Genomic DNA, 144,179 nt, shown 5'->3' with positions numbered 1-144,179 from the left:
GACCACTGCCCTGCTGTGCGTTCGTAGCCTGTAGCCTCCTGGGGCCTAACCCTAACCCTAACCCTACCCCGAACCGTACCCTCCACCGAAACCTAAGCCGGCCTCGATCCCTCCACGTACACTTGAGACACCCTGTCGCATGAGCCCTCACTTCACCCCTTGAGGTAGATCACGAGACTGGAGTCGCATCGTCCCGGGCGACGTCTCTGGACAGAACCCTAACCCTAGCTAAGGCGCTCACCCCATGGGGACCTTATATGGAAATCAGACTAAACGACTGGCCTGGGGTCCAAAGCAGAGCAGGCTCACTCGGCATGGAACCTGGAGGCTGAACCTGTCGTTTTCCAGGCTGGGATGCAGCTACCCTAGAGGATTCCTGAAGCCTCACCGACGAGGGGCCAATCGATATGTGTGGCCTTGGCAGCCAAAGACTGATCCTGACCGGGAGCCTCCCTTGTGCCCTCAACTCAGCCCTTCGGGCAGACCACTGCAGTGATGTGGGTTCGGCGCCTGAAGCCTCCTGGGACCTAACCCTAACCCTAACCCAACGTCAAACCGGGACCCTCCACCGAAACGTAAGCCTGCCTCGATCCCTCCAAGTACACTTGAGACGCCCCGTCGCATGAGACCTCACTTCACCCCTTGAGGTAGATCACGAGACCGGAGTCGCTTCGTCACTGGCGACGTCTCTTGACCGAACCCAACCCTAGCTTAGGCGCTCTCCCCATGGGATCCCTATACGGAAATCGGACTACACGAAGCGCCAGGGTTCCACAAGCAGAGCAGGCTCACTCGGCATGGAACCTGGAGCACAACACGTCTTTTCCCATGCCGGGCTGCAGCTACCTGAGAGGATTCCTGAGGCCCCCCCTACCAGGGTCCGACGTGTGTGGCCGTGGCAGCCAAAGAATGATCCTTATCGGCACTCTCCCTTGTGCCTTCAACTCAGCCCTTCGGGGAGACCAGTGCCCTGCTGTGGGTTCATAGCCTGTAGCCTCCTGGGACCTAACCCTAACCCTAAACCTACCCCGAACCGTACCCTCCACCGAAACCTAAGCCGGGTCGTAACCTAACCCTACACTTGAGCCACCCCGTCGCATGAGCCCTCATTTAAGCCCTCGAGTTAGATCGCGTGGCCAGAGTCGCTTTGGCCCTGGCGACGTCTCTGGACTGAACCTAACCCTAGCTAAGGCACTCTCTTCATGGGTACCCAATCTCAAAACCTGACAACGCCACGCGCCGGGGCTTCCCAAGCGGTGCAGGCTCACTCCGCATGGAACCTGGAAGCTGAGCATGTCGTTTCCGAGGCGCGGCTGCAACTGCCCAATAGGATTCTTGAGGCCTCCCGGACAGAGATCCTTCGATGTGTGTGGACTTGGCAGCAAAAACTGATCCTGACCGGCAGACTCCCTTATTCCCTCAACTCAGCCCTTCGGGCAGACCAGTGCCCTGCTGTGGGTTCGGTGCCTGGAGCCTCCTGGGACCTAACCCTAACCCTAACTCAACATTAAACCGGGACCCTTTACCGAAACCTAAACCGGCCTCGATCCCTCCACGTACACTAGAGACGCCCCGTCACATGAGACCTCACTTCAGCCCTTGAGGTAGATCACGAGACCGGAGTCCCTTTGTCCCTGGCGATGTCTCTGGACCGAACCCTAACCCTAGGTATGGCGCTCTCCCCATGGGGACACTTTGCGAAACTCGCACTACACGACGTGCCTGGGGTCCACAATCAGAGCAGGCTCACTCGGCATGGAACCTTGAGCACAACACGTCGTTTCCAGGGCTGGTCTGCCGCTACCCGAAATGATTCCTGAGGCCTCCCCGACCAGGGGCCAAACGACGTGTGTGGCCGTGCCAGCCAAGGACTGATTCTGATCGGCACCCTCCCGTGTGCCCTAAACTCACCCTTCATGGAGACCACTGCCCTGCTGTGGGTTCGTAGCCTGTAGCCTCCTGGGACCTAACCCTAACCCTAACCCTACCCCGAACCGTACCCTCCACCGAAACCGAAGCCGGTCTCGAACCCTAACCCTACCCTTGAGCCTCCCCGTCGCATGAGCCCTCATTTCACCCCTCGAGGTAGATCGCAAGGCCGGAATCTCTTCGGCCCTGGTGACGTCCCTGGACCGAACCCTAACCCTAATTAAGGCACTCTCCCCACGGGGACCCAATCCCAAAACCTGACAACGCCACGCGCCTGGGATTTCCAAGCGGTGCAGGCTCACTCGGCATGGACCCTGGCAGCTTAGCATGTCGTTTCCGTGGCGCGGCTGCAAGTGCCCGAGAGGATTCCTGAGGTCTCCCGGACAGGATTCCTTCGACGTGTGTGGCCTTGGCAGCAAAAGACTGAACCTGATCGACAGCCTCCCTTGTGCCGTCAACTCAGCCCTTCGGGCAGACCACTGCCCTGCTGTGGGTTCGGTGCCTGGAGCCTCCTGGGACCTAACCCTAACCCTAACCCAATGTCAAACCAGGACCCTCCACCGAAACCTAAGCAGGCCTTGATCCCTCCACGTACACTTGAGACGCCCCGTCGTATGAACCCTCACTTCACCCCTTGAGGTAGATCACAAGACCGGAGTCGCTTCATCCCTGGCGACGTTTCTTGACCGAACCCTAAGCCTAGCTAAGGCCCTCTCCCCATGGGGACCCTATACGAAAATCGGACTACACGACGCGCCTGGGGTCCACAAGCAGAGCAGGCTCACTCGGCATGGAACCTGGAAGCTGAGCATGTCATTTCCGAGCCGCGGCTGCAACTGCCCGAGAGGATTCTTGAGGCCTCCCGGACAGGGCTCCTTCGACGTGTGTGGCCTTGGCAGCAAAAGACTGATTCTGACAAGGAGTCTCCCTTGTGCCCTCAACTCATCCCTTCGCGCAGAACACTCCCCTGCTGTGGGTTCGGCGCCTGGAGCCTCCTGGGACTTAACCCTAACCCTAACCCAACGTCAAACCGGGAACTTCCACCGAAACCTAAGCCGGCCTCGATCCCTCCACGTACACTTGAGACGCCCCGTCGCATGAGCCCTAACTTCACCCCTTGAGGTAGTTCACGAGACCAGAGTCACTTCGTCCCTGGCGACGTCTCTGGACCGAACCCTAACCCTACATAAGGCGCTCTCCCCATGGGGACCCTATACGAAACTCAGACTACACGACGCACCTGGGGTCCACAAGCAGAGCAGGCTCACTCGGCATGCAACCTGAAGCGCAACACGTCATTTCCCAGGCCGGGCTGCAGCTACCCGAGAGGATTCCTGAGGCCACCCCGACCAGGGGCCAATCGACGTCTATGGCCGTGCCAGCCAAAAACTGATCGTGATCGGCACCGTCACTTGTGCCCTCAACTCAGCCCTTCTGGGAGACCACTGCCCTGCTGTGGGTTCGTAGCCTGTAGCCTCCTGGGACCTAATCTAACCCTAACCCTACCCCGAACCATACCCTCCACCGAATCCTAAGACGGTCTCGAACCCTAACCCTACACTTGAGCCGCCCCGTCGCATGAGCTCTCGTTTCAGCCCTCGGGGTAGATCGCAAGGTCGGAGTCACTTCGGCCCTGGCGATGTCCCTGGACCGATCCCTAACCGTAGCTAACGCACTCTTCCCAAGGGGACCCAATCCCAACACCTGACAATGCCACGCGCCTGGGCTTCCCACACGGTGCAGGCTCACTCGGCTTGGAACCTGGAAGCTGAGCATGTCATTTCCCAGGCGCGACTGAATCTGCCCGAGAGGATTCTTGAGGCCTCCCGGACAGGGTTCCTTCTACGTTGTGGCCTTGGGAGCAAAAGACTGATCCTGACCGGCAGCCTCCCTTGTGCCCTCAACTCTGCCCTTCGGGCAGTCCACTGCCCGGCTGTGGGTTCGCCTAGCGCCCCCTGGGACCTAACCCTAACCCTAACCCAACGTCAAACCGGGACCCTCCACCGAAACCTAAGCCGGCCTCGATCCCTCCGTGTACACTTGAAACGCCCCGTCGCATGAGCCCTCACTTCACCCCTTGAGGGAGATCACGAGACCTGAGTCGCTTCGTCCCTCGCAACGTCTCTGGATCGAACCCTAACCCTAGCTAAGGCGCTCTCCCCATGGGGCCCTATACGAAAATCGGACTACACGACGCGACTGGGGTCCACAAGCAGAGCAGGCTGACTCGGCATGGAACCTGGAGCGCAGCACGTCGATTCCCAGGCCTGGCTGCAGCTACCCGAGAGGTTTCCTGAGGCCTCCCCGACCAGGGGCCAATCGACATGTGTGGCCGTGGCAGCCAAGGACTGATCCTGATCGGAACCCTCCCTTATGCCTTCAACTCAGTCCATCGGGGAGACCACTGCCCTGCTGTGGGTTCGTAGCCTGTAGCCTCCTGGGACCTAACCCTAACCCTAATCCTACCCCAAACCGTACCCTCCACCGAAACCTAAGCCAGTCTCGAACCCTAACCCTCCACTTGAGCCTCCCCGTCGCATCAGCCCTCACTTGAGCCCTCAAGGGAGATCACGAGACCATAGTCACTTCGGCCCTGGCGACGTCCCTGGACCAAACCCTAACCCTAGCTAAGGCTCTCTCCCCTTGGAGACCCAATCACAACGTCTGACAACACCACACGCCTGGGGTCCAGAAGCGGTGCAGGCTTACTCGGCATTGAACCTGGAAGCTCAGCATGTCGTTGCCCAGACCCGGCTGTAGCTGCCGAAAGGATTCCTGAGGCCTCCCTTACCAGGGGCCCAGCGAATTTTGTGTCCGTGGCAGCCATAGGCTGATCCTGACCGGCACCCTCCATTGTTCCCTCAACCCAGCCCTTCGGGGAGACCACTGCCCTGCTGTGGGTTCAGTCCATGGAGCCTCCTGGGACCTAACCCTAACCCTAACCTTACCCCGAGTCAGAACCCTCCACCGAACACTAAGACGGCCTCGAAACCTAAAGCTCCACTTGAGCAGCCCCGTCGCATGGGCCCTCACTTGAGCCCTCGAGGGAGATCACGAGACCGGAGTCGCTTCTGCCCTGGTGACGTCCCTGGACGGAACCCTAACCCTAGCTAAGGCTCTCTCCCTAGGGGGACGCAATCCCAACGTCTGACAACACCACGCGCCTGGGGTCCAGAAGTGGTGCAGGCTTACTCGCCATGGAAACTGGAAGGTCAACAGGTCGTTTCCCAAGCCCGACTGCAGCTGCCCGAAGGGATTCCTGTTGCCTCCCTTACCAGGGACCCATCGACTCTTGTGGCATTCCCAGCCAAAGACTGATCCTGACCGGCACATTCCCTTGTTCCCTCAACTCAGTGGTTTGGGGAGATCACTGCCCTGTTGTGAGTTTGGCCCCTGGAGCCTCCTGGGCCTTAACCATAACCCTATCCCTATCCTGAACCGGAACCCTCCACTGAAACCTAGGCCGGCCTCGAACCCTAAACCTCCACTTGAACCACCCCATCGCATGGGCCCTCACTTCAGCCCTCAAGGGAGGTCACGAGACAGGCCTCGCTTACCAAACCCTTACCCTAGCTAAGGGTCTCTCACCATGGAGACCCAATCCCATAGTCTGACAACACCACGCGCTAGGGTCCAGAAGCGGTGCAGGCTCACTCGGCATGGAACCTGGAAGCTCAGCATGTCATTTCCCATGCCCGGCTGCAACGAAAGGGAGGATTCCTGAGGTCTGCCCGATCAAGGGCCCATTGATTTGTTTGTCCTTGGCAGTCAAAGACTGATCCTGACAGGCCCCATCCCATGTGTCCTCAAGTCAGCCCTTCAGGGAGACTACTGCCCTGCTGTGGGTTCGGCACCTGGAGCCTCCTGGGACTTAACTCGGACCCTAAACCTACCCCTAACCAGAACCCTCCTCCGAAACCTAGGCCAACCTGAAACCCTAACCCTCCACTTGTGGTGCACCTTCGCATGGGCCCTCACTTCAGCTCTCGAGGGAGATCACGATACCGGAGTTGCTTCGGCCCTGGCGACTTCCCTGGAACTACCGTAACCCTAGCTATGGCTCCCTCCCATGGGGACCCATTCCCAAAGTCTGACAACAGCACGCGCCTGGGGTCCAGACACGGTGCAGGCTCACTCAACATGTAACGTGGAAGCTCACCATGTCGTTTCCCAGGCTGGCTGCAGCTGCCCGAGAGGATTCCTGAGGTGTCTCCGGCCAGGGGCCCATCGACTTGTGTGTCCTTGGCGGCCAAGGACTGATCCTGGGCGGTCCCCTCCCTTGTGCCCCCAATTAAGCCTTTCGGGGAGACCTCTGCCCTGCTGTGGGTTCGCCCTCGAGGGAGATCATGAGACCGGAGTCGCTTTGGCCCTGGCGACGTCCCTGGACCGAACCCTAACCCTAGCTAAGGCTCTCTCACCATGGGGACCCAATCCCAAGGTCTGACAACACCACACGCCTGGGGTCCAGAAGCGGTGCAGGCTCACTCGGCATGGAACCTGGAAGCTCAGCATATCATTTTCCCGGCCCGGCTGCAGCTGCTGGGAGGTTTCCTGAGGTCTACCCGACCAGGGGCCCGTGGAGTTGTTTGTTCTTGGCAGCCAAAGACTGATCCTGACTGGCCCCCTCCCATGTGCCCTCAACTCAGCCCTTCGGGGAGACCACTGCCCTGCTGTGGGTTCGGCGCCTGGAGCCTCCTGGGACCTAACCATAACCCTAACCTTACCCCATGCCGGAACCCTCCACTGAAACCTAAGCCGGCCTCGAACCCAAACCCTCAACTTGAGCCGCCCCGTCGCATAAGCCCTCACTTGAGCCCTCGAGGGAGATCACGAGACCGGAGTCGCTTTGGCCCTGGCGATGTCCCTGGACTGAACCCTAACTCTAGCTAAGCCTCCCTCCCCATGGAGACCCAATCTCAAAGCCTGACAACACCACGCACCTGGGGTCCAGAAGCAGTGTAAGCTCACTCACCATGGAACCTGGAAGCTCAGCATGTCGTTGCACAGGCCGGGCTGTAGCTGCCCGAGCGGATTCCTGAGGCCTCCTTACCAGGGGCCCATCGAATTATGTGTCCTTGGCAGCCATAGTCTGATCGTGACTGGCACCCTCCATTGTGTCCTCAACTAAGCCCTTTGGGGAGACCACTGCCCTGCTGTGGGTTCGGCCCCTGGAGCCTCCTGGGACCTAACCCTAACCCTAACCTTACCCCGAACCAGATCCCTCCACCGAAAACTAAGCCGGCCTCGAAACCTAAAGCTCCACTTGAGCCGCCCCGTCGCATGGGCCCTCACTTCAGCCCTCGAGGGAGATCACGAGACCGGAGTCGCTTCGGTCTTGTTCCCAGAGGATTGCTGTGGGCCGCCGATGGGGAAGAGGCCGAGGGGGCTGCTGTCTTGGGATACCAAAGAATCCCACTGTGCAAGGGCCTGGCATCTCGGCACCAAGATGCTGGAATCACAAAGGGAACTCTTTCGGCTCTTAAGACTAATTTCCCTGGGGTGAACTCAATGGTAATCTTACATTCAACCGTGGGCTGAATTGTAAGTATCTGAGCACAGAGAGGCTCACTGTGCATAAGGGTTTATATACAGGATTTATAGCGTTTTTCAGACAGTGCTTCCACTCACTCCCAAGAGATGGGCTCCCTGGTTTTGAAAAATGCACAAGAAATCTGAGATAGGGGTCTCTTCCTTGGGACAGGCCACAGTGTTGGTTCCACTATCACATGGAATTATTCTTCTCCTAGCCAGATATGAATGATATTGAGGCACCTCATCTGATATTGCACCTTAGACTAACAGAGACCAAGTAAGTACCAAGCATGGGCAGAACAAGTCAAAATGTAGGAGACTGACTACCAGCTTCTGTATCAATCATCAGATTCATTCCTCATTGAAATATTGGTGAGAGAACTTATTTTAAGAGAGAAACTGACAAGGGGTCAAGAAAATGAGCTTATAGAACAAGGAAAGAGAGGAAGGGGAAAAAGAAGAGTATAGTAAGAAAAGCTGTTCTTTGAAGCACTAAAGGGTGATTGTGCTCTAGATGTTCCCTTTCATTGCTGAGCAGGTTTTGGAAGCTTTGCGGGGATGAAGGGAGGAAGTTCATGCCTTTTCTATTATCCAAAGTAATCTGGTTTCTTCAATTCAATGTGTTTTTTCAATCCCTTCTTGCCCTCCCCCAGCACTCAGCACAGCAGCTCTCTCCCTGAATGCACGTCCCAGGCATCAGGTGAACCATGATGCAGACCCAGGTGGGTGGGAGCCCCCAGCGGCAGGGCTCACGCACATAATAACCCTGCTGGTTTTTACTCCTTCATAGTATACTTTCCAGCTCTACTCAAGGGTGCTACTGGTCTAGTTCTTCAAACCATGAAGATTTCATTCGGACTGCGTTGGTCAAAGATTACTCAAGATTTTAGAACTGGGGGGACTTTTGGAAGCATTCTCCTCCAAACCTTTGTTCTATGGTAAGGAGACAGAAGTCCTTAAAAACGAGGTGGGACCAAGGTTGGAGAGTAGCCCTTCCTTCCCTCTATGTCCAGCTCCATATTCCCATCTCCTATGCTTCCCCCGCAAACACCTGCCTCCCACATGACTCTCCTGCCATTCTCTCACCTTGTTGGTTCTTCTTACCTCCTTGTCCCATCAACATGCTGGTCCCTTTGAACAGAACACCCTCTCTGACACCCAGTCAGAAGCTTTGCAGCTTTTCCCAACTTTTCTGGGATCAGAGGCTCCATCCTGTGTTTCCAGAACACCAGTTTAAAACTCTCCCCATAGAATTACCTATTTAGACACCTGCTTCTTTTAGGAGCCTGACTACCCTAAGTGCCTCTCCATGGGGCTCTGGTGAGTACAAGACACTTCATATTTACTGAGGGAAGGAATGCATAGGAGCTGGACCCAAGCATCCTTTGACTTTAGCTGGGGCACCTCAGACTCACATCTCCAGCTGTTCTCTGGATGTACCCCCACTTTAGAACCTGTTGTCAGAATCTCCTCTTCTGTCATCTGGCACTCCGTTTGATGGCACTCATAAGATGTCTCTGTGCAGGGATCCTGCTCATTCACTGCATACTGTCTTACCAATGTGTCCCAACTCTGATAAGTGACCCTGGCTGGCCTCTAAAAGGCACTTGGCTGCTGGCTCAGGTAAATTTTCCTGGGAAAGCCAACAGAAGATGCTCTAGCTTCTAGGCCCTTATGTTTCTCCTGCACTCTCAATTTTTTAAAAAAAATCACCTGATGGGGTGCCTGAGTGGCTCAGTTGGTTGAGTGTCTGACTTCGGCTCAGGTCATGATCTCACAGTTCATGGGTTCAAGCCCCACATTGGGCTCTGTGCTGACATCTCAGAGCTTCAGATGCTGTCTCCCTCTCTCTGCCCATCCCCCACTTGCATTCTGTCTCTCTTGGTCTCTCAAAAATGAATAAATGTAAAAAAAAGTTTTTTTAATCACCTGATACCTAAACCTTGACAAGTTTTTTTTTCATTTTTAGGAACATTTCATTTTTAGGAACATCTGGTGCTTCAGGCTAACCTGGCATAACTTCCTAAGCATTTCAGGACTCTTGCCCCAGACAGTCCTGTCTCCTTCTACCACAAGGCCCCATGGAGGAAAGTTCTGAGGGAAAGCATGCATGAAACTAGGCAAAGCTCTGAAATACCAACTATCCTGGCCCTCCCAGTCCCTGCTTTGGTACTGGCCCACTTCACTTGAAGTGTACTCAGAGATGTTTACATTCAGAAGGTCTTAGGCTAAAAAAAATTTACCTTCTATTATAGAGTTTTAGGCACCAACATGGCACTTGGTTCAGAAGGGCTTGCCAGAGGTAGTGACATCAAGACAGGGGATGTCCAAGCCAACCCTAAGGGGGCCAGGCCAGGGCCCGATGTGACAGGTGAGTTGAGCCCCCAAATGGCCAATGCCCCATCAAGGAGGTGGTGATGGTGATATGGAAGCAGGCTATCTTATCAAAGACAACGTGACATGTGGAATCCCACTTACTGGCATTTTCCCTAATCAAACCTGGGAACAGTTGTCAGAAGGGAAAGACAAAACTTCACAAAAAATTTCAAGTGGCTGCTGCAACATGCTTATTAGTAAAAGTCTTAAAGTCTTCGGAAGTCAGTGATTTCGGAATCTAAAAGTCATAGAGAAGCTTAAGTCTTAACTCTTTGTGGAGCTTGCCTGGATGACACTACCATTGCAGTGGAGCAGAGGAGAGGGTTTGTGTGTGCAGGAAATGCTCTTTTGGTTTTAGGCACATCCTCTCCCATTCACACCCTGCCGTCCCTGAGATCTGAAGCAGTGTCTCTCAACTATAGACCCAAATACATTTTTAGGCACACCCCCAAGCAGGCACCCTCTGAAGAGGGCAATCCCCTGGGGAATCCTGTTATTAATGGAAACTGCACCTCTCCCCTTCCAGGATGCTTCATCAGCGTCACTCCCTCATCCCCTCTCAAGGTAGAATTTTACAGACTTCCCTTAGGAGAGCTGGAAGAGGGACAAGGATGCAGGCTGTCCTGAAAGTTATCTACTAGGCTGACACCATGAGTGGGAATGACTTCCAGGCAGCACAGACTTGATGACAAGTTGGCTAATTCTGAGTCTTTCGGACAGTCATCCTCAGCTCCATCTCAGAAACTGGCACAGCAGCTTCTGGAGAACAACAGTCTTCCAGCCTATCTCCCAAAGACAAACTCTTCTTTCCAGCCACCGCCTGTGAAAACGGGAACAAGCTTTCTGCAAACTTGGCGAGGTAACCTGAACATACCTGTGTGCTTGACTGAGACTGTCCCCGAGACCAAGACCTCAGGTGAAGGTGATATGACAATACTCAGGCTGGCAGAGCCTTTGTGGGGTGGGTGGTAGACCAAGGCATTTGAGATGAAGAGGGGTTGCAACCTACCAAAAATACCACAGCCTCTGTATGGAGAGGGCCCGCACACAGCACCTGGAGCCACAGCAGTCCTAGTAAGGGCGGCATCTGTAGGAGAGAGGGGGCAGAGGCTAGTCAGTGTCCTGGGTCGGAAGGAAGGCCGAACCAGTCACGAGGTCCAGGCCAATTCAGGGCAACGGGCAGAAACGCCACCACTGCACTTCACCAACCAGAACTGAGTGCTGTCTGGTGGCCCAAACAGAAGGTGCAGAGATGGATCTGGCCAGTGCAGATCAGTGTGATTCAAAGCGCCACTACCATCTCCAGATGCTGAATCACAATGGTTCCCTTCTGGTAGGGCCTGTGAACCAAGGCCGGCATGAGTCACGCCAGCGCTGCAACGGGAAGGAAGTTCAACAGACCCGTGTCTACATGCTGTAGACCCTGCTCAGCACTCGAGCCCTGATGATGGTCCAAAGCTGGGGGCACGCCACTGGCAAGTCCCCTGAGGTTCAAAGCAGAGCTTATGAAGTCAGACAGATTAGCAAGTTTAGTTCTGGTCTTGCCACTTAATGGCTATGGGACTCTGGCAAGTTACTGGACCTCTGCAAGCCTCAGTTTCCCCATAACTGAGTTTTTTCGGTTTCCCAGTGAAAGGGGTGGGAGGGCAGGACCGCTTTACAGTGCTGTATCCTTATATACTCCGCTGACGGGACTGTCCTTGTCTCACTGCCCCCCTCCCCTCCAGGGTGCCTGAGGCTTGGGGCCCTATGAGGTGTGGGTGGGGCTCAGAGGCTATTCCTCCCCTAGAAGAGCTGCCCAGTCAAGGCCCTTCAGACTCAGTGCAGGCTCCAAGGAGTCAAGCCAGCTTCCTTTAAGATGCCTGCCACCCCCTTTTTTTGGAAAAGAGAGATGACTATGAAAGCTGAACCCCCTTGGTTCTGCACCTTGGTATGTACAGAGAAACTGTCACTGCAGTTACTTGAGTCCATGTGGCCATAGGTGGGGAAAGGGAGAAGGTGGACTGTTTCTCAGTAATGTTGGATGATCATATAGTTGTCATCTAGGTTCCTGCCAACTTTCTTCTTTTAAAAAAATGGCTGGGAGAAATACACAATTTGATCCAGGATCTTATACACTGAATCTGTAGATAATTCTGGTACAAATTGGCTTGCTTTATGAATAATTGTGTAGAAAATAGCTGCCTGGGAAGTATTAGTGAAGATTAGTTAAGACAGAGAGTTAGGAGTCATAGTGAAACTCAGCAGACCTGAGTTCCTATGCCGTTTCTCCTTGGTTGGCTCCCAGGGCTTGAGTATCTTTTTATTTTATTATTATTATTTTTGAAATGTTTATTTATTTCTGAGAGAGAGAGAGAGAGAGAGAGAGAGACTGTGAGCAGGGGAGGGGCAGAGAGAGAAGGCAACGGAGAATACCAAGTAGGCTCCATGCCATCAACACAGCGCTCAATGCAGGGCTCAAACTCCCGAATGGAGAGATCATGGCCTGAGCCAAAACCCAGAGTCGGACACTTAACTGAGTGAGCCACCTAGGAGCCCTCTTGTGTTTATCTTTTTAAATACCCAGCACCCAACTGCTGCTAAATCTATCACTTCAAGGAAAACTGATCTGAGAGACTCCTGCCCAGTCATCACCACCACCAGTACCTCATTCTCCATATGATACAGATCTTTTCACATCCAGTCCTCCCATAATCCACAAACACGGACTTCTATGTACTAGATAGAACTTGTTATGATTTCCATGAGATGCTTCCGTCAATCGGCGACATAAGGTGATCTGTTTAACTTGCCTTAATCAATCAACACATAGTAGAACACTGAACTGTGTGCCTAAACATGCTGCTGATCGAACGAAGGAAAAAAGAAGCCAACAAATCCACAGACTCTTAAATACAAACAATAAACTGGCGGTTCCCAGAGGGGAGGTAGGTGGGGAAGAGTGAAACAAGTGAAGGAGATTAAGAGTGCACTTACTCTCATGAGCACTGAGTAATGTATAGAATTGCTGAATCATCATATTGTACATCTGAAGCTAATGTGACACTGTATATAAATTATACTTAAATCAAAAAATAAATTTAGAGGTGCCTGGGTGGTTCCGTCAGTTAAGCATCCGACTTTGGCTCAGGTCATGGTCTGACACTTTGTGGGTTTGAGCCCCGTGTCAGGCTCTGCGCTGACGGCTCAGAGCCAGGAGTCTGCTTCTGATTCTGTGTCTCCCTCTCTCTGCCCCTCCCCCGCTCACACTCTGTCTCTCTCTCTCTCTCTCTCAAAAATAAATAAATATTTAAAAAATAAAAATAAAAAATAAATTTAAAAAATGCCATGGGTTCTCATAATCTATGCATCCATTAAAAAAACCACACCAAGGTGCTACTAAGGAGCTTAGCTTTGCACTGGACCCTCGGATGGGGCGCAAGGGATGGAACAATGAAAAGCCAGACAGAAGTCCCTGCCAAGAAGGAGCTTTCTATCCAGAAAAGGGAGGCAAACAATAAATAAAAAAAAATATATGAACTGTGTTGGATGGCATTAAGTCCCACTGTGGTGAAAAATAAAGAGCTGGCAGGCTGAGAGCAAGGGAGAGGGGGTAGTAGATAATAACACAAGTTTAAACAAGGAGTTCAGGGATGACTCAACTGAGAAGGTGACATCTGAGCAGAGACCACACAGAAATGCAGCCTGGCAATGACCTGGGCCAGCACAAGGGCCTCAGTGGTGGAGGAGTGTGGCTCTGGGGTGGCTGGACCTACTGTCCCTCCAGTCCCAGTCGCACAGAGACTGTGGTTGCATTGTGGAGAAGAGTGGTTAGGCATAGAGCATGAGAGGAGATGAACTGCCCTGTTCAGGGGGCTGGGAGTGGGAGTAGGGAATCTGGGCCAGGGCTGGACCAGCAAGGACCCAGCACTGCTCAAACAGCACCCTCTGCTAATGTGATGCACAGCATCGTCCACAGTTACCCTGTGGTGCCCTCCTCCTCAAGAATCTCCATGGTCCTGGGTAACCAATATGTGTGTGCTCATGTGCGTGTGTGTATGCGTGTGCACATCTGTGTGGAGAAAGAGGGGAGCATTCAAGGGAGAAAAAGGACTTCTTGCTTTTAGGGTAGGTGGAGTCCAAACAATTAATTGTAAATGAAAAGAGATGAAACTCTTTTCTATCATGCATCAGTAAAGAGAATCCTCAGCAATTACTCTGGATTCATGATAAATGTGATAATATGACAAGCAGGTTTCAAAAATGGCCCCAAGATTCTCACGTCTTTGTGTATGTGGTGTGCACGATCCCCTTCCCTAGCAAGGGGTCCTACGAATATGATGAAATGGCCACCCCCATGATTATAGAATACTATGTAAGGTTGTATGTTATTTAAGGCTCTCCTGCTGGCTTCAAGAAGTAGCTACTGTGTTGTCAGAGGCACACATGTCTTGGACTGAGGGTGGTCTCCAGGAGCTGACTGCAACCACCAACCAGCCAATGAGGAAACTGGCACCTCAGTCTGACAAGCACAAGGAACTGAACTCTGCCAACCTGCATGAACTTACAGAACCCCAAGCTACAGATGAGGACACAACCCAGCCAACTTCCTGATTTCAGCTTTATGGGACCCAGAGCAGAGGACTCATAGATGCTATGCCCAGACTTATCTATAAAAATTATAAGATAATAAATATACAGTAAAACCTTGGTTTGCGAGCATACTTCATTCCAGAAAACTTCTTGTAATCCAAAGCACTCGTATAATCAAAACAAATTTCAAGAACCACTGGCTCAGTTGTGATCACGTGACATTCAGCATCATGTACAACTTGTATTGCAAGACATCACTTGTTTATCAACTTAAGATTTATTAGGAATGTTTGCTTGTCTTGCAGAACACCTGCAGGATGAGTTGCTTGCAATCCAAGGTTTTACTGTAATAAGTTTGTAGTAATTTATTATGCAGCAACAGAATACTAAGACAAGTAAGGACAAAGGTCACAGGTTATGAGAACTTCGAGGTGTTTTACCACTGTCATAATACCCAAAGCTTCTATATACAGGGTAAGTATTATTAGCTTCATGTTTGAAATAATCTCGGGACACAAGGCATTAGGTATGTTTTGTCTCTTAACTGCAGGGCACTATCTGCTAAAGCCAAGAATTGACTTGACCAGCATTCCAGGAAAGTGTTTAGCACAGACACTGCCTCTTAGGTAATATGGAGTCTTCCATTACCGAAGGGTAACTTCTTTATCCCTACTTGGTTTGCCCATTCTTCCAGGGCCCTGCTTTTACAAGCTGCTATGGGCCGAGCCATCCCAGTGATGATGTGTGGTGACTGTACTAACAGTGAGTCCACAATCATTTAGCTCATGTGAACGAACCAACTGGAAGAGGCAGAGAGAACCAGAGCAGTTGAAGAGATGCCTAAGAAAGCAAAAGAGGTTGAGAAAATATAGGAGGTGAAGGGGAAGTTTAACGTGGCAGAAGCCATTCCCAAAGGGCAAATCAAGCCCCAAGGAAGTGACAGGGAAAAGAGAGAAACTCAGCCAGAGCACAGAAGCAGAGACCAGCAAAGAATCCCTGGGTAAATAGCAGGAAGTCACTGGGACAGAGGCGACAGATGGAAATTCTGCGACCACAGTTTAGTAATGCTTTAACTAGGGACAGATTATTGATTCCCTCAAATACCTATACCACTCTGTGTCAATAACTCTCCACAATTAGCAGATAATTTAATCATTACAGATAGAACTAATACAGTAAGATGTGATATTAGGTAAAAGTATGATGTTCGTTTGGAAAGAACTCTCAATGCTGCCGTGATAAATTATACATCAGAACAGTGTTGTTTAGCTACTGTGACCGCCTAAATGATTGTGGAATCAGGTTACTGGGTTGTGATATCCATTTTATAGAGGCAAAGATCGATTTTAAAGAAATCCTAAGACATCACATGTAAGAAGTGTTTTGTGAAACTTCTCTTTTGGCTACATATATACCCATACAGACGTGTGTGTACTAGGCTACAACACAAAGGCTGTTTCCTCAAAGCTCTGTTGTGTAAGCCCCAGAAGTGGACAAGCTCAAGTTGTGTTGAGTCTAGATCAGCTTCTTTACCCTCCTGGTAGGTTCTGGGCAGCATCAGGTCCAACCAGAAGGTCACTTCCTGCTGGCAGTGGTGCTGGGCTGAGTACTCTTTCACATTCCCCGCGCTTCTGCCTGGGTGATACTGGTCAAATGGCTATTGCATTTTTGTTCAAAACTCTACTAAAAGTTGCCCTGCAATGATCAAATTCTGGAAGATGCAACTCTCAGGAAGGCCCCCTCAAGTGGGAATGGCCCCTGCTCACCTGCCTGCTTATAAGCACCCCATGAAGGGAGGAGGCGGCTGAAGAGTGGTAGACAACAAAGATGGCAGATGTTTGTGGATTGGGAGAAATGAGACTGTTCTCTTCCCGGTTCAGAACACTTTCTCTCCAATGCTCTACCACCTTAGCCGCCATGAAATTTCCTGTGTATCTCTCTCCGGGTTTTACCCCTAACTATAACCAGAACAGCCTCAAGCACAGTCAGAGCTGAGGGCAGACTCAGGGAGTCCATTCAACTCAGGTAAACATGAACTTGCTATAAAGAAGACTACTCCTGACCAGCACCCTCCCTTGTGCCCTCAACTCAGACCTTCGGGGAAACAAATACACTGCTGTGGATTCAACACCTGGAGCCTTCTGGGACCTAACGCTAATGCTCACCCTAACTTTAACCCTAACCAGAACCCTCAACCAAAACATAACCCTGTCTCGAACCCTAACACTACACTGGACCCACGCCGTCACATGGGCCCTCACTTCAGCCCTCAAGGGACATCAGGAGACTGGAGTCGTGTCAGCCCTGACAATGTCCCTGGACACAACCCTAACCATAGCTAAGGCTCTCTCCCCATGGGGACCCAACAACAAGGTCTGACACCACGCGCCTGGGGTCCATAAGTGGTGCAGGATCACCTGGCATATTACCTGGAACATCACCATGTCGTTTCCAAGGCCTGGCTGCAGCTGCCCGAGATGATTCCTGAGGCATACCCGTCCAGTGGCCCATAGAGCTTCTGGCCATGGAACCCAAAGACTAACCCTGACCGGCACCACCCTTGTGCCCCCAACTGAGCCCTTCGGGGAGACAACTGGACTGCTGTGGTTTCACTGCCTGAAGCATCCTGGTACCTAACCCTAACACTAAACAAAACCCTAACGAGAACCCTCAACCGAAACCTAACCCTATCTTGACCCCTAACGCTACACTGACCCTACGCCATCGCGTGGGCCCTCACTTCAGCCCTCAAGAGAGATCACAAGACTGGAGTCACTTCGGCCCTGGCAACATCCCTGGAGAGAAAGATAACCGTAGCTAAGTCTCTCTCACCTGGGGACCCAAAACCAAAATCTGACTACACCACGTGCCTGGGGTCCATAAGCAGTGTAGAATCACTCAGCATAGAACCTGGTACATCACTGTTTGTTGCCAAGGCTGGGCAGAACCTGCCCAAGAGGATTCCTGAGACATATATGAACAGTGGCCCATAGGGTTGTCTGGTCATGGACCCAAAGACTAATCATGACCGGCACCTGCCCTTGTGCCCTCACTCAGCCCTTCGGGGAGACAACTGCATTGCAGTGGAATCAGTGCCTGGAGTCTCCTGGGACCTAATCATGACCCTAACCCTAAACCTCAGCATAACCCTCAACCGAAACCTAACCCTATCTCGAACCAAAACCCTACACTTGAACCGAAACATGGCATGGCCCTAATTTCAGCCCTCTAGGGAGATCACGAGACAGGAGTCAATTCGGCCCTGGCGATGTCCATGGACCGATCCCTATCCATAGCTAAGGCTCTCTCCCCATGGGGACCCAATACCAAATTCTGACTACACCATGCGCTGGGGTCCAGAAGCAGTGCAAGATCACTAGGCATAGAAGCTGGAACATCATCAGGTTGTTACCCAGGCCCAGCTGCAGCTGCCTGAGAGGATTCCTGAGGGATACCCGACCAGTGGCCCATAGAGTTGTCTGGCCTTGGAACCCAAGACTAATCTGACAGGCACCCTCCCTTGTGCCCTCAACTCAGCCTTTCGGGGAGACAGCTGCACTGCTGTGGGTTCAGTGCCTGGAGCTTCCTGGGACCTAACACTAACACTAAACCTAACCCTAACCAGAACCCTGAACAGAAACGTAACCCTATTTTGATTCCTAACCCTACACTTGACCCACACCATCACTTGGGCCCTCACTTCACCCCTTGAGGGAGATCATGAGGCTGGAGTTGCTTTGGCCCTGGAGACATCCCTGGACCTAACCTTAACCCTCCCTAAGGCTCTTTCCCCATGGGGACCCAATACCAGAGTCTGACACCACGCGCCTGGGGTCCAGAAGCGGTATAGGATCACTCGGCATAGAAGCTGGAACATAACCAGGTTGTTTCCCATGCCTGGCTGCAGCTGCCCGAGAGGATTCCAGAGGCCTACCCGACCAGTGACCCATAGAATAGAATGACCTTGGAACACAAAGACTAATCCTGACCAGCACCCTCCCTTGTGCCCTAAACTCAGACCTTCAGGGACACAACTGCACTGCTGTGGGTTCAGAGCATCAAGCCTCCTGCACCTAACCCTAACACTAAACCTAACCTGAACCAGAACCCTCAACTGAAACCTAACCCTATCTCAAACCCTAACCATAAACATGACCAGCACTGCCTTCTGGGACCTTACTTCACGCCTTTAGGGAGATCCGAGCCTGGAGTGGCATCGGCCCTGGCGATGTCCCTGGCCCAAACACTAAGCTTAGATAAGGCTCTCTCCCCAAGGGGACCCAATGTAAAAGTCTGACAACAACACGCACCTGAGTAACAGACGTGGTGAAGGATCACTCGGCATAGAACCTGTAACAACACCATGTCATTTCCAAGGCCCAGCTGCCGCTGCCCAAGAGAATGCCTGAGGTCTATGCGACCAGTGGCCCATAGAGTTGTCTGGCCTTGTATCCCAAAGACTAATCCTGACCGGCATCCTCCCTTGTGCCCTCAACTCAGCCCTTTTGGGAGACAACGGCACTGCTGTGGGTTCAGCGCTTGGAGACTCCTGGGACCTAACCCTAACCCTGACCTTAACCCAAAACCTCAACTGAAACCTAACCCTATCTCGAACCGAAACCCTACACTTGACCCACACTGCACCATGGGCCCTCACTTCAGGCTTCGAGAGAAATCATGAGACTGGAGTCGCTTTGGCCCTGGCGACGTCCCTGGACCAAACCATAATCCTAGCTAAGGCTCTCTCCCCTTGGGGACCAAATACTAAATTGTGAATACACCATGCGCCTGGGGTCCACAAGCGGTACAGGATCACTAGGCATAGAACCTGGAACACCACCATGTCGTTTCCAAGGCCCAGCTGCAGCTGCCCATGAGGATTCCTGAGGCATACACGACCAGTGGCCCATAGAGTTGTCTGGCCTTGGAACCCAAAGACATATCTTGACTGGCATCTCCCTTGTGTCTTGCACTCTGCCCTTCAGGGACACAACTGCACTGCTGTGGGATCAGTGCCTGGAGCATCCTGGGACTTAACAGTAACACTAAACCTAACCCTAACCAGAACCCTCAACCGAAACGTAACCCTATGTTGAACCCTAACCCTACACTTGACACGCAACGTCCCTTGGGTCCTCACTTCACCCCATGAGGGAGATCAGGAGGCTGGAGCTGCTTCGGCCCTGAGGACGTCCCTGGACCTAACCTTAACCCTACATAAGGCTCTCTCCCCATGGGGACCCAATACCAGAGTCTGACAACACCACGCACCTGTGGTCCAGAAGCGGTGCAGGTTCGCTCGGTATAGAACCTGGAACATCACCATGTCATTTAGAAGGCCCGACTGCAGCTGCCCGTGAGGATTCCTGAGGCCTACCCAACCAGTGACCGATAGAGTTGTCTGGCCTTGGAACCCTAGACTAATCCTGACCGGCATGCTCCCATGTGCCCACAACTCAGCTCTTCGGGGACACAACTGCACTGCTGTGGGTTCAGTGCCTGGAGCCTCCTGGGACCTAATCCTAACCCTAAACTTAACCCTAACAACAACCCTCAACCGAAACCTAACCCTATCTCTAACCCTAACCTACAATTGACCCGCACCATCACATGGGCCCTCCCTTCAGCCCTCGAGGGAGATCATGAGACTGGAGTCACTTCCACCCTGGTGACGTACTGGAACCGAACCCTAAACATAGCTAAGTCTCTCTCCACGGGAAACAATAACAAAGTCTGACAACAACACACCTGGGGTCCAGAAGAGGTGCAGGATCACCTGGCATACAACCAGGAACATCACCATGTCATTTCCAAGACCAGGCTACAGCTGCACGAGAGGATCCCTGAGGCCTACTGACCAGTGGCCCATAGAGTTGACTGGCCTTGGAACCCAAATACTAATCCTGACCGGCACCCCCACTTGTGCCCTCAACTCAGCACTTCGGGGACACAACTGCAATGCTGTGGGCTCAGCGCCTAGAGTATCCTGGGCCCAAACCCTAACCCTAACCCTACACTCATGAGAACCCTCAACCGGACCCTAACCCTATAGCGAGCCAAAAACTTACATGACACACACTGTCGCATAACCCTCACTTCAGCCCTCAAAGGAGATCACGAGACTGGACTCACGTTGGCCCTGGCGATGTCCCTGGACCGAACTGTAACCATATCTAAGTCTCTCTCCCATTGGGGACCCAATACCAACGTCTGACATCACCAGGTGCCTGGGGTCCAGAAGCGGTGGATGATCACTCGGCATAACCTGGAACAGCACGCACCTGGAGTCCAAAAGAAGTACAGGATCAATCAGCATAGACCTGGAACATCACCACGTCATTTCCCAGGTCTGGCTGTAGCTGCCCGAGAGGATACATGAGGCCTACGCGAAGAGTGGCCCATAGGGTTGTGTGGCCTTGGAATGCAAAGACTAATCCAAAAAGGCAGACTCCCTTGTGCCCTCAACACAGGCCTTTGGGGAGACAACTGCACTGCTGTGGGTTCACCGCCTGGACCTCCTGGGTCCTAACCCTAATCCTAAACCTAACCCTAATGAGAACCCTCAACCAAAACCTAACCCTATCTCGAACACTAACCCTACACTTGACCTGCACCGTCGCATGGCCTTCACTTCAGCCGTCGAGGGAGATCACAAGACTGGAGTCGCTTTGGCCCTGGCGACATCCCTGGACTGAACACTAACCCTAGCTAAGGCTCTCTCCCCATGGGGACCCATACCAAAGTCTGACTACACCACACGCCTGGGGTCCAGAAGCGGTGTAGGATCACCTGGCATAGAACCTAGAACATCAGCATGTCGTTTCCCAACCCGGCTGCAGCTGCCCAAAAGGATTCCTGAGGCCTACCTACCTGACCAATGGCCCAGAGAGTTGAGGGACTTTGAACCCAAAACTAATCCTGACAGGCACCCTTCCTTGTGCCCTCAACTCAAACCTTCGGGGACACAACTGCACAGCTGTGGGTTCACCACCTGGAACCTCCTGGGACCTAACCCTGTCCCTAACAATAACCTTCACCATAACCCTCAACTGAATCTTAACCCTATCTCCAACCAAAACCCTACACTGACCCGCACCGTCACATGACCCTCACGTCAGCCCTCGAGGGAGATCATGAGACTGGAGTCGCATTGGCCTTGGTGACACCCTGGACCTAACCCTAACTTTAGCTAATGCTCTCTTCCAATGGGGACCCAATACCAAAGTCTGACAAAACCACACACCTTTGGTCCAGAAGCAGTGCAGGATCACCTGGCATATTACCTGGAACATCACCATGTCATTTCCCAGGCCCAGCTACAGCTGCCCGAGATGATTCCTGCGCCTACCTGAACAGTGGCCCATAGAGTTGTCTGGCCTTGGAACCCAAAGACTAATCCTGACTGGCACCCTTGCTTGTGCCCTCAAATGAGCCCTTCCGGGAGATATCAAAACTGTTGTGGGGTCAGCGCCTAGACCCTCCTGGGACCTAACCCTAACACTAACCCTAACGCTGACCCTAACTCTAAACCAAACCAGAAACCTCAACTGAAACCTATCCCTAACTAGAACCCTAACCCCACACTTGACCTGCACTGTACCATGGGCCCTCACTTCAGCCCTCAATAGACATGAATAGACTGGAGTCGCTTCGGCCCTGGCATTGTCCTTGGCCCTAACCTTAACGCAGCTAAGGCTCTTTCCCCATGGAGACCCAATACCAAAGTCTGACAACACAACACTCCTGGGGTTAGGGGCAGTGCAGGATCACTCAGCATAGAACCTGGAACATCACCATGCCGTTTCGAAGGCCCCACTACAGCTGCCCAAGACGATTCCTGAGGCCTACCCGACCACTGGCCGATAGAGGTTTCTGGCCTTGGAACCCAAAGTCTAATCCTGCCCAGAACCATCCCTTGTGCCCTCATCTCAGCCCTTCAGGGACACAACTGCACTGCTGTGGGTTCAGCACCTGGATCCTCCTCGGTCCTAACTCAAACCCTAACCTAACCAGAAACAGAACCCTAACCCTAACCAGAACCCTCAACCAAAACCTAACCCTATCTCAAACCCTAATCCTATACGTGACATGAACCGTCGCATGGGCCCTCACTCCAGCCCTCAAGGGAGACCACAAAACTGGAATCTCTTTGGCCCTGGCAACATCCCTGGACCGAACCCTAACCGTAGTTAAGGGTCTCTCCCCATAGGGACCCAATACCAAAGTCTGACAACACCACGCACCTGGGATCCAGAGGCAGTGCAGGATCACTCAGCATAGAACCTGGAACATCACCATGTCATTTCCCAGGCCCGGCTGCAGCTGCCCAAGAGGATTCCTGAGGCCTACCCGAACAGTGGCCCATAGAGTTGTCTGGCCTTGGAACAGAAACACTAATCCTGACGAGCACCGTCCCTTGTGACTGCAAGTCAGCCCATCAGGGAGACATCTGCACTGCTGTGGGTTCAGCACCTGGAGTCTCCTGGGACCTAACCCTAACCCTAACCCTAAGCAGAACCCTCAACAAAAACCCAACACTATCTCGACCCAAACCCTACACTTGTTTTGCACCATCGCATGGGCCTTCACTTCAGCCCTCGAGGAAGGTCACAAGACTGGAGTCGCCTAGGCCCTAGTGATGTCCCTGGACCGAACTGTAACCCTAGATAAGGCTCTCTACCCATGGGGACCCAATACCAGTATATGACAACACCACAAACTGGGGTCCAGAAGAGGTGCATGATCACTCGGCATAGAACGTGGAACATCACCATGTCATTTCCAAGGCCCAGCTGCAGCTGCCCAAGACGATTCCTGAGGCCTACCCAACCACTGGCCCATAGAGTTCTCTGGCCTTGGGACCCAAAGACTAATCGTGACCGGCACCGCCCCTTGTGCCCTCAACTCAGCCCTTCAGGGAGACCACTGCACTGCTGTGGGTTCAGTGCCTGGAGCCTCCTGGGACCTAACCCTAACCCTAAACAGAACCCTCAACCGAAACCTAACCCTATCTAGAACCCTAACCCAACACTTGACCCGCACCGTCACATGGGCCTCACTTCAGCCCTCGAGGGAGGTCATGAGACTGGAGTCGTATCGTCCCTGGCGACGTCCCGGGACTGAACCCTAACCCTAGCTAAGGCCCTCTCCCCATGGGGACCCAATACCAAGGTCTGACAACACCACATGCCTCAGGATCCAGAAGCGGTGCAGGATCACTTGGAATAGAACCTGGAACATCACTGTGTCGTTTCCAAGGCCCGGCTCCAGCTGCCCAAGAGAATTCCTGAGGCCTACCAGACCAGTAGCCCATAGAGTTGTCTGGCCATAGAACACAAAGACTAATCCTGACCGGCACCCTCCCTTGTGCCCTCAAATGAGCCCTTCAGTAAAACAACTGCACTGCTGTGGGTTCAGCGCCTGGAGCATCCTGGGACCTCACCATAACCCTAATCCTAACCTTAAGCACAGCCCTCAACGAAACCTTACCCTATCTCGGACCCTATCAATACATTTGACCAGCAACTTCGCATAGCCCCTCACTTCAGCCCTCAAGGGAGATCAGGAGAATAGAGTCGCTTCAGCCCTGGTGACGTCCCTTGACCGAATCCTAACCCAAGCTAGGGCTCTCTCCCCATGGGGACACAATACCAAGGTGTGAAAACACCACGTGCCTGGGGTCCAGAAGTAGTGCAGGTACACTCAGCACAGACATGGAATATCACTATTTCAATTCTATGGCCCGGCTGCAGCTGCCCGAGAGGATTCCTGAGGCTGACCAGACCAGTAGCCCATAGACTTGTCTGGCCTTGGAACACAAAGACTAATCCTAATCAGCACCCACCTTGTGCCCTCAACTCAGACCTTAGGGGAGACAACTGCACTGCTGTGGGTTCAGTGCCTGGAGTCTCCTGGGATCAAACCCTAACACTAACACTAAACCTAAGCAGAACTCTCAACTGAAAAATATCCCTATCTAAAACCCTAACCCTAAACTTGACCCACACCTTGGCATGGGCCCTCACTTCAGCCCTGGAGGGAAATCACTAGACTGGAGTCAATTTGGGCCTGGTGACGTCCCTGGACTCAACACTAACCCTAGCTAAGGATCTCTTCCAATGGGTACATAATACCCATGTGTACCAAAACCACGCACGTGGGGTCCAGAAAAGGTGAAGAATCACTCAGCAAACAAGCTGGAATATCCATATGTCTTTTCCAAGGCCCGGGTGCAGCTTCCCAAGAGGATTATGAGAACTACCCGACCAGTGGCCCAAAGAGATGTTTAGCCTTGGAACACAAACACCAATCCTGAAAGGCAACCTTCCTTGTGCCCTCAACTCAGCCCTTCGGGGAGACAACTGCACTGCTGTGGGTTCAGCTCCTGGTGCCTCATGGAACCTAACCCTAACCCTAACCCTAACTCTGACCAGAACCGTCAACCGAAACCTAACCCTATCTCGAACCCTAACCCTACACTGGACTTGCACTTTCGCATGGGCCCTCACTTCGGCCCTCGAAAGAGATCACGAGACTGGAGTCCCTTGAGCCCTCTCGATGTCCCTGAACCGGACTCTAACCCTAGCTATGGCTCTCACCCCATGGGGACCCAATACCCACATGTGACAACACCACACGCCTTGGGTCCAGAAGCAGTGCAGGATCACTCAGCATAGAACCTGAACATCACCATGTCGTTTCCAAGGCCCGGCTACAGCTGCCCAAGACGATTCCTGAGGCCTACCCGACCAGTGGCCCAAAGAGTTGTCTGTCCTTGGATTCCAAAGACTAATCCTGACTGGCAACAACCCTTGTACACTCAACTTAGCCCTTTGGGGAGAAAGCTGCACTGCTGTGGATTCAGCACCTACAGCCTCCTGGGACCTAACCCTAACACTACTCTAACCCAAGCAGAACCCTCAACCAAAACCTAACCCTATCTCCAACCCTAACTGTATACTGAACACGCACCGTGGCATAGGCCCTCACGTCAGCCCTCGAGGGAGATCATGAGACTGGAGTCACTTGGGCCCTGGTGACTTCCCTGGAACAAACCCTAACCCTAGCTAAGGCTCTCTACCTATGGGGACCCAATGCAAAAGTCTAATAACACCACGAAACTGGAGTCCAGAAGCAGTGCAGGATCACACGGCATAGAACCTAGAACAACACCAATTTATTTCCCAAAACCTGGCTACAGCTACCCGAGAGAATTCCTGAGTCCTACCCGACCAATGGGCCATAGAGTTGTCTGGCCTTGGAACCCAAAGACTAATCCTGACCGTCACACTCCATTGGGACCTAAATGCAGCCCTTCGGGGAGAAAATTGCACTGCTGTGGTTTCAGTGCCTTGAGCCCCCTGGGACCTAAACCAAAACCTTAACCTAACACTAAGCAGAACACTGAACCGAAACGTAACCCTATCTCGAACCCTAACCCTACACTTGTTTCCCACCTTCACATGTGCCTTCACTTCAGCGCATGAGGAAAGTCATGACACTCGACTTGCCTAGGCCGTGGCGACCTCCCTAGACCAAACAATAAACCTACCTAAGGCTATCTACCCATGGGGACCCAATACAAATATATGACAACACCACACGCCTGGGGTCTAGAAGTGGTGCAGGATCACTCGGCATTGAACCTGGAACATCAGCATGTTGTTTCCAAGGCACGGACAAGGCTGTCGGAGACGATTCCGGAGGCCTACCCGACCATTGGCCCATAGAGTTCTATGGCCTTGGAACCCAAATAATATCCTGAGGGGCACCCTCACTTGGGCTCTCAACACAGCCCTTCGGGGAGACAACGGCACAGCTTTGGGTTCAGCGCCTGGACACGAATGGGACCGAACCCTAACCCTCACCCTAAACCCTAACCCTACCCTAACCCACTATCCCTAAAAATAAAAAACCTAAAGGTAACCCTAAACCTAACCATAAAACTGTAACACTAACCCTAACGCTAACCCCTAATCCAAATACCGACCCATTCCCCTAACTAAGGTCCTAGACCTAGACTTCACCTTAACCCTAAATCTAATGCAAACCCTAACCCTAACCCTAACCCTAACCCTAACATAACCCTAACTCTCAAACCCAAGCCCTAACCCTAAACCTAAGCCTAACTCAAGACCAAACCTAACGCCTAAACCTAACTCCAAACCCTGACCCCTAACCATAACCCTAAACAGTAACCCTAACCCTAAACCCAACCCTAATGCATAAACCTAACTCTAACCCCTAACGCTAACCCCTAACAACAACCTTAACCGTAACCCTAACCCCTAACATCAAACCCAAACCCTAACCCAACGCTCACGACACACAGGAATGGTGTCACATTGGCACTGGTGAGGTCCCTGGACAGAATATTAACCCTAGTAAAGGATCTCTCTGGTTGGGGACCCAATTCCTATCTCTGAGAACACCACAAACAAAGGGCCCAAAGTGGTGCAGGATTACTCATCATGGAACATGGAACATCATCATGATATTTCCAATGCCCGCATGGAGCTGCACAAGGGGGTTGATGAGGCCCAACTGAAGATGTCACACACACGAGGCTGGCCTTGGCAAAGACTAAGTCTGAACAGCTCGCTCAAATGAGGCCTATACTCAATCCTCTGAGGAGACCACTACCCTGCTGGAGTTTAAGCACTTGGAGCTTCCTGGGACCTAACCCTAACCTAAACCATGACACTCAGCACACCGCTCAAACTAAACCTCAACCCAACTCTAAACCTAACCCTACACATGACCCGCACAATCATGGACCTCATTCAGCCTTCCAGGGTGACCACGGCTCTGGTGTCACTTCGGCCCTGGCAACATCGCTGGACCGAACCTTAAACTTGGCTAAAGTTTTCCCCAGTGGGGACCCAATTCTTAAGTCTGAGGACACAATGGACGTGAGGCCCATAAGCAGAGGAAGATTACTCGCCATGGAACCTGGAACATCTCGGTGTCATTTCCAAAGACCAGAAGGAGATCCACAGGGGATTTATTGAGGTCTAACCGAGGAGTGACCCTGGCACCCAAAACTCAGCCTCACTGGGACGCTCCTTAGACCACCCACTCAGCCCTGCGGGGAAACAACTGCCCTACTAGGTGTATAGCACCAAGAGCCTCCGATGACCAAACCTAATCTTAACTGTTACCTTCGGTATACACATTAAGCTAAATCTCACCTCATGGTTAACCAGCATCCTACACCTAACTCCCAACATGCATGGGCCTTCAATTCATTGATCCAGAGAGATCACAGGACTGGAGCCACTTCGGCGCTACAGATTTCCCTGACCCAAAATCAGACGGTAACTAAGGCTCTCTCAGCATAGGGAACCAATTCCACAGTCTGACACAACTCAAATGGGGTCGAGAAATGGTGGATAAATATGCGACATGTAACCTTAAACATCACAATATCATTTCAAAACCACGAATGTATCTATAAAAGAGAATTCCGGAGGACTACCAGGCCATAGGCCCATAGAGGTCTCAAGACTTGCAAAACAAAGACTAACCCTAAATGGCACCCTCCCCTGACCACTACACTCAGACATTCAAGGAGACAAGTGCCCTATGGTGAGCCCAGCACCTAGAGCCGCCTGGGACGTAACCCTAACCCTAAACTAACCCTAACCCAAACTCTAATGATAACCTAAATCCTAACCCTAACCCTAACCGGAACACTAACCCTAACCCTAACCCTAACCCTAACCCCCTAACCCTAACCCTACCATAACCATAACCCCTAACCCTAACCCTAACCCCTAACCCTAACCCTAACCCTCGGAAGGAGACCAGGAGTCACACCTGCCCCTGGCCACATTAATTACACATTGTCATAGAACAAATTGTCCCATCTTCGAGTCTCTTCTCTCTCCTTTACAAAGAGCAGAGACCACATGTGAGGAAGGTAAGGAAATTAGTGCTCAGTGAAGGAGTGGGAGACTCCAGGATTATTCCACAGCACAGAATCCACACTTGGCAGGCTTTCTGGAGGGCATGGTCCTGGAGTCATGCATGTGGCTCTCTGAGACCATGCAGCCTCAGTGAGAAACTGCCTGCTGGGAAACACAGTTGCTCCTATATTCTTGATCCTTAACAAGTATAAATGTCCAAGATTTACATTACAACAGAGAGGCCAAGGACTACAGGGCCAGTCTGCTGTGTGGCTCTTGTGGCCAAGGCCACATTCAACATTTGGAGGGTTATTATATCTCTTGGCAGGATAGGAGGCTAGGAGGGAAGAGTTATTTGTCTCAACCACACAGACGTTGGGAATGGAAACATCCTGTGGATTGGTCTACACTGCCCATAGACCTGTTAAATTGCCAAGAGCACAGTCAGCTCAGTAATTGGCAATGGGGGTTTTTAGGACCTGAGCTGGTGGACCACAGATGCCTGCCTGGATGGTCAGAGGCCAAGGGCTGTCCTGTCTGAGACCTGACTGTCTACTGCTGATGGCTCCAATGGGACCAGGGATACAGCCAGTGCCAGGAGGGCCCTCCCATTCCACAAGAAGGGCTGCACATGGGGTCTTATAGGATGCTGCACTCAGACCTATGTAAACCGACACATGTCCATTGAGTGCCCTGTGGGTCAGGGCTGTGCTGAAACCTAGGGCTGCCCAGGCAGAGTGTGGCCAGCAACGCCCTCTCCAGGTGAGAGGGTGGAAGAATCCTGTGTAATCTCTGAGGCTCTCCACAATGCTGGACTGGGTCTGAGTTTGATCTGAAATAGTCAGGGACCAAGCGGACATTTGACTCTCCTTCTCTTAGTACCCAGGGCTGAAGGGGCAGAAGACCGATGTTCAGATCAACCTCTGATGCATGTGTGATCCTGGGTGAGTCCTGTCCAATCTGGAGGGCCAGAGAGATGGAAAAGGGGGATGAAACACAGGCCCTGATCTCAAGCCTTGCACTGACCCCAACGCATGGCCCTAACAATAAAATCTTAAGTCTAAACCTTAACGACATTTTGTTTATACACTCACCACTGACGGACATTTGCATAGTTTCTACATTTTGGCTATTGTTAACACTGCTAGGGGTTAGGGTTTCCAGGTTCAGGGCTTAGGTCCAGGTTTTGGGTTCAGGGTTCAGATTCAGGTTGGAGTTAGAGATCTGGGTTTGCAGTTCAAGGTTTAGGGCTAGGGTTTCAGATTGGGGTTTGGGCTCGAGGTTCAGGGTTCAGGTTAGGGGGTAGGCTAAAGGTTAGAGGTTACAAATTTTCTTCAGGTTGTCATCATAGATACAAAATTTCTCCCCAAAGCGTATAAACCTAGAATCTATTTACTCTGTGTGTCATGAACAGGTTCAGAGTTAGGGTCCCAGTAACTCCCTACTGACAGCATTCTGATGCTAGAGTTGGCCAGCTGCACAGAGGCTGCCCCTTGTCTCAAACATACCCTTTGCAGAGAACACACCCTGTGTGATTCATGGAGGTGTGAAACGAAGACCAGGACTCATGGAATATGAAACAAGATACAAACAATTCATGGACTCCTTATTCTTTCACAATAACAAATATCGAGTTTGGCTCCCAACAGAATGTTATAATGTACCCCTGGAGGGACTATGGTACTATCGACACAAAATGAAGAAACCCTTTTTTTAAAATTTTTTTAATGTTTATTTTTGAGAGAGAAAGAGAGACAGAATGAGAGTGGGTTAGGAGCAGAGAGAGGGGAGACACAGAAGCAGAAGTAGGCTCCAGGCTCTGAGCTGTCAGCACAGAGCCCGACGCAGGGCTCGAACTCATGAGCTGTGAGATCATGACCTGAGCTGAAGTCTGACGCTCAACTGACTGAGCCACCCAGGCGCCCCAAGAAACACTTTTAAAGAGAAAGGAAAAGAGTTTTATTTGAGCTCAAGTTAGGGCTGCTGCCAAGCATACACAATATTCCCAAAGAAGAGAATGCTCAGGAGAAGGAACATTTGGCACAGGGTTACATGGTTTTTCAATAGAGAGTTACAAATCTATGTGATGAAGGACATTCCAGAAAGTTACAGACTTTATCTTATCTTTTTGGTATGTGCAGGGCTATGTGACTTTAATCTTATGGGAACCAGGGATGTTTCTTTCTTTTTCTTATCTTCTGTTCAAAATGCTCCTTTGTGGTTTTTTGTCTGTTTGTTTTGTATGTTTGTTTAATGAAGCAGACATACAATGTGTGCTCAGGGAAGAAATAGAGTCCATGCTCTGAAGTTCTGCCAGGTCATTCTGACCTTGGTAAATGTTAAATTGTAGCTTCTCTGGGGAGCCCAGGAGCAAGGCTGACAAACATTAACAGCTGAAAGTTTCCCATATCATTACTCACTACTGGTACCAAACAGGGCTCCCTCCCCCTGGCTTAAGCTAAGAATCACAGGAGGACACTTATTTCATTGTCAAAAATAAAACTGTATTAATAACTAATTGGATGTTCCAGCGTACAATTTGTAGGGGAGTCATCAACATTTTCAATATGCAAATACATAAAACGCAGGCAATATTGTAACACACCGCTCATTGGAATACCAACTACAAGGAGATTGATAGAAGTAATAACAATATATCTACTATTAAACTCAACAACCACACTTTATGAGGATACCTATCCATAAAATCTAACATCTCTCCATAAGGAATACATCCATTAAGATCATGAGTGACAACAGCCTGCTGTCCCCTGTAACCACCCCGTCACTTACCAGATGCCTGTAATACCCACTCCAGCCGCTAGAGACATACTTCCCAGCAACAAAAGGGGACTTGTCCACTCCCCAGGCATCAACTCTTACAGGAACCTACATCTTAACAATCCTGCTCCTTGGAAATTCCAGCCCTTAGAACAAAGTCACAGAAACCACACCCATACTTCATAAAAAAAGGCCGGTATCTCATCAGCCAGACGCTGCAGGTCCACCACCACTCTCGTGAAGTAACTCCACAGTGGACTCCAGATCCACCCTCTTCCCAAGATTACAAGGTGCATCATTCTTCCAATACCCCATCCTTAGAACAATTCTTTTTATTGTCTTAATCAGTCCTGCGTGCAGGCTCAAAGTGAGCCCTGTGAAAGCCAGGTACCTTCTTAAGAGCACTCAGGCTGTCACGTCTATTGAGATTTGCAGATCCTTTCAGACAGATGGGGTGCCCTCTCTCCGACTTCTCTACCAACTACAAAATACATCAACATCCAAAAGCCATTCTTCTGTGAAATTACTTATGGTGAAACACCACCAACCCCTCACACCTTCTGAACCTAGGTAAATTGGCCAGGGCTGTGACCCCTACCCCCTACTCTGCACAACCCCTTACCTGTGTGTTCCAGACCGGTTTTCACTTTGTTCATTCTCAGCCATTGTCTCTGCAGAATAGTTCATACCAAGCCAGCACCTGGGACATACTCAATACTATAAGTTAATATTTATTTCATCAACCGCCACACATCCCCAAACCGTTATCACCATGGCAACCAGAAACACCATCCACACCAGCAAAGGTTCCTCTTCTTTGAGTACTTGAGAACAGGACCTTGTGGAGGTAAGCTCTACATGGTGCAAAGAAAAAATACTGCTCCCAGATTCTCCTGCAAGCTCTCAAGAAAAGGGTTTTTAGTAATATTTCAACTCTAATTTACCTTATAATGGCACATCCACATGTCTACAACCCAATGGGAGTGGTATTAATAAAATGACCTGTAGCCCTCAGGTGATTTTATTTTATTTTTTTTTAATGTTTATTTATTTTTGACATAGAGAGAGAGAGAGACAGAGCATGAATAGGAGAGGAGCAGAGAGATAGGGAGACAGAATCAGAAGCAGGCTCCAAGCTGTCAGCACAGAGCCTGACGCAGGGCTCGAACTCACAAGCTGCGAGATCATGACCCGAGCCAAAGTCGGATGCTTAACCCACTGAGCCACCCAGGCGCCCCCTATTTTATTTTATTTTTTAAAGAGAGAGAGAAGGGAGCACCTGGGTGGCTCAGTCACTTAAGCATCTAGCTCTTGGTTTCAGCTCAGGTCATGATCTCACAGTTCATGAGTTCGAGCACCTGCACTGACAGTGCAGACCCTGTTTGAGATTCCCTCTCTCTCTGTCTCTCTGTCTCTCTCCCTCTCTCTCTCTCCCTCCCCTGCTGTCTCTCTCTCTCTCAAAAATAAATAAACTTAAAAAAAATAAAAGAGAGAGTGAGTGCACACACAAGCGGGGGAGGGGCAGAGAGAGAGGAAGAGAGAGAATCCCAAACAGGCTCCACTCCCAGCATGGAGTCCAACATAGAACTCAACGTGAGGCTCTATCTCACGACCATGAGATCATGACCTCTGGGGCTTGATCTCACCATGATATGATGACCTGAGCAGAAATCAGGAGTCCAGGGGCGCCTGGGTGGCGCAGTCGGTTAAGTGTCCGACTTCAGCCAGGTCACGATCTCGCGGTCCGGGAGTTCGAGCCCCGCGTCAGGCTCTGGGCTGATGGCTCAGAGCCTAGAGCCTGTTTCTGATTCTGTGTCTCCCTCTCTCTCTGCCCCTCCCCCGTTCGTGCTCTGTCTCTCTCTGTCCCAAAAATAAATAAACGTTGAAAAAAAAAATTAAAAAAAAAAAAAAAAAGAAATCAGGAGTCCAGATGCTTAACCAACTGAGCCACCTAGACGCCACATCCCTCAGGTGATTTTAAAAGTGCTTTCTGACTCATTAAATAACATGATCAGTTGCAGTTTGGGAATTCACTGCAGTTTATATGGCAGTGATGCTCAAAGATGGAGGTGTGAATGTGAGTGTGTGCGTTTGAGTACATGTTTAATTCTAGTCACAGTAATTCAGTAGAATAGACCTTCTCATTATTATAGAACTTTGATTTGAATGGCACCAAACAGTTCAAGATGGTGGAAAGCAGTAAATACTATGGCATTCATGCTTGGTGTTCACTCTTTGCTTTTCTTTTAAAATAAACTTAAAGCACATTAAAATGCATCATGATACCTCTTTTTCAACAAACCAAGATGCCCTGAAAAATGTGTCCAAGCTGATTTCCCCTCCTCTGCTGACCTCTGGAAGCAAGGATAGATCCACTTCAAGCAAGAAAATATTTCCCAGAGCTTCAGCTGTCTTCACAGTTAGAGTTCAGCTAATTTCCAAGTTCCATGTTCCTTTCTTTTTCCATAGCATGTCAAACCTTCTGAATTATGTAAGATTCTTCAATGTAATGCTTTATTCCTGAGAAAACATCAATCATGTGGCCACCTGGGTGCATTGGACAAATCCTGTAACAGTGAGGATGGCCCTGGGGTCCTCCATCATCCATGACGTACTTCAAGGGACGTCAGGAAGGCTTGCTTCCTGAGGAGTAAGGAAAAAGCAGTGAGTCAACATGTCAGTCTAGGTAAAAGTTGTAAATCCAAACATTACACTACAAAGTTTTGGCCCTATAATCTTTGGTTTTGTGGTATCTTCTGCATTTTAAATTTTGAAAAGAAGTTGGTTGCCTCAGAAAAGACAGCTATCATCTGGTTTCTGTGGCAGAACAAACATCTATCTCCCTTAGGCCTTTTTATGAACTTCTGAAATGTCTGTTTGCTTCCAACTACTCATGGGACAATAAGAACGCTACCTTTAATGTTGGCAAGGGCAGGGGCACCTGGGTGGCTCAGTGAATTAAGCAGCTGACCTCGGCTTAGGTCATGATCAGTTCGTGAGTTCTAGCCCCATGCTAGGCTCTGTGCTGACAGTGCAGAGCCTGCTTGGGATTCTCTCTTCCCCATCCCCATTCATGCTATCTCTCTCTCAAAATAAATAAATAAGTTTAAAATATATATATTGGTAAGGCCAGTGCTAACCATCACAGAGGTGGACAACAAACTGAAAACAAGGCAGGCAGTCCAAATAAATAGGCGAAGGCAAACAGGTCCACCCTTTCCACACACAAAGCTCTCTGAAAGGCCCAGGGGCTGGCCTAAAGACAGAGAGGGGTGATCTTATAGCTACTCCAGCCACTTGTTCACCTAAAAATCCACTCTCAGTGACTAGAGAGCTGCCCAGATAGTCAAAAAAGAAAGGAGCAGAAAGGCCAGAGCATCACAGTTTGCTCTATCCAAGCTGCAGGCCAGATCTTCGCAAAGTAGGAGACATAGCTTTCAATGGACCTCTATAGAAGCCCCTTCTTGTATCAAAGACAAATGTGAGAACTGTGGCTATTTGAACTTTTTGCTTTAAATTGGACAATGTTTATCCCTAATAACTCCCAAAGAACAAGTTATCATTCTTTCATTATAATACTAACATCAGTAACTTATATATTCTATGGGAAAGACAGAAAACCAGAGACACCTAAATCTAGGCAGCCCTGTTATTGAAATGAATTGAAGGACTAGATGTGACTTAAGAGGGCAAAACACACTAGCAGGTGAAGAGCAGCTCTTTACAATTATAAACTGAGAAACAGAATGCCACAGTTACCCCGTGTAAATGTCTGTATTTATTTCTCTGTCATTTTTCTGATGTTCCTTGAGATGTACATTAATGCTCTAGTTTGGATTGGAAATTTAAGTCTGCCTTTTTCTGACAAAAATTCTGTACGATTTTAGACCTTCAATTCACAAACTGCACTGTGTTTGCAATTGTGATTCTGTGTCAGCTTTGAGTATACGCACAGGCACAGCTGTGTCCTCCTCCACCAAGGACACTGAGGTGATCACTTCTTGCTGCAACTTTAGTTCTCCTGCATCCACCTGCTCCCCATTTCAAGTTTAGACCCTAGAATCTAGCAGGAATTGAGAAAACACCCAAATAAGTTATGAAGTATGTGCTAAATAGGAGACTTAAAGTCTCCTAAATAGGAGACTTAAAGTGGACTTTAAAAGTCTGTAAGGTCTAGTTTTAGTACAGGGTTTTATGAGGCTAATTTGTGCTTTCTTGGGTTACTTCAGGTTTAGGGCAATATACTGACAGACTCTAAAAGACTAAGGTTTCAATAATTGGGAGTTCATTTGAATTATCCGTATACTCTATGATAGCTTTGCTTACATAATTTCAATTCAAAATAATGGCAGAGGGTATTTTGTTGCTATGTTACTTTGTCACTTATAGAGAAATTCTCACTAAAATGGACCGAATTACTGCCCCATCACAATCTACATTTGGCTTCCAAGAGTTGCCCTATGCTAGAGGCTTGTTTGTTCAGAGTTCTGTTAAAACAACTCATTCTAACACTTGAGGAAAAAACCAAGTACCACAGCCAAATTCTGGCCTGCAGCCACCATGAACCTTGTTTCTGAAATTGGATTTCAAAACAGAAGGTAAAAAGCTCCACAGAAGCTTCTTGGGGCACCCAGGTGGCTCAGTCAGTTGGGCATCCAACTTTGGCTCAGGTCATGATCTTGAGGTTCATGAGTTCAAGCCCCACAGCATGCTTGCTGCTGTCAGCACAGAGCCTGCTTTGGAACCTCTGTCTCTGTCTCTGTCTCTGTCTCTGTCTCTCTGCCCCTCCTCCACACACATACACACACACACTCTCTCTCAAAAATAAATAAATGTTTAAAAAAAAAAAAGCTTCTTAAATAACAGAAACTCAGAACTCCAGTGCTCCAGAGGCATCCACACACTTGGCAACCAGGTCCAGACCCTAGGGACTTCCATCTGCAGATAGCAGAGCTGAGAACAAGTCTGTGTCTGCAAACAGTTCACAAATTGACAAACCACCCCAGGAGGGCAGATCTTCAGCAACTGAAGAAATAATACACTGTTATCTTGCTATCAGTCTCTGGTCACTACCCAGTTCTTTAACTGGAAATTGTGTGATGTGAGTACAAATTACACTACCTTCCAGGGGGAGGCCTTAGGGGTAACAACAGTAATAAGAGTTGAAAGTTATTTTGGTAACACTGATACAGCAGCAACACTTGTAATTATTACAATACTTTTAAAATACAGGCCTAAAATGAGAAAAACAGCACTACATATATGCCTATACTGAATTTTACACCATAACTTCCTATTAAAGGTAACAATCTCAAAAGTTAATATGTAAAACTAAGTGGTCAGAGAAAAGATTCTCTCATTTCTACATTTAAAATTTATGGCTTAAAGAGTATGGATTGTATTTCTATTAAGGCTGAAGACTTTTTCACTATTTATTGGACATCTATGTTTCTTCTCTTGTAAATAAGCTGTTTGTCTTTTTTCTGTATATTTAATGCGGTGTTCAACTTTCCTTTTTCACAAAGAAAGTTTTGTTGTGATAGTAGATAAAAGTTCATGTCACAGTTTGGACTTGGGAGAGTGGGAGGTGTTTTCCCAGGTAAAGAAAATTTTCAACTTTTAACATTTGGGGACCCTACTCCTGGGCTTCCGGAAACTACTTAACATTTACCAAGGTCTGTAGCACACACTATGTCTGCTTCATTAAATAAAATAACAAAAAGGAGCATTCTTAACACAAAAAGATAAGAAAAAGTAAGAAACTTCCCTGATTCCTTCAAGATTAAAGTCATACAGCGCTGCATATACTGGAAACTTAAAGTCTGCAACTCTTGGAAACGTTCTTTGCATAATAAAATGGGACTTTTAACGTAAAAAATGTATATAACTCTATACCGAAGATTGTGTATCGCAGGAAGTTGTCCTAATCTAGACCTGAATAAAACACTCTTTTTAAAAAGTTTTTAATGTTTTTATTTATTTTCGAAGGAGAGAGACAGAGCATAAGTCGGGGGAGGAGCACAGAAAGAGCGAGACACAGAATTCAAAACAGGCTCCAGGCTCTAAGCTGTCAGCACAGAGCCCAATGCGGGGCTTGAACTCATGAACTGTGAGATTATGAAGTCGGGCGCTAACCGACTGAGCCACCCAGGTGCCCCAAAATGCTCTTTTTTAAAGAGATTCTAAAATGTTTGTTTATTGTGCCTTACAAGATGAATGGTTCCTCCTCCCTCTCCCAGGAGTGTGTTTACAGTGTACCTTGGCAGGTACAGTCTTCAGGCCCAGGCAGTTGCCTCCCGCCCAGGCAACAATATATATGTGTGTATATATACATGTATATATATACACACACGCACATATATATTGTGTATACACATACATATGTGTATACACATGTATATATTGTGTGTATATATATGTATATATACACACAATATATATATACACACACACACATATACATGTGTATTTATATATGTGTGTATATATATTTGTGTGTGTGTGTATATATATATATATATATGTGTATATATAGTTTTAACCCTTTTAATTGTGCAGTTTTCTTTCGAGGCTATTAAATCTAAACACAACTAACGGATCACTCTGCTACACAAGCAAAAACCTGCAAATGCCCTAAAATGCGCCTGTCACTATTTAAATATTAGAAGTCAGAATATTCTCAAAAATCAAAGAACGCAGGGCCCTCAGTTCCAAGTGAATGGGAGGTCAAAACAGCACACTGGAGAAGCCTTGCACTGAGCATGAGTGGGTACCGACTGCACAACCCGGCGGGCTGCTGGTTCGACGGCGAGGTCCACTAGGCATTCGCGACAATGAATCTGCTGCGCAGCACCGTCTCGGACGGCCACTCGAGGTCTGCGGGCGTGTTCACCTCAAGGAACCGGCAGAAGCGAGAAACAGAGCGGCCAGGCGACCTTAGGCCGGGGATCGGACCGTCGACCTGCCGGAGTCAACAAGGACTACAGCCGCTGAGACCGCGGCTCACTCGCTCAGGGTAACCAGCACTGTAGACCCAAACCCGGCCGGCGCCCGGGATCCTCCGGGGGCGGGACTGAGCGCGTAACTTCCGGAGGCAGGGCGGGCTGCTCCGCACGCCAACGTACTCCCAAAACGGCGCCCGGCGATCTGCGACCTGATTGGGCGGCGCTGGAGGGCGCGGGACGACAAACTAGCTTCCCATCAGCCCCCACTGACCCGTCCCGCGGCCGCGCGCACGCCCGCGCGCCCGCATCCCGCGCCTGCGCCGCACAGCCGTTCGGGAGGCCGCCGCGCTGCAGGGCCTCGCGGAGCAGCCGGGTCCCGCGAGCGCGGCTTCCGAGGTCCTTCGAGTGTCTGGACGCCGCCGAGGCCCACCGGTGAGGAGCGGGGCGGGACTGTCGCCCGGGCCGGGGCCCACCCCGCCTCCGCCAAGGCCCGAGTCCGGGGAACCCCGTCCGGGGCGTGCACCGAGGAGCGGCCTGCGCCCCGTCCGCCGGCGGGGTGGGCCTCGGGGCGGGGGGCGAGCCCCGCGTTCTCTGCGGGAGGCGGGAAACGCTCTGCGCGATCCCGCGGGGAGGTCGGGAACGGGCTCGGGAAGGAAAGCGCTTCTTCCGCTACGGGCCAGGACGCAGTTTTCGCGGCACCTCGTCGGCGTGGGCTTTTGTCATTGTTGCTGCTTAAAAATGAGCTGGGCAACCCAGAGTGGGAGACACGTAATCACGTAGCTGGGAAGGGGTTAGTGCCCAGAATATGTAAAGAAATTCTACGACTCAACAACAGAAACAACCTGGCTTTAAAAAACGGGCAAGGGCTGGCCAGTGAGCACGTCACAGGATGCTCCGCAGGATGCTTCCAGACATCAGAGTTAGGAAAATAAAAACCAGAATGAGGTACCACTTCACACCCACTCGGACGACTGTCATCAAAAGAAAAATAACAGGTGTTGGGGAGGGTGTGGAGAAGGGGGCACACTCGTGCATTGCTGGCAGCCACGTAAAGGGGTGCAGCCAGGAGGTATGGAAAAAGGGTTAGTGGTTGCTCACATTTTAGCGTAGTTACTCTAACACCCAGCAATTCCGCTCCTAGGGCTAAACTCTAAAGAATTGAAAGCAGGGCCTCAAATATTTGTTCACCAGTGTTACTAGCAGCTTTATTCAAAATGAGCCAAAGCCGGAAATACTCCAGATGTCTGTCAACAGATGAATGGAAAGCAAATTGTGTAATGTAATTCATCCATAAAAAGGAATAAAATTCTAATACATGCTGTAATATAGATGTGGAAAGTGAAATAAGCCAGACACAAAAGGACAAATGTATGATTCCACTCATAGAGACAGAAAATTGAGTAGAGATTACCAGGGGCTGCGGAGGTGGAGGGGTGGGGGGAATGGGGAGTTACTGTTTAATGGGTACAGAGTTTCTCTTTGTCCTAATGAAAAGTCCTGGAAATGGACAATGGTGATGTTATACAACATTGCAATATACTTGATTCCACTGAATTGTGCTTTTGAAAATTGTTAAAATGGTAAATTTTGTTGTGTTTTGCCATAAGTTTTTAAAATGTACGGGAAAAGGCAAAACCAGGAAGACAGTAAAGAGATCAATGGTTAATGAGAAGCACAGGGAATTGTTATGGCTGTGACATTCTGTCCATTCTGTAATGCTCGGTATGTGACACAGTGTGTGTGGAAAATTATAGGCTTGTACAACAGGTAGAATGACCCCTAACTACACTCTGCACTTCAGTAACAATAATATATCAGTATTCATTCCTCAGTTATAACAAATACTAACAGAAGTTGTGTGCAGAGGAGGAAAGAAGGTATATGAAAGCTGAAACTTTGCATTCAATTTCTTCTTTAACCTAAAACTACAAATAAAGTTTACTACTTTTCAATTGACATTTAGGGGTGAAGAGAAATGCTAGTGGATATATAATAGAACGCGATTGGTTTTAACCGTGCTGTACATAATTTTGTGCATTTATTTTTTAAACTATGCATCAGAATGTTTTTAAAGACAACCAGTGGTGTTAGAGTCTAATGAAGCTGTTGGATAGGAGATAAGTGTGATGTGGTGGACTGGCAAACCACTAATGACAGAACTTTTTTAGGGACTGCGTGTAGCCTGTAGAGGCAGAAAGTAGGATGAGGGAAACTTTTGTAGAGTTACCTTCATACTTAGGCTTAGGAGCTCTGAAATTTGGGTGGGAGGGCAGAAGGAATCTGTGTGTCTGGCCTGTACTCAGGAGTCCCCATGGGAAAGACCTCATGGTGTTACAGCAGAGATCCAGAATCAGGATCTTGTGTTACTTCCTCTGACCTAAGTGTTGTGATCTTGGGCGCTTTTCTCCGTCAGCATCACTTTTCTCATTTTAAAGTGAAGGGTTTGGGGCGCCTGCGTGGCGCAGTCGGTTAAGCGTCCGACTTCAGCCAGGTCACGATCTCGCGGTCTGTGAGTTCGAGCCCCACGTCGGGCTCTGGGCTGATGGCTCAGAGCCTGGAGCCTGTTTCCGATTCTGTGTCTCCCTCTCTCTCTGCCCCTCCCCCGTTCATGCTCTGTCTCTCTCTGTCCCAAAAATAAATAAACGTTGAAAAAATAAATAAATAAAAAAATAAAGTGAAGGGTTTGGACTCAAGTCCTCTGACGACCCTTTCAGTCCCATGCTGATCATTGACTTACGATTAGGGAGGGCTCTTACCTGGCAGGGCCAGTCATTGTAGTCCATGACTGAGTACTTTGTAACCCTGCTGGCTTCCACTTGCTGCTTCTAGGACACCTTACCTATTAATCCATACTTCTTCCACTTTTGAAGTTAATCAGTTTCTGTAATCCCAAAATACATGTTTTTATTTATTTATTTATTTATATTTTTAAATGTTTATTAAAAACATAGAAACAGAATGTGAGCGGGGGAGGGGCAGAGAGAGAGAGAAAGACAGACCCAAAGAGGCTCCATGCTCTGAGCCGTCAGCACAGATGCGGGGCTCGAACTCACAAGCCATGAGATCATGACCTGAGCCGAAGTTGGACGCTCAACCGACTGAGCCACCCAGGCGCCCCCCAAAATACATGTTTTTAAAGACTGCCTGCCATCCTGGTTGCTTTCGTTTGCGTGTTCCCCTGTGTTATGAACTCAAAGTGTCCTTCCTGCTCAGAGCTAGAGACAGCGATCTACTGGGACTTTCTGTTCAGTGTAGAATATGGAATGCAGTTCTCTGTAGATTCGTCTTCCTGATTTTGTGCACTGTACTGGCTTGTCAAGATCTTACTAAATTCCAGGGTATTAGTCAAGGTGTGTTAGAAAGAACCTGGATAGATGGCAGAACTTTAATCTGGTCCTTTGTCAGATGCTCATTATTTGCTTCATCTTGAACAAGTTACTTAATGTTTAGGCTTGAATTTCCTCAGCTATAAGTTGAGTTTTAAAGTAGATGCTCCCTGAGGGCTTTCTGCTGTAAATCCCAATGTTCAAAGGCTAGATGATAGCTTAGGTCTCTTCTAGTTTTAAAATCTTGTGAACCTAAGGTCAGGTCTCCAGTCTTCATGACCAGATGTTTTAGAGGTAACAAACACATACTTTCTTAGCATACACCGTGTGCCAGGGATGTGCAAGGGCTACAGGGTGAATGGGTAGACCCTGCCCTCAGAGAGCCAGACTCCTGCCAGAGGGTGAAGGCTACACTGGAGGTGTGCTGACAAAGAGGATGGGGGGTGGGAGTGGCCATTATTAAGAAGTAATTCTGCGTGGGGTGCCTGGGTGGCGCAGTCGGTTAAGCGTCCGACTTCAGCCAGGTCACGATCTCGCGGTCCGTGAGTTCAAGCCCCGCGTCGGGCTCTGGGCTGATGGCTCGGAGCCTGGAGCCTGTTTCCGATTCTGTGTCTCCCTCTCTCTCTGCCCCTCCCCCGTTCATGCTCTGTCTCTCTGTCCCAAAAATAAATAAAAAAAAAAACGTTGAGAAGAAAAAAAAAAATTTTTTTTAAAAGAAGTAATTCTGCGTGAAGGGTCTGATGGCTGGGTGGCAAGACGGAGTGTAAAGAAGGGGCGATGCCTGTGCAAAGGTCCAGATGCTTGGTTTGTGGGGGAGTTACAGATGGGTCAGTACTTAGACCTGTCGGCGGCCAGACAGATCGTGAAGAGCTTTACATGCCTGGTTTTGTCTGCTGAGTGCTGTCACATCAGCTGAAGTGGGATGGTGGGCTGGAGAGTGCTGTGGTTAAACACATGAGCGTTAATTCTGTAGTGGATTTTAAAGTGGAATTAGACATGGGTGGCATCATGGTACGGTCACCTTTGGTATTATTTCAGTAAAGCAAGTGTTCAGCTTATTGGATCGGACCCCTGTCACTGTTGCAGGGAGCAGGACAGCGAGAGAAATAGGCAGAATTCTATTACAGGGCCACAGATGACCACAGAAATGTAGTTTTGATTATACTTCCTTTATTTTTTTCAGGTCCAACTTCTCATCTCTGTATCTCTGTTCTTCATGTACTACAGGCTTTTTTCTGTAGTTAAGTCAGAAAGCCATGTAGACTTGCCTGCCCTTTGAAGACAGACTTTTAAGACTTCTAGGAAGATAGCTGGTAAGTCTACCAGGGGATAGCATGTTGGTCTCTATTTCTTCCCTGCTGTAAAAGCACTTGTCCTGGATTCATAGTGTCATTCTATCAGCTTTACTTAGCATATGTTTTTGTTTGCTTTTTAATGTTTAGGAGAATATTTTAAGATATGAACATTTTTGAAAAGTGTTTGGATTTTGTAAGGAAAAACCACTTATAAGAGCATATACACTCATATGTAATGATGTGGGAATGTGTGCTAGATATGCATTTATATGACAGAGTTTGGGGTTTGAGAAGTGAATTTTTTTACCATTTTTTTAAATTTTTTTAAGAGGTTTCTAGAGTATGATAATGAGGTGTGGGAGTAGGCAGGTTTGGTTAGTAGGCACTTTGAGATTGGCCAGAAGAGTTGGTGACAGGAAGAGGAAATAGGGGCAGGTGGGAGAGCTGGGGACTTTTAAAGTGTGAGGAGCTTGAAAGAGAATGGGATGGGTGAGATACTGATTGGGTGGCACTAGATGAAGGGTGGGAGAGCTGATGATTTAGGCAACAATTAAAGACCAAAGGAGACCGTCCAGTCAGAGAAGCTGAGGTGGCTGGAGGCCACCCGAGGCAGAAGCCAGCGGACTTAGGCCAAATGGTATTCCTCAAAAACGGACTCATTTACAGGAGCAGCTGTAAAATGTAGTGAGCGTACAATTTCCAGAGAGGCAAGAAACAGAGGTACAACTGATGGAAAATAGAAGTAAGGAGAAAGAGTGGTAGAGCTTTGCCCGTAGAAAAGATCCACAGGACTTGGGTAGTAGTCGAGACCGGGGGTGTGGCTGAAGAGGGGACCACCTCTCTACTGTTGCACTGTGTCAGAGGTGTCTATTTATGCATTGTGCTTTTGTGTTACCCTCTTTTTCATTTGGTAAAACCTTCCTGGCAATAGAATATTGTGCTCAGTCATTTCTGTGGTAGTAGAAGGAAATGCTCTATACCCTTACAGTTCATAATCTGATCCCCGTATTGTACACTTATTGGGTTCGTTGATAACTTCTGTTTTATGAGTTAGTATTGGTAAAAGTTGGTGAGTTAGCATATAGGAAATAAAATCATTTCATTGATGGGACTATATTAGGGAAAGAAAGGAGAGGGGTCGCTAAGTAAGATACTTTTGCTGTATGCCAGTTTCTTGAGAAGATGGGAAAAGTCTCCATAGTTTTGTTTAATAAGCTTCTGAAGTCATGGAAGTAAAAAGCCTCTTCCTGTCACGAGTGGGACCTGAGTATATTTGGGATGAGATACTGTGTGTTGGTCAGTCATAAAGTTACCAAGATCATTTGGGAATATTTATTTACCAGAAATGAAGTATTTGTTAGAGGGTACTCTTGTAGTTTCTAATATAACAAATCATAGCTGACACTGAGTGCTAACTCTGAACATGCTACGAAATATCACATCCATTTTAGGGGAACTGAAGCATAGAAAGGTTTAACAACTTAACAAAAGCCGTATCGTGGAGCTAGGACTCCCTCAAACCCAGCAGGCCTGAGCTCTTAACCTCTGTGTCATAATACATACGACATAGGGAATATTATACTACAATGATGTGATATCCCCCATTATTTAATATGAGCATCCCTTGACTGTTCATTAGGGCCGCTTATTGCCAGGTGGGATTATTAAGATAAATCTTCCCTATTCTTTTAACATTGTTCTAGTTTTATGAAACATTGGGTCTGAGGTTAGCCTGCATGTTCTTTCTACATGTTTTACTTGCCAACCACGAGATCATGACCTGAGCTGCTGACTGAGCCACCCAGGTGCCCCAGAAATGTTAAGTCTTTTATTTTATTAAAAAAATTTTTTTTTCTTACATTTATTTACTTTTGAGAGAGAGAGACAGAACACAAGTTGGGGAGGGGCAGAGAGAGTGAGACAAAATCTGAAGCAGCTTCCAGGCTCTGAGCTGTCAGCACAAAGCCCAGTGCGGGGCTTGAACTCAACAAACTGAGATCATACCTGAGCCAAAGTCGGATGCTTAACCAGCTGAGCCACCCAGGCGTCCCTGTTAAGTCTTTTAAATGAATGTTTTTGAAATTATTAAAGGGCGATCCTGTGGACATAAGAAGTGTGTACTGTTTTCTGAGGAGCAGTAACATGGAAGGAATACATTTTGACCCTTCATTACTGTTAGCACAGAGCACATTGTGGGTCCTGGGGAGTGGCTGGTACTTTTGGTAAAGGATGGAACATAATGTAATGGGAAAAGACTTTGTGATCCATTTGGATAAACTGTATGTGTTACAGAATCTGTTTTAGCAGTTGTTGGGTTCCCATGCTGAGAAGAACACACCAGATGGAGCCGGTGGAGAATAGGATAGAGTCCAGTTGGAAGAACGTGGGACTCTTGATCTTGGGGCCATGAGTTTGAACCCCGCGTTGGGAGTAGAGATTACCTTACAAAATTAAAAAGAAAAAGGAAAAAAAGGAAAAGAGTTCAGAATGGATTCATAAACACAAAATTTAGTAAATGCTAAATGGAACATTACACATCAGTGAGGAAAAGGGTTGCAGAGACAACTGCACTGTCCGTTTGGGGTGAAAAAATAAGCTGAAAAAATAGACTATCCCACTCCTTATACACGATGGAGTAAAAATACAAATGTTAAAAAAAAAAAGAATGAAACCATCAAAATCACAAGAAAAATATGTAGACTGCTTTAAAAGTAATGGAGTGGGAAAGCATGATTTAAAACAGTCGTAAGGAAAACCTTTAAGTTTTTCATTTGTATGTGAACCAGTTGTGTGTGAAAACACGCACGCACACATACACACACACATACCGTAAGTCAAGAGATGGTAAACTAGGAACATATCTTCAGTAGAAGGACTGATTTATTTTATGCAAAGACTACAGATAATTAAAAGGACAAGGCATACCCTACAAAAGAAATACACATGTGTAATAAAAAGGGAAAATGTTCACTCTTTCTCATTAAAGAACAGCTCGTTAAAACGATGATGAGACTCCAGTTTTCACCCTAGAAGTAGCAAAGATTAGAAGTTAATAATAGTGTTCTTGAGGGATTGGGGAATTGCCCCTGAACTGTTGGTTGTTGTGTAATACTACTGTAACTTTCTGAGAGGTGGGTGAAATGTATCAATTTTAAATGCAAAGAGCCTTTGAACCGGGTAATTCACTTGTAGGAATTTTCCCTTCAGCAGCACCCTCATATTCAAGATATGTACAAGGAAATATAGTGCTTCCTCTATGTAAAAATGTCCTAGAAAATGCTCATCATAATTCAGCAGAACTCCTGAAACCTATGCCTTCCCTCTCCATAGAAACATGAAAACTTGGCCTAGTTCTGTTTCCAGAATCACCAAAACCTGCTCCTCTCTTCGCTTTACCTGAAGCCTCAGGAGCCTGGTCTTGGTTCTCTTGAGCCACCTGCTCTTACTTAAATGAAAGCAGGTTGTAGAATATTGTGTTTAGAATCCTATTTGTGTAGCATGTCTTTGTGAGAGATTGTGTAGTCTTAGAGCAAGTGATACTGTGTAAATATCTTGTTCTGCACGAATGAGTATATTTCTAACTCTGAGCTTCTGTTACTTTTCACCATCCTAGAAAACGTGCTTATTTAAACTTTTAAAAAGTCATAACTACTGGCAAGCAAGTTCCTGCTTCAAGGATGTCCTCTATCTGAATTGCCCTTTTGCTAAGCAAACTCCTTTACATCGTTCAGGATCTACGCTGGAGCTTCTTTCCTTGACAGCCTTTTCTGTGTTGCCCTTCACACTTACCTGTGCAACTAATGTTAGCACCATAGTACAAGACACATCTTTAAACCCAAGTGCCTAGAAAAGCAGGGAACAGAAAATAATTAATCGTAAATGAAAGAATAAAATATTAGGATGGATACAATATTATAAAATGTGTTGATATTTTTAAAAAGCCATCTTTTCATAATTTTAGATTAATGAGTGCTTTCTGAAATAGATCTAGTTTTCTTGCTCAGCCTTAAATTGCCTAGCTTTAATTTTGATGTTTGCTCAACTTTATGTGCTGACAGCTTGTTGATGCAGAGTTTTAGAGTCAAGGTGTAAGGCACACGCTGGGTAATTCTGGGGTCAGGCTTGGGTCACTGGTAGCCTAGAACATGGGTAAGGTACCATTCCGAACCTGTTTCTTCATCTATAAATGAAAATACTAATACTGAGTCATAGTGTTAGGTGGATTAAATGAGATGATATATGTAAAAGCAGTTTTGAAGCTCAGCTAAAAACTAATTCCATCTCGGGGTACCTGGGTGACTCAGTCATTTAAGCATCTGACTCTTGATCTCAGCTCAGGTATTGATCTCAGGGTCATGAGTTCAAGCCCTGTGTTAGGACTCCACTACTTTAAAAAAAAAAAAAAATTAGTTCCATCTACCTTTTCTCTTCAAAATCTTTGTTGAGATATTATCTGATAAATGCACATACCATTCTAGACTTAAAATTAAGCAATTATAGAATGAAAAGTTCTAGGACAGCATTTTATTTAAAATTATATTCCCTGAAAATAATTAATTTCTACTTTATTGCAGCACTATTGAAAGTTTTCAAAGAATATAATCGTGTGTGTTGTAACAGAAAGAGAAATGGAAGTATTCCAGGAACTCCGTAAGCCCTCAGCACGTTTGGAGTGTGACCACTGCAGTTTCCGAGGCACAGATTATGAAAATGTGCAAATCCACATGGGCACCATCCATCCAGAATTTTGTGATGAAATGGATGCTGGTGGGTTAGGTAAAATGATATTTTACCAGAAAAGTGCAAAGCTATTCCACTGCCATAAATGCTTCTTCACCAGCAAGATGTACTCTAATGTGTACTATCACATCACATCCAAACACGCAGGCCCAGAGAAGTGGAATGAGAAACCAAAAACTCAGCTAAGCAAAGAAGCAGATCCTAGGAAGAGCCCTCCTCCTCCTGAACACCAGAAAATACCCTCTAATTCAGCAGAACTCCCAAAACCCATACCTGCCCTTTCCATAGAAACACAGAAACTTGGCCCAGTTTTGTCTCCAGAATCCCCAAAACCTGCTCCTCTCTCTTCCCTGGAGCCTCAGAAGCCTGGCCCTGTTGTTTCTCCTGAGCCACAGATACCTTCTCTTCCTTCTCCTGAGCCTGCAAAATCTGCCTCTCTTTCTTCTCCTGAACTTCCGAAGTCAGTCCCTGTTGTTTCTGAATCTCAGAAACCAGTCCCTCTTCCTTCTCCAGAACCACAGAAACTTACTCCTTTATCTCCTGAGCCAGTAAAGGCCACTCTTCCTAATCCCAAACCCCAGAAACACTCCCATTTCCCAGAAACATTGGGGCCACCTTCAGCCTCTTCTCCAGAGTCACCAGTTTTAGCTGCTTCCCCTGAACCTTGGGGTCCTTCCCCAACTGCGTCTCCGGAGTCTCGGAAGCCAGCCCGGACTGTCTCCCCTGAGCCAAGGAAGCCATCCCCATCGGAATCTCCTGAACCTTGGAAGCCATTCCCTGCTGCCTCCCCAGAGCCCAGGAGACCAGCCCCAGCTGTGTCACCAGGTTCTTGGAAGCCAGGGCCACCTGGGTCCCCAAGGTCTTGGAAATCTAGTCCTTCAGCATCATCAGGACCTTGGAAGCCAGCTAAACCTGCTCCAGCTGTGTCTCCTGGTCCTTGGAAGCCAATTCCTTCTGTTTCACCTGGACCATGGAAACCAGCTCCCTCTGTGTCCCCCGCATCTTGGAAGTCTTCATCAGTCTCACCTGGTTCTTGGAAGTCTCCCCCCGCATCTCCTGAGTCGTGGAAGTCTGGCCCACCAGAACTCCGAAAGACAACTCCCACCTTGTCACCTGAACATTGGAAGACCATTCCCTCAGTGTCCCCTGAGCTTCGTAAAGCAGGACCTCCCTTATCTCCTGAGCTTCGTAAACCAGGCCCACCATTGTCCCCAGAGATCCGCAGTCCAGCGGGATCTCCAGAGCTCAGAAAACCTTCAGGGTCTCCAGAGCTTTGGAAGCTATCTCCGGATCAGCGGAAAACTTCTCCTGCTTCACTTGATTTTCCTGAGTCCCAGAAAAGTTCCCGTGGTGGTTCCCCTGATCTCTGGAAGTCTTCCTTTTTTATTGAGCCTCAGAAACCTATCTTCCCTGAGACCCGGAAACCTGGACCATCTGAGTCCCCCAAAGCCACCTCTGATGTCTGGAAGCCTGTTCTCTCTCTTGATGCTGAACCTAGAAAACCTGCCCTGTTTTCTGAGCCCACCAAAACAGCCCCTCCTGCTTCTCCTGAACCAAGAAAACGTGCTCTTTTTCCAGAGCCCCGGAAACATGCCCTTTTCTCGGAACTTCCCAAGTCTGCTATCTTCTCAGAATCCCAGAAGGCAGTTGAGCTTGGTGATGACCTACAGACAGATGCCATAGATGATCAGAAGTGTGATATTTTGGTTCAGGAAGACCTACTAGCTACACCTAAGAAACTCTTAGAAGACACTTTATTTCCTTCGTCAAAGAAGCTCAAGAAAGACAACCAAGAGAACTCAGATGCCGAGCTTAGTAGCAGTGAGTATATAAAAGCAGATTTAGATGTGATAGACAGCAAGGGCCAAGAATCAAGCAGCGATCAAGAGCAGGTTGATGTGGAATCTATTGATTTTAGTAAAGAGAACAAAATGGACATGACCAGTCCAGAGCAGTCCAAAAACGTATTACAATTTACTGAAGAAAAAGAGGCTTTTATCTCTGAAGAAGAGATTGCAAAATATATGAAGCGTGGAAAAGGAAAGTATTATTGTAAAATTTGTTGCTGTCGAGCTATGAAAAAAGGTGCTGTTTTGCATCATTTGGTTAATAAGCATAATGTTCACAGCCCTTACAAATGTACAATCTGTGGAAAGGCTTTCCTTTTGGAATCTCTCCTTAAAAATCATGTAGCAGCCCATGGGCAAAGTTTACTTAAATGTCCACGTTGTAATTTTGAATCAAATTTCCCAAGAGGCTTTAAGAAACATTTAACTCATTGTCAAAGCCGGCATAATGAAGAGGCAAATAAAAAGCTAATGGAAGCTCTTGAACAGCCACTGGAGGAGCAGCAAATCTGATTTTTACACTTGGCGTGGATATACGATCTACAGAGTTGTTTGTTGAAACTGTAAAGCCTAGTTAAGTAGCATAGTTGGAATGGTAGATGTTGATGTGTATGATGTACCGTGTTTGTCTCGGTAGTGTTACAAAGGGTAAGCATTTGGTCCTTTTTTTCATGGCCTCTGTTTATGTGGCTGTCTTGTTAAGTTAATAAATTCGTAACTATATTCCAGGTGGATTAAGATTTCTCTAATTTCTTTAAATGTATTTGAATAATATGAAGATGTAGGCGGTCCACTTAATCCAGAGCAAGTTGTACTCGATTTAAAACATCTAATAAAGTGTATCTTTTTTTGTGAAACTGACTTCAGACAATGGAAATTATTAGTTGGAATGTTTAACAATCAGGCATGAAATTTTTTCTCTCCTTATTTTCAGATCATAAAAGTTATTTTGAAGTTCCTATTTGATCATATAAAGTTAGAATTTTGAGCAGTTCTAGATGTTTATTAGCTTTTACGTCATGGAAAATTGGAGTCTCAGGGTTGCTGATTTTCTGCTAAAAGAAGAGGGGTCAAGTAAGTTTGAAAATATTTGCAGCCTTCTCCTCTAGGAGACTGGGAAAGATGAGTGTGACTTAGACTTAGGTCTTGTCCTTAGATGTTCCCTTTGGGTTCTTCCACACTGCACTGACCCCCCCCCTCCCCCCCCCCCCCGCCCCTGCTCCATTCTGGCTCTTTTCTTACCTGTGAGTTCACACCAATAGATGATCCTTAACTGCCAAATGTGTCAGAACTACACTTCTGCCCCTGGGCCTCATGCGCCACCTATTGGGATTTCAGACCTGGTAATGAGTAGGAACTGAAGAGTCTTCCAGATTCACAGTAGAAAATTTTATAAGTAGACGTTTCTGTTTGAGAGTACGTCAATTGTCTGTTTTCCACGGTTGTTACTGTAAATACCTTGTATTCGTGGGTTATTTTGTTCCAAAATATTTTGTCAAATGTGTATCGACCAAATTAAAAGCAAAGGCTTTCATGTCAGCAGTATCCTCATGTGTGTGTCTTCTTTTGTGTAATTTTCATTGTATAATACCCAGATTCCATTATTCTTTCCCATACCCCCTTTTTTCAGCATGCTGATTTTCATGTCTGAATAAGCATTTTCTAAGCTGTGTTTTCTCAGCTCTGTGGTCAGGTAAGTGAGGGAGAAGCTACCCTAGGTGAGGCTCCTTGTGGAATATCCACATCCTGGCTGACTCGTGAAACATTTAGTGCCATGAGGATTGGGAGACTACTTTTAATTAAGCTGTTTCTAGACATTTTTGAACAGGGAACACTTTTTCTCATAGCATCGTAATTAGCATGCCAATCGAGAAGGTAGTGTTTACAGAATACTGGGAAGGTCTTACAGGCTCCAGGTCTCTCCCCTCTTTGAGCACAGTCTGGCAGGGAAAGCACTGTGAGTAGTTGATGGTGTTTTCAGTTCACACTGGGTACCTTGAGAGCAAGCTTCTACTACTGGGTTTTCCTTCTAGGCCAACAGTAGGACAGATGGGATATCTTGGATATACAGTGGTCTTTTTCTCATCTATACTGACTTGATTAAAATTACAACTGGAAAAGAGAATGTGCAGCACCCAGAAACCCTTTTGAAGCCTGCAGTCTCAGACCAATTGTGTTATGTATAACACATTTTCCTTAGGACCTTGCATACTTCTCACAGAACGCTTCCTAGACTTGCTCAAGGTGGAGCCAACTAGATCCCATGACTTGCCATCTTAGGTGAGTTTTTTCATAACACAGGATGTTATGCTAAAGTAGGGGGTGACAAATAGTTTTGGCCTCTAAGCCACCATGTTCTTGGTTCATCTCATTTGTGGCTTTCCACTTTTTTTTCCTTTTACCTCTTCCAGTCAAAGTAACCTAATACCCTTTTTTTCAACCTTGATAATTCTGGTTTCTATATGATAGCATCCCAACTCTAATCAATGCAGCCCTACATGTTCATTTTATTTTCCTATGTAATTACAACTATTTTAAATGAACTCGATCCAGTTATTTTATATAATACGAAAAATTGTACCATCTTTCGCTCAACATTCATGGACCTGACACCATTACATTTTAGGGTGGCCTATTTAGTTTTCATTAATTTGACCCTAAGTACATGAACTGTGATGTGTCTTTAGCAGATACTGCTTTAGTTTTAAATATTGGTGTGGATTATAGCTTTTGTCTTAGATGAAGGCCTAGAAGGGTGCTTACCATGTTGGATCTTCAGAGATCGTAAAGTGAAGAGGGGCATCTTTTAAGCTGAGTTACATCCCTAGATCTTAAAAACCCTGAAATTGTCCCCATTTCTCAATCTTGCAGTTTCTGTTGAGTAACTTTGAGTATGCAGTGTATTAGTTTCCCCTTCCTGTCATAACAAATGACATGAAATTTAGTTGCTTAAAACAACGCAAATTTGTTTTCCGACATTTCTGTAGTTCACAGGGCCAAAGTCAAGGTGTCAGCTGGGCTGCCTTTCCTGGAGGCACCAGAAGAGCATCCGTTCCCTTCCCTTTACGTTTTCTGTCGGTTCGTGGCCCGCTTGCTAGCACCTACATCTCCTGCTTCCTTCTTCCATGTAAGGGCCCTTACGTTTACATTAAGCCACCCGGATAATCTAGGATGATGTCCCTGTTTTGAAGGCAGCAGATTAGCGGCCCTAAATCTTTGCCATATAAACTGCCATAATCACAGGGTCTGGTGGTTTGGACTTGGATGTCTTTTGGGGCTACCGCCTGCTAGACCTGGGCTTGAAATTTGGGGTTTTGATTCCTCTGCTTGACCTATTGCAAGCTAGGTTTCTTCAGCAGTATATCTTCTGTGGCCATCTCACTGTGTACATGTATTAGTACAGTAGACTGCTTGTAGTCTGGGGACCCCAGTGTCAACCCCCATTCACCCTTTACACACAAATAAGGTCTCCACAAGACTGATTTTTATGTTGCACATTTAAGGTCCAGTTACTTAGGATCTTCCATTGGCAAACCATACCTTACTCAAGCAGCCTTCCAACCCTCCCCCTGCTCATTTTTTTCTTCCCCAAGAAAATGCTCCCTCTGTTTCCTGTTAAACTGCTATCCTCACCAAGCCTGGCACATTTCCCTCCACCTTCCAATGCTAGTCTTGGCCAAACTGCATTGTATTTTAGGAATTGGAGAAAGAACAGAAAAACCCTATAAGGTTGAATTGGGCCTCATTTAGAATTGATTCAGTGCAGGAATGTAACATTTTCGTTACAAATTCTCCAGACTGGAGACGCTACACTAAATCTGAAAACTGAAAAAATCATTGGAATGAAATCAGATGTGTCAACACTTTTGATCCTCACCAATTAATGGCTTAGTTGGTTTGAGCATAATTTTAATTAACTTTTGCTTCCATCACCACCCAATCTATTGTGAATGCTTGTTGTGGGCCTGGTTTGTATAAATGGGAGAGTTTTAGTCATGTGAAATAAGAAGGTAGTAAAAGCCAATCAATTCCAGTGAGGATTCTGGGAAGATGGTGGAGTGGGACACCCCAGGAATCTGTCCCCTCCATGTGGACAACAATTACACTCATAGAACCTGTCTGATGTAACTATTTGGAACTCCAGTCTCTTGAAGGCTCACAACTTCCAGGGGAAGACTTGGACAGTAAATTTTAGCTCTTCACACAGTGGCAGCTACCCATCCCCCACCCCTGGCCATGTGAGCACCTTGCCCACAACTTACAGGAACTAAGGTGGGTAAAAAGGACCCTGTCTTCCAAATGTTGGGCATCTGTGCTTTGCTGATTGCTAGTTTTGATCAAAGAGGTGCAGGCAGACAGGCATTCTCATTCTATCTCCCCCATTAATGCAATCCCCTTCCCCCACCCCACTCCCACCTCCTGGCTGAAGTGACTTTCAGGATATTTAAAGGGGCAGCACTCCACCCACCCACCTCCCACTGCCCTGACCTCACTTTTGCTTTTCCCCTTTGGGGAGCCAGACTTTAAAGACTAGGACTTTGAAAAACAGCTGCATGTACAGGGAAAATTAGAAAGTGGCCATGAATGCCCAAGGAAAGGCTCAGAATAGACATAAGACACTTTACACCTCAGGCTGATCCTCAGCGTAGAGCATACAATAATAAGACAGTAAATCCTGGGAAAGGAGGAGAAACTGATTTACACAGTTACACATTTTAGATTCAAATGTCCAGTGTTTCACAAAGTATCATAGACAAACAGGAAAGTGTGACCCATTCAAAGGAAAAAACTTCAACAGAAACTGTCCCTGAGAAAGACTTAATGGCAGATCTATTAGACAAAGACTCCAGAACGATGGACCTAAAGATGCTCAAAGGCCTAATGAGAAGTGGAGAAAGTCAACAAAATGATGTATGGACAAAATGGAAATACCAACAGGGTGATCAAAAACCTAAAAAGAAACCAAGAAGAAATTCTGGAGCTGAAAATACCACAACGGAGATGAAAAATTCACTAGAAGGATTCAAAGGCAGATTTGAGCAAACAGAAAAATCAGTGAACGTAAAGACAGGATGATGAAATTTATCCAGGCTGAGGAACAGAAAGAAAAGATTGAAGAAAAGCAAGCAGAACCTAAGAGACCTGTAGGACACCATCAAGTAGACGAACATACACTCTGTGGGTGTCCCAGGAGAAGAGGGAGAGAAAGGGGCAGTGCAAATATTCAAAGAAATAAATGGCTGAAAACTTCCCAAACATCCAGGAAGTTCTACAAACTCCGAAACACATTATAGTTGAAAGAAGAAGAATGAATCTTGTAAGCAGTAAGAGAGAAGAAAATCGTCACATACACAGGATCCTCAATGAGATTATGTGCAGATTTCTTATCAAAATTTATAGGCCAGAAGACACTGGGTCAAAGTAAGAGTGCTAAAATAAAAAAACCTGTCAACCAAGAATCAAATATCTGGCAAACACAGTCCTCCAAAAGTGAGGAAGAAATCAAGACATTCTTAGAAAAAAAAAAAAAAAGCTCAGGGAGTTTGTGACCACTAGATATGTCCCACAGTAAATGTTCAGCAGAGTCCTGCAGGGACACTAGACACTACCTTGAAGCTGTATGGAGAAAGTAGTATCTTCATAAAGGTAAATGTATGGTCAATTATAGATGCTGGTATTATAACAATGGTTTGTAACTGTACTTTTTTCTTAGCTAAGTGATTTCAGAGACTAATACATATAAAGAAAAAAATTATTATAAAACTAGTATTATTGTAACTTGGCTTTGTGACTCCAAGTCTTGTTTTCTCCGTTACTCAGGAGACTACTGCATTTAGAAGAATTAGTTTTGGTTTGGAGACATACAGTGTATAAAGTTGTAATTTTGTGGCATCAACAACGTAAAGGGGGAGGGATAGAGTTGTAAGAGAGCAGAGTTTTTGTATGCTTATTCAACTTACACTGCTACAAATTCAAATTAGAATGTTATAACTTTAAGATGTTGATCCCCATGGTAACCACAAAGAAAATTGCTGTAGATTTCATGCAAAAGGAAATAAAGAATTCAAGCATTTTACTTTTAAAAATCAACTAAATGTAAAAGGGAAAAATACAGGAATGAGGGGAAGAAATCTGGACAAACTTTCAATATGCCCTATGAGCTATAGAGCATATGGGAAACAAATAGCACAATGTCTCATCTAGTGGATCAGACAGAGACTTTCCACCTCAGCAAGAAAGAACTGGATGATAAACTGAGGACAGTTCACGAGCCCCCTTATAGGTGGGAAAATGGGGGGGGGAGGCAGGACCCCAGAGGGTTTTGCTGGTGCGAAGGGGCTCTTCTCTTCTGCCAAGCAGAGCTGGCTCTGCTAAATGACCATCTCAAATTCACAGCCAGCAGAGTGAGGCAGGCAGGAACTGACAGGGTCTGCTGACTCCACAGTGCCTGGCACATTGTAGGCACTCAATAAATGCTAGTTGAATACATGAGTGAATGGACTTTCCACACACATGCAAGTGAAAGGCTACCAGGAACCTGATGCTGGCCAGCTGAGTCCCTTTATGCGATGTATCGTGACAACACAAAGCCAATCATCTTCCAGTCTTGTTTGCTCCTGCTAAGGAGGAGGCAGAGGGCACTTTGCTTGGAACAGGGTTCCTGAGTAAAGGTCACCTGCTCTTGCTGGTGAAGAAAAAAGCAGGAGTGGTGAGCATAGAAACCAGCCTGACCTTGGATACTCTTTGTGCTTGTGGAACTGCAAAAGGAACCCATGACTTCTCTCCTGCCCTATATTATGTATGAGACTGGAAGCCAGGCTCCCTCTCCATGCAAGGACTCCCACCATCTGACTGTTAACAAAACTGAGGTAAGGCACCAGCAAAGCTAAGGACCTACTTTGTTGGACATTATAGCTTTAATGCTTGATAAGCACACACTTACTCTCCTGCTGAGGATAATGAGCATAGTGGTTGAGAGCTTGGGCTGTGCATTCAGACAGACCTACATCTTCATCCTCAGACAGACCTGCCTTCATCACTTAATGTGTGTGTATATGTGTGTGCATGCCTGAATGTGAGCTTGAGTGAGTTGTTATCCTCATAGGCAAAATGGGATAGATTGCAGGACCTACCACATAAGGTTATTATGGAATAAGATGCATAAAGTGCTCAGAACACTTAGTAAATGTTAGATGCCACTGTTACTCATACGTTAATTGAATTGTGCAAATGAGAATTTTCACCACTGGTAGGGAAAGTAATATTGAAGGATGAAGATTTTATGGCTTACCTCCTCTTGGCAAGGTATTGCAGGCCTTTGGGGATTTCTTTCTATCAAACATCTGAATTACAAATAGCCAACACATAACCACCATGAAAATATCCAATGGCGGACTCCCACCCTGGAGTCATAGCTGATGTTGGAGCTCTAGTGGGCAAGACATCTGATTCCCTACACACCATGTGAGTGTAAGTCACCATGTAAGTGAGGCATTGGGTCCTGCTTAAAACTCAACCCAGGCACTATTCCTCACCGAGGAAGCCTTTCTTGCTTCCAGGCTGGGCAAGACACCTTTTCCAAGGCTCCTAGACACCTATTGTTGCTGACTTTTACTGGAGTGTTTCCCTCTTCTTGAGGGCAGAGACTTGCATGTCATATTCCTGGAAGTAGCATTTTCTCAAATATTTGTTGAGGAGTAGAGGATTGGGCATTCTTTGCTACCCAGCATTTTCCCATGGACACCGTGCTACCTATCAGTTATTTTTGAACCTGGCTGCACATTAGAATCACCTGGAAAGCTTTATGGCGCACCTGCGTGGCTCAGTCGGTTAAGCCTCTGACTTTGGCTCCAGTCATGATCTCGCAGTTCATGAGTTCGAGCCCCACATTGGGCTCTGTGCTGACAGCTCAGAGCCTGGAGCCTGCTTCAGATTCTGTGTCTTCCTCTCTCTCTCTGCCCCTCCCTTGCTCATGCTCTGTCTTTCTCAAAATGAATAAATGTTAAATTTTTTTTTAATAAGAAAAAAAAAATCACCTGGAAAGCTTTAAAAACTACTGGTTCCTGGGCCCCATTCCAGGCCAGTGAAATCTGGGTATAGAACACAGGCTTGGGTGTTTTCCAGAGTCTCACATGTTTCCAAATACAGTCACAATTAACACCCAGCATTATAAACCATGAATGCTAAGCCCTCAGGCTTACCCATAGCCCAGCCAGCCCACCCTCGTGGAGCTATTGGGGAACACAGGAGTAGGAGCAAGTGACTGTGCCCATTGTGAATCACATTTGTAGTAAAGCAGGAATGTCCTGTCATGTAATTTTAGTTTTAAAACAATATCTAAACAAGCAGAGAAAAAGCCAAAGGAGTTCAATTCTTTAAATTGTGGTCCACGAGGGGTGCCTGTTTGGCTCAGTCTGAAATCCGACTCGATGTCAGCTCAGGTCATGGCTTGTGAGTCTGAGCCCGAGTCAGTACTTGAAGTCTGTGGTTAAAAAATTACATTTGTTCCCAGTGGGGAACTCTACTGCCCATGTTTCACCTTTGGAGCTTCCTGTCATTAGTGAAGCCATGTTTGCCAGAGGAGAAGCACTGGGCGGAAAGATGGCAGCCTCTGCTGGTCTCACCCAGCCTCTTCCACTCTAAACGGGTGGGATTTCCTCTGGACAGAATTCAAGGCAAGCAGAAAGTATCATGAGACTACACAACTTTCCAGATGTTTCTCATGTTTAAGGGATGTAGATTTTCCTGTATCATTTCTTAAGTAGTAAGCTGGAGGAGGGATGGCATTTAAGGGTTTGGGTGAGCGAACAAATGGCAGAAAGACCCAGTAATTTGGTACAGCAAAGGCCTGGTGTAAGATCTCTTTCCCTTACAGGTTGGCTGGTCTTTGGCTCATCACATGGTTTGTCTGCAACACACCTGAATGATAATACTGCTTCTAAGATGAGTTCAAGGACACACAGGAGGAGGTTTGAGAGACAGTTTAGGAACACAGAGAAGGGTGTGAGCTTGAGGTCACAGAATGATTTCCAAAAGGCTAAAAAAGCAGAATGAATGTGTTTTAGACTTAATCAGATTGTGAGTACAGAATGAGCAAATGAGCCGGTTCCCAAAGGAGAATTTGGGGAACAACAGTGTATTTAGTGAAGGCTGAAATAGCAGCTGAAAATCTGTTTTTTATCAAGTTTATTTCCCAATTGCAGTCATTTTTCATACAATTAAATATTTCTACTTGCTATTGACTAAGAAATAAACATATAGATTAGTTGCCAGGCAGAATCGTTTTTAGCAATATATATTTGACTATTAAATATGTGTAAAATGTTTGGTAGTAGTACAGAACAAAATTAAAGGGTTTATTGATTAGTTTTTAAATAAATTAACTATTCCTAAAGCCCAATACTAGAGTTTCATATACTCATGTACTGCCATTTACTGAAGCAACATAGCTTCCATTATCATATTCTCTGCTTCACAAACTCCTCTAAGTTTAGCTACACATTATACTGCATTACCTTAGGTAGTAAGAAACAGACTGTTAGCTCTACATAAGTTTAATCTTGACTTTACTGCATTTAGTAATCTCTTAACAAGATGTGTTCCTGATTCCTTTGTATAAATTGGTCCTCATTTTGAGACATAAATTTCACATTTATTTGAATTGAAAACAAAGTTATGGGGCACCTGTCCGGCTCAGTCAGTGGAATATGTGACTCTTTATCCCTGGTTTGTGGTTTCAAACCCCATGTTGGGTGTAAAGTTTACTTAAAACTCTTGGGGGCACCTGGGTGGTTCAGTCGGTTAAGCGTCTGACTCTTAGTTTCAGCTCAGATCATGATCTCACAGGTCCATGAGTTGGAGCCCTGTGTCTAGCTCCACGCTGAGAGCATGAAACCTGCTTGGGATTCTCCCTCTCTCCCTCTCTCTGCACCTCCCCGCTTGCTCTCTCTCACTCTCTCTCTCAAAATAAATAAACTTTAAAAAAAACAAAGTTATACTTTTCTGAGAAAATAAGCCTGATTTTGACTCATTGGTCTAAAAACAAAGATTAATTGGCAGAGGTTACATGGTGACTATTTTCCATAAATTGCATTAATTAAATCTACAATCCAAGGCTTTCGTAAACTCTCTGTAAAAATATTGTACTGACAAACATGTACTGAAATTACTGCCTTGAACTCCACCCACCAAGTTTTCTTGAATAGATCAGATTAAACTGTTTACCTCTAAGAATGAAAGGGTAGCAGGTGTGATTAGTAGTTATTTGATAAGTCCTGGTAAAGTCTTCTTCTGTGCCTGCTTCCCAGGAACAGAAAATTAATGAGTCTACTGATTGAATAACAAATCCTTTTAAAAGTCAGGTCTTTGGGGCACCTGGGTGGCTCAGTCGGTTGGGTGTCCGACTTCGGCTCAGGTCATGATCTCGCAGTTCGTGGGTTCAAGCCCCGCATCAGGCTCTGTGCTGATGGCTCAGAACCTGGAGCCTGCTTCGGATTCTGTGTCTCCCTCTCTCTCTGACCCTCCCCTGTTCATGCTCTGTCGCTCTCTGTCTCAAAAATAAATGTTAAAAAATTTTTTTTTAAAAAGTCAGGTCTTTGGGGTGCCTGGGTGGCTCAGTCAGTTGAACACTTCGGCTCAGGTCATGATCTCACAATTCGTGGGTTCAAGCCCCGCATCGGGCTCTGTGCTGACAGCTCAGAGCCTGGAGCCTGCTTTAGATTCTGTGTCTCCCTCTCTCTCTGCCCCTCCCTTGTTCATGCTCTGTCTCTCTCTCTCTCTCAAAAACAAACATTAAAAAAGTTAAATAAATAAATAAATAAATAAGGCAGGTCTTTGCTTTCAGTAAGATTGAGAGGATTATCAGATGGTAAACCCTCAGAAGTAATTTGTGATCATAGATAACTGGAACATTTGGTGTATAACTTGAAAGAAATTTAAAGAATTAGGTGGAATTTTTATAACAAGACCCCTCTGCTCCCTCATACATCAACACAGTCTCAGCAATTAGACCCATAAAAATGAAAAACGGAAGAGGACAAGGTATTCTTTCAATTCGTCTGTGAACATATGAACCAACTGGAAAAAAAAATCCCCATCTGAGATGAATTTTCTTTTTAACATTTTATTACTGGAAATTTTAAACATTCACAGGAGAGAGAGTAATAACATGGACCCATACCAGCTTCAGCAGTTGCCAATATGCTGCTGTTGTCAGTTCACAGAGGGACATTGTACCTTCTCTGCTTAGGTCTTCGTCAGGCTGCTATAGCAGACCACCACTGACTGGCTCCCATGGTGGGCAACACCTGTGCCAGAATGTGTGTGTCTGCTTCTTTGGGCAGGTTACCTGGAAGTCATGGATGGATTCTCTCTGCCTGGAATAAGAAATGACCCTCCCAAGAGAGGTGAGGAGCCCCCCACAGATTTCCTGCTGAACGAGCAGCAGCAGGGCAAGTACGGGCTGCGGTGGAGGGGACGCAGGGTGCATGTGGCATTTTCAAGTCACCTTGGGCATCATGGCTGCTCCTTCCTCCCTCTTTAAAGAAAGCCCTTGTTCTTGGCACTAGAGGCCTGGCTCATGGATATGAGGGAAGCCAGGGCGTGTCCCACTTGGCTGAACTTGTACAGGCTGACTGTGGTTTGCAGCAGCCCCCAGGAGAGCTGCAGAGCATCCATGGGACCTCCTGTCTAGGAGCTGATAGGGGTCCTCCATGGGCCACATGGTCAGATGCTTTTCTTTCCTGAGAGTGTCCCAGAGTGGAACCAACAAAGGGTGAATTGACTTGTTCACTCATTTAAAAGTGCCTACTCTGTGTCAGAACCAGTGTTAGGCTCTGGAATATGAAATGAATAAAGCAGCTTGCTTCTGTGGTGTTCAAAGGCAGAGGGGAGTGGTAACAGAAAAACTAGTGCTATGAGGGGATGAGTGGACACTGAGTTGATTCCTTTTTTTTTTTAATGTTTATTTTTGAGAGAGTGTGTGTGTGTGCACAAGCAGGGGAGGGGCAGAGAGAGAGAGAGAGAGAGAGAGAGGGAGAGAGAGAGGAAGATACAGAATCTGAAACAGGCTCCAGGTAAGCTGTCAGCACAGAGCCCGACACAGATCTGGAACTGGGGAATGGCAAGATCATGACCTGAGCCGAAGTCAGACGCTTAACCGACTGAACCACCCTGGTGCCCCAACACTGAATTGATTCTTAAATGAAGAGTGAGTTTCCCAGGGGAATCTGGGTACTTGGGGCACTGGGGAGACTGGTCCATAGCAGGTGGCTCACACCCTTAGGTGCAGGTGGAGCCTGGGAGCCTTGTGGGATTAGAAGGTCTGCATGGGGCTCAAGCTGCTGTACTCTCCAACAAGTGAGGGTACAAGGGAGAGGCATCTCAGTAGCTAAGGGGACAGCCACCTCAGCAGGAAACAAGGACACAAAGAGGTGACTGTTGAGGCAGCATGTGTGTGTTGGACACAGCAAGGGGCAGGAAGGATGCTACCGAGGCACAGGTCATCTCAGATTACTCAGGTTCACAGCAGTGCCGTCCCTAAAGTGACCCCAACTGGTGACACCCATGCTGGTCCCTTGTGTCCTCTACTTGAGACAGTCAACTCCACAGTTGCTCCCAAGATGTCAGTGAGCTGGGTTCCTGCAGCATACTGGCCCCTGAATCTTGCCAACGGAGACACAGCCTTGCCAACAGAGTCAAGCTTGTGGATCTTTGCCAATCTGCAGTAAATGCCTACAGAAAGAAAAGTCTCATAACAAACGTGTAGGTTCTCACAAGGTCCTTCGAGTGTAGCTAACCTCCTGGCTGGTGGAGGATCTCTGATCTGTGGAATTATTCTAGTCTAGAAATTGGTTGAAGGGACATGTCTCTGCCTGATTGTTACTCAAGTCAGGCCTATATTCACAAGATCTGACATAGGTTTTAACTACGCAAACCAAGCAGGAATCTAGTGGGCAGTTTATCCTTTTCAAACCTAGGCACTTGGTAATCAGTCACCCCCAGAATTATCTGGGGCAGGGCCATTCTGATCACTACACTGGCCCTGTTGCCTGCTATGTTCAGCTTCCTGGCTTAACACTAAACTCCTGAGTCTTCCCTTCCCATTTAAGCCAGGGTACCTGTATTAGTTGCCTCTGGCTGCCATGACAAATGGCCACACGTGTAGTGGCTTAAAAGCACAGAAATTTATTCTGTTATAGTTCTAGAGGCTGAACCCACCATCAGTATAAGCAGGGCTTGTTCCCACTGGAGGCTCTGGGGGACAGTCTGATCTTGGCCTCCTCCAACTTGTGGGGGCTGGGCTTCCTTGGCTCGTAACAGCATCTGCACATCACCTTCTCTGCATACCTGGGTGTAAAATCTTTCCCTGCCTCCCCCTCTCAGATCCTGAATTTAATCACATGTACAAAGACCCTTTTTCTCCCCAGGCTCCAAAGACTAGGATGTGGACATCTCTTGCGGCCATCCTCCAGCCCACTCCAGAGTCCACCTTAAATGTGATGGGAATTTTTGGCCTCTCAACTTCACTTGGCCACCACTGAGTTTAGGCCCCTAGTAGCCAGTTGAGCAAACAACTAGAACTTCTCCTTTGTTTAAACCAACACACTATCCATGAATTCAATCCAACTTAGTATCATTTTCTTTCTTCTCTAGACTCCTGCACTCAGAATCTATTCTTTCATTTGTTCCCCTCATTTTGGCTGACATGAATTCTTAAAGGGCTGTGTTCTTTTTGTGTGGAAGCCAAGTTGTTCCAGTATCAACTTTGTTATTGGCTACTTCCGGTCTGAAAACAGTGGTGGCGTGGGGAGAAACATAAGATCTGTTTCCTTGGGGACGGGACAGCATGGGAGTAACAGTGGGTCTGGGTGTTGGTGAGCCTGTCAAAGACTCCTAAATACCTCCATTCTGGTTCAGAGGACACTCTTTCCGTGTTACTGAACCAACTGTCACATATGTGGCTATTTCAACCCTGTTTTACCCCTTGAATAGCAACTCTCAGGGCTTATGTTTTAAGAATTCAGGTTATTTTGTTTGCTGCTTACATTGCAATTCAGGACTGTTAGAAATCACCACCCGACACTACAATCTTGCATTGCTTTTGCCTTTCACATTGTTCCGTGGTGATCGCAATGGAGCAAACCTGAACAAATCCACAACAGATAGTTGATACAAGGTCACCACAGGTGATTAGCCACTTTCCACCACAGGGTATGGGCTGCCAGATTCTTTTTGCTGGATACTAATGGTATTTCTGCTCAGGCCAGTGTAACTTCTTCCTTCAGCTTTCCCTGTGTTACTTTTGCCTCTAACTCCCTCCCTGTTTTGTCAGTTTTCCTTTAGAGTTCTTGGTTTTAAGCAACAGAAACCAATCCTAGTTGACTTAAGCAGAGAAGGGAAATTATTTGAAGGATCTCAAGTAGCCCAGAGAATGAACTTGAAGCCTGGAGAATGAGCTGAGGCTCAGAACCAACAGACCGGGTGCAGTGTAGTGAGCACATACTGGGCCCCTGGGGAAGCACCACTGCCCTCCCACTGGGTGCCATTATCCCCACCACCACAGGCTGCTACCTTGGATGGCCTGATTGTGCCTGCCTCTGCATCACTCTTGAGTCAGGATCATGACGTCAAGCTCTGGCTTCCTGTTGCCAGGAGCAAGGGACCCCAAATAGATCAGTGTAGTTGGGGAGAAGATGATTGATTAAAAGGTACATTTCCTTGTCCACACTTTATTTCAGTCCTTACGCCAGTGAACTGTAATGGTTTATTCATCCACTTGTGTGGATTTTCCTGGCAAACAGAGAGCTCATTATCAGCACAAGTCCTATGCTTTGTAACATGAGCATGTGGCATCTGTCCCCGGCACAGCATACACACCCAGACAAGTGGGTCGTCACTGAAGGAATAAAGTAAGTGTGTAGGCTGTAAAGCTGCCCTTGGCAGGTGAGGGTTTGTGTCTGTGGTGTGGAAGGGGGAGATGCAGTCATGTCTCTTATTCCTAGAGGGTAGAACTTGTAATTCACATCTTAGAAGCAGCACAAGACGGTTACTGAAATGTGTATTAAGTGGAAATGCTAGGTTCTAGGAAAACCTGGATGACTTCACATTTTTCTAAATATTTCTTGATTAATTTGCAAAAGTTGCAAGAGGAACCACAGCTTTATCACATTACGACCTATCAATTGGTTGTCCATTAGAACCTCGAGCCTTTGGGGTTTCTCTTCATAGTCGTTTGTAAGTGGAAGTAATGGCTGTGTGCTGCTGGGGCCTCTGGGTCTGATAGGCAGTATGGTGGGGTTTCTCAAGGCTTCAGAACCACCTTGAGGATAAGAGCTGAGACCTAAATTATCAGTAGTTCTTAGGCAGCACTTGAGAATGTGCATTTCTGACAAGTCCTCTAGGAGCTGCTGGGGGTGGGGTATCACACTGTTGTACAAAGAGTGGATTTCCTTGGGGTGAATGAAAGCTTTCTCACACATTAAAACAAAACAAAACCTTTCGTCCAGGGTCAGATTTGTGTGCAAGTAATAGAAATAGTCACTCAAACTGTTTACACAAGGGACACCCCCCTCACCTAACAGAAGCCCACAGGAGGTGGGCAGTTCGACCACCGCAGTCAGGAGCCCGGGGTCTTCCCACCTCTGCATTTTGGCTCTGTGTGAAGGCTGACTACCCTTGGGCCTCTTTGGCCACATACGGGAGGATAGAGTTAGGTCTGCCCTGTTCCCTTCCTGCACTCACTGACATCATGTGCCCATCACCTGACCAGTGACAGCCAGCAGGCCCAGGCCCAGAGCAGACTGGCCGCGTCTGGGGTCTGCCCTGGTCAGAAGGAAGCAAGCTGCTGGGGGATCTGCTTGGAAGAAGGAAGGCGACAGGAATCACATGGCTACTTGGCAATGGAGAGAAAATACATATCATTATCTGTCACTTAAGGTGACAGTTTTTGCCTAGAATATTGAATCACTCCATTTTATGTTTATGGCAAGATAATGGTGACAACAATTTAGTGCTGGGTTACAAAGAGCCTAATGTATGACACTTACAGCTTTTTAAAAGTTGTTCCTTTGAGGATCTGACAAACATTTAATATAGACCATTCCATAGAAAGAAAGAGTATGATCTTGCTTATTCATAATATCAGGGAGACTAATTTAGGGGCCATGGGTGGCCACTAGAGCAACAGTGTCATATCAACACTCAACATGGATTTCGGATGAAGGGTTTCTGATCTAGACAATCTGGTTCTGGCACTTATGACCTGGAAGATTCGAGGAAGACCCTACCTTTTAGGAGTTTCAGCTCCTTGTATGTTTAAGGAAGGGTATGAGCCCTGAGGATGCAGGGACTAGTCTGCTGTGTTCACTGCTTATGCCCGACACCTATAAAAGTGCCTGCCCCACAGAGGCGCTTGGAGAGAATGTGACGAAGGAATGCAGGAACCTCCCAGAGTGGTTACACTGCCTCTTCAAAGGACTGTTGTAGACTACAAGTAAAGAGCATCATAAATGTGAGATGCTGTTACTTCACTTGAGGGACACTGGAATTGCTTAATGATGCCCATCTTTTCAGTAGGAATATGGCTTTGTTACAAAGATAGGTATACCCTCTGTGAAGAAGCACAGGTGCTCCTCAAATCAAGTGATGTTTTTTGAGAGTGTGTGGGACTGAGTTGGCCTATTATAACCTGGTCTGTCTCTGCCTGTGTCTACCCGTCTCTGTCTCTCTCTCTCACTGATGTTTAGGGCAGATGCACAATGTGTTTGGGAAAGAAGTATCATTGGATTATTCTTTGAATCTGCATCATGGAAAATTTGATTTGTTAATTCACATGCCTGACAACATAATGCTACAGATCTTCTATTTTCTTGATTTGGATGACATTGGGCAGCTCTCAAAAACCTGCAAAAAATTCCAAAAGGTAAGGCCTTAAAATATTATATACACACACACACACACGCGCGTGCACACGCACACACACGTGTGTGCATGTATTTTTTACTGGTAAATATTACACAGAATTTCAAAGAGAAAGGGCATGATTTTTAAAAAAAATTTTTTTTTCAACATTTATTTATTTTTGGGACAGAGAGAGACAGAGCATGAACGGGGGAGGGGCAGAGAGAGAGGGAGACACAGAATCGGAAACAGGCTCCAGGCTCTGAGCCATCAGCCCAGAGCCTGACGCGGGGCTCGAACTCATGGACCTCGAGGTCGTGACCTGGCTGAAGTCGGACGCTTAACCGACTGCACCACCCAGGCGCCCCAGAGAAAGGGCATGATTTAGAAAACCTTAACTTCATGTAATGATGCACTGGATTTTGGCAATGATAAAATATGTTTTACTTACAGCCTAAGAAACTGGTTAAGTTATGCTCAAGAGGAAAAAGTAGCACCAAGAAAGAAAGATAAAGTGGTCTTTTGTAAAATATAAGGTCAATGAGCACTGTAGGCAAAACTATTCTAACAAAAGGAAATGCATCATGCTGCATTTCAAGGTAAATGGTGTTAAAACACACATATTAAAGAGAATGTTAAAAACAGTACTAATACAGTTTCTAATTGAACTTAAGCAAATACTAAAAACAGAAAAAGAAATTGCATGGAAATTCCTAAGTGTGGTTTTCACCAGTGTCCTTCAATGAGAAACTTGGCAGCAGATTAACAAAGATCCCTGGGGAAAGAATTACTTTTCAAATTCCTAATTTTACACATATTGTTTCAGGCATCTGTAGATATTTGGTAATAAATAAATTTTGAATTCCTTAGGAATGAGAAGCAATGAAAATCTATCTTTGTATATAATCATTATTTAAAAGTTAGAAAACAGCTAAAAATCACTTAATCCTACCTCCAATTGCTATTAAATTGTGGAATAGTTCCTGTATTTTTCCTAAAAGCTTGAGTACGTTTTGTGTTTGTACCTACTAACTCCCTTCACCCATTTTGCCCATCCTCCCCACCCCCCGCCCCCGGCCCCCGGCGACCACCAGTTTGTTCTCTGTATTTATGAGTCTGTTTCTGTTTGTGTTTTTAGATTCCACATAGGAGTGAAATCATTTGTATTACTTTTTTTCCGTCTTATTTCACTTACAATAACACCCTCTATGTCCAACCGGGTTGTCACAAATGACAAGATCTCATACTTTTTTTGTGACTAGAGTAATATTACATGGTATATACAAACCACATCTTTATTCATCTATCCACGAACACCTGGGCTGCTTCCATATCTCGGCTATTGTAAATAATCCTGCAATAAACATAGTGGTGCATATACCTTTCCAAATTAGTGTTTTCATTTTCTTTGGGAAAATACCCAGCAGTGGAATTACTGAATCATATGGTATTCCCATTTTTCATTTTTTTAGGAAATTCTGTACCATTTTCCACAATACACTCCCACCAGCAGTGTACGAGGTTCCCTTTTCTCCACATCCTTACCCACGCTTGTTATCTCTTGTCTTTGATCTTGGCCATTCTGAACAGGATGAGGTGATCTCTCATCGTGGTTTTAATTTGCAGTTCCCTGATGATTAGTGATGTTGTGCACCTTTTCATGTGTCTTTTGACCATCTGTGTCTTTGGGAAAATATCTATTCAGGTCTTCTGCCTGTTTATTAATCAGATTATTTTTTTCCAGTAATGATTTGTATAATCTTTATATATTTTGGATACTAACCCCTTATCAAATATGTCATTTACAAATATCTTCTCCCATTCTGTAGGTTGCCTTTTTGTTTTGTTGGCGGTTTCCTTTGCTGTGCAAAAGATTTTCTTTTTGGTGTAGTCCCAATGGTTTCTTTTTGCTTTTGTTTCCCTTGCCTGAGGAGAGGTAGCCACAAATATGTTGCTAAGGCTGAGTAATCCATGAGATTACGGCCTATGTTTTCTTTGAGGAGTTTTACAGTTTCGGGTCTCACTGTTAGGTGTTTAATCCATTTGGGGTTTATTTTTGTGTGTGGTGTAGAAAAGTGATCCGTCTTCATTCTTCTGCCCGTAGCTGTCCAGACCCAGCACCATTTACTGAGGAGACTATCCTGTCCCCATTGTGTGTTCTTGCTTCCTTTGTTGCAGATTGGTTGACCGTGTTCTTACATGTTGGTACACATCTTTCCAGACATTTTCTAGCACAGACATCCTGTATATCTATGAACTATTTAAAGCACATCCCGTACTTGTAATTTTGTGACACACTGTGGACATTTCAATGTCTGTATTCTGCCATGGCTGCTGAGGAGCAGTGGGCAGAACATAGGGACAGCTGGCATGCTTACTGTCTGTACATGTGCAGGTCTGTCTGTAGGGTGCAGTGTTAGGAGTTCAAATGCTGAGTGTGAGGATATTTCCATTTTATATTTTGATATGGCAGTTTTGCCTGAGGAATTTCCTTCCTAATACAGGAATGACCAAATCTTGTTGGAATGATCCAGGAGAGGGGAGCCACCACTGGTTTCCTTCCTAATGTCCTGCACACTCTTAGCCCTTGGGTTTCCAGTGACAGGCCTTTCTCACAGCTCCAGACACCACAACAAAATACCATAGATGGGGGGCACCTGGGTAGCTCAGTTGGTTAAGCATCCAACTTTGGCTCAGGTCATGATCTGGCAGTTTGTGGGTTTGAGCCCCACGTCGGGCTCTGTGCTGACAGCTCAGAGCCTGGAGCCTGCTTCAGAATCTGTGTCTCCTTCTCTCTCTGCCCCTCCCCCACTTGCACTCTGTCTCTGTCTCAAAAATGAATAAACATTAAAATGAAAAAAAAAAATACTGCAGATGGGCCACTTTAGCCACAGACACTTCTCACAGTTCTAGAGGCTGGAAGTTCAAGATCAAGGTGTTAGCTGTTTTGGTTCTTAGTGAGGCATTCCTAACTTACACGTGGGCACCTTTTGGTGTTTCCTCCTACAAGGACACTAATCCTATCAGATCAGAGCCCGATACTTATGACCTCATTTAACACTGATTACTTCTTTACTCCAGATATAGCCACACTGAGGAAGCAGTTAAGACTTCAACATGTGAACCCTGTGGAGACCAAGTTTAGTCCATAGTAAGGCTTGAATGTGAATATCATGGTTTCTATCACTGTTAAGACATCTAAGAAACGCCAGCAGTTTTGTACCCAAAGAGCATCTCCTATATTGGCCCTCACACCCGAGTGACACAGGAATCCTTTGTCAAATCAATTGTTCCATTTTTTGGTTCAGGAAAGTATGGTCCTGGGGCACCTGGGTGGCTTAGTCAATTACACGTACAACTTTGGCTCAGGTCACGATCTCGCGGTTCGTGAGTTCGAGCCCCGCGTCAGGCTCTGTGTTGACAGCTCAGAGCCTGGAGTCTGCTTCAGATTCTGTGTCTCCCTCTCTCTCTCTGCCCCTCCCCCACTCACGCGCTGTCTCTCAAAAATAAACGTTTAAAAAAAAAAAAAGCATGGTCCCAGTGATGCAGAAGTGGCTACTTCGTGCATGTATAACTGGGCAAATTATATGTAGGCACACGGCTCTCAGTTTGGCACCTTGATTTTTCTATCATGACAATAATTTATTCTACTAAAAATGCTATTATCATTGAAAAATGCCATTCTTCTATGGGGTAGACTGCTTGTGTTTAAATTGGCCAAGATGCCTTACCTTTTATCCCTTTAGTCATACAAAGTTACTTATGTAATTATTTTTTTAGATGTGTAACAGTGAAGAACTTGGGGAGAAATTTAACATGTTACAAGACAAACATGCTTTTGACACAAAGAAGGATAGACACTTACAAGAAGTTGTAAGCTTTCCACCAAAATGCAGGCCAACAGAAACACACAGAGAAGACAGCATTTTTCTAAACTTGACTGAAGTGACAAACTTTTAAAAGTAAGGATTTAAACTGAATTTTCATATAATAATGACTATCATTAAACCTTACTAAAGCTGAGACTGGGTTGAAGAAATTACCTGGTGGATTTAAGCAGGCTAATTTGCTTGGGGAAAAACAAACAAACGAACAAAAAAACAACCCTCTTGACTCTGAACACTGTTCTGAAAATAAACTTATTTTCACTTTTTTTTTCTTTTTTTGGTAGTAATTAACACGGATTGAATAGATCAAATATCCATTTAAATTCTCCATTTTAATCTCTGACATGTTCTTAATTTTAAAGACAGGAAGAATAGAACAGAAAACAAATCTGTCTAAAGTATAATTACCTCTCTTTTCATCAGAGTTAAGAAAATAGACTTAAAAATGAGAATTCACTCATACAGATGAAAATAAAAAATCCTTTCTCATGGCATAATGTGAAGAAATTCATGCCCTTCTCCACCCGAGGTCCTCTCCATGTCACGACTGCGGCTGAGCCATAACCACTCCTCTCCTTAGTTCCTGGGGCCACATGATCCACTAGACTTCCTAAGACTTGTATTAAAGAACCTGTTGCTCCGTGAGCTACCTCACCCTCCCCAAGTGTTTCACTGTCATGTGATTCATTAAGTGGGAGACAATTACTTGGTAATACTATTATCAAGCAAGTGAAAACTTATTTCCAAAGATGTATGTGAGATTCTTCAAGGTACCTATTTCACGTCAGATTTGAGGAATTACTTCAGTCAGTTGGTGTTTCTAATTTACTAGCAAGACTGAGAGCCATTAAAATACTGATAGTTAATGCTCTGCTTTGCTATGTTCATGTTTAAATATAATTACTAAAATTATTAGGTAGCTGTGGGGCGCCTGGGGGGGCGGTGCTCAGTCGGTTGACCATCCAACTCTTGATTTTCGCTCAGGTCATGATCTCAGAGTTGTGGGATCGAGCCTTGCATCAGGGTCTGTGCTTAGAATGGAGCCTGCTTGGGATTGTCTCCCTCCCTCTGCCCTTCTCCCTTGCTCGTGCTCTCTCTGAAAAATAAAAATAAAAATAAAATAGGTAGCTGAATAAAACCAAAAACAAATCCAAAATGAGAAACAGAAAAAAGAAAGTTTTGCAAAGGAATTACTAGAAAGTGAACCAACAGGTGGCCAACCCCACCCCACTCCTTGGTCATGGGAGCCCTCCCCACAATACGGGCTCCCATGGGCAATGCCCATGTGAAGAATATTCTTTAACATTTCTATCATTTCTTTCTTTCTTTCTTTCTTTATTTTTTATTATTTAAAAAAAATTTTTTTTTCAACGTTTATTTATTTTTGGGACAGAGAGAGACAGAGCATGAACGGGGGAGGGGCAGAGAGAGAGGGAGACACAGAATCGGAGACAGGTTCCAGGCTCTGAGCCATCAGCCCAGAGCCTGACGCAGAGCTCGAATTCACGGACCGCGAGATCGTGACCTGGCTGAAGTCGGATGCTTAACCGACTGCGCCACCCAGGCGCCCCTTCTATCATTTCTTAGACATGTGATAAACTCAAAAACTTATTTCTGGGTAATTAGTAATAAAAACTTTACGAATATGAAAACAGCTTTTGGCTTTGCCAGCAACAAGTGCTGGACATCTCTAAACCTGTTTCTTAGTTTGTAAAAGGGAGATTATGTGTGTCGTGTCCTGCCCAACCATCTTAAAAATGAGTCTAAGCCAAAACTAGGGAGTGTACATGGAAGTGTTTTATACCGAAGTAGTCCATTATACAAACGTATTATTGTTTTAAATCAGTAATCTCAAAGTGATGTCTGCGAAGCCCTGGGGACAGATCTCAAGAATCTTTCACAGGATGTAGCTACTTTTTATTTACTTATTTTCCAGCCGCATGGAGGTATAATTGACAAGCAAATTTATAATATATATTTAAAGCATACAACATACCGATTGGTAAAATGCATACATTATGAAAGGATTCACACTGAGTAATAAATAGCACCTCACATATTTACTTCTTTTTGGTGAGAAAATTCTGTCTTAGCAAGTTCCAATTATACAATACAGTATTAACTATCGTCACTATGTTATACATTAGACCCTTGACCTATTAATCTTATAACTGAATAACAGAAATTCACTAACCTCTCCCTATTTCCCTCATGCCCTAGTCCCCGGCAGCCACCATTTTACTCTGTTTCTAGGAGTTTGACTTTTTTTTTTTTTTAGGCTGTACATATATAAGGGATAGCAGGCAGTATTTGTCTTTTTCTGTCTGGCTTACTTCACTTAGTATAATGCTCTCCAAGTTTATCCATGTTGTTGAAAATGGCAGGGTTTCCTTTTTTAAGGCTGCATAATATTCACTTCATTTTTTTTATCCATTCACCCATAGTGGACACTAAGGCTGTTTCCACACCTTGGCTACTGTGAATAATCTGTGACAACCATGTGAACAGATATCTCTTCGAGGTAGTGCTTCCAATTCCCTTTGGATCTATGCCCACAGTGGCACTGATGGATCATATGGTAGTTCTATTTTTAATTTCTTGAGGAACCTCCATGCTGGCAAACCATAGTGGCTCTAACATTTGGCATTCCGACCAATGCTGCATGAGGGTTCCCTTTCCTTCACATCCCTGCCAAGACTTGCTCTCTTGTCTTTTTTATTTTACCCACTCTGACAGGTGTGAGGTGGTATCTCATTGTGGTTTTGATTTGTATTTCCCTGGTGATGAGTGATGCTGAGCACCTTTTCACGCACCTGTTGGCTATCTGGATGTCTTCTTTGGAAAAATGTCTATTCAGGTCTTTTGCTCCTTTTTCTTTTTTAATTGGGTAATTTGGGTTTTTTTGCTATTGAGTTGTTATGAATTCTTTCCATATTTTGGATATTAACCCCTTATTAGGTATGTTGTTTGAAGATATCTTCTTCCTCTCCATAGGCTGCCTCTTCATTTTATAGATAGGTTCCTTTCCTGTGAAGAAGTTTTTCAGTTCAATGTGGTTCCATTGTTTATTTTTACTTTTGTTGCCTTTGCTGTTGGTGTCAAAATATAAAAAATTATCACCAAGACTGGTATCAAGGAGCTAACCCTCTGTGTTTCCTTCTAGAAATTTGATGGTTTCAGGTCTTGTGTTCAAGGCTTTATTCTTATTCTATTTTGAGCTGTACTTATGTTTACAGATCAAAGCCCAAGTGAGCAGTGAGGACACAGTGTCTCACTGATCAGGAAATCCAGTGTGATCCAAAGTCTAAGTAGGAGTCAGCAAAGTACGATCCACAGGCCAAATATGGCCTGCTATGTATCTTTATAAATAAAATCTTATTGGAACACAGCCCTGCCCATTTGTTATGTATTGCATAATGGCAGAGTTTGCAAGTTGTAACAGAGACCAGAGAGCCTGCAACATCTAAATAGTTACTACCCACCTACCCTTTTTCCATCAGGGCTGACCCCACCAGGTCACATAGACCTCACTAAATCACAGCAAGTCCTTTGCCCCCTCCCCCCGCCAAATTCTTGGAGCTCCACAGTCAAGAGCAAGGGCATAGCAATGCATGGAATAGACTATATGTCTGACAGACATTTTTAATGATAAATGAGTATTCTAAGTTTTTTGATAAATGTTTCATATCTAGAAAGGAATAGATACAACCAGCAAAATTCTCAGATAACTAAAGCTACATTTTATTTATTTAAAAAAATTTTTTTTTAAATGTTTATTCATTTTTTGAGAGAGAACACGAGAGTGGGGAGGGGCAGAGAGAGAAGGAGACACAGAATCTGAAACAGGCTCCAGGCTCTGAGCTGTTGGCACAGAGCCCGACGTGGGACTCAAACCCACAAAGTGTGAGATCATGACCTGAGCTGAAGTCAGATGCTTAACCGACTGAGCCACCCAGGTGCCCCTAAAGCTACATTTTAAAAAGCAATGTTTTATTATGTAGAATTTGATGTAGGAAAAGTACAACTGGACTTCAAATTCATAGCAACTAAAATTTTTATTTAGTAAGTGGTTCAAAGCATAGTGCCAAAAATACATTAATGTTTAAAAATTTCACTAACATTAAAAAATACTGTAGAACACATAACTGCAGAAAGTTCCAATGAGTCATTTCAAAATAAAACTGCCTCAGACTGCGAAAAGAAAAACCCTAGATGCCATAACTAAGTTATCCTTGTCCCAAAATAATGCCCTTACGTTGTCTCAGCAACCCTTAAATCACGGTGGTTATAAACCATGAGCACATCCATCAAAAGACTGTAAAAAAGTCAGTGGCCACATTGCTAAAAGGGCAATTCTTAAAGCTGTCAGATTTTATACAGTGTTAAGTTCTATCACAGGGGCTATAACACAATACAGACTTCGGGGAATCTTCAGGACAGATGGCACAGGTGTCTGTATCACCGAGTTACAATGGAATGAGAGCCCTCCCTTCCCCCGAACAATAGCTCACATACTACGTGATATGAATCCCAACAGATCACTTACAAATGTGTAGAACTCAAAGTACAGGCTATTTTGGCTAAATGATACATACTACTTTATACTAAAAATAATAAAATCTATGACAACTTTTCAATTTTTTAAAAGATTGCTTCTTTCTTAAGAATGGTTTCTAGATGTTTCTATGCCACATTTATATTTCTAGTTTCTGATTTCTTTATAAGGAGTAAATTCACTTTGCAGGTTAGATTCAAGGCTGATTTGTACATTTCCAGAATGCCCTCTCTAACCCACAGAATGCCGAATAGGAGGTCCCAAACATGTGCGCTGACTCACCCTGCCTCTTCGCTCTTCTGGGAACCCCCCTGTGCTGAATCTTCAGCCTCGTCCTTGTTCCTGCCAGGGCACTCCACAGAGGTTCCCCTACCACCTTCTCGTGCTCGGATGCGAACTCTTGGCTGGTACAGCTGCAAGGACGGCCGATCCTGCCAGGACAGAGCAGTGGGTTACCCTTCCAAAGGCCAGCAACACAGGAGGGAGCAACTTCTCTACTTCCAGGGTCTGATAACTCTAATTACCTAAAAAAAATCAGCTAAAAATCTGCCTTTTTCACAGCACTATCTCATGTCAGAAACCAGGCACTTTGAAGCTAAAAAAAAAAAAAAAAAGCCATGAACAGAAAGACAGTTAATATTTAAAATAACTTGAAAAAAGGTAGGGGCGCCTGGGTGGCGCAGTCGGTTAAGCGTCCGACTTCAGCCAGGTCACGATCTCGCAGTCCGTGAGTTCGAGCCCCGCGTCAGGCTCTGGGCTGATGGCTCGGAGCCTGGAGCCTGTTTCCGATTCTGTGTCTCCCTCTCTCTCTGCCCCTCCCCCATTCATGCTCTGTCTCTCTCTGTCCCAAAAATAAATAAAAAATGTTGAAAAAAAAAAAATTTAAAAAAAAAAGAAAAAAGGTAAAAATTAGTATCTGGGAAAAGGTTACTGTGCAAACCCAGATCTCCCTAGAACCAGCAGAACCACGGCGTCTGCCCTCCCAGGCAGAGGTGAAGACTTACACATTTCAGCCCCTCTAAATTACCAGGCAGGATGAACATGTGGCCTGAGAAAAAGCAAGGCATGGCCCCTCAGAGGCGGCTTTTTAGGGCCATGAACTAAATAATTACTGATGTCTGTAATGAGTGATTTCTATGTGGGTTATTCCTGAACTGCCCCTTCATAGGAAACACCAACCCATCATCTGATTCAAGTCTTAGAGGTGGAGAAACGCAATGATGGTTGAGCAACGTGAGTAAGACACTACGGAACTGTTTCCAGATATCAGCACAGTGAGGCCAGGGAAGGACAGAACAGCAGAAGCCAGGTAGCTCTGCTCTGACGGAGAGGAGGAACAACCAAACCCCAGCTCAGGGGAGCTTCCAGCCCCTCAAGGAAGCCTCCGTGGCCACCTGGGGGCCCAAGGACAGGGCAGCTTGGGTGGGCATATCTGGGGAGGTGTTTCTGCAGGGCCCCACAGTCACTGCCAGGGCACTTAGCAGCCCTTTTCCCCGGTGGAAGCCTGGCCAGGGAGGAGAGTGGCAAAGGCCTCGGCAGGCCCCATGGGTGCAGAGAGAAGGGCAGGGTTCACATGCCACCTCCTGCCCGGGCCAACACACATGGTCCTGCTCTCACCAGGGCAGCACTGGTGTGCACAGATAGGGGTCAACACTGATACTGAAAGAACATCGTAACCTGCCAGGCCTCGTAAGGAGGAGCCATTATGCACAAGGCGCCTCATTTCCACCACAGCATCACAGAGTTCATGGAGAGGACTCCCAACGCCTAAAGCTGGGCTCACTGCTGCTACAAAAAAAGGGAGCTGAAAACAAGTGTTCGTATAAACACCTCCCACCAAAAAGACCCATGGCTATTCTGGTGTACCTGAGATTAAGGAAACTAGAGAAACTCCTGGGTGACACAGATGTGATTAGCCAGGGGTGAAGAAGGCTCTCCTCTTGCCTGTGGTTTTGCCTGCCCTGGAAACATTTTAAAAATCAACATCACTAATACCAGCAACACCCTGGGTGACTGGAAGAGAAGGCAGATCTGAGTGAGAAAAACAGTCTCAGGTCACACACTGTATGCTTCCACTTACATAGCACTTATATAGCAATGACAAAACCATGCAGACAGCAGACAGTGTCCCTGTCGAGGTTGGGAATGGGGTGGGACGAGGGTGTTCCCCTTGGACACTGGGCGACCAGGCTGTGGGGGACTCACTGGCACCACGGGGCCTGGCCCTATAGGGAGGGGACCCCATTAATAGTGCTTCTCTACAACAATGTGATCTGAGTAAAAGTTAACCTCAAACTTCTGGGGAAAAAAAAAAAGAAAAAAGAAAGGAAAGCCGTGTGTCGACTGTGCACACCTAACTGATGAGTATTTATGAGCCATTTGACTATCTACTAATAATCACTACATTGTTAATCACGTAAAAGAAAGCTCCCTGAAGCGTCATGAAATGCAAACTGTCAGGGCAGTGCACTCCCTAAGAGCACAGGACCCAGTGGGGGCAGACTTCCCACTGGCAGAGTGCGTGACCCTAAGTCCCCGACACCTACACAGATTTCTCTCTTTGGGCTAACTAAAACAACTTCCGTCTGATAAAGCAGGCATAAAGCCGCAGATGTGCTGTTTGTGCTTTTACGGCTGATGAATGAAAGATGATCCCAAACAAGCAGAAGAACCTTGTTTCCTGGGCGCTCCGTTTTGGCTGCTGGGCCACCTTCACTCCTCTGCTCTTTCCCGGGCCGCTCTGCTGCCTCCACAGCGTTGCCACTGTCCTGGCTCCCCTTCTTCCCTCTGTCGGGGGGGCCTCCTTTCCCCCATCTCAGCTCCTCCTCATTTCTCCGCGAAAATGTGTCAAACTCACAGTGAGCTCTCTGCTTTCTACTGTCATCCAAGTGGCATCTTTGTGTTTCAGGGTCTTTTTCTCTGCATCTTCGGTCCAACTCCCTTTGCTCTTCATTGCTCTCATTCTGTGACCTGTGATTCAATTCAAATTATCAGTCACCTCAGGCATACTGCTTGATGAGAACCTGTCTGCCTGTCCATACCGCAAGTTCCAGAAGAGGCAGGGAATGCCTCAGTCTGCACATCACCACGCTGCCAAGTGGGCACGTAATAGGCATTCAATAAAAAACTGCTAAAAGATGAACTGACAATGGTAACGACAGTATCTACTGTTAAACTTGAATGACACGTAGGAATAGGCACTGTGGTAAGGAACTATGTATACTTACTTTTCTAACTCTTAGTAACCCCCCAAAGTAGACTAACAACCCCCTTTACAGATAGAGTACCGGAGACCAAAGTGGTCAAGTGACTTTCCTAGGGCCCCAGGTATACATTCATCATGACACAGAGCTGATACTGACAGCCTTGTTTCTGCTTCAAGCGTAGCTACAATTAATTGAAATTTACTAATTTTATACATATATCAAACTCTTAAATGAATAGTAAATAAATAAGTGGCTCCTTAGCTCCTTTGCTTCTTAAAGTCCACAACCAACAGGCAAAAGTCCTCACACACTATTTTTGACTTCCCACAAAACAGAAGCAGCAGGACTGCTGGGGAGAAAAAGATCTATAAGCAAAGTGAGAATTCATGCCAGAAACATGACGAAAGGCACTGCTATATCATAAGCGATAATAATACAAACACATATAACAGAAACTACAGTCCTAACAGATCACAGATTTAATAATCATGCATAAATTAATTTCATAAACTGAGCAATAAACTGGAATCCCCAAAAAGAGGGAAAAAATTTTTTTTATCACAACTCTTTATATAAGAAAGACAGTAAGAATTCATTGTGACTGGTATGTTTCTGGGCAAATGGCAGCCTAACCCCACAACCCTGCCATCTCACATCCAAGTGCAAATTCACTTCTGGACCCCTTGGAAGCAGAGCAGCCCTGGGATCCAGGAAGCTCCATGGGTGTCCAGATGCAGTGCACGAGCAGGAGCCCTGGGCCAGGGGAACAAGAAGCCCAGACACACGTGGCCCCACTGACTGTGGGGAGGTGACCAAACCCTGAGGAGGCTCAGGGGCAAGAGGGAGGGGCTCCTACCTGACAAGGTTCTGGCGGGTCTCTCTGGCCCCCATGCAAAGACAGTGTCTGTCCCATTCCACACAAGCCCTGCTCAAGCTCCTTTCGTGAGCTGCATGTCACAAGCACGCAGAGAAGTACATGCCCCAAGGACCCCTAGCCTGAGACAGGCAGGGCTAGCGCAATACTGGGATCCACGCAGCTGCTGGTCAGATTCCACGGGAGGGCCACAGGGATGGTAACACCAACACAGGAATCCTAGCACTTGGACAAGACTGGGAAGGAGATCCTGAAGACCCAAAGAGTGATAACAGGAATCCAAAGGGAGCAAGGACAGGAACGGCTAAGGAACTGGAAGCAGGACATGTTCCTGCTTTGAAGACAGACTTGAGGCTGCAGACGAAATGCATTTACCAAGCCCCTAGCGTGACCCAGAAGAAATAAGGATGTGGGCAAGCATTATCTTGGTAAAACCCGATTCCACAAACAGTTTGAAATACGATAAAGGACACATACGACTCTGACACAGTGACAGTCACAGGCTCACTTTTCCCTGGGCTCCTCCAGCGAGCTCCCCAAGGGCATGGGTTTCCGGACAGCACAGCCAGGACAGGACTCCTGTTCTCCATCTCTAGTATCCATTTCCTCTCCTCTTTTTTTTGGCTTCTCAGTGGTTGGTTCCTCTCCCTTTTCTGGTTTCTTAAGAAGCTAAGAAATTATAATGTCAGTAAAATATCACTTTTAGAATATGGTATAAACGAAGCTGTTTTAAAAAAAAATTAAAAACATAAAGCAACATTGAGCACAAGTGTTTGAATAGCAAAAAATGTAAGCTAAAGGTGCAGCAACCAGGTTTTTGGTTAAATACGGGAACAGTCAGTCAACGAAATACCATCGTTATGAACAACGATTTAGGACGGCTGATGTGAGAAGACACGCATGCTGACACAACAAAAGAATGCTACTGAACTGAACGACCTGGTCTCTATGTTTACACACACACAACAACAGCTGTAAGGCTGGCAACGCTGTTAACAGTGGTGTCCAGGTGGTGGGACTGAAATGATCTTCTTTTCTTGTATCAACAAGTTCTGTTTTTTTCCAAAATTAACAAGTATTGCTTTTGTAACGAGGAAAAAAAAAGCATTGTTTAAAATGCTGCGTTATACTGATGACTTTTAGAATAGTTTAGACTTTTCAGAACACTTCCTACTCTTTCTTGAATCAGCCTGAGCAGGCGGCTGTCGTGGAATTTGGGCCCTCCTCGCTGTTCTCTGTGTAGTTTACTCTTTGAAATTCAACTGCCACAGGCAAGTCAGTTTATAAACAAAAACAGAAGGTACACTTCTGAGAATTTTTTTCTAACTTGAAAAAGTGAACGTAGGGGCGCCTGGGTGGCGCAGTCGGTTAAGCGTCCGACTTCAGCCAGGTCACGATCTCGCGGTCCGGGAGTTCGAGCCCCGCGTCGGGCTCTGGGCTGATGGCTCAGAGCCTGGAGCCTGTTTCCGATTCTGTGTCTCCCTCTCTCTCTGCCCCTCCCCCGTTCATGCTCTGTCTCTCTCTGTCCCAAAAATAAATAAACGTTGAAAAAAAAAATTAAAAAAAAAAAAAGAAAAAGTGAACGTATTTTAAATTGCACTACAGCAAAATGACACACAGATAAGTTTCAACTACATGAGTTCATTTAAGAATAAAACAGGTAAAATGTGAGGCCAAGCACTGGAAGTTGCAGTACCTTACATAGTCTTCTCCTGTCTGTGGGCTCTATGAATTGACACATTTTCTTTCACATATCTATTGACACATTTTTAACTAAAAAAGCATTACATGCTGGTCCTAGAAGTAAACCACAGGGAAGTACAACAGTTTATGTTCCTGCCCATCCATCCAATGAATAATTTAGTGCACCTACGAATCGTTTTTACTTGCAATACTTCTGAAACCAAATGTGTGGTGTCTTTTCCAAAACCATTTCTCCAACTCTCAACACGGACTGGTATCCTACAATTCATTTCAGTTTTGACACCACCTAGTTGCAATTAATGTCACACCCCACAAAACTGTTCCCACTTCAGATGCCAGTCAAAAGTCCCAAGTTGCCACTAGCACCTATGACTGACTGGCTATATATTCAGGGGTTCTTGAATGAGAACAACTTGTGGAACTCAGCAAAACTTCACAGGAACTAGGTCACTGGATTATTACAAAGGACACAGTGCAGGGACGGCTACACTAGGTCACTGGATTATTACAAAGGACACAATACAGGAACCAGGTCACTGGATTATTACAAAGGACACTGCAGGGACAGCTAGACTAGGTCACTGGATTATTACAAAGGACACAGTGCAGGGACGGCTAGATCAAAGAGGTGTTCCGTGCAAGGTACGGGGGAATGGCTCAGAGCCTCCAGGCCCTCTCCATCAGCAGAACCCTCCTGCACCTTGATGTGTTCACCAGCTTGGATGCTCTCTGGACCCCATACTTTAGGGAACTCTATGGAGGCTCCACTACATGTCTACAAATGATTAAATCATTGGTGGCTGGGGACTGAATTCAATCTCCAGCCCTCTCCCATCTCTTGAGGTCACAGGGCTGGCTGAGTGTTCCAACCCTCTAATCACACCCAGTCTTTCTGACAATCAGCTCTTATCCTGAAGCTACCAAGGCCTCAGCCACCTGTCACCTCACTGGCACAGAGAAGATGCTCTTATCACTCCAGGGGTTGCAAGGGTTTTAGGAGCTATGTGCCAGAACTAGGGAAAAAGTCCTTGTGTCAGGTGTTAGGAATACAGTTGTGAGTAAGAGACAAGTGCCCACGGTGAAGGAATCCACAGTACATTCTAGCTGAGGCAGTGGTGGCCATGGGGGGGAGGGGGAGAACAGTGTACGCGGTGACAAAATAGAAAAAGTGAACCAGATAATCTTAGATGGCGTGAAATGCTACAAACAACTAATAGAACAGAAAACACACACACACACACACACACACACACACACACACACACACAAATCCCCAGAGAGATGTGGGGTGAGAGTAAGAGCAGGAATGGGTTCTCAAGGGGGTCATGGAGGGACTCTCTGTGGAGGTTAGACATGAATAGAGACCAGATAATGAGAACGAGACACTTAAGAGAAACTGTAAGTCTTGGGGGAAACTCCCAGTAGAAGGAAGCAAGCAGAGGCCTAAGGTGAAACCAGAGGGAGGAGGAGACAGAGAGGCAGGAGATTCAGGGAGGTGGGGGAGGGAAGAGGGAGGGAGGGGAGAGGAAGCAGGAAGATGGAGGGAGGAGGAAGGAGAGGGGAAGAGGGAGGCGGGGGAGGGAAGAGGGAGGGGGAGGAGGAACAGAGGCCAGGTCTTGCGTGCTTCCACGCAGTCCACCTTGGTTTTTAATAAGCTTTGTAGAAAAGATCACACAACTAATGTCATCTATTGTCCACAATTTGTGTACTCAGGAATTGTATTTGTAACTTTGTATTGTATCTCTAACTTCCTACTTCAGCTTAAGCTCATCACCTAGTTTTAGAGTCCTCAGAGGAAAATAAAAACAGCTGGGTTGCTTTCCTTGTATCAGTTTCCTTTATGTTAAAAATAGCCTGAGGATATCTCTCTGCATCTGTATTTTTATGATATTGATAAACTCTTTTAGCATTTCTTCACTGATTTTATTTTTCAGGTTACAAAAGAATTTTAACTCTCCAAATGATTCTTAAGTCAGAAATCCTGAAAATGAGCACAGATGCTCATTAAAGGCAAACCTTGGGCGTGGCTGTGTGTAATCAGGTCTAGACACCAGACACTCCCCTAAGGACACAGGCTGTTGATTACCTATGCCATTGTGGTCTAACCTGCCACCAAGATTTTGTTTTCCCAGATTTGAACAAGAATAACCCTTTCTCTTGCTTTCTTTATGTTTTGACTTATTTTTTTCTACAGGAAGGAACATATGTTTACTTTCAGTGGTATAATTTTGTTTTTTATTTCTTTGACTTATTTCGGACTCTAATTCCATAATTTATTTTTTTTGTAAATTTTTTTTTGATGCTTATTTATTTTTGAGAGAGAAAGAGAGAGAGAGAGAGTGTGAGCGGAGGAGGGGCAGATAGAGAGGGAGATACAGAATTCGAAGCAGGCTCCAGGCTCTGAGCTATTAGCACAGAGCCCGAGGCAGGGCTCAGACTCACGAACTGTGATATCATGACCTGTGCCAAAGTCGGATGCTCAACCGACTGAGCCACCCAGGCGCTCCTAATTCCGTAATTTAAAATGTAAAAGTAAAATGAATGCTATATTCCAAATACTTTAAGCCTTACTTAAAATTAAAACTGAAATTATAAGCTACAAGTGTCATTATTCCTGAAAAACTCTCAGCGTTACTGACAAAAGTACTTTTGGAGTGTAAAGATTAGGCACTGGGTTAGCTATGATTCCGTGTTTAGAAAGATAAATGAGAAGGTTAGATAATATTTCCACATCGGTGGCCACAAAATTTCTATTAAACGTATATCTATTCGGTGCCTGGCCATGACAGAACTGAATTTCTGTCAGGATTAATGCTTAAGGTTTCTCTGTAATATTAAGGTTTAATTTTATTGATTACCTTTCCAGGGCTGTTGATTTATGCTGTTGGAGATGAAAAGTTTGTTACAGGAAGTCTATCTGCTACAATTTTGTTGGGAGACTTGTGTGTTCACTAAAACTACAAGGACGAATGAAAAACATGACCTCAGAGTTGTTTCCTGAGGAATACCCTGGTTTTGCTATGTCCTTGCTGACGGAGGGGGGAATGAACCGTGTTTATTTGATAGTCTTGGCTGGGTTCCTCAATTTCATCAATGCTATCAGATTAGGAGATACTTTCTGTGGGACAATCAGTTCCCCACTCATCTTGCCCATCCAGGTGCTGTCTTTGCAGCAAATGTGCTCGAGGGACATGACCTGCCCCACACCTTTCATCTAGATAAGGTTTTCAACACTGCCTTTATTTAAAAAAAATTTTTTTTTAACGTTTATTTATTTTTGGGACAGAGAGAGACAGAGCATGAACGGGGGAGGGGCAGAGAGAGAAGGAGACACAGAATCGGAAGCAGGCTCCAGGCTCTGAGCCATCAGCCCAGACCCTGACGCGGGGCTCGAACTCACAGACTGCGAGATCGTGACCTGAGCTGAAGTTGGATGCTTAACCGACTGGGCCACCCAGGCGCCCCGCACTGCCTTTAAACTTCAAGAGAGACACCTGAAGAAACAGTCTTTGGAAATTACTCCTTAGTGCTGTTCATCAGATACTTCTGGTTCTCCTCCTGGTGCTTCCTAAACATGCCCCCAACCTGAGGTTAGGTACCGCCGTGTGACTTGCTTTGGCCAGTGAAACGTGGGCAGAAGAGAAACATGGGCATACGACCTGCAGCATCACACGTTCCTGCCTGGTCATAAGGGCTGTGGAAGCAAATGCCAATGTGCAGCCTTGGTCGCCGGGTCCTGGGCAGTAACGGTAAGCGGTGACCGACAGCCACAGCCCACCACCAACAGACTCCTTGCGTGAACTGGTGTGAGGCTACCTGTTCCTGCAGCAAACCTAGCCAGGCCTCAAGGATACACACGGTTGTGTGTTTTTGTACAAGTTTTGTGAAGAAATTGTTCCCTTCAGCCAGTGAGCCCCATGTGACCACCTACAGGAGAAACTGATTTAGAAGCAAAAGCCTAGAAAAAGCCTCACCTTCCTTAAAGAACTGGCCTATTTTTCCTTCATGGATAATGACACTGTTTCTGATCAAGCATACCAGAAACCAGTATATTGCTCAATTATGGTGACTATGATCTCTTCCCCATCCTTTCCCTTTCTACTCTATCTTCCCCCAAGTCCTGATCTTTTCTTTCTTTTTCTGATATAATTTTAATGAATCCCTATAAAGCATCTCAAACACTTTGTGCAATGAGGGGAGGTGCACATTAGGTTGAAGTCTAGGGTTAGTAAGGTCATCTGAGCAGAAGACTAAGAAGTAAGGGCTGGCTCAAACTGGGGCAACATATTTTACACTGGAAAGACCTCCTTCTGTGCATGAAGCCATCCTTCCAGATGAATGCATCAGTCAAAGGAGAAATTGGGCAAGAGAGTAGAAACATTGCTGCTCCTGCAAAGAAAATGGTAACACCCAACACCAGGAGTGAGCCCTCATCTAGAAAGGCCAGTGCACATGGGGCCAGTGGTTTCCAAACATGTACGTTTTAGTCAGGAAGTCTTCTCTCTGATGGAAACGTAAGCAGAAGCCCCAACTCTGACATGTAAGTGTGGGGCTCCGCTGGGTGGTCCTTCTCCACCTCCCCCACAGCATGCCCAAGGAACCCCCAGGGCTCAGGGAACACAGTTTGAGAACCACTGCTGTATCGCAGAGAAATGGAACTGTAATAGTAAGAGACAAGGCTAACTGAAAGTTTCCTTACAAGTAGCAAGAGCTAAACACCTAAAAGGCATGCCTGTAGCAGAACTACTTTTGGAAAAACGAAAGGAGAGGTCCCCTCAAGATTACCTTAATCCTTACTTCTCTCTCTGCTGTTCTCTTCTGTTTGTCTGCTTCTTTTCTCTTACACCTCTCCTCATCTCTCTTTTTTCTCTTTTCTTCTTCCCGTAAGCGCTTCTTCTCCAGCTCCCTCCTCCTTCGCTCTTCTCGCTTCTCTTCTCGAATCCTCTGAAGACGTGGAAAAGCATGTGTATAAATTGTCTGCACGAATGTGGCAGAGACAGGAAGGATATTTATCAGGTAAAAAGGTCAACCTACCTGCTTCTCTAATTTTCTATTTCTAATATATTCCAAAAGAGGTGTGGTTCTTCTAGCTAAAACACAAAAATTGTAATGTAGTATTTAACTCTAAAATATGATTTCTTTCCTTTATTTTAAATACTTGTTTTCAATTTAATCCTTAACTAATCAGGCTGGCTCAGTAGGCATAGCGTGCAACTCTTGATTTGGGGGTTGGAAATTTGAGCCCCACGTTGAGTGCAGAGATTACTTAAAAATAAAATATTTATAATAAATAAACGAATACAATTTAGATGTGCACACATTGTACCTGGAGAAATTCCTATTCCATCACTATAAAATCACATCATCTGGAGGTACTGACAACTCTACACACAGTAGGCAACGAACTCCTGATTCTTAAGGGAGGCTTCATGTTACTCACAAAGACGCCATAAAAGCAAAAAAGAAAAATGAGTACAATGGATTAGACTTCCTGAATGCTATGAGTATCTTCACATTATTTTTTTTAAGTTTATTTACTGGGGGCGGGGGAGGAGGGTGGGCAGAGAGAGAGAGAGAGAGAGAGAGGGAGAGAGAGAATCCCAAGCAGGCTCCATGCTGTCAGCATAGAGCCCAACACAGGGCTCAAACTCACAAACCGTGAGATCATGACTTGAGCCAAAATCAAGAATCAGACGCTTAACTGACTGAGCCACCCAGGCACCCAAGTATCTTCGCATTTTTGCGGATATTTTAAAACATTACATAGCCCGCTTATAGATTCACTGATTCAACATATATTCTGGGAGTTTCTTCCTTTTCTGTTCTCTAGACAATGATTTTAAGCAATGTGGATTCTTGTGATTTCTCATGATATACACTCTACAAACCAGAATAACCAGGTGTAAAGTTTAGACAGTGACACTGCCCCCGCCCCCCCCCCCCCCCCACCCCATGGCACTTTATCTAAGCAGCACTAGCCACCCAGGAATGAACCTCTCCATAAACTCAAACCTGATCCTCAGTTTTCATGCCCTGGACCTGTCTGACCTAACCTGAAATTTGGTGCCCATTTGTGGCAGGCCTCCTGGCATAGCCTCTCAAAGGGATTGCTTCTGAGAAGCATGTGTTCCCTATGGCAGTGGCTGTGGATGCAGGTGGGAAGGCAGAAGATGGTTTGGGTCTATGCTACAGCTCTTTCAAGATCTAAGATTAAGTGAGGGAAGAAAGAATCCCTGGACGCACTTGAAGGCTGGCCAAGACATACATTTCCAGAATTCTAAGGATCAGGAATTAATCATAAATTCTACAAGAAAGCCCCTGGGCAGGGGTTCTTACTTTGGAATTAAGGACTCCTGAACACCGCAACATAATATACCAATGGCTTCTGCCAAGAAAGCTCTGCCCTGGATTCAGGGCTGTGCAAATGCCCACGTTTCATCATAAGTACAGGGGCCAAGAGGAGCCCATTTCCTCCCTGGGTGGCTCCTGTGTTAACCATGAACTCTGGCTCAGGATGAGCACAGCCAATGCCCTTTGTAATAGGCAATCACCTCAAATAGGGAGGATCTGCTCTTCACCATGGGAGTTCTGGACTTGTCAGCAAAGAGCAGGACCAAGATCTCCCTGGGTAGGTGGAGGAGCTAACACCGAGATCCCACCTGCCTTCCCCCTTCTACAAACACCTCCCTTGTTACCCCAAAGGATCGATATGAAGGGTACATGAGACCCTGGATAAGAAAGTGCTTTACAAACCACAGAAATGTATCATTTGTTAAACAAGGTGCATGGCCATGTAATATAAGACTAACTTATCCAACAGCATGACTCTCACCACTCACAGAGAGCTGTTCCATCCTAGGCACTGTCACCACCACCTGGCAGCAGGGATGCTGAGGCTCAGGTGTGGCCACACAGCTGCTAAGTCTTAGGGGCTGGAACCTGAGCCCAGGTCTGTCCGCTCCACAGACCCTGCCATGCCACCACACTAACCTGCAACTTCAGAGGGATTTAATATTTCCATTTAACCCTCATTGCTCAGACTAGATCATAAGAGTCCACTGAAGGCCAAAATCGAAGAAAAGAAAAAGGTAATCTGCCATGAATTGCCTGATTAAGATCCAAACTTCAATGGGCACAGATTCTGAATCACACTTACTCATTCAGCAAAACACTATGATCACCTACTGTGCACCAGGAACAAGGTGAGGGGCTGGGAATGGGAAAGGATGTCCCCCTTGTGTGGGAGGGTAGCTGGAGCAGCTGGATGGTGTGTGTCTGGCCACCAAGGCCTGCCTCAAAACTATCCACCAGTGGAAGCTCCTGGTCCTTTTCTGTGGGTACCCTGTACAAGGGCTTTTATAGCAAAGTAGGAAAGAAATGATAGTGGGGGGGTGGGGGGCAGGGCAAGTCCTGTAAATTTTTAATTTGCTTCTTTTCTAAGCTCTTCCTAAATTTAACATGCTCTACAGTGAGATCTCGATTTGCCTCCAGTAAGTTTCCTTTCCCAGTTTGCCCCAGGTCAGTGATGGTGCCCCCATCCACTGATCTGTTTGGGTAAAACTCCTGGGGGCCTGGATTCTTTCTGTTTCCTTTCTTCCCACACCCAATCCACCAGAGCTTATGTGGACTCTGCTGGCTAGCACAAGCAGCCCTCCCTGGACTGGAGCAAAGCCTCCACACTGGAAGCCCAATGTCTCCTCAGGGCATCCACAATCCATCATGTATGGAGCGACAGGGAGAACTAATCAAGCCACGCCACCCCCTCAATGGTCTCCAGCTGTCTCTCCAATAAACTCCGAACTTCTCACTCACCTGCCTCTCCAGCCACTCCGCCTGAGGCCCACCTGTGTACCAAGCACACAGGCACGTATCCCACTCCTATGGGCCCGCAGCTCAGCTCCCAGCTCTCATCTCTAGTCCCCTCTTCTCCCGCCTCTTAGCATGGCTTCTCTCAGCTCAAATGTGGACTCAGAGGGCCTTTCCCACTCAGGATTATTTCACCACATTGTGGCACTGCCCCATGAAGATGCCCTGGCTTGAAGCCTGGTTATTTTTCGGGCGTTTACTGCAGTCTTGCCCATGAGCAGGGCAGCTACGTGATGGCCGTGGCCATGCTCACTCCCTACTCCCAGTCAACATGTGCTAACCAAAAATGAGCAAATGTACCCTAAGCACATCTTTACAAATATTTGCTTTAGTGATTAAAAATCTTTTGAGCCACACATTAAATCAGCTGTTACAAAACATAAACCTTCATTACTTGACTAATGAAGACCATTTCAAATGTTAACCTCTCTTACTACTTTCCTCAACAAACATTTACTGAATACCTAACCTTGTCTAACCATGTACTACTGGGACCACCAATATGAAAATACGGTTCTACTGGGGGGGAGGGTGGGGAGAGATGAGTAAATAAAAATGTAAATTATTAACAGGGCAATCATCCCGTTCTAGACATCTTGATGGGCAAGTGGGACACAGCCACAGAGAGGGATAGGAGAGCAGGGGCGAGTGGGAGCAGACAGCAAGGGAGACACCAGGTAAGTTTACAACCTGCCACCAGGAGATAGCCATTTCTAAAATATGCTGCTTGCAAAAAAGGGCTGAAGCCTGATTCAAAGCAGACTCTGTGCTCCGGCTGGGTTTATCCACTTGTCTGCTTGCTCTCTCAGAGTGCTTGGTATTTTCTGAACAGTAACAACATGGCCTCACACTTGGGCAAAGCATCTCATCTCTAGGACTGCTCTTGAGAAAGATGACTGACTTCAATCTTGAGACACAGCACTCCCTCCCTGATGTAGCAGGCACAGAGCACTCCACGGTCTTCTTTACTGCTCGTCTGGAAGCATCATAACTGTCAACAAAACGCCTATGACTGGAAGTTCTGGTGCTCTCCATCAACAGACACGCAGAAATATTTTCACTGGTTGCCATCCTTTTGTTACAACTGGAAAACATCCTACACTCCTGCCAAGCCTGTCATGAGCGTGTATTTTTAAATACTCATGAAAAAGAAATACAAGCTTTGTAAGTACACGTCTCAACAAAGAGAAGAAATGAGCAAACAGACCAATAAGCTCTCTTGTCTTTGCCTCCATGTCTCCCAGAAGAGTTTCAGGATTGGCATTCGTTTTCTCTTCCTCCACACAGTAAGTTTCCAAAAACTTCTTGTATTCCGGATCTGTAAATTTAAAAAGAAAAATGGAAAATAAACATGCTCCTCCCCATATCTGGTAGACGAATTATATCTGATCAGTGTATTTGATTTGGCAGTTTCCTAATTCAGCCTTTGTAAAAGGACTCACCATCTTCAATGCTTCCGGTTTTGGCATCTTTTTTCTTTAGCTTCTTTTTGGCTATCTTCTGGAATGGGGCAAACTCTACCACTGCAGGATATTCTAGGCCTGTATTAGAAACAAATTGCAAAAGCCATTCTGAAATTCCACTACATTCATTTTAGTAAATAACGTTTGCTTTCTTAAAGACCGTGTATAACAATGACAATGTTAACTGTTTTAACTATACTTCGAGCAACCACAACCTTAGCATGTCAAACTCCAGACATGAACAAAGGACGAGCATTTATTTATCAAATAAAATGATTTTTCATGTGTTAGTAGTGGTTACAAAACTGAATGCATTCAAAATTCATCAAATGGTGAATTTTACATTAACTCAATGTTAATAAACCCTCTCTTTCCCACTGAAGAGTTTATCGTGGAGTACCTTTAAATACATTTCTTAGTCACATTTAAATTTCTTCTGATTTTAAAAGGTTAATTCCATTATCAATCTGTTATGTGAGTTCAAGGGAATTACTCTGCTTACAAGAGACACTTGACTAAAAGAGGGGCTTCGAAGGGTGTGCACAATAATCAGACAGGGTTTGCTTCAAACAGGAATGTTTACAATGAAAGCCATGAGAAACTGACTTGGTCATTATGTGCGGGGGGGAAAAACATACCAAGAAATGTTCACCAAGATAACCTGCTATACACTTAATCAACAGATGGAACACTTTCATGTTGGTACTAAATTCACTGAGTAATCACCTTCAGCCTCGTCAGGAATGGTCACGTGACTATGATATTGCAACTCTTATTATCTGAAACATATTTCGATGCTAACCCTAACTATCCAGGAGAAAGTCAAGAACCAGGAGGAGAGCAGGGCTTTGGACAGAGAGGAACAATGTCTCATTCACTGCTCCATCAACAATGCCTGGGACATAGATAGTTATTAAATAGGAGTTGACACACTTTCTGATTTCAAAGCTTATTACAAACCTACAGTAATCAAAACAGTATGGTATTGGGGCACCTGAGTGGTTCAGTCAGTGAGCATCTGACTCTTGATTTTGGCTCAGGTCATGATTCCAGAGTTGTGGAATCAAGCCCCACCTTGGGCTCTGTTGAGCATGGAGCCTGCTCCAGATTCTCATTCTCTCATTCTCATTCTCTCTCTCTCTCTCTCTCTCTCTCTCTCTCTTTCTTTCTTTCTCTCTCTCTCTCTCTCTCTCTCCCCTCCCTGCCCCTCTTCCTCACTTACACATGCTCTCTCTCTAATGGGGAAATTGGGAAGAGGACATTCAATGGGGAAATGACAATCTTCTTTAACAAATAGTGCTGGAAAAACTGGATAACCACATGCAAAAGAATGAAGTTGAACTCTTACCTAGTATCACAGACAAAAGTTAGCTGAAAATGGATCAAAGACCTAAACATGACACTTAAAACTATAAAACCCTTGGCAGAAAACATGGAGTAAAAGCTTGACATTAGATTTGGCAATGACTTCTTAGATATGACACCAAAAGTACAGGCAACTAAAATAAAGAAAGAAAAACTGGACATCACATTAGAAACATCAACAGAATTTAGTATATGTGCTGCCAAAGCAAGCACTGAAACATCAACAGAATATAAAGACTACCTCTGGAATGGGAAAAAAATCATATATCCAATGAGGGGTTAAGATCTGTAATATATTAACAAAAATTTTACAATTTAACAAGAAACAACTCAATTTAAAAATGGGCAAAGAAATTGAACATCCCTCCATTTCTCTTCCTCCAAAGAAGACATCAGCAAACACACAAAAAGATGCCGACATCACTAAGCATTAGGGAAATGCAAATCAAAATCACAATGAGATAGTGCCTCATACCCGCTAGGATGTCTGTTACCAAAAAACCCCAAAAAACAACAATTGCTGGCAAGGATATGGAAAAACTGGAACCCTGTGCACTATCAGCAGGAAGAGAAAATGAAGCAGCCTCTACAGAAAACAGTAGGGCAGTTCCTCAAAAAATTAATACTATAATTATAATATGATCTAACAATCCCACAATGGTATCCACCCAAAAAAACTGAAAGCTGGGTGTCCAAGAGATACTTGCACACCATGTTCACAGCAGCACAGTTCACAACAAAGAGCTGGAAGCAACCCAAGGGTCCACTGAAAAATGGATAAACAAAATGTGGCACACACACAGCCGAATATTACTCAGCCTTAAAAAGGAAATTCTGACACCTGCTACAACATGGGTGAACACTGAGGACACCAGGCTACATGAAGTAAGCCAGGCACAAACAGAGAAATACTGTAAGATTCCACTTATAGGAGGTATGCAGAGTAGTAAATTCATAGAAACAAAACACAGAAAGGTGGATGCCAGGGGCTGGGGATGGGGGAGGAGAGGGGAGTTATCTAACAGGTACAGAGTTTTTGTTTTACAAGGTGAAAAGAGTTCTGGAAGTGGGCTGCACAACAGTGTGAATGTACTTAACACTACTGAACTGTGCACTCAGGAAAGACTAAGATGGTAAATCTAGTTTTGTGTATCTTACCATAACTTTTTAAAAACTAAAGGAAAAAGGCACTTGAATAAACAAGCATTTAACACAAATGTCAAATAGTTCAAGCATTAAATTTGTTTTTGCTCAAAGAAAAGAATCTCTTGGCCTAGTCACTCTTTGAGGGTTTCTTGCTCCCTCTCAGTGGAGAAGAAAACACTTATCATAGTGCGGTGGGTGAAGTGGGAGGAGGCTGGCTGGTGAAAGGTGTACAGAGAATATGCTGATACAGGTGTACAGACTTGATTGCAGTGGACACAACAGTTGACAGTCTGACAGGAAAGGAGGACAAAGGGAGGACCCCAAAGTACAGAGCTGTCTCAGCGGGCAGCTGTTCAACAGTGAGAAAGTGATGTTCGTTACTACAATCCCCTTCCCCCATGACATAATCCAGAAATGTATGATTATAAAAAGTTCTCTGTTTAAGACATAGATATAAGTAAATAATATAATTTAAAAGACTTATATTGAATATGAACAAAGCAATTCAGTTTTGGTACATAAGAAAGTGAAGCTCACTTATCCAGGAAACTCATTTATATGAAAAACTTCACTCTCTGATAATACATAAATAGATTACAAAGACTTGGAGTTCTTTGGTTTACACATAATTTCAATTTTCAACACAAGCACATAACCACAGTAACACAATAAAAATTTATGAACTTATTTTAAGTCGGTATCTGAGAACTTAATTACAGTTCACAAACATTCCAGCAAAACATAATTAATGTAGTTAGAGATTATAATAGTTTAAAAAGCCAACAATCGAACCTTTACTGTCAATGAAGATATATCCATCAAAACGATCTCTAAAAAGAAGGATGTCATCAGGATTTCTAAAATTAATGTATGCTCTTGAGTAGAGATGAGGATAAAGACTGAAATAAAAGATAACAGTGAAAACTGTTAGCAAAAAAATGCAAGGCTTCTTTAATTTTGATTTTCTTTTCCTTTTCTAGATGCAACAAACTATTTCAAATAAAACCTTTATGCCAAAGAATCACTTCTCTTTTAATTACAATAATATGGGTATTCTTTAGCAAAAAAACAAAAAAAACAAAAATAAACAAAACATTACCCGAGATCTTTTTAATAACTTGGGAAAGACACTTAAGGTAAGTCTCTCTATTACACAAAACCAGGGTTAAAATAATGGTCTTCCGAGGTTGAAAAATCACAGGCAAAGTTATTTAAAGGTTTTCCTTAGTACATACAATGATGTAATACAACCTAATCATGATTCATTCACAGTTGAAAACGTTATATTTACAAGATATTCTTCACTGATGACCATTTTTACGTATTTTAAAGGGATATTAATTGTAGCACATGGTATGGGGACTATAGAAGAACTAACTCTTTCTCCTTGATCTCACAACTACCAATTTCCTTCATAGGCAGGAACTTTCAACCCCATTTCACAGACATGAACACTGAGGCCCAGAGAAATTCAGTATGTGCAAAAGGTGCAGCTAGTTAAAGATAGGACTATGATTCAACCTGAGTCACTCTGAGTCCGGTGCCAGGTGTCCTTTAATGGTACCAGTTTTCTTAAACGTTAGTCATTTGAAAATCATCTATTTTTTTAAAACCAAATCTATATTTACCTGTGATATTTTTCTTTGAATGGACTGGCATTTTTAACTTAAATGTATTTATTCAGAAGGAAAGTTTACATGGCTACCATAACAAACTCATGACATTCATGACACTGAAGATAAAAAGGATAATAATGATAATAAAGGTAATAATAAAAACAGTGAAAAATCACAAAATTCTAGCTGAACTATCACCCGTTGAAGGTCTAACATGAGGTCTGCTCTTTCATTGTTAATAAAAAGAAGATCTGGGGGCGCCTGGGTGGCGCAGTCGGTTAAGCGTCCGACTTCAGCCAGGTCACGATCTCGCGGTCCGTGAGTTCGAGCCCCGCGTCAGGCTCTGGGCTGATGGCTCAGAGCCTGGAGCCTGTTTCCGATTCTGTGTCTCCCTCTCTCTCTGCCCCTCCCCCGTTCATGCTCTGTCTCTCTCTGTCCCAAAAATAAATAAACGTTGAAAAAAAAAAAAAAAGAAGATCTGGAAGTGTGAAAGTGTTGTCAGAGCCACCTTACTACCAAGAAGTGAAAGAGAATCAAAAAAGATATAACCTGGCAGGTGTGAGGTGGGGACAGGGGTCTTAGTGATTTAAGGGAGCACAAGTCGGTTTCTGGGGGCTGGAATATTGTTTCTGTCTCTGGTGTTTGTTCTCTTTGGACTATGGTGGTGCTAGTAGAATGTAATGATCTGCCTACTTGGAAACAATTTGCAGAAATAAAGGTCTGCACTGATTTCTGAGTACATGTAAGAAAGAAGATGGAAATAAACATAGCTTTCGTCATCTATAATAATCTTAATCTCTCATCAAGTGACAAGACCTCCCAGCTTCTTAATGTTGGTAAGCAGCTTCTCACCTGAAATCGGCAGTAAAGAACTCAAAGTAATCATGTGCCGGCAGTGGGTGTAGCTGCTCTTCCAGCTGCTCCTTGGTGAGGCTGGGAGGAAGCCGCCGGATGACCACCTGTAGAAAGGACTCTGGGTGGGTTTTGTTTCACTATCATTGCCTCAATAATTTGAATGTCACCTGTGTTTTGGTTCAGAAGGAGATCTCAACCAGGAGTCCAGCAGAAACACACATTTTAGGAAAAGCTAAGAAATACATGCATGGAGAACATGGCTGTCAAAAGGGTAATGAGGGCTGACTAATCTAAACGGAATCAGTAAGGTCAGAAAAAGGGGTGCATAAAGCAGCTCCTTTTCAGGAATCCAGACAACTCTTGGCATGACGCTTACTGTCCATGCCCGAGTTGAAAAATAAAACCTCCGCCTACATTCTCCCTGCACGCAGAGCAACAGCAATTCTAACAGCCCGGCGGTGCACCTGTTCTTCCTGCCAAGGGACCTCCGCCTGCGATGCGCACTTGTCGCCCCTGCCCGCAGTATCCTCCCGCCGCCCTCCCTGGACAGGACCGGACCCTCGCCGAGCCGCCCCCTCGCATCGCCCGGGCCGAGGACAGAGCCTCCCCGTGGCCCAGCATCTCAGCGTGGCAGCCCCAATCGGAAACAACACAGGCTGAACGCACTCTTCTTCCTCCTTCCATACCAGAAAAGGCCGCGTTTGGCGGAACGGGAAACGGTTCCAGCTGCACGTGGTCCCCGCCTCCCCCAGCCGCTGTCCGCGGTGCTGAAGCGGCTGGCCCAGCCCCGACCCGCGCTCCCAGAACACGCCGCGCGTGGCATCACCTCCTCCCACCACTCCAAACCCTGAGCCCACCCCGTCTTCGCTCAGACCATCCCTCTTCTCGCGAGGTTTACCTGCCCAACCCCGTTCCCGCAGCCCCTCGCCTCCGCCCACCCACCTTTCTTAGCCCCACCCCTCGAGACCCCCCCCAACCATTGGCCCCACCCCCGCCACGCTGAAGAGCATCCCTCTTCTCCTCGCGAGGTTTGCAGGACGACCTCGCCTCTCCTGTTGAAGACCTTCCTCCTCTCGCGAGGCTTATCTGTCCCGCCCCTTCCCCACCTTGCTCAGGACCGTTTTCTTTTCCTCGCGATGTTTGCAAATGCCGTCCCCGCAAACGAAGAACGAGGCTGGTGGCGCCTCGGGTTCTCGCCGCGGCGACTCCCGGCGGAACTGGACTTCCACGGCCGACGGCTTCTCCCTCCCGCTCGGGCCCCGCGCAGCAACGGCAGCCCCTGGGCCTCCGGCCCCCTCCTTCTCTGAGCGCATCTCGCACCCGCCGCGGAACCGTCTCTGCCTCCCTCCCAGGGCAAAACCTCGCGAGAACTGGGACGACACCGCCCCTTCTCCCTCCCCTCGCTCCCCCGACCCATGGTGCTCCACGTCCAGCATGGCATCCTTCTGTCCCAGGGGACTCAACCTGGTAGTGCCGCGGGACGTAAAGCAGAGGTGGGCCCTGGCAGCCCGGGTAGGTCTGGGACGGCAAGGGGTCGAAAGGCCTCTCCCAGTAGCCAGTCGGCGGGAAATTAGGGACCAGAGCACGTTTGGCTAAGTGTTCCTGACAATTACATACACGTGCTTCACAACGTATTTACAGCTATTTTATTTTCCAAGGAAATCTGAACCTTTTTTCAGAGAACAGCACTTAAGAAGAACGGAGGGGTTGGCAAACAGCACAAATGGCTTCCCCATACGGAGGAGAATAAATGCGCCGCAATTGGAAGCAGAAAGTGGCCGGCTCAGAAAAAGGGTTTATTCGTCTCTGAGCCCCGCATTCTAGGGGCGAGTGCCTTGCTCAGACCCAGGGCACCCACAAAACGGGGCCTGAAGGATTTGCAGCAATTTTTACACAACTGTTCGAAGCTATTAATGGGACAGCAACCAAGCCAGGTTCTCGTTCATATATTTTTCTTTTATGAACTTAAGAGGCAGTAGCACTTCAGATTAGAATGTATGGAAGGTCTTCAGTTTTGTTTTGATGTTTATTTTTGAGAGAGGGAGACAGAGCACGAATGGAGGAGGGGCAAAGAGAGAGGCAGACACAGAATCCAAAGCAGGCTCCAGGTTCTGAGCTGTCAGCACAGAGCCCAACGCGGGGCTTGAACCCACAAACCTCGAGATCGTGACGTGAGCTGAAGTGGATGCTTAGTTGACTGAGCCACCTGGGTGCCCCATCAGGTCTTCATTTTTAAATGCCACGTTTTTTCATATTTTCTATTTTTTAATTACCTTGGCTGTATTTGTCATTCATAGCATCTTTCTCCCAAGAACTTCCGAGCACAAACCGAGATGAAGGGAGTCACTGTCAGATACTGGAGGTAAGTCCAGGCCTAATTCTAGTGCTTTATCCTTAAACTACTCGCTACCAATGAACACACTAGGAATGTGACTTTTAAATGAGCCAAGACTCAAAAAGCAGTTCCAAAGCAGTTTTCTAAAACCCCATGAAGGGGGCAAGGAGCAGTTGTCAATATTTCATAAATCTAAAGGAATCCTGTTAGAAACACACCTATGATAAGGTTGCCCACCCTGGCTCCAACGGTTTTTTTTTTTTTCTTTTTTTCTGGTCTCAAATCAACTCCGTACAGACAGTTTAGGTATGCTGATCAAAAGCTCTGATGGTATAACCTGTGATAAAAAGAAGGAAAATATGGTTGCCACCTAAAATCGTTTAATACAGGGGCGCCTGGGTGGCTCAGTTGGTTAGGAGTCCGACTTTGGCTCAGGTCTTGATCTGCTGGTTTGTGAGTTCGAGCCCTGTGTTGGGCTCTGTGCCGACAGCTTGGAGCCTGGAGCCTGCTTTGGATTCTGTGCTTCCTCCTCTCTCTTCCCCTCCCTGACTTGTGCTCTGTCTCTATCAAAAGTAAATAAATGTCAAAAAAATTAAAAAATAAAATCTTTTAATACAAAAGACGGAAAGGAGGTAGATGCAGAAGGGGCTGATGTTGAAAAACGTGAAAACCATTCATTTGAAAAATTGGAATGTTTCAGCAGTCTTTACAGAGCACATATTTGAACTTTTAAAAAACTGCTCTCAATCTATTTGCAGGTCTTTACTTTTCTAATTTCTTGATATTATTCAGACTAACCAACTGAAAAACTGGCATTACTGGAGCCATTTTAAAATCGAGTCTGAGTGGCCAGTGGAGAGAAACTGCCATACTCACCTTTGAACTGGGTCAAAACCTTTGCACTGGGTAAAACGGCAGTTGTTTTAAGCAACTGTTTGAAAAGTCAGCAGAACAGACATCCGGATCACAAGTCTGGTGGTTGTGGACTTTCTGAAGACAGAATCAGCACTCAGTCAGTATATAACCCAGAGTAGCCTAGCCTGTTAAAACACCCATAGAAAAAAAATTTCTCCCTTAAATCATGTCATTGCACCTCCCTTTGTTTTCCTCATGAAAACCACCTTGCTTTCCTGAATCGGTGCTCCCGAAACTGCAACTCTTTGGTCCCAAATAAATACTCATTTGCCTCTCATTGTGGCTCTTTATTTTCAGGTTGACAACAGTCATCTAAATATCTTTTGCTCTTTGGTGAGGTTTTTAAATTGAGATAAGGATTCTAAACCTCATACCACAAACCTACTCACATCTATACTAGGCCAAAAAGCAAAATTGTCAAATGGAGAAAAGAACTCCTGTCTTCAGAAAGGGAGTTCTCATTAGGCCCAAGTCATGTGCAACGCTTTGTGGTATTCCTGTGTCCATACTGTGCCCCCGTAGTGAAGCCACGGTTTATGCTATGGCTTCGGCCTGGAATGTCCTATCCTGAAGGACGTTCCTGAAGTCTTTCTCATCCCAACCCAACATCTTCCCAGCCAAAGTGATTCAAGATCCCCAGAAATTCAAGCATACCTCCATTTGCTAGTTACTACATTGTTTCAATGCTGAATATTCCCTAACAACCTAGAACTGTGCCTTCACTTAGGCAGGAACTATGTCTTTATCCAACTCTGTGCCCAGTCCAGGCCTGTAGGTGGCACCTACAGGCACTCACATGTTTGCTGTATGTGTACTGCAATCTGGACAGCAAAATGCCCAAATGTTTTTTTTTTCCCCTAGCCAACAGCCACCATGGTCAATTTTTAAAGACTCCTCGGATTCTTTACTTCCTGTTATTAACAAATAAGGTTCTCAGAAATGGTTTCACAAAAATGACACAATTTTAGAATTCAGGTATGACTATGAAATTATTCTGTAAATTAAAAAATCTTATAGTACAAATTTCAAGATACAGTGAATGAAATACACTTGCAAAATAGCTTAAGATTTTATATGAAAAAATAAGTACATCACAAAGAAAGTCTAGATTCCTACATACTGCCAAGCCTGTTATATACGTTTTCTTTTACATTGTTTTACATACACACAGAACTACAGACAATAAAAGAAAATAATCTCCAAATGTCAGAGTGAATAAAGTAGGTAACTTTGCTTTGCCACACATGAATCTGATCCTGGGGTGAATGCTTGTCACAGGAAAGGCTACATTTTACTTGGGAGCACATCTAATTGGTAAATGGCACTGGTTTAAAGCAGCAGGTGACCATAACACTCCCATATCCCTTTGAAAATGACAGCATGATCACTTTAAAGTTGGCAAGAAGGATGCCTTTTTAGTAAACCATGCATCATTATGAGAGTAAAATATTGGGTGGTATAGAAAACTACTTGACAGTACAATTACACATTACCTTTCTTTGATACTCTCTGAAGCCTAAACATTGGTACTAGACTGCTGACCTGAAAAACAGCTTGGATTTTGCCTTTCATTTCTTAAAGCACTGTCAATATGGTAATTAGGCTCATTTATCAGGAGTTTGCTTTTTCGGAAACTTAAAAAAACATACCATGTGATCAATGAAGAAATTACAGGAAGAAATATTTTATCTGGAAGGCAAAATAAACTTGAAAAAAGTATTAATACCTACATTTTTACCTATTTTAAAAATTACTATTTTAAGTTCAGTCATTTGATTTTCCAGCCTCAGCTAAAGAGGGGAGGCATAACAATAGGCACATGTGATCCTGATAGAGAAGAGATTAAAAAAAAGCCATTAAATAGAAAGATGAAAACTCAGAACCACACTATTGAGTCTGAAGAGCAGCAGGTAACTCACGACCTAAGTGCATGACTGCACTAAACTGACATTCGCTGTCATAAGCTGAAACACACAATAGCTAGGATGCTGGGCCTTGGAAGCATCTATAGCTGCACTCAAATTCCTCAAATGTACAGTCTTATTTTTATTTTTTTCAATGTTAATTTTTGAGACAGAGCACGAGTGGGGGAGGGGCAGAGAGAGGGGGAGAGAGAGAACAGAATCCCAAGCAGGCTCCAGGCTCTGAGCTGTCAGCACAGCCTGATGCAGGGCTCAAACCCACAAACTGTGAGACCATGACCTGAGTGGAAGTTGGACGCTTACCCAACTGAGCCCCCCAGGCAACTTACTTTAAAGACCTCCTGGAGTTAGACCTCAGGAAATGAGAGCCATTTTTATTTTATTTTATTTTATTTTATTTTATTTTATTTTATTTTATTTTATTTTATTTTTATTTATTTATTTATTTATTTATTTATTTATTTATTTATTTATTTATTTATTTTTTGCCTTAGCTTCTTAAGGTAGAACTATATGGAATACATGTTAGATTAAGAAAAAAAGTTGGTGTTTAAGGAACCATTTCAGGTGCCAGGAAAATTCATTTCTGTACAATACTTTGTTAATAATACTCTGAACAAATGTCTCAGAAACCACAAAAACATAGGATAATATACCTGATGAAGTCAGGATGAAGGCTTGCAAGGGTTACAACAAATGAAGCATATAACCCTATCCCTTTATTATATGACATATTTAAAGCTTTAAAAGAGAAACACTGTCAACCAAAAATTTTTCTGGCTAAACCATTCCTCAAGAAGGAAGGAGAAGGGGCGCCTGGGTGGCGCAGTCGGTTAAGCGTCCGACTTCAGCCAGGTCACGATCTCGCAGTCTGTGAGTTCGAGCCCCGCGTCAGGCTCTGGGCTGATGGCTCAGAGCCTGAAGCCTGTTTCCGATTCTGTGTCTCCCTCTCTCTCTGCCCCTCCCCCGTTCATGCTCTGTCTCTCTCTGTCCCCAAAATAAATAAACGTTGGAAAAAAAAATAAAAAAAAAAAAAGGAAGGAGAAATTAAGACATCCCCAACAAACAGAGGTTAAGGGAGTTTATCACTGGTAGACTAGTACAAGTGCCCTTTTAAGAAATCCCAAAGGGAGCCCTTCAAGCTGAAATGAAAGAAAGCTACACAATAATGTGGAATCATATCAAGAAATAAAGAACAATAGTAATGATAACTACATAGGTAAATATAAAAGCCAGTATTAGTGTACTTTTGGTTTTTGGTTTCTAACTCCTTTTTTCTTATATGATTTAAAAAGCAAATGAATAAAATAGTATTTATAAATCAATGTTAATGGGAACAATGAAAAAAGATGCAATCTGTGATAATAAGAAGAAAGGGAAGGAGGCGTATAACAACAGTGTATGTATGCTACTAAAACTAAATTGGAATCATTCAAATTAGGTTGTTATAAATTTAAGTCAGATATTGTAATCCCCAGAGTAGCCATGAGGAAAAAAAACAAAAAGCCCCAGAATAGTAGAGTATCAAAATGGCACATCACACACACAAAATCAACTATAAGATAAGGAGGGAACAAAAAATATGTAACACTTACAGAAACAAATAGCTGTATGGCAGCTCAAGACAAATTCCTTATCAGTAACTACTTCGGATGTAAAAGATCAAACCCTCCAATTAAAAACCAGAATGGATAAAAAAATATGATCCTACCTGCTTTAGACACAAAAGGGTGAAAGTAAAAGGATGGAAAAAATTACTCCATGTAAATAGTAATGGAGAGAGCTGGGCTGGCAAACTGTTATGAGACAAAAAGGACATTATATATTGATAAAAGGGTCAAAAGTCATAACAAGTATAAATATATATGCATCCAATAAGAGAGCCCCAAAATACATGAAGCAAGCATTGGCAGAACTAAGGGAGAAATAGACTTCTATAATAATAGTTTCAGACGTCAACACCTTATTTTCAATAATGGAATAAGTAGGCAGAAGATCAATGAGGAAATAGAAGACTTGAAAAACACCATAAACCAATTAGACCTAACAGACATACACAGACCACTCCACCCAACAAAAGCAGAAAATACAATCTTCTCCAGTGAACAGGGTATATTCTCTAGGAAGGACCATAAATTACACCACAAGAAAAGTCAAACACTTAGACTGAAATCACACAAAATATTCTTTCCAACTACAATGGAATAAAACTAGAAATCCTAAGACAGGAAAAACTGGAAAACCCACAAATATGTGGTAAATTAAACAACACACTCTTAAACAGCCAATGAGTCAAAGAAGAAATCACAAGGAAAATTAGCTAATACCTTAGCACAAATGAAAACAAGAACACAGTGTAACACTTAGGGGCTGCAGCAAAAACAGTGCTCAGAGGGAAATTTATAGCTGTAAATAACTGTGTTAAAAAAAATCTTATTTCAGTAATAAAACTCTACACCTTAAGGAAATAGAAAAAGAATAGCAAACTAAACCCAAAGCTAGCAGAAGGAAGGAATAATAAATATTTGAGTGGAAATGAAATATAAACTAGAAAAACAACAGAGGAAGTCAACAAGATCAAAAGTTGGTTTTTTGAAAAGAGCTACAAAGTTGTCAAACCTTTAACCAGATTGAGGGGGGAAAAAGACATTACTAAAATCATAAAATGGAAGAGGAGATATTATTACAGACTTTATAGAAATAAAAAAGATTGTAACAGGATACCATGCACCATGGTTAACCAACAAAGTGAACAACCTGGATGGACAAATTCTTGGAAACATACCAACTACCAAAATTGACTCAAGAGGAAACAGCTATTAGCAAGTAAAGACATTGAATCAGTAATCAAAAACCTCCCAACATGGAAAGGCCCAGGACCAAAAGCCTTCACTGTTAAAGAATTAACATTAGTTCTTCTCAAAAACCTGAAGAGGAGAGAGAATACTACTTCACTCATTTTATGAGGCCAGCAGTACCCCAACACCAAAGCCAGACAAAGGCACTACAAGAGGACTACAGACCAATAAATATCTCTTATGAGCATATATGTAAACTCAACAAAAAATTAAATTCAACATTCTATTAAAAGGATCATACAATGTGACCAAGCAGGATTTATCTCAGGATTGCAAGGGTAGTCCAACACACAAAAATCAATCAACGTAGGAGGCACCTGTATGGCTTAGTCAGTCAAGCATGACTCTTGATTTGGGCTCAGATCATGATCTTATGGTTCATGGGTTCGAGTCCTGTATCGGGCTCAACGCTGATGGTGTGGAGCCTGCTTGGGATTCTGTCTCACTCACTGCCTCTCCCCTGCTCGCTTGCTTGCTCTCTCTCTCTCTCTCTCAAAATAAACACTTTTTTTTTTTACAAATTTAAAAAAATCAATGTAAACTATTACATTAATATAATGAAGGAAAAAACCTTCAAGACGTTATATAAGTGAACCAGAGATGTGGCCCTTATATATTGAAGCCTATGTTGTTTACTTCTTCACAGCAGACGGGGTTGGTTAGCTCAAGCCCAACAATGCCAAGTCCAATTTTTACACATATCATTGTTTTAAATATAGCTTAAACAAGCGTATCTTTAGCCATCTAGAGCCTGCCTGTTTTGCATACTGGGTAAATCTACACGCAGCATCTGCAACCTGTACATAAGACACACCCTGGGACTATGAAGGACCACACAGCCACTGTGCTTCAGTCTTCTCTAACCTCCTCTTCCTGTCACACTGCTACCACATCACCCCCAAAGAGCCGCTCAAATACACTTGCCCAAATAAAATATGCTACTGCCACCTTATGGTCATGTTTTTCCCTCAACAGCCCTGAAATCCTAGAACTCATTACCCCTCATCATCACATTGATCCACCTAAAAAAAAAAAAAAAAAAAAAAAAAAGCATTTGACAAAATTTGCAACCTTTCTTGATGAAACAACTAAGCACTCAATAGAGTAGAAATAGAAGAGAACTCCTCCAAAACTATGAAGGGCATCGATGAGAACCTACAATAGCATTACCCTTGATGGTGAAAGACTGAAGCCTTGGATCAAGCCTGTCCTACGATCAAGGACAGGACAAGGATGCCTGCTTCTCACGTCTATTCAACGTAATACTGGAGTTCGAGTCAGAGAAGTTATGCAAGTGGGAAGAAATAAATACAATCCAAATTCAAAAAAAGAAGTAAAACTATCTCTATTTGCAGATGACATGATCCTATTATGTAGAAAGCTCTACATGTACACATACATACATGCATGCACAAACTGTTAAAGCTAATAAATACATTCAGGATACTAAGTCAACACACAAAAAACAGTTGTTTCTCTATACACTAGGAATGAACAATCAAAAAAAGGAAACTAAGAGAACAATTCCATTTATAATAGCATCCAAAAAAATAATAAAATACTTGGGAATAAATTTAACCAAAGAGGTAAAAGACTTGCACAATGAAAACTACAAGCACTGCTGGAAGAAATAAAAAATGACATTATTAAATGGAAAGACAGTTTTTGTTTATGGATTAGGTGATATAATATTAAGAAGACACACAAATTCAATGAAATCTCTATGAAAATCCCAATGCCATCTTTTTTCAGAAATGGGGGGAAAAAACATTCTAAATTCATATGGTAATTCGAGGAAGCCACAACAGCCAAAACAATCTTGAAAAAGAAAAAGTTGGAGGATTCACACACCCTAATTTCAAAGCCTACTTATAAAGCTATAGTAATCAAAACAGTGTGGAACTAGCCTAAGGATACACATATGGACCAATGGAATAGAATCCAGAGCCCAGAAATAAACGCTCATATTTGTCATCAATTAAGTTTTTTTTTTTAAGTTTATTTATTTTGAGAGAGAGAGAGAGAGCAAGCCGAAAGGAGAGAGAATCGCATGCAGGCTCAATGCTGTCAGCACAGAGCCTGACATGGGGCTCGAACTCACAAACCATGAGATGAAGACCTGAGTCAAAACCAAGAGTTGGACATTTATTTAACCAACTGAGCCACCCAGATATGCCTACCATCAACTGATTTTTGACATGAATGCCAACACTATTCAATGGGGAAAGGACAGTCTCTTTAAGAAATGGTGCTGAGAAAACTGAATATCCACACACCAAAGAATGAAGTTGAACACAGCTTACAACATTTAGACAAATTAATTCAAAATGGATCAAAGACGTAAATTTATGGAAATCTTAGAAGAAAACTTTAGTGAAAATCTGCATAACCTTGGATTTGGCAATGGTTTTGTAAATATGACACCAAAAACACCATAAACAAAAGAAACAATAAATTGGACTTCATTCAATTAAAAATTTGTATATCAAAGGACACTATCAAGAGAGTGAAAAAACAACTCACAGAATGGGAGAAGATATCTGCAAATCACATATCTGACAAGGATTTAATATTCAAAACCAATACAGGACTCCTATAGCTCAACAACAAAAAGAAACAGCTCAATTTAAAAGTGGGCATAAGGGGGCACCTGGGTGGCTCAGTCAGTTAACCATCTGACTCTTGATTTCGGCTCAGATCATGATCCCACAGTTTGATTTCAAGCCCCACATTGGGCTCTGTGCTGAGTGTGGATTCTGCTTTGGATTCTGTGTCTCTCTCTCTGCCCCTCCCCTGCTTGTGTTCTCTCTTTCTCAAAAAATAAACTTACACACACACACACACACACAAAGTGGCCATAAGATCTGAATAGACAGTTTTGCAAAACAGACATACAAATGGCCAGGAAATTCAGGATAAGATGCTCAATATCACTAGTTATTAGGGAAACACAAACGAAACAGCTACTTCCCACTGGAGTGGACTGTAACAACAAAAAATAAAAGTCCCAGTGAGGGTGCAGAGGAATTGGAACCTCATGCTCTGGGGGTGGGAATGTAAAATGGGCAGTTGCTGTAGAAAGTTGCCTAGTTCCTCAAAAAGTTAAGCACTGAATGGGGCCCCTGGGTGGCTCAGTCAGTTAAGCATCTGACTTCGGCTCAGGTCATGATCTCACAGTTTGTGAGTTTGAGCCCCACATCAGGCTCTGTGCTGACAGCTCAGAGCCTGGAGCTGCTTTGGATTCTGTGTCTCCTTCTCTCTCTGCCCCTCCCCTGCTTGCACTCTCTCTCTCTCTCTCTCAAAAATAAATATTTAAAAAAATGTAAAAATAAAAAGTTAAGCACTGAATTATCACATGAGCCAATTCCCCTCCTAGGCAAATACCCAAAGGAACAGAAAACAGGGACTCAGATGTTTACCACGCATGCTCACAGCATTATTCACAATAGCCAAGAGATGGAAATAACTCCTATCCATCCATAAATCAATGTGATGTACATTATGGAATATTATTGAGCCATAAAAGGAATAAAGTTCTGGTAAAAGCTGCAACAGGAATGAACCTTAAAAATATGCTTGATAGGGGCATCTAGTAAGTATCCGACTTTGGCTCAGGTCATGATCTCAGGTTTTGTGAGTTCAAGCCCCACATCAGGTTCTCTGCTGTCAGCACACAGCCTGTTTTCAGATCCTCTGTCCCCTTTGCTCTCTGCCCCTCCCCAGCTTGTATGCTCTCTCTCAAAAATAAATACTTTTATTAAAAAAATATGCTAGGTAAAGTCATACATGAAAGGACAAATATTGTGTGATTCCACTTACATGGTCTAGAATAAGCAAATTCAGACATAAAGTAGATTAGAGGTTACCAAAGGCTGGGGGGAGGACATGTGTGGAGTTCCTGCCCAAATGGGTACAAAACTTATTTGCAAGAATGAAAAAAAACTGGAAATAAGTACCACTGAAATGTACACTTGAAATTGGTTAAAATGGCTACCTACCCATATCTATACCCACACATGCACACAATTTCTTAGAGCACTAGGTTACAGAAAAATGGAAAAGCACAAGTTCCCACATGCTCCCCACCACACCTGTATCTGCACCTTGCACTGCGACATTTGTATCAATAGTGATGCATTATTAACTAAAGCCCATAGTTCATGTTATGTGTATTTTACCAGAACAAAGAATCACAACAAAAATGGATGGGGTTATATCACAGGGACACAGGAGCCAGGCTCAAGGAGGTCCCAATGGCCAAAGTTGAAATAATGAAGCCCTGGGGCGCCTGGGTGGCTTGGTCGGTTGAGCGTCTGACTTCGGCTCAGGTCATGATCTCGCAGTCCGTGAGTTCGAGCCCCGCGTCGGGCTCTGTGCTAACAGCTCAGAGCCTGGAGCCTGTTTCAGATTCTGTGTCTCCCTCTCTCTCTGCCCCTCCCCTGTTCATGCTCTGTCTCTCTCTGTCTCAAAAATAAATAAACGTTAAAAAAAAATTAAAAAAAAAATGAAGCCCTAATATAATATTGTGTAGGATTATAACTTAAAATACAAAATATGTATACATATACATATGTATACATATTGATTTTTGATAATACTTAACTAATGGCTGAATAAATGGGAGAAGACACAAATTTTTGTTACAGAAGATTTCCAAATATGTGCAGATAGACCCCCCCCCCAGATGGTGGAGCCCTTGGTCCTACAAACAAACAAACAAACAAAAACAAAAACAACCTTGGTCCTATTGAGGATAGGCTGAACTTCATGATTTGCTTCTAAATCACACATTACAGGCAGGAAAAAACAGTAACTTTACAGTGGAAAAACTTGGTAGGCATCATTGTAACCACGTGGTCAAGATTAACACCATCCGTGATAAGTCATGTTATATTATATACCCTCTGACATGTGATGAGAAAGATACTTCATTCCCATCTGTGTACTTTTTCCCCAAAACAAATAACCCTAGTCCAGTATGAGAAATACATCAAACTCCAACTGAGGGACATTCTACAAGACATCCGACCAGTCTTCCTCAAATCCCCTTCCTCAAATGTCACAGAAGTCTGACACATGGTCACAGCCAAGGGGAGCCCAAGGAGATGTGACAGCTAAGTGCAGTGTGGCCCCTGGATAAGATGCAGGGCAGGAAGAGGACATTAATGGGAAAATGGTGAAATCCAAATACAGCTCAGAGTTCCATTACTTGTAGCGTACCAATGTGCGCTTCTTTGTCATGACAAAGGTTTCAAAGTCACGTAAGATGAGAACAGGGAGAAACTGTCTAGGGGTCCTATGGGAGCTCTCTGTGCAGTCTCTGAAGCTTTTTCGTAAGACTAAAATTATTCTGAAAATGAAAGTTTATTGAAAAAGGAAAAACAGACATAATACACAATTTACCTCTTTATTCCTCTACCTATAATTGTTTTGTAGGGTCAGAAAACACCTGTTGCAAAGGTGTGCAGTCCAGTCTCTTTTGGCAGGCCCCCATTCCTAAATGTAGAGGTGCAGTCTGGATTCGTGTTAAGAAATGGGAAATTCTGAAGACAGGACAAGGGTGTGAGGAAACCCCAACCTCCCCCAAGGCAAAATGGAATGGAGATCTGTCTGCAATCAACTACTGTGGTCTGACATAGATGTCTCTAACATCATGTCACTTTCGTTCATTTCAATTTCAAAGGTTTCTTCCAAGGAAGGTCTGGGATCTGGAGTTTTCCTTGAGGTTTCCAGTGGTGCAAGCCCCGTTTCTTCTGCAGTTTGTTTTTCTACTTCAAATTCCCTGAAATCCCACGGAGGTGAAATAATGTTTTTTAGTGTCTTCATTGTATGCACATCAAAGTCATAACATTTTAATTTGTCTTTAATGTCTGCTCCTAAAAGGGAATACCACAAGGAGAATAAAATAAGAAACCCCGTCATTATCTATCATTTCCATCATCATGTATGTAGCACCACCTCCAACGTTTAGGTCCAATGGTACTTTTTTTATTTCTTAATGTTTATTTTTATTTTTGAGAGAGAGAGAGAGAGAGAGAGAGAGAGAGAGAGAACGAACACAAGCAGGGGAGGGGCACACACAAGGAGACAGAACCCAAAGCAGGTTCCAGGCTCTGAGCTGTCAGCACAGAGCCCAATGAGGGGCTGGAACCCACAAACTGCAAGACCATGACCTGAGCGGAAGCCATCGGATGCTCAACGGACTGAGCCACCCAGGCACCCCTAAGTCCAATGGTACTTTTACGAGCACAAGTACAGCTCAGAAGGAGAAATTCCAATCACTCTCCTCCTCTTCTTTTTCTCGATTATCAAGGGCGGCTGCTGGGAGACTGACAAGCACATGTACTTCAAGCCCCATGTGGCAGCGGCACCATCCCTAAAGCCCCCACACAAGGGAGCCACAGCAGGCACTTGCCCTTGCATGTTACAAACAAGAACAGCCCACTGGCATTCTGGCATCGGTGCAGTTGCACCCTTATGCACACAGAAACACATTGAGGGGAAATACACTTTCCACACATCAAAATCTTATGAATGATGGAGAAGAGATTTCCAACAGATGTATTAGGTTCAATCATTTCTGACACAAAATAATTTTACACAGTTCAAACTAATAGCTTTCAGCAACAGGTGTTTTGACAGATAATGACAAACAAGCCTTCTAAAAAGAAAAACAGTACAGCACGGTGATTAAATACTGTATTGCACATTTGAAAGGTGCTATGACAGAAGATTTTAAAAGTTCTCACTAAAAGAAAAATAATTTCTAACTATGTATGGTGATGAATGTTAACTAGACTTACCGTGGTGATCATTTCACAATATGTACAAATTCTGAATTATGGTATACACCTGAAACTAATGTTACATGACAATTATACCTGAATAAAAAATATATATAAATAGTAAGTAATGACTAATACACTTGGAAATCTCTGTAAGACCATTATCTTTGTGAGGACAGGCAAAATGTCTGTCTCACTCAGTACCCTACCTCCAGACCTTCCTTAGCTTTATAAGAATTTTGCATTTAAGCCTGTTGTAAGACCCTCCTCAAACAAAAGAGGAAACTGAGGCTCAGACTTACCCAAAGCCACAGGGCTTGGTGGCAGAGTTGAGATACCAACTCAGGGTCTTTAGGGTGCCAGAGCTCAAGCTTTCTGTTTTAGCTTTAAAAAAATGAGCCACAACATACACGCCGTAAAAAGTGTGCAGAGCTGGGCAAGTTCTCACATACACATATACCCACATGACCACCACCAGACCACAAAGAGAACACCTCCAGTTCCCAGAAAACCACCTCATGCCCTTTCCAGTGAACACCTCCCCTTCCCAAACCAGAAGGAATCACCGCTCTAATTTTTCTATCACCACTGATCAATTTTGCTTATGATTAACTAATCTTCACATAAATGGAATTTATCAGTATATATTCTTTTTGTCAAAATCTGGGAGATTCACCTAGGTTACAGTGTGACTTCATCGTTGGTCCTTTTAACTGTGTAGTACTCTACCGCTTATGCTTGCCACAATTCACTTCCCCATTCTCCTACTCATGAACAGCCAGTTATTTCTAGTTAGGTGTGGTTACAAACAGCTGCTGTGAACAACTCTGCATGCGAGCATTGGCTTACGGAGACATCGATGCACTGGGCACATACCTGGGAGGAGAACTGCTATGGCTTAAGAGCAGCATGGTAGGTCAGCACCCTAACACCCCAATGAATCACACCCCACCCCTGATGACAATGCACTCGATCACATGACTTGTGCTGAACAGAATGTGACGGAAGTGATTCTAGGAAACTTCCAGCTTTCAAGAGGTCTTGAGGCATTAGTTCTTGTTGCTAGAACCCTGAGACCTCCATGCTATGGAGAAGTCTGAAAGACCCATGAGAGGCCCAGCTGGGTTGGCTGAGGTCCCCATCTGTGCATAAGGCCATCTTAGCCCGTCAGCCCATCAAGTGACTGCTGACCACAGCTGCATTAGTGATGAGACCAGTAAATGAGCCACACCAATCAACCTACAGAGCTGAGACAGGTAATACATCCTTGTCAGTTGGTGTAGCTTATTAGGCAGCAACAGATAACTGCTTTAACAGGTCTGTTTAACTTTAGCAGATACGTTGAACAGTTTTCCAAAGTGGTTCTACCTGCTATGAGCACCAACCACCAATAATATACAAGCATACCAGGTGTATACGTCATTACCAACACTAGGCACTAGCGGTGTTTTCACTTGTGGCCATTTTGCAGGTGTGCAGTGACATCTTGTTATGGTTTTAATTTCATTTCCATAATATGCAACGACAGTACACACATTCATTTGCTTTGGCAGACAGCCTCTTTGGTGAGGCTCCTGTTCAGGTATTTTGCCCATTCTGGACCCATCTTTGACTGAACTTTTTCTCACCAATTTATAGGATTTTTTGTATTCTAGACACAAGCTCTGACCAGTCTATAAATTGTAAGTTCTCTCAGTCTATGACATGCCTTTTCACTCCGTTAACAGTGTTTTGATGAACAAAGTTCTTAATTTTACTGAAGCCTACTTGAACACTGCTTTCCTCTCATGGTTTTGTGTCCTGTGAAAGAAATCTTTGCCTACCCCAAAGTCCAGACCTCGAGTTTAACTTCATTACACCCTCTTTACCTTACAATGTTTGTCACTAAATGAAGGCCCAAGGACAGCAATTCTACCCAAATTTATCTTAACACTTGCTTATCATTACCAAAAAAAATACTTAAAAAATTACACAGCACTGTAATGTGTGAACGTAAGCCAACTTAACAGTCCACTGAAATGCAAAAATTAATGTTATTAATATGCTACAAACCTCATTATAAAGTATTAAGGCCAGAGTGTTTTCATTTACTTATTAGAAATTAGAAACTATTGGAAATTAAAAAGTCTCTAAGGTTTTTTCCCATTACGCAATTTAGATTGTTTTAACACTTTTTCTTTTTAAGATTTTATTTTTAAGTAATTTCTACACCCAACGTGGGGCTTGAACTCACAACCCCGCAATCAAGAGTCACACACTCTACTAATTGAGCCAGCCAGGTGCCTTGCAATTAATTAGATTGATTCTTGTATATCACAGCACTTTACACATACTCCATAATAGTATTTTGCATATACCAAGTACTCAATTATAAACTGAACAAACACTTAATGAGCTATTAATTCCCACAGAATTTTCCAACAAATAAATGGAGTTTCTTAATAATATAGTTAAATGGTTAGAAAGTTAAACTTAAAACCTTACATGAGATTTGAGAAACCTAAACAGAGATATACAACAATCTAAAGAATGGGATGCAATGTCAGAGTAATTAATTATAATCTTACCAATGTAAGCTTCAGAATCACCAATGTACATCTCAATGCAATGACCAAGCATTGTAACAGAAAATGTATCATCCCGCCTAAGACCAAGGGCCTGCAGAAAAGATTCAGCATGGTTATTACAAGAAAATGTATTTCCTTCTCTTTCATTTAAAAATATTCCTGCAGGACTCCATTCAAAACACTACAGGGAATCAGAGGGGGTGGGGGGGGGCTACAAGAGTGGCCATGAGTTGATGTCTGTTGCAGTTGGGCGATGGGCACATGTAGGGTTATCACACCACTGTTTATGTTTGAAATCCCAGTCCTCCAAAAAGATTTTCAAAACTTTGTCTCCACATAGAGCCTTCTAAGTCTTCTGCATTAATTACATCACAGAAGAGAGGTAAATTATAGAATCTTCAAATACACACATTCGTAATATCACACAAACCAGAAAAGCTGCCAGTCCACACTTCTGCCTAGCTCAGTATCCTAGTTATCATAATGGCATCTTCAGGACTTGATCTCATCTGAAAATCTCTAACCAACCCTATGCGTTTTCTCAGATTTTATCTTTCTCTCCAAATACCATTATTTCATCAATTCTAACACCCATTTTTTTTTTTTTTTTATTCTAACATTTCTGAACTTGGGACGCTTTAAACTACTGGTGGTTTCTTACTACTGCTGTCAGCTGGCCACAGCTGTGATGAGGGTGTTTTGCGTGGGTAGCCATGGTGATGTACAGACTAGATTTGAAACCATGTGAACACTCAAAAATACAGGAACTGAGACTGTTGCCTAAAATCCTTGCGTTGACACCTTCTGGCAGCGTAAGATTTACATAGTCAACGCCTTTGGGAAAAACCTTCAAGAGCAGGGTATACGTGCCAGCCCCAGGAAAACAGGGACACTGACCGCCTGGTACGAAAGTGATTTAAAAGAACCAAACTCTGAATGTAAAGAATAGAGCATCTTAAGTATTTATTTCACTTATATTTTCTTTTTTATGTAGATACTAGAGTCATCTCTGAAAAAAAACCTATGTCCTAATATGCCCAAAAAGAGTGTCCCAAAAGAGTGCTTTTTCTAAGTACCAAAAAACTGAGAGATTGGAAAGAATTGTGTAAAGTTTAAAGGTTTGTCTGTGTGTTGGGGGGCGGGGCACCCAACCTGCTTACTGATGGTGTCTTAGGTCTAGTGAAGTATGACGTGAGATTCTTTCCTTGTGATGACACAGATGTTTTGTTCACCAACTAAAGTGATCCAAGGTGGGGCGCCTGGGTGGCTCAGTCGGTTAAGCAGCCGACTTCGGCTCAGGTCATGATCTCTTGGTCTGTGAGTTCGAGCCCCGCGTCGGGCTCTGTGCTGACAGCTCAGAGCCTGGAGCCTGTTTCAGATTCTGTGTCTCCCTCTCTCTGACCCTCCCCTGTTCATGCTCTGTCTCTCCCTGTCTCAAAAATAAATAAAACATTAAAAAAAAAAATTAAAAAAAAAAAAAAGTGATCCAAGGACTTTAGGACTTTAAGTCCTAAACAGAGAGACCAGAATTTCTTTTCTCCTGCCCAGACGTGATGCCCAGCTCAGATGAGGCCCACAAACCTCATGCACACATGTATGTCTGACTGCACACTTAGGACCTAAGTCTCACATTTGTCTCTAATTTGATGAGTATCACACACACATGCTTTTCTCTGGAAAGGAAAGAAGAAACCACAAAGTCGTCTGAAGAATTTTAAAATGGTAAATACAATGTTGGCTAGAAAAGATCTTCTCAAAAAAAAAAAAAAGTGGTAAATGTTAACTAGACATACTGTGTGGAAATAGTCAACAGCATTTTCAAAGTTGCCCATCAGACTATGGATATACCCTATGGCAGAATAGGTAGACGCGTTCTGAGGAATTAACACCAGTGCCTGACGGTGATAATCCAAGGCCTCGGCATACTTTCTGTGAGAGAAGAAAAGACAGGGAGTTGAGAGCAGAAAAAACGGGAAGAAAGAGAAAACAATTAGTGGGTACAGTGAAAGTACTGACTTTCTAGATCTAAGATGAGTATTCATCTATGTGCCAACATCAAAAACAATCTGGTACATCACAGTAACCATCCAGAATGGTCATACCACCTTCGTGTACCTTGACACCTTCCTAAATGGATCTTCCTGCCCTTCTTACCCAGCCAGCTGAAGGTGCTCCCACAGGGACACAGGTGGGAGACATGAGCCAGAACATAACCTCTGGCCCTGGGTCCTGTGCCCCACCACACTGCAAGGTCTCTTTTGGGGCCAGACAAACCTCCCACACTGGGGGTGGTTAAAAGCAACCAAAGGTTTTTGCTTTAAGGTCCAAAGAAGTGACTTGAACAGCATTTTCCTAAGTTCTCTGGAATTCCTGCCCTGTAAAATCTTTCGTGAGAAGAAGGTTCAATAAGGTTTGGGAAATGCTGCAGCTCATAATGAATACTCAAGACACCAACATATCCTGAAATAGAAAAACCTATTAAATTTTGAGTAACCTAGAGTTTCCCAAACATATTGAGCCAAAGAATCTATTTTTGCAATGCTGTTTATCACATCATAAAACTGGAAACTAGAGAAAAACAGTAAGTTAGAATATGGATATGGTTTTAAATAAACCCTACTGTCCTAATTCTTCCAAATTAATTTTGAATACCCATTTTTTATCTAAGAAAATGAAATTTATTAGAGAATTGTAATTCTCTATATTTCTAAAATAAAATTATACTACCAGGGATAATAAAAAAAGAGATAATAAAACTCACTAGAGATAATTATTTTGATGCTTGCTGTGTCTGAGAAGCAAAGTACAAAGCTGGAGGACCTCAAAATAAAAATATGGGAAAAGAAGGGTGCCTGGCTGGCTCAGTTGGTAGAGCATACAACTCCTAATCTAGGGGTTATGAGTTCATGCCCCATGTTAGGTGGAGATTACTTAAAAATAAAAACCTTAAAAAACAAAACAAAACATGGAGAAAGGCTACACAAAATTAAGTAAACGTTTAATCGCAAAGAATGTTTCTGCAATGGTCCTAGTTCACTTACTTAAGCTTCCTGCAGACATGCCCCAAGTTGTTCAACAAAGGCTCCCATTTGTCAACCGTCACCTGAAACACAGCAACACCAAACCCATGACTCATGTGCCACTTTCCAGTCACGCCCATTCAACCACACCACTGCACACAGTGAAGCAGGCCGCCCTCTCTGGCAGTGACTGCACAGCACAAAGCAGAGTATTTGTGGATTCTCCATCTTTCTTTCCTATTAGAAGAGACTTCCTGAGGATGCTGTTATTTTATTAGCACAACACTGTTAATGAGCCCGTCTGACAATGAGAATGCTGACATTCAAATTCTGTATCTTGAGCCCAGAGCTTTCCATCTGCCTACTAAACATTCCCACTTGGAAACCTCATAAGCACTGCAAATCCAGCATGCCACCCGTTCATCTCTTACCCTCTCTCCTGCCCTCCCAGCTCCCCAACCTCACGCCCTTCTAAGTGCCTGCCTCTCATGCCCGGCACCCATGTCAACCCTAACCCCTAGCAACTACCGAAGGCTTATTCATCAGCTGCCCCAGCATAACACCAGCCTCCATGTAACAAGTCTTGTCTGGGCCCAACCACCTCAAGATAAGATACAAGGCCCTTGACGATCCACACTCAGCCCTCCTGACCCATTTCTTGACATTCTCAATTAGCTCCAACTTGGCACATACCATTCTCTATACCTAATACGCTCTTTTCCTCACTTCTGCTTGGCAAAACATATCTGCTCATGTTTTAGGACTGAAATGTCACAACTGTATCCACGAGGTTTTCTTGGCCCATCCTCAAATTCCGGTTAACTGCTCCCTTGCGTGAGTTTCTTTATTTCCTCAATCATGGCCTTTTTTGTGCACTGTATCATTACTGCCAATTTACTTATCTGCAATCCCCAACAGGTCTAAGGCCAGGAGCCATCACGTCAGTTTCCTACTTCCTCCCAACACCTAGCTCAGAGCTTAGGACACAGTCAACACACATCAGTCAGTCTGAGCTAACCAGGCAACAGATCTGAGCCATAGTCTCCAGCTCCCATGAGCCTGGCTCCAGGAGGTGTGGCCTATGAGAATGGAAACAAACCCTTCATGGTTCTTAGGCACATTGCTTCCCTTTGGCTGTTTGGACATTTGCTGTAGTTTACAACTGAAGGCAAACAGTATTTCCCCCTTTTCACATAACTTTCAGTAGCACTGGGCATTTGTACTTAAAGCCATTACTGTAAATTTCTGCAAGGCTCCACAGTGCTCTCCGATCATCAACGAATGATGCTGATGCAGCTGGTCCCATTAGAGCAGCAAGGCCCTAAGGTATCCTACTATGAAAACTAGCAAGGTGGTATGTGGCCATCCCATATAACAAAAACACATTTATTATCCAGACCACCCAAGACTGAGCTGTTCAAGACCCTGTTTTATAGGGGTGCCTGGGTGGCTCAGTTGGTTAGGCATCCAACTTCGGCTCAGGTCATGGTTGGCAGGTTCGAGCCACACACCAGGTTCTCTGCTGTCAGCGCAGAGCCTGCTTTGGATCCTGTCTCCCTCTCTTTGCCCCTCCCCAGCTCGCTCTGTCTCTCAAAAATAAATAAACATTAAAAAAAAAAAAAGAACCTGTTTTATATAAAAGATGTGCCAACACACAGAAATACAGTGTTTTTAAGTTCATGTGTATGACAAATAAGAGACTTGGCAGGGACCCCAAGGGAGCTGTGTCTGTGTCAGTGAAGGGAACCAGCACCAAGGAAGATGTGGGTTATAAGCAAGGCGGCCCAGATAGGAACAGAGTAAAAATGGGAAGTGACAATCAGAATGGCACAAAATAGATGTGAATAAAAAGAATCAAGAACTAGAAGAGTAGCAATATGCAAATCCCTTACCTACAGAAGTTGACAGTATCTAAAATTAATATTATTTTTAAAAAATACCCATATACACATCCAAGCTAGCAGAAGGTTAATTCATGAGCACACGTCTTTCATATGGTAGAACCTAGCAAAATGTCTCAAACCTTGAGAGGTCTAAATATGTAATAACTACAAGGTCAGGAAGAGCCATGATAGGTCTGAATAAAATGATACCCGGCCTTATTCCTACAGAGGTGGGTGCTGTATACTTACCCATTAATTCAAGAGGAGCCTCTTCAGTTCTAGAGGACATCTTATGTTAGATGCTACAGTCCCCACTAGTATCCACTAACTGTCACATATTCCCCATATCAAAAAATCATCAAATATATTCTGATTACTCCCACATATCAAAGCCTCCTAGGAAGCAAACAGTTGACATCTACCTTCTCAGTTAGAAACAAACTCATTTTACACCATGCAGCAAAATAAATGCCTGAAATTCAAACATTAACAAGACATTTGCCATGATAAATATTAGCCCTTCATCTCCCAGGCAAGACTTTGTCCATATTATTGTTCTCATTCAACAGCAAACACACACAAGAGTTACAGATGTTACATAAGATACCTCATTCCCAATTGCTTTAATTTTTTCCAATGCATCAAGAAACCACTTTTCAGCTGTTTTCCATCTAAAATAGAGGGGAAAAGGTTGCAGGTTATTCAAAATTAGCAAATATAAACATTTTAAGAAAAAACGAGATAACCTTCTGTAAATAGTTTATTAAAATTCAACTTTAAAGGTGAAATTAATGAATTTTATGGCATTAGCATTATAGGAGTTCAAGATTTTAGGATATGGTTAATTATCATTATTCCTGGTAATTACATTCTATAGAGTCAATGTGAACACTGCCTTAGCAAATACTGAACTACTGCTCCTGGCAAAAGTACAGGCTCAGGTTCCTATAAACCTCTGGTCAACCATTCAACATATAACCTGTTTTATATGTGTTTCTGTTGATCGATACCTTATTTAACATACAAACTGATTTACTGACACTGAACTCACAGCCAGCAACACAGCTCATCTAACACAGGGTCATCACAGCCTTCTTGTGTTTACAGTCACTAACAGCACATCAGCACGAGGCTTGGGGATCATTTCAAACAGTGAAATCATCAACAAAAAACACAAAAATGCGAAAAATGTGGCACTGAAAAAAACCCCACAAACTCATTTACAGTATGAGAGCAGAAACAGGAAGGCAGAATGTCACTTCTGACCTTGGCTGGGAACGTGCACGTAAGTATGAAAGTACTCCAGGAGCGGGCCCTGGGCTACAAACCAACAGGCTGTATATTACATCATTTTACAACAGCTCCAAACTTGCTTTTGTAAACACTAGATAATCCAATACTTAGAATACACACACATGCCATAAAAAACACAGTAGTACTAATTTGTTGTTTTTAAATTTATGTATAATTTAGTGCAAAGCACTACAGACATTTTTCTCTTTAGAGCATGATACTGAATTATTCTACAAATATCCAAGGTTACACTAATGCCTCAAATGACCAGGAATCTGGGCCATTCTAATTAGTTTAATTTTTGGATTAACTTCATTTCTGTTTCACAGCTGTGGGCAATCTCCCTTCAATGTATGACTCCAACTCCTAACCAACAAGGAGATGACTGACTGAGGGTTCTGCAAGGCCTCCAGGCACCCTACAGGGTGTGGTTACTGGACAGTCAGCAATAACTGTCCAGTCTTGGAATGGAGTCTGCAGGAGCCCACCTCCCAGGGGACCAAAACCCCAGTACAGTATTTTTAAAGAATTCCACAATAACACTTTCTATTTTTTTTTCTAATGTCTGCCTCCTTCTCTTCAAATAATACACATTTAAAAACAAAAATCTATTGAAGAGTCCCTAATCACTTAAACTCTAGTGACTGGTTTTATTTCACCCCAGAAAGAAAACAGGGTTTTGGGCCTTTCAAGACTTACTCGCCATTCTGAAATGCAACCACGCCAACCTCGTGCATAACAAAAGGGTCTTCTGGTGCAATGCTTAGCGCTTGGCCAAAGAATCTTTCAGCCAACTTTGAGTTATTGGTCAATCCATATTCTAATCCGATGTAGAGCATTGGCAAATGACACCTAAAAATATTGGAGAATTTCACATATGCAACACCTAAAACTTTATAATTCAGCAGAAATTAATTTACCAACTTCAAATCCTGTGTGCAAAATAACTTAAACATAGCCCAAAATAATGTGTTTACTTTTTTTCCTAACACTTCATTTACTAATACGTAATAAATGTCTAATAGGTTTTCAGACCTGTTAGAATCTATCACTTTCAGACCACTTCTAGAATCTATCAGCAAGCTACTTACTTATCTTTATTTTTCATCATTCTACAGTAAAAACAAAAAAAACCAAAACTCTCCTAAGCAGAAGGGCAGGTCTGTGCTTCCTGTTTTCTTCTACGATGCTAATGTCATACCTTTGGCCTTGACTGTCTTCCCCCTCCTCTACTATTTATCCTTTGTGACATGTTCAAGTGACCCTTCCCTTTAGGAAATGCTTCTGACTTTCTAACCTAAATGGATCTCCCTTGTGTCCATTCCTATTATCTCAATTACTATCAGTTCTATCCCCAAGGGTTTCAAAAGTATGTCATGTATACCCCATTTTCACATCCTCTCAAAGAGTTGTAGGTACAGAGCAAATACTAACCACTTCTTAACTGAATCTCTTGCCAGACCAGTAATTACATTAAAACAAACAGAATAAAATAATATTTTTTTGAAGATGAATCTAAGAAAGTCTATAAATACTAACCAACAGGTTGATAGGTGCTTTGGTTTTAATCAAGAATCAGCTCAGGTGAAGAGTCTATCACCTACAGATAGGTTCATGAAGGACGCTTTAAAAGGATTTACCTGGAGGAAGTACTTCCAAAATGGCCAAGTAAACACCTCCAAAACTCGACACCAGAAAAGCAGTATCAACACTGCCTAATTGTCAAAATAAATTTTTCAGAACTTCAGAAGCTAACTAAAGGCTTACAACAATCTGAGGGTTGTTTACTACACAAAGACAGGTGAAACATGCAAATACCCAGGAAACAATTGGCAATCCAGGGGAGTGGGTAGAAAGCAGGCAATAGAAACTGTCCTGACAAACACCAGATGTTGGATGTACTAGACAAACACTTTATTATTATTTTTAGACAAACACTTTAAATAAGCTATTTTAAATATGAAAATAGAGGGGTGCCTGAGTGGCTTAGTTACGCATCTTGATTTTGGCTCAGGTCATATATCTCACGGTTTGTGAGATTGGGTCCCACATCGGGCTCTGTGCTGACAGCCAGATCCTGCTTGCGGTTCTCTCTCCCTCTCTCTGCCTCTCTCTCGCTCACGTGTGTGAGTGCACACACTCTCTCCTTCTTCTTTCTCAAAATAAACAAACATTTAAAAAACTATATGAAAACAAAAATATAAAATCTCAAGTTGAAACATAAAATAACGAAAAGGGTTGTTCAGTAGAAGGGTTCAACAGCAGTTTGAAAAGGCCGAAGAATCAGTGAACCTGGAGTTAGGTCAACTGACATTACCCAGTCTAAGGAACATAAAGATAAAAGAATAAGGAAAAATGAACAAAGCTTCAGAGACCTGTGGGATGCTATCAGGCAAACCGAAATATACACGATGAGAACACCAGAAGGCAAAGGGAGACAACAAGTGGCAGAAAGAATATTAGATACTAAAGAATATTTGGGCCCAAAACACCTCAAATTAAAAAAACAAACAAAAAACTCCAAGCAGGATACTCAGAGATCCACACTTAGACATATTATAGTCAGTCAGACTGCTGACTTTAATTTGTAACATTTATTTATTTTTTGAGAGAGAAAGACAGAGCATGAGTGGGGGAGGGGCAGACAGAGAGAGGGAGATAGAGAATCCAAAGCAGCTCCAGGCTCCGAGCTGTTAGAACAGAGCCTGACGTGGGTCTTGAACTCACGAACCGCAAGATCATAACCTGAGACGAAGTTGGACGCTCAACCAAGTGAGCGCCCCAGGCACTCCCAGACTACTGACTATAAAGCAGTAAGAAACTACAACCAGTGACGTACAAGAGATTCCCAATAAGATTAACACCTGACTTGTAATCAAATACCTGGACACCAGGAAAGGCGGAGGGAGGACATTCAAGGTGCTGAAAGAAACAGAGCACCAACCAAGATTTTCATACCCAATAAAACTACTCTTGAAAATGAGGGTGAAATTAAACATTTCTCAGAGAAACAAAAAACTGAGAAATATTGTTGAAGACAAGAGACACTGAAGGGTGTCCCTCACGCTGAAATGAAAGGAGACTATACAGTAACTCAAATCCCACATTTTAAAAAAAGGAATTTAGAAGACTTCAGTCCGACTTCAGCTCAGGTCATGGTCTACCGGTTTGTGGGTTTGAGCCCCATGTCTGGCTCTGTGCTGACAGCTCAGAGCCTGGAGCTGCTTCGGATTCTGTGTCCCCCTCTCTCTCTGCCCCTCCGTGACTCACTCGCGCTCTCTCTCTCTCTCAAAAATAAATAAACATTAAAAGAAAAATTTTTTTAATCTTTCAATACTCACTCTAAACGTCAATGGACTCAATGCTCCAATCAAAAGACGTAGGATAACAGAATGGATAAGAAAACAAGATCCATCTATATGCTGCTTACAAGAGACCCACTTTAGACGCAAAGACACCTTCAGATTGAAAGTAAGGGGGTGGAGAACCATCTATCATGCTAATTGTCAACAAAAGAAAGCCAGAGTAGGGGCGCCTGGGTGGCGCAGTCGGTTAAGCGTCCGACTTCAGCCAGGTCACGATCTCGCGGTCCGTGAGTTCGAGCCCCGCGTCGGGCTCTGGGCTGATGGCTCAGAGCCTGGAGCCTGTTTCCGATTCTGTGTCTCCCTCTCTCTCTGCCCCTCCCCCGTTCATGCTCTGTCTCTCTCTGTCCCAAAAATAAATAAACGTTGAAAAAAAAAAAAAAAAAAAAAAGAAAGCCAGAGTAGCCATACTTATACCAGACAATCTAGACTTTAAAATAAAGACTGTAATAAGAGATGCAGAAGGGCATTATATCATAATTAAGGGGTCTATCCACCAAGAAGACCTAACAATTGTAAACATTTATGCTCCAAATGTGAAACCCCCCAAAATATATAAGTCAATTAATCACAAACATAAACTCATTGATAGTAATACAGTAATAGTAGGGGACTTCAACACCCCACTTACAGCAATGGACAGATCATCTAATCAGAAAATCAACAAGGAAATAATGGCTTTGAATGACACAATGGACCAGATGGACTTAACAGATACATTCAGAACACTTCATCCTAAAGCAGCAGAATATACATTCTTCTCCAGTGCACATGGAACGTTCTCCAGGATAGACCATATACTGGGACACAAATCAGCCTTAAGTAAGTACAAAAAGACTGAGATCATACCGTGCATATTTTCAGACCATAACTCTATGAAAGTCAAAATCAACCACAAGAAAAAGTTTGGAAAGGTAACAAATACTTGGAGACTGAAGAACATCCTACTAAAGAATGAATGGGCTAACCAAGCAGTTAAAGAGAAAATTAAAAAGTATATGGATGTCAATGAAAATCATAACACCACAACCCAAAACCTCTGGGACGCAGCAAAGGCAGTCATAAGAGGAAAGCATATAGCAATCCAAGCCTTCCTAAAGAAGGAAGAAAGATCTCAGATACACAACCTAACCTTACGCCTTAAGGAGCTGGAAAAAGAACAGCAAATAAAACCCCAAACCAGCAGAAGACAGGAAATAATAAAGATTAGAGCAGAAATTAATGCTATCGAAACCAAAAAACAGTAGAACAGATCAATGAAACCAGAAGCTTGTTCTTTGAAAGACTTAACAAAATTGATAAACCACTAGCCACTTTGATCCAGAAGAAAAAGGAAAGGACCCAAATAAATAAAATCAAGAATGAAAGAGGAGAGATCACAACCAACAAGCAGAAATAAAAACAATAATAAGAGACTATTAGGAGCAACTATATGCCAATAAAATGGGTAATCTGGAAGAAATGGACAAATTCCTAGAAACATATACACTACCAAAACTGAAAAAGGAAGAAATAGAAAATTTGAACAGACCCACAACCAGTAAAGAAATTGAATTAGTAACCAAAAATCTCCTCCCAAAAACCCAAGAGTCCGGGGCCAGATGGCTTTCCAGGGGAATTCTACCAAACATTTAAGAAGAGTTAACACCTATTCTCTTGAAGCTGTTCCAAAAAATAGAAATGGAAGGAAAACTTCCAAACTCTTTCTATGAAGCCAGCATTACCTTGATTCCAAAACCAGACAGAGACCTGACTGAAAAGGAGAACTATAGCCCAATTTCCCTGATGAAAATGGATGTAAAAATCCTCAACAAGATATTAGCCAACCGGATCCAACAATACATTAACAAAATCATTGACCACAACCAAGTGGGATTTACACCTGGGATGCAGGGCTGGTTCAATATCCGCAAAACAATTAATGTGATTCATCCCATCAATAAAAGAAAGGACAAGAACCATATGATCCTCTCAACAGATGCAGAGAAAGCATTTGACAAAATACAGCATCCTTTCTTGATAAAAACCCTCAAGAAAGTAGGGATAGAAGGATCATACCTCGAGATCATAAAAGCCATATATGAACGACCCAACGCTAATATCATCCTCAATGGGGAAAAACTGAGAGCTTTCCCCCTAAGGTCAGGAACACAACAGGGATGTCCACTCTCTCCACTGTTATTCAACATAGTATTAGAAGTCTTAGCCTCTGCAATCAGACAACACAAAGAAATAAAAGGCATCCAAATTGGCCAGGAGGAGGTCAAACTTTCACTCTTCGCAGATGACATGATACTCTACATGGAAAACCCAAATGATTCCACCAAAAAACTGCTAGAAATGAACCATGAATTCAGCAAAGTGGCAGGATCTAAAATCAACGCACAGAAATCGGTTGCATTCCTACACACCAACAACGAAGCAACAGAAAGAGAAATCAAGGAATCGATACCATTTACAATTGTATCAAAAACCATAAAATACCTAGGAATAAATCCAACCAAAGAGGTGAAAAATCTATACACTGAAAACTATAGAAGCTTATGAAAGAAGTTGAAGAAGACACAAAAAAATGGAAAAAGACTCCTCCTGGATAGGAAGAACAAATACTGTTTAAAATGTCGATAATCCCCAAAGCAATCTACATTTTCAGTGCAATCCCTATCAAAATAACACCAGCATTCTTCACAGAGCTAGAACAAACAATCCTAACATTTGTATGGAACCAAAAAAGACCCTGAATAGCCAAAGCAATCTTGAAAACCAAAGCAAGGGGCATCACAATCCCAGACCTCAAGCTGTATTACAAAGCTGTCATTATGAAGACAGTACAGTACTGACACAAAAACAGACACTCAGATCAATGGAACAGAACAGAGAACCCAGAAATGGACCCACAAACGTATGGCCAACTAATCTTGACAAAGCAGGAGAAAATATCCAATGGAATAAAGACAGTCTCTTGAGCCAGTGGTGCTGGGAAAACTGGACAGCAACATGCAGAAAAATGAGCCTGGACCACTTTCTTACACCAGACACAAAAATAAACTCAAAATGGATGAAAGTCCTAAATGTGAGACAGAAAACCATCAAAATCCTCGAGGAGAAAGCAGGCAAAAACCTCTCTGACCTCAGCCATAGCAACTTCTTACTTAACACGTCTCCAGAGGCAAGGGCAAAGCAAAAATGAATTATTGGGACCTCATCAAAATAAAAATCTTCTGCACAATGAAGGAAACAATCAGCAAAACTAAAAGGCAACCATCAGACTGGGAGAAGATATTTGCAAATGACGTTATCAGATAATGGGTTAGTACCCAAAATCCATAAAGAAGTCATCAAACTCAACACCCAAGTAACAAATAATCCAGTAAAGAAACGGGTAGAAGACATGAATAGACACTTCTCCAAAGAAGACAGCCAGATGGCCAACCAACACATGAAAAAATGCTCAACATCACTCATCATCAAGGAAATACAAATCAAAACCACACCTGTCAGAATATTCGGCTTACATTAACAACTCAGGCAACAACAGATGTTGGCGAGGATGTGGAGACAGAGGATCTCTTTTGTAGTGCTGGTGGGAATGCAAACTGGTGCTGCCACTCTGGAAAACAGTATGCAGCTTCCTCAAAAAATTAAAAATAGAACTACCCTACGACCCAGCAATTGCACTACTAGGTATTTATCCAAGGGATTCAGGTATGCTGTTTCGAAGGGACACATGCACCCCAATATCTGTAGCAGCACTATCAACAATAGCCAAAGTATGGAAAGAGCTCAAATGTCCATCGATGGATGAATGGATAAAGAAGTGGTTTCCATATACAGTGGAGTATTACTCAGCAATCAAAAAGAATGAAATCTTGCCATTTGAAACTATGTGGATGGAACTAGAGGGTATTATGGTAAATGAAATTAGTCAGTCAGAGAAAGACAAATATCATATGACTTCACTCACATGAGACTTTAAGGCACAGAACAGATGAACACAAGGGAAGGGAAACAAAAATAATATAAAAACAGGGAGGGGGACAAAACAGAAGAGACTCTTAAATATGGAGAACAAACAGAGGGTACTGGAGGGGTTGTGGGAGGGGGGATGGGCTAAATGGGTAAGGGGCATTAAGGAATCTACTCCTGAAACCACTGTTGCACTATATGCTAGCTAACTCGGATGTAAATTTAAAAAAAATTTTTTTTAAGTAATTTAATAAAAGTTACCACCTAGGTAAACACAAGACAGTACAAATTGCAATTCTTCTACCCAATTTAACAGATAACTGAGTAATAGAACAATCATAAATTTGTGTTGGGGGCTTACAATGTGTAACATGTAATCTGTGTGATAAGAGCACAAAGGAGGCAGAAAGAAACAGAACTGCAGAAGAGTAAAATTTTATACAACTGGAATTAAGTTGCAGTGGTAAAGTAAGAAATGTATTTGGTCTTCCCCTTGGTTCTTGATACGGAGCACCTAAAAACCCTTGCAATTCCCTTAGTGACAGGAGTCTCTTTGGTATTCACAGTGACCCCTTTTGATCACACCTGAGTTTATACTAATGAAGGTGACTCAGGGTAGGGCCCCAAAACAGCCTTGTAAGGGGCTGGTCACCAGGAGGACCAAGTGATAAGAGGGTGGGAACAAAAGTTCCAACTGACTTCCCATGAAGGGAAGGGCCGGAAATTGAGCTCCATAAAAACTTGTGAACAAAGAGACTGAGTATCTGGGCTGCTGAACACAGTGCACTGCCAGGAGAGTGGCTTGCCTGCAGAGGGTGTGGATACCTTCTGTCTGGCTATTCTGGAGTATACCCTTTATAACAAGCCAGAAGAATTAAGTAAAATGCCTTCCTGAATTCTGTGGGTCATTCTGCAAATCACCAAATCTCAGGAGAGGGTCATGGGAAGCCCCGATTTCTAGCCAGTCAGAAGTGAAAGTGGTCTGGGACTTACCACTGGCGTCTGAAGTGGGGAGCAGCAGTCTTATGGGACTGAGTGCTTAACCTGTGAAGGGTCTGTACTAAATCCGGGTAGTGTCAGAACTGAACTGACCAGTCAGAACTGGACCCAGCTAGTGTCCAGATAATCAGAGAATTGGTTGTTGGTGCTGGAAAGCACCCTACAAACTAGATTCTTTTAAGATGTTAACTGTAATCCCCAAGATAACCACTAAAAACCCAAACCAAAACAAAAGGCTCAAAAAATATAGTATAAGGAAAAACCAAGGAATTAAAATGGTATATTACAAAATATCTAACAAAAAAGGCAGTAACAAGGAAGAACAAAAAAGACATAAAAACAGAGCAAATGGTAAACATAAATCCTACTTACCAGTAATTACATAACACAGTAACACATAAAATTCCATCAGAAAGAAATTGGCAGAATGAATAATAAAACAATGATCCAACTACATATTGTCTATAAGAGACCTACTTTAGATTTGAAGACACAAGTTAAAAGTAAAAGGATGGAAAAAGACCATGCAAACAGTAACAAGGGAGAACTGGTGTGATTATACTAGTATCAGACAAAATAGACTTAAGACAAAAGCTGTTACTGGAGACAATGAAAGACCTCCTATAATAGTGAAAGACTCACTGCACTCAAAACCTAACAATAGAGACCCAAAATACATGTAGCAAAATCTGCCAGAATTGGAGGGAAAAAGACAAAATTCAAAAATAATAGTTGGGAGGTTTCAACAGCTCACCTGCCACAATGGATAAAATAACTAGGCAAAAGATAAACAAGGAAACAGAAGACATGACCAACACTAGAACCCAATCAGACCCAAGGGACTGCAGTACAACAATCACCCCAAAAAAGCAGATTCTCAAGTGCACCTAGAACATTCTCCAATAGACCATGTGAGGCCATAAAACAAGCCTCAATAAATTTGAAAGGACTGAGATACATAAAATATGCTCTCTAACCACAATGGAATTCAATCAGAAATCCTAACAGAAGGAAATTTGGGAAATTCACAAATATGTGAGAATTAAACAACATACTCTTACATAACCAGTGGCTCAAAGAAGAAATCATAAAGGAACACTTAAAGTATTTACACAATTTCAAACATTTATCCAAACACAGGGAAGTTAAGAGAATGCAAAGTTGTTCTGATGGGGAAGAAATGAAAAGAATAATGCTTATCTTGGTGAGCGGATTTGAAAATTTACTTGAATGTAGTTTGTTACATTGGAAAATTTTGTAATTAGTTTTGATTCTTAGGTAGAAACTGACAAACAAATAATAACTATTCTGGGTTTGTGAGCACCCAGAAAAAATAAATAAATAAAATAAATAAAATTAAAAAGCACACTCTAGCCTGTGTTCATAAGAAACAACCCAAGGGGGCACCTGGGTGACTCAGTTGGTTGGGCATCCGACTTCGGCTCAGGTCACGATCTCACGGTTTGTGAGTTCGAGCCCCGCGTCGGGCTCTGGGCTGACAGCTCAGAGCCTGGAGCCCGCTTCAGATTCTGTGTCTCCCTCTGTATGCCCCTCCGCTGCTTGCACTGTGTCTTTCGCATTGTCTCAAAAATAAATAAACGTTAAAAAAAATAGTAAGAAACAACCCAAGGTAAATTGCAGAGACTTTTTTTTCTGCCAATTGACCAGATTGATAGATTAGAGGTCTTGGTAGACACGGGAGCCAAGTTTCAGCAAAACACTGGGAAAGAAAGGTCTCACACATCACGGTGGATAAGCTGGAGAATCATGGACTCTCCATGATTGGTACTGAGGACCATTCAGGTGGGTCAGTAACTGCTGAAACCATTTTAACCTGGAGAACTATTTCTAATAATACGTTGGTATTAGGCCTGAATTATATATCCTCACCCTGACCAAATTCATATATAAAGCCCTACCCCAGTGACTACACTTAGAATGCTTGTAAGGAAATAGAAAAGGTAAATCAAACCTAACGAGATGACGTTCAATGCAGATAAATATATGATCCCACTTCTGAATACTATAAGCAAAGAAATTAAGGCAGCTAACTTTTACTGACTGCTTTCTGCATGTCAGACATTGTTCCAAGTCTTTAACTGGTATTGTCTCAATTATTCCCAGGAATAAGTACTGCAATTCTCCCTATTTTTCAAGAGGGTACATACTTGGCTGAGACCCCCAGGAGTCTGACTCCAGACCAGCCCTTGGAACTACTGCACTCCTACTACCTCTCCAGAAACGGACACAGCCCACACAAAAGAACACCACGTGGTAGGGCTAGGACAAGTGTTAGGCAAGTCCAAAGAGAGCTGACAGGAGAGTTGACTCCACAAAGTAAGATACTCTTAGGGTGCACTTATATCACTTAATATCAATACTCTTAATATTGATATAAATCTAGAACACTGGAGGGGTACCTGGGTGGCTCAGTTGGTTAAGTGTCTTGACTCTTGATTTAGGCTCAGGTCATGATCTCATAGTCATGAGATGGAACCCCGCATCAACTTCTGCAATGACAGCACAGAGCCTGCTTGGGATTCTCTCTCTGCCCGTCCCTCCCTGGTTCATGCACACATGCGCATGCTTTCTCTCATAAAAATAAATAAAAAGTAAGTAAATAAAATCAAGAACGCTGTCAAATACAGTCCACAAAACCTACATCAAATACCTTTTGGACATAAATAGGATACAGATAACATATTTGCTCACGAATACTTTCATTCCTGCATGAGAAGGAGCTTCTAACCCTCCTCTCTTCCCTCAGCTTAATTTCCTAGTGCCATTCTGTACTGGTGAAAGTGACCTGCTAGGTCAAAACCACTACACCAGCCTCTTTCCCTCCATGTTCAATCATAAGCTACTAACAAGATACAAATAAGATATTTTTGTTTAGTTCAGCAACCAAATGGCAATGACAGTAATAACAGAATCGTCATTCTGTTAGCAAGAGCAGCCCTTCATGGATTTCACCACGCACTCTGCCGTACCCTTTCATGAGCTGCGCGGCTGTGAAGTAAGCAGCCATGGCCTGGTCATGCTCGCTCTCAACTGCAAATGAGTGTCCGTACGCTACCCACGCAGGCCCGTAAGTCTTCTCAAGTGTTGTCGCTTTGCTGAAACAAGAAACGTCATTCTAGTGAGAGATTCATTCTTGTTAATTTTATATAAGCTGATAGCTTCAAGGATATTGGAATTAAATAAATGAGCTCTTAACATATTAAATACTTACATAACAATTGTTAATCTCATTTGAAATAAAAGAATGTTTAATAGTACAAGCAAGATTTTAAGACATTTTAAGAGAGGTCCACAACTTTTTAGGTCCAATAGTTGAACCCACTGGCACTCTGTATTTACAAATACAAATACACTCTGAATTTACAAATATTACTTAATCCAGGAGCTTTGTTTCAGTAATTGTGGTAGCAACAACCATTTAATGAGGGCATATTTTACACCAGACTCCATGTGAAATGCTTCATGTGCATCACCTAGTAACTTACAAGATAAATCGTTATTTGTATTTTAAACATCAGTATACTGAGGCTGGGAAGATTAAGTGACACCCTGTGGACGGCAGCAGGAGAACACCCTGGTCCTGCAGACTGCACCACACAGTCTAAGCCGTCATAAGTAGTCTTCAATCAGCAGACACCCGGTGACCCAGGACACCCAGAATAAAGAGAACACACCACAAAACAAGGAAAATATAAACGATGAGATGCCCATTTCCCAGCATTTTATTTTCTAAGTTTTCTATCACTCAAATGTTCCTTGATTCACATGGAGTCCATCACTAAATCAGAGAAGCACAGTTCAGAGGAACTATCACATCTGAATCATCTGCCTACTCCAGGAAAAAGCACAAGCAAGTTCTTCTAAAATGCTTAACATTCAACTGACCAGAGAACTCCCTGTTTTTAAAGAAGAGAGGGTCAGAGGTTATTAACTTTCCCAAGGAATTACAGCTAGCAAGTGGTAGGGCTTGTATTAGAATTCAAATCTATGTCCAAAGTTTACACACTTTTTCTTAAATCCACTTTCCCAGTTTGTTCATGTGGCTGAAATCACACTTATAAAGTCGCTTGACTGGGCTGCACACAGCAGATCTTTATATAAACCAGTTCACTATGACAAGAATTCTGTTTTATAGTCACATTTAGTGACCCTAATCTCACGTAGTTTCATGTAATTTCACAAGTATTTACAAAAGAAGTCCTAAAGTTAAAAGGTGCCGAGTATCTCTGTAAATGAAAAACAGGACCTTCCAAACGTCTATTATTGTTTCATGTTTTTTCTCACTTATAATTTACACACATCGTAAATTCCTTGAGAATAAGGTCTACACCACTGACTTTTATATCCTCTCATGACATCTTATAAAAAGGTATGTAACTGGGGCACCTGGGTGGCTTAGTCAATTAAGCAGCTGACTCTTGATTTTGGCTCAGGTCATGATTTCACAGTTCGTGAATTTGAGCCGCACGTCAGGCTCTGTGCTGACAGGGCAGAGCCTACTTGGAATTCTCTCTCTCACTCTCTCTCTGTCGCTCCCCTGCTCTCATGTGTGCACTCTCTCTCACTCTAAGATAAATAAACATTAAAAAAAAAAGGTACATAATTGATGCAACTGAACTGAATCTGAAAAAAATTATTCTTTCATACTGCTTTTAAAATACTTAATTATCGTATTAAAAAGGATGAACAAGAAATCCCTTACTATAGGCTCATTACAGAGGGAGAAAGACAACAGATCCATACCTGAGGTATCTTCTGGCATGTTCATTTTTATGACCAACCATGAGATAATAGCATCCCACCGCAAACCAAGACACCTAAAAAGTTCAAAATTTACTGTGACCAAAGATGCTGGACTTGGAACTGGAAATCTCTAACATACCAGGCCAGAGGGTGGACTACACATTCCATTATGTGTTCTAGCTCAAGTTATTCTAGTTCAAGTTAGAAACTTCTCTGAGACAGGCTGTCTGCTAAGGGTCCTAGATGAAAAAAGAACAGATTCTTCCTCAAAGTGCCTTCAACGATGTCCCTGCAGCATTCGATACAAGATGAGGTTCCTTCACACTTGGTACAAACACCAGCCTGAGTCGTGTCCTCCCTGGCTCCACCCAGGTTCTCACCAGCACTATGCAGGCTCGACCTCATTAGCAGACTTCTCTTGCACTGATTCTGCCTCTTTCTAAATTATTTTCATACTGGCCAAGGGCAGAGATTCTTGGGTGAGGCTTAGGCTTTGATCCCTAACTTATGTCTCTAAGGACACAGTTCCTGAATTTGTTTTAATCTCTGGGTCCCAGTTGTGTTCCAAGGTAGCCTAAGAGACCCAATGACCCAACTACTGCACAATTCAGTAAGTTATGCTGTACGTGCAAGGTGAGGAAGCCACCAAGTAATTATTAGCATGACTTACGAGAGGTGAGAGTATGACTTTCATTTTCAACATTTTATTTTTCTGTATATCAAGTATATTAAAATAAGCATATATTATTTCTGTAACCAGAATAAAAGGATTTTTGTTTTAAGCTATTGTTTCAAGATACTTAAAAAAAATACTTTCATGGATTGAAAAGCTAACACTACTTCTAATTATCATAGCACTAGGAGGTCCTCCTCCAACACCTTAAAATAAACATTATTTGGGGGTGCCTGGTGGCTCAATTGGCTGAACATCCGACTTCGGCTCAGGTTGTGATCTCATGGTTCGTGGGTTCGAGCCCCGTGTCAGGCTATGTGCTGACAGCTCAGAGCCTGGAGCCTGCTTTGGATTCTGTCTCCTTCTCTCTCTGCCCCTCCCCTGCTTGCACCCTGTCTCACTCTGTCTCTCAAAAATAAATAAATGTAAAAAATAAAAAAATAAATAAATAAATAAACATTATTTGCTTGAACTTAAATATAAGTTACTACCTAAAAGCCAGTTAAGTATTTTTTTAGAGTTCAGGTAAGAAAAAAACACCATAAGAAAAAAAGGTTTACATTTACTTACAGGATTACTAGGATACAGATCCACCAATTTATGAGAAAGGTAGAAAAGTTCTACATTAAAAGAAAGAAAAAAAAGAATTAGATCCAGTCAATTTTAAGATATGACTTTCCTCTAGTTACAACTCTTCACGATCAAATTTATTCTCATAGTAACACTTTCATAGTTTTCTATTTACTTAATAAAATATACAACTACTACAGTTGTTTCATTCACAGCCCCCCACCAACCTCTTACCCTACAAGTGGACACTGAGTGCTTCTGGAGTGACTGGAAAACTGGACGAGTCTCTCATGATAAAGCACGTCATGGTGCTTGAGAAGTAATTTCAAAGCTCTTCGCTTATCTTCATAACTGGTATCACACACTCTGTGCCCTTATTATGGACCATCTTAACTACCCATAACCAATTTGAGTGATCAAACTTTCAAGTTTCAAATCAGCAAGATGATTTCTTCTTGAGTAACGTGTAAGTCCTAACACATCATGATGAAGTTTCCTATGTGCAGATTTGGATCCATTAGACCAGCACAGCCGGAGTGTCCGCATCTCCAACAAGCTTCTAGGAGATGTGATGCTGCTGGTCCATAGACCACACCCGGAGCAGCAGGGGTTTGGAATTGGAGTGTCAGGCTTTTTAAACTCCTGACATAGCTTAAAAGATTTAAGGGCAAATAACATCCAAACATAACTAAATTGTTTCTGAAATGTTAATGTATAGGAAACACAAGCAAAAACTCTGCCCCCACCCAGTTTCTAAACTATTTTCTATCAGTTTTCTTAGGATTTTACAAAAGAAAGAAAAACTATCTGCCGATACTCTAAAGCTTATACAACTTAAACCATAAAGTACATTTGACAACAGGAAGCAAGGGAAAACAAACACTGTTCTGTAGGCGTAAGAGAATTGATCCTCAGTCACTCTGATAAGCTTTTCTTACACTAGCTGTTACTTTTGTCAGAGAACTCCATTTTGTTGTTAACTGCAATCCCAATTATCCAGGACTTGTGAGACATAATTTCAAGTTACAGAAAATTTTTTTGTCTTAACAACTATTATTTTGATTTAAAAAAAATTACCATTTGCTTTATTCAGCTCCACAAGTGTCCCTATATGTACAGGTAAACAGTTTGCATGGAAAGGATCTTTCTCCATTACTCTGAAAGTCAAAGCAACATTTACCATGCCAGAAGCAATACATAACAGAACATACCTCATTAAAATAGCTATGTCTAAACAGTCATTACATCTTTATGTAAAATACTTTTTTTACTTTTTTAACTCCATTACCTTCAGGTTGGCTCAATTAAGGTAATGATTATCTTATAAATGAAAGGGAAAATTCTGGTTTATTTAGAAGGAATAAAAATAAACACTATCACATACATTTATTTTAAATCAACAGAATTACAAAATAAGCAGTCTAATTACTAAGAAGGATTAAAAACAATATGAAATATTAAACAGATCACAAGTATTTGTCAATTAATATTTTTGTGAATTCAAGGATGTTAAGTAATCCCAAAGATCTGTTAAAAATAGCATATGTAATTTAGCTACAAGACAAGTTTGAATCATGAAAACTGGTATGGTGGGGGTGGCAGGGAGATGGCTTAGCTACTTAGTAAGCCTGACTGAGCACCCAGCATCTACAGGATTTGACTAGTTCCTACTTTAACAAAGAAGGGATTTTATGAGACTATGTGCCAGAATGGTATTTTCAAATTTGCAAATTATAAAACACTGAGACGAGGGAATTGTCTATTCCCAAGGCAATGGACTAAACCGATAAGTGCCCATAAACCTGTGTCTGTAAATTGCTCTTTTAAGATAACAATAACCCTTCTAGTAAACTCTGCAAATTGTAAAGGCAACTTCAATTATCACCAATTAGTTCAAGCTTATTCACAAAGCAGCCCCACATACTTCTTAGGTAAAATGAGAATGGACTCTATGCTCCTACACAGAAATAAGTGGATATACTTACACAGAAGTAAGCTTGTAGCACATTTTAAAATCACAGTTATAATAATGTCTTTCAGCCAAAGACACTACCACATCCAGATTCTCCTGCAAACCATCTACAGACTCGGGGAGGACAGTTTCACTGGGTTTATTATACTGCAACAGAGAAAGGGAAACATGAACCCAATGTGCAGTACAAATCAAACGGCAGACTCGATCTGACCCAATGGCTCAAGGGTTTACACAGGGCAGGTGTGAACCTCTGGGAGCCCTGACTTTATATCTTATCAGCCCTCCTCTCAATCAGCTGGACTCTCTTCTCAATTTTATCACGGAATTCCAGGGCAGGAAGTATTTTACAAATCAGAAGTTCAGGGGTGCCTGGGTGGTTCAGTCAGTTGAGCATCCAACTTCGGTTCAGGTCATGATCTCACAGTTTCTGAGTTCGAGCCCCACGTCAGGCTCTGTGCTGACAGCTCAGAGCCTGGAGCCTGTTTCAGATTCTGTGTCTCCCTCTTTCTTTGCCCCTCCCCCGCTCATGTTCTGTCTCTCTCTCTCTCTCAGAAATAAATTAAATTAAAAAAAAAAAGTTCACTAAGCATAAGAAAAAAATCCTCATTTTCACACAACGTCCCACTTATGTTACAGTTCAATCTTTTAGCATAAGGAATCCCTAGAAAAAAGACATGTTTTTGGACGCTTTTTAAGGAATCATATCATCTATTCTTGCAAATGTGCTAATAAAAATTAAGTTTTAAAAATTTAACTAGTAAAAGAATAGATGCCAAATTTAGTAAAATAGTTACATCAAGCAAAACTAATTTTGTGTTTTTACTCACCTTTTTTAATTTGTTCTCAAATAGAAAGCGTAGCAATTCCTGTTCTTCAGTACAGAGCTTGCTAAGAGGTAGTGACTCAAGAAGTTCTTTCTCTTAAAAATGTTAAGAAAAAAGAATGTCCTCACAGTATTTATGGGGGTAAAAAGGCATCAATAAAAAATATTCTTCTATAGTTCTTGGTCTAAGTAAATCAAACTCAAAAGAGAGAATAACAAGATCAAAATATACTTGAAAATCTAAGACAGTGGTTCCAGACCCAGGTGATAAGAACCACCTGGAGGGTTGAGCCATGAAGCCTTTTAAGCGATTCTGGTCACCACCAGATGCAAGAACCACCCGGCCAGTTTCCCAGCCTCAGCACTGCTGACACTCTGTGTGGATAATTCTGTCGGTTGGTTGTCCCACACCACCACAGGATGGTTAGCAGGATCTCGGACCTCCACCCACTAGATGCCATTAGCAACCTCCCATCCCGTCCCCAATTTATAAAAATCAAAAGTGTCCCTAGGGCACAAAATCAACCTGAGAACTACTACACTAGATAGACTAAAATGTGCTTGAACCCCACTAACACAACATCCCTATTTTCTCTGTGTTTCTTGCTCTGTGTTTCTTGTCTCACATTACTGCTGACATACTAGGTCTGTGGTTGGTTCTCAACCTAGCTGCACCTTAGGGTCATCTGAGAGCTTTAAAACATCTGACGCCAGGGCCCCACTGCCAGAGATTCCATTCCACTTGTCTGGAGCTGGGACCTGCACCCTGATGTTGTTAAAGGCTTTGAGGTAAAGCCATGTTGGGCATCTCTGAATCAGATACTGAGATCTTGGTTTACACTACCTCAAGTTACTTCCCAAAAAGATGGCCTCACCACATCACAACCCTAAAGATTCTGACAGCAAAGGGCACTGCACAATCCACCACTGTCCTTTGCAATGTGCTTCAGGTCTGTTTAAACATGCATAGTCTGCTCTTGACCGTAAAGGTTTCAGAGAAAAAAAAATCCAAATGATATTAATTGTGCTAAACATGAAAACACCTGAGTTTCCAAACCTTCTTGAGCTGTCAACATGTGGTGTGATGTTAAAAGATCAAATGCTTCAAAACAGTAGGCATCCAGCTTCAAAGCTTCTTTGTAGCTATAGGTAGCTAGGGCTCGGTTATCCAGAGCATCATAGATTTTCCCTCGTAAAAGACAAATAGAACTCTTTATCTGTTGGAAAAATATGATGAGTCATGTACTAAATCAATACGTCGAAATTTAATTTTTGATCAGAATGATCTATTATCTTAAGGCTGAGACTTCTCTTGACCTCTAAAATAATTTATTCAATCCCAACAAATTAACAGAAACAGGAAAGCGAAGTAAAAACTTCTCTATCTTCCCTAGGCTCTCCTCACTTCAACAATCTTTAGAACTACAGCACGTCACTGCTACTTGGTTCCTTATCTGTTCTGTCTCAAAGAGGGAAATGATTTAGATAGCAAGCAGAATACAAACATTAAATTAAACTCAGACAGTTTGATAGGCGGGTCGCAATGAAAGGATCTTAGTAATAAACACTGAAAAACTGGTGGCAATAAGGTACCACGATTAGGGTCATGAACTTGTAGCATTGGACAGACCTGAGTTAAAACCCCAGCTCTGATGCTTCCTAGTGACCCTGGACAAGTTTCCTTTCCTCATCTAACTTACAGGGCCCTGTGAGAAGCAGAGGTGCTAGTCTTCTGCAAAGCAAGTACATGTGAGGTGTTCACAGAGTAGCCACCTCACCACTACCACTAACAAGAGGACGTGGGCAGCAATCCAACCTATATTCTAGACTCTGAACCTCAAGAAACATGCAACTAAACCTACAGATGATCCAGAGACGGGCAGCTAAAACTGGTAAAGGGACAAAGAAGATTCATCATAAAATCCAAACTTAAAAATAAGAGGATGTAACAAGAGAATCTTACACCAATGCAGTATCTTATGACTTGTAAATAATAATAATAATAATAATAATAATAATTTCATAAGATAAATAATGCATTACAAACAAACCATGTATTTCTTAGCAGGTAAATGGTAAGTAGTCCAAAAATAATAATGGTAATACCAGACTCCCTCATAAATACCTTTATTAGCAGAAAAATAAACGTGCTCCTTAGCACATAAATAGTCTCAAGAAGGCTGTTAAAAAAAAAAAAAACAGAAAAAAAGAAAAAATAATAACAGTCGAGATTAGTAATCTGTGAATGTCACTTATTATGTTACATTATATAATCTCTGCCAACAAGGAATTTGCAATTTCAGGCAGATATGAAGTATACAAACTGAAGTAAACAAATTACATAAAGAGTAACACCAAACCACTCCCTGGAAAGAAGCAAACTATGGTTTCCTGGGGTAGGTATTGAAACAGTAAGAAAGGGAAAGGTTATTCCATCTGTGGGAGTAATTTAAGGCATCAAATATGAGAAGAAAGCTCTCAAGTCAGCCTATTTCAGACTCAAGCATATGAGGACATGGCTATAGTTTCCATCTAATGACTCAGAAATGTCTCGGAGTCTTGTGTTTCTGTGGCAAATTAAGTAAGTTGGCAACTGAACTGTTTTAACATGGTGATACTGAAATAAAAGAAAGTGATTTATGTTTTGCATGTCGTGTGAGTAATTCTTACTGATGTTACTGAAGTATGCTTATTGCAGCATTACTTACGGAGGACTGTGACATTTCCCAGTCATTGGAGGGGTCTTTCAAGCCACTTTCATCCTTCAAGTACTTCTCAAATAACCTTTTGTTGATTGGCTCCTCCATGTCAAGAATATCAAGTGCCTGCTGATGCTCTTTCGCAGCATACTGTGTTGTGCAAAAGCCAGAACTACTGTTTATCACCTATCACTTCGAACACTAGACATACAAGCAGATACTGTCAATTTTAAAAGGGTCATAGAATATACCTACTCATTACTTATATTTAAAATGTAGAGCTTAAAATTTCAAATTATAAGGCAGAGTTTTCTTCATGCATGTCAAATATTGGTAAATAGAGAATCAATATTTTATAGCACACAATACTAAAGAAAAGAACACTTCCTCATGAATACTTTACTAATCTGCCAGCTCCACCACCAGATTTCTGTATAACAGCAACATAATTAAACTTTTACCAAGAAAATTAAAACAGATGGCATACTTACATGGCATCTAGCTGCGAGGTAGCGGCATGCTTCGTACAGCTAGGAGAGAAAACAATCTGTTAAGGAGGTTACGGCAGGAAGACGCAAACACAGTACTCGTGAGACGTAAACTATATAAACTCTGGAAGAACGGCATAAAAGTACTAGCAGTTAAGAAAACATGTGCAAGGGACAGAGGTGGAGGGGCTGGCCAGCATTCCAGGCACTGAGCAGGGACACTCCTCTATGGGACTGCAGACAGTCAGTTTGCACATGTTACTTGTACTGGTGGTGGTGGTGGGTTCGACACCAACGGAGAGAAACCACAGGGACTCTGGTGCCTAGGTAGGCGGTGGGAAATCTCTGATTGATACTGTCAGTGCTATAATCAGGTCTGTGTTTCTGTGTTTTAGGAAGACCACTCTTGTGATAGTTTAAAAGACTGCTAAAAAGAGTCAGGGAAAATGGAAGTGGGAAAGATATTATCAAAGAAAAGAGACAAGAAGCTAAAACAAAACAGACAAATTAAAGGCCTGACATGTATGAGCAGTAATGAAATGGAAAAGAATATCCATAACTTCAGAGTTACTTAGAAAACAGAATTTTCAAAACTGAGTGATTAGATTGGGGGACAAAAGTGACTGAGATTAGTAATAAGAAAATTTTTCTTTACATTCAATAAGAAAAATTGAATCCTTTTAAATAACTTTGACATTTAATCTAATGATATTTTTTTAATTAATACCTTTCATTTTTTTTTAAGTTTATTTATTTTGAGAGAGACAGAGAAAGGGCTCAAGAGGGGCAGAGAGGGAGAGAGAGAGTTCCAAGCAGGCTCCATGTTGTCAGTGCAGAGTCCGATGCAGAGCTCGAACTCACAAACCATGGGATCATGACCTGAGCTGAAACCAAGAGTCGGACACTTAAACAACTGACCACCCAGGTGCCCCTCATCTAACAGCATTTTTGAAAAGTTTGGGAAGCTTTAAAGTTCACACAATCACTTACTTTGTCCAGTTTTCGTGACCGAAGTGCATGAGCTGCTCTGTGATATTGCGCTGTCAGGTAAAGACACTGAGCCAACCAATAAATGTCCTGGGGTTCCTCTGGAAGGAAAAAAATCACATAAATGGTCAGAGGCACAAGGAAAGATAGAAAAGTTTTTAAAATATAGAAATCAGAAAAAAAAAAAAAATTACAAGTTGTCACTTACCATGAGAGAGTGAAGCTACTTTATCTGCCCAAAATAGAGCACTTTGATACTGTTGCTGTATCAAAACATAAAAAGTAACCACCTTGTTATTTCAATAGTTTTAAACAGATATCTAATATCGTTAGAATGCTATATAATAAATCAACATCTTAATACAATTTTTTACATGTAGCAAAGGTCTACCAATCTTATCTCCATTTTACATCTCAGCTAGGTGAGTTTTGGTTCAAAGGTACAAAAACATTATTGTAGGCTCTTTGATACATACAGCTCAAGAAGGTAGGATTTTTTTAAACTTATACGTTGTAAAAATGTATAAACAGGTATCTAAGACAGTAGATAATTTAAACAATTATTTTGCAGTTATCTCCTCATTAGCAACGTTCTGTCTTTGTACAGTTCTTGAACACCAGCTAGGTACTCTGTCACCAGTCAATCTGGGAAAAGGAATGCTTATGGAATGGTTACAAATCTGCTCAAGGTAGGTGCCCCCAGGGTGGAAACCGGACCTGTCTCATCTCTCACTACATCCCCAGAACCAAAAGGAAAGTGCTCAGAAGCACCTGTTCAGTTCAACTGACTCACCAACACAAGACCCTAACATACCGCAGGCATCTGGCAGTATTATGTCACATCCATTAGAAACATTTCATATCAAATATGCTTTTCACTCCCCTTCCTGGTTTTCAACTTACTTGGAGAGTATAAATTTTATAAAACTAAATGACCTTGGGGCGCCTAGGTGGCCCATGTCCTGATCTCAGGGTTCTGTTGGTGGTTTGAAGCCCCAGGCTGGGCTTTGCACCGACAACGCAGGGTCTGCTTGGGATTCTCTGTCTCCCTCTCTCTCTGCCCCTGCCCTGCTAGCGCTCTCAAAAACTAAACGTTAAAAGCAAACAAACAAACAAACAAACTACCTGACCTTGTGGATAAAAGTAATGCTGCTGATTCTGGAGACACTTCCTAAACAAACTGCTGCTCATTCATGGGCAGTGCAGGGAATACAGAGTTAACATTTATTTTTTATTAAAAAAAATTTTTTTAATGTTTATTTCCTCCTGAGAGAGACAGAGTGCGAGCCGAGGAGGGGCAGAGAGCAAGGGAGACACAGAATCCGAAGCAGGCTCCAGGCTCTGAGCTGTCAGCACACAGCCCTACACGGGACTCGAACTCACAAACCCTGAGATCATGAACTGAGCTGAAGTCCGTGTGGCTCAACCGACTGAGCCATCCAGGCGTCCCAACATGAATTTGTTAAAGTACTGATTTGACACAACAGGCTTGTTTGTATCTTTATTCACTTAAATTCTGCCAAATAAGAATTACAACTAAGCTTCTCGAAACTTTTCCATTAGCTAGCTAAATTCAAAGGCCATCCTGCAACTTTCCTCCTAAAATAACCCTTTAACTTCCACTGAGCAGTAAGTTTGTACTGAGCACCCACTGCGCGCAGCAGTTAGGACGGCTGCAGAGCGAGAGTCAACACGTGTAAAGCTCGCGCTGCGCTTTGGTGGCTTGCGCTCCCAGGGCTCCTCATCCTCCCAGATGCAGAGAGGGCTGAGGGGCTGCCTCCCTCCCTTCCGGGGCTTCAGCCCAGGCCCCGCCGGACGAAGCGCCAGCAAGACCCTGATGACAGTTACCCTGCGGGCAAGGGCTCGGGCGCGCTGGCCTCAACGAGCCCCGGGGCCTGCGCTACCCGGGTTGGGCCGCCCACCTGGTCCAGGTACTGCCGGACACGCTTCCGCAGCCGCTCCAGGTTCATGGCCGCGCGGCCGGAGAATCCGGCAGAGCTTGGTCCACCGCCCCCGCGCGCGCCCTCCTTTCCGCTGCCGGCCGGGACCGCCCCGAGCCCGCACCGCTGTCGCCAGCTCCCTGTCCGGCGCCGCCGGGATCTTCCGCTCCCGCCAGGCCCCGCCCCGGAAGTCCTCCGCAAACGCGTTCCCTCCGGCTCCAGATACTGGGGGCGCGCTGATGGTTCCGGCGCGCTCCCGTGACCCTTGGGTTGCCGGGGTTTGGGGACCACGGACGCCTTTTCTCCCAACTGGAGGGCTCTGGTAGCACGGCCGGTTGTTGTGTCCGGGCGCCGTTCGCTCTTTAGCTCGTTCTGGGGGGCGGGGCGCTCAAGGCCGGCAGCCGGGTGGCAGCGGGGGCGTGAAGGGGGGTGGCCCGCCTCCAGGATCGCCGCGGGGGTCGCCACGCTTCCCCGTCATGTTGTCTTGCGGCCCTAGGGCCCGAAGCCCTAGGTAGAGGAAGCCGAGACCAAAAACAAGTAAGCTAAAAGGGCTGGCCAATTAAAACTTTGAATGGAGTGGGATTCGGCAATGAAAGGGAAGTGTTGACACCTGCTTAGTGAGGGACGCCAGCCCCCCAAGGACCACACACCCTGATTCCACTGGCGAGGGTTCGCCCACTGACTGAACCCTACTCAGGCGACCCTCAACCCCGGTGCAACCAGACCTCACTGTTGGACTTCCACGTGCCGTTCTGCATCGACCCATTTTAACAGGAATTCCCGTGTCAGTTCAGCCGGAATCCCCCACCCTCCATGTGTGCTTTCCCCTGACGTATGACAAAGTCCTCATCGCCTGCATCCCCCAGTCGGGTCTGATCACCTCGGCTTGCCTTCAGCAAGAGTCCTGTTGGTTCGGTTTATCTTTTTAATTTTTATTTTTCTAAGTTTACTTATTTGAGAGAGGCAGAGTGAGTGGAGCAGGGGCAGGGGCAGAGAGAGAGTCCCTAGTGGCCTCTGCACTGTCAGCGCAGAGCCGACAGCGGGACTTGATCTCACCACGGTGACCCTAACAGTGAGATCATGACGAGCTGAAACCAAGAGTGGAGGCTTAACCCACCAAGCCACCCAGGCGCCGCCGCATGGGTGGGTTTAGACCGAATCCCCCACCCTTAACTCTGATGTTTCCTCTTAATAATATTCTATTCAGAGACCCCCACCTTGCTCCTTGGCTATAGATTCCCGCTTGGCTTGTGCTGTATTCAAAGTTGAGCCGGATCTCTCTTCCTCACTGCGGATTTCCATCACAGTTGTCCATAACCCTATGGTGATAGTTCCCGGGCTTGAATAAAATCTTCCTTCCCATAAATCACCATGTCATTTCCAAACGTGAGAGGATTTTCCCTAGGTATCTTGTGCCTTTTGAATTTCAGACTATATACATGTATTACCTTTTGAAGGTAGCTAAAACCTTTATAAATAAAAGGCCTAAAAAAGAAAGAAAATGCAGAATAACTAAAAGAATATAAAACTACCCATAAAGAATCCCACTCACTCAAAAATTCTTCTCTTAACACTTCTGTGAGTAATCTGCCAGGTCTTTTTCTATGCATGCACATACACTGGTAACATGTTGAAATTTCTTCTTCTGTATCTTTCCCTTTCCTTCACATCTTCCCAGAAAGAATCACTGTCAATTATTGTTATACACTTTATACTCTCCTTTCTGTGCTTTGAATGTACATATACACATTTACAAACATCTTTCTTTTCTAAAACATGATGATGTAATGTGTAATAACTCTGAGAATTGCCTTGTTCACTTGTATACATTAGAGATATTTCCCTGTCAGAACCTGCTTTGTTCTTTTTATGAACAAATATTTCACGAAAAATGTTTCATGTTATATTCATCGGACCAAGCTGGATTATGATGCTATACAAACTAATCCTTCACGTCATACCTGAGTGGCTGTGATGGTTAATTTTATGTGTCAATTTGGAGCACAGGATGCCCATATTTTTGGTCAAACATGATACTGGGTATGTTTGTGAGGTTTTTGGACAAAACTAATATTTGAATCAGTAGACTGAGTAAATAGATTGCCGTCCCCAATAAGGGTAGGCCTCATCTAATCTATTAAAGGCCTGAATAGAACAAAAAGGCAGAGTAAAAGAGAATTTAGTCTCTGCCTAACTGCTTGAGCTGAGACATTGATCTTCTCCTGCCTTGGGACTCAGACTCAGAGAAACTCACACCATTGGTCCTCTCAGGTCCCCAGCTTACTGACTTGAGACTTCTCAGCCTCCATAACTGCATTAGACAATTCCTTATAATAAATTATATATGTACACACACACACACACACACACACACACTCACACACACCTCTCTCCATGGCTCCATTTCTCTGGGAAACTCAGATTAATACAATGGCCATTTCATTTAGGAAATCTTTGAGCTCCCTAAGTTGGGATTTTGTGTCCCTCCTATACTTTTTAGTAACACTCTGTATTTTCCTCACAGAAACACGATGGTAACTGCCTGTTCTTTTTTCCATATCACTCTGAAGTCTGTGTGTTCCTTGAAGGCAAATGCTAAGGATGAATGTGAGGAAAGGAAAATAAATAGAATTTCCTTTATTAGTCAAACCACACTTGGGCAAAGTTTTA

General features: G+C 44.1%; 3 protein-coding genes across 9 annotated transcripts; 1 reads left to right on the top strand and 2 right to left on the bottom strand.

Moving 5' to 3' along the window:
* Positions 1–38,380: 38,380 nt before the first annotated feature.
* On the top strand, positions 38,381–50,794 carry CHAMP1 (chromosome alignment maintaining phosphoprotein 1). Of its 3 annotated transcripts, XM_047082162.1 has the most exons (3): positions 38,381–38,473; positions 42,551–42,680; positions 47,237–50,794. In XM_047082162.1, exon 3 carries the CDS (start codon positions 47,291–47,293, stop codon positions 49,760–49,762), a length of 2,472 nt encoding a protein of 823 aa, XP_046938118.1. In that variant the 5' UTR covers positions 38,381–38,473; positions 42,551–42,680; positions 47,237–47,290; the 3' UTR covers positions 49,763–50,794. The 3 variants fall into 3 exon arrangements, with proteins under 3 accessions (XP_046938118.1, XP_046938121.1, XP_046938117.1); XM_047082165.1 differs by lacking the exon at positions 42,551–42,680; XM_047082161.1 differs by lacking the exon at positions 38,381–38,473 and having other exon boundaries at positions 42,032–42,680.
* Positions 50,795–65,837: 15,043 nt separating this feature from the next.
* UPF3A (UPF3A regulator of nonsense mediated mRNA decay) lies at positions 65,838–96,067 on the bottom strand. 3 transcript variants are annotated; one of them, XM_047082160.1, is made up of 11 exons: positions 95,792–96,057; positions 94,683–94,789; positions 93,007–93,113; positions 89,683–89,781; positions 89,448–89,558; positions 85,409–85,464; positions 85,160–85,318; positions 79,179–79,339; positions 77,263–77,560; positions 74,873–75,021; positions 65,838–66,151 (listed from the first exon to the last, which is right to left on the bottom strand). In XM_047082160.1, the coding sequence occupies exons 1-11, from the start codon at positions 95,996–95,998 to the stop codon at positions 65,887–65,889; spliced, it is 1,719 nt and encodes a 572-aa protein (XP_046938116.1). In that variant the 5' UTR covers positions 95,999–96,057; the 3' UTR covers positions 65,838–65,886. The 3 variants fall into 3 exon arrangements, with proteins under 3 accessions (XP_046938116.1, XP_046938110.1, XP_046938115.1); XM_047082154.1 differs by lacking the exons at positions 65,838–66,151; positions 74,873–75,021; positions 77,263–77,560; positions 79,179–79,339; positions 85,409–85,464 and having other exon boundaries at positions 85,158–85,351; positions 95,792–96,067; XM_047082159.1 differs by lacking the exons at positions 65,838–66,151; positions 74,873–75,021; positions 77,263–77,560; positions 79,179–79,339; positions 85,409–85,464 and having other exon boundaries at positions 85,158–85,318; positions 95,792–96,067.
* CDC16 (cell division cycle 16) lies at positions 94,719–141,669 on the bottom strand. 3 transcript variants are annotated; one of them, XR_006962566.1, is made up of 19 exons: positions 141,492–141,669; positions 139,778–139,832; positions 139,573–139,670; positions 138,586–138,624; positions 138,104–138,244; positions 136,453–136,612; positions 135,400–135,491; positions 134,583–134,716; positions 133,675–133,754; positions 132,598–132,647; positions 131,355–131,428; positions 129,581–129,706; positions 118,963–119,115; positions 117,578–117,641; positions 115,109–115,170; positions 113,861–113,996; positions 112,068–112,158; positions 97,897–98,010; positions 94,719–94,789 (listed from the first exon to the last, which is right to left on the bottom strand). XR_006962566.1 is itself a non-coding variant. In XM_047082146.1 (18 exons), the coding sequence occupies exons 1-18, from the start codon at positions 141,537–141,539 to the stop codon at positions 97,985–97,987; spliced, it is 1,629 nt and encodes a 542-aa protein (XP_046938102.1). In that variant the 5' UTR covers positions 141,540–141,669; the 3' UTR covers positions 97,853–97,984. The 3 variants fall into 3 exon arrangements, 2 of the variants coding, with proteins under 2 accessions (XP_046938102.1, XP_046938099.1); XM_047082146.1 differs by lacking the exon at positions 94,719–94,789 and having other exon boundaries at positions 97,853–98,010; XM_047082143.1 differs by lacking the exons at positions 94,719–94,789; positions 97,897–98,010 and adding an exon at positions 108,109–108,591.
* Positions 141,670–144,179: the final 2,510 nt, after the last annotated feature.

Source organism: Lynx rufus, unplaced genomic scaffold, assembly GCF_022079265.1.
Source record: "Lynx rufus isolate CCGP_SWC_20201006 ecotype Redwood Valley unplaced genomic scaffold, mLynRuf1.p SCAF_1, whole genome shotgun sequence".
In the NCBI taxonomy this organism is placed as follows: domain Eukaryota; kingdom Metazoa; phylum Chordata; class Mammalia; order Carnivora; family Felidae; genus Lynx; species Lynx rufus.
Note: the sequence above shows the minus strand (reverse complement) of the source record. Positions and strands in the feature narration are given on the sequence as shown.

Excerpts from the sequence above, each read along its gene's own strand:
- CHAMP1 (XM_047082165.1), top strand. The coding sequence starts at position 47,291 with ATGGAAGTATTCCAGGAACTCCGTAAGCCCTCAGCACGTTTGGAGTGT.
- UPF3A (XM_047082160.1), bottom strand. The coding sequence starts at position 95,998 with ATGCGCTCAGAGAAGGAGGGGGCCGGAGGCCCAGGGGCTGCCGTTGCT. Across the intron at positions 94,790-95,791 it reads AGAAAACGGTCCTGAGCAAG|GTGGTCATCCGGCGGCTTCC; the intron begins GTGGGGAAGGGG and ends TCCTTTCTACAG. Across the intron at positions 89,559-89,682 it reads AACCGGAAGCATTGAAGATG|ATCCGGAATACAAGAAGTTT; the intron begins GTGAGTCCTTTT and ends TTAAATTTACAG.
- CDC16 (XM_047082143.1), bottom strand. The coding sequence starts at position 141,539 with ATGAACCTGGAGCGGCTGCGGAAGCGTGTCCGGCAGTACCTGGACCAG. Across the intron at positions 132,648-133,674 it reads GGAGCTGAATAAAGCAAATG|AACTTTTCTACCTTTCTCAT; the intron begins GTAATTTTTTTT and ends CTTTTAATGTAG. Across the intron at positions 115,171-117,577 it reads TTAAAGCAATTGGGAATGAG|GTGACGGTTGACAAATGGGA; the intron begins GTATCTTATGTA and ends GCTGTGTTTCAG.